General features: G+C 43.5%; 32 protein-coding genes across 32 annotated transcripts; 16 read left to right on the forward strand and 16 right to left on the reverse strand.

Annotated features, from left to right (window-relative positions):
- Positions 1–16261: 16261 nt before the first annotated feature.
- Positions 16262–17582, reverse strand: K441DRAFT_652469 (uncharacterized protein; the record flags this gene model as incomplete). Its single annotated transcript, XM_067647372.1, is given in 6 exon segments — positions 16262–16475; positions 16489–16571; positions 16840–16935; positions 17138–17290; positions 17313–17330; positions 17514–17582. Coding segments are annotated over 3 exon segments (153 nt in total), but the record flags the coding sequence as incomplete, so codon positions are not given.
- Positions 17583–39920: 22338 nt separating this feature from the next.
- K441DRAFT_167857 (putative kinesin) lies at positions 39921–44186 on the reverse strand. Its single transcript, XM_067640298.1, has 4 exons — positions 43098–44186; positions 42263–43025; positions 41068–42210; positions 39921–41015 (listed from the first exon to the last, which is right to left on the reverse strand). The coding sequence occupies exons 1-4, from the start codon at positions 44061–44063 to the stop codon at positions 40075–40077; spliced, it is 3813 nt and encodes a 1270-aa protein (XP_067509583.1). The 5' UTR covers positions 44064–44186; the 3' UTR covers positions 39921–40074.
- A 9483-nt stretch (positions 44187–53669) lies between these two features.
- On the forward strand, positions 53670–58278 carry K441DRAFT_167892 (uncharacterized protein). The gene is made up of 5 exons (XM_067640299.1): positions 53670–54440; positions 54495–56618; positions 56706–57529; positions 57578–57821; positions 57897–58278. The coding sequence occupies exons 1-5, from the start codon at positions 53780–53782 to the stop codon at positions 58094–58096; spliced, it is 4053 nt and encodes a 1350-aa protein (XP_067509584.1). The 5' UTR covers positions 53670–53779; the 3' UTR covers positions 58097–58278.
- A 1268-nt stretch (positions 58279–59546) lies between these two features.
- Positions 59547–60027, forward strand: K441DRAFT_449532 (NAD(P)-binding protein; the record flags this gene model as incomplete). Its single annotated transcript, XM_067641687.1, has 2 exons — positions 59547–59592; positions 59642–60027. Coding segments are annotated over 2 exons (432 nt in total), but the record flags the coding sequence as incomplete, so codon positions are not given.
- An 89-nt stretch (positions 60028–60116) lies between these two features.
- K441DRAFT_167973 (uncharacterized protein) lies at positions 60117–60911 on the reverse strand. Its single transcript, XM_067640300.1, has one exon. It carries the CDS (start codon positions 60620–60622, stop codon positions 60176–60178), a length of 447 nt encoding a protein of 148 aa, XP_067509586.1. The 5' UTR covers positions 60623–60911; the 3' UTR covers positions 60117–60175.
- An 891-nt stretch (positions 60912–61802) lies between these two features.
- Positions 61803–63391, forward strand: K441DRAFT_652478 (transaldolase). Its single transcript, XM_067647373.1, has 4 exons — positions 61803–62057; positions 62180–62494; positions 62551–62934; positions 63002–63391. The coding sequence occupies exons 1-4, from the start codon at positions 62019–62021 to the stop codon at positions 63236–63238; spliced, it is 975 nt and encodes a 324-aa protein (XP_067509587.1). The 5' UTR covers positions 61803–62018; the 3' UTR covers positions 63239–63391.
- A 181-nt stretch (positions 63392–63572) lies between these two features.
- Positions 63573–64923, forward strand: K441DRAFT_652481 (cupper/zinc superoxide dismutase). The gene is made up of 5 exons (XM_067647374.1): positions 63573–63600; positions 63890–64072; positions 64151–64302; positions 64355–64451; positions 64507–64923. Exons 1-5 carry the CDS (start codon positions 63588–63590, stop codon positions 64527–64529), a joined length of 468 nt encoding a protein of 155 aa, XP_067509588.1. The 5' UTR covers positions 63573–63587; the 3' UTR covers positions 64530–64923.
- Positions 64924–64966: 43 nt separating this feature from the next.
- Positions 64967–68527, forward strand: K441DRAFT_652482 (uncharacterized protein). Its single transcript, XM_067647375.1, has 4 exons — positions 64967–65054; positions 65141–65307; positions 65468–65834; positions 65891–68527. The coding sequence occupies exons 2-4, from the start codon at positions 65167–65169 to the stop codon at positions 68050–68052; spliced, it is 2670 nt and encodes an 889-aa protein (XP_067509589.1). The 5' UTR covers positions 64967–65054; positions 65141–65166; the 3' UTR covers positions 68053–68527.
- Positions 68528–70394: 1867 nt separating this feature from the next.
- On the forward strand, positions 70395–70727 carry K441DRAFT_535940 (histone H4; the record flags this gene model as incomplete). The annotated part of the gene is made up of 2 exons (XM_067642395.1): positions 70395–70500; positions 70564–70727. Coding segments are annotated over 2 exons (270 nt in total), but the record flags the coding sequence as incomplete, so codon positions are not given.
- Positions 70728–71152: 425 nt separating this feature from the next.
- On the reverse strand, positions 71153–71907 carry K441DRAFT_520417 (putative Peroxyureidoacrylate/ureidoacrylate amidohydrolase RutB; the record flags this gene model as incomplete). Its single annotated transcript, XM_067642138.1, has 2 exons — positions 71153–71769; positions 71826–71907. Coding segments are annotated over 2 exons (699 nt in total), but the record flags the coding sequence as incomplete, so codon positions are not given.
- A 510-nt stretch (positions 71908–72417) lies between these two features.
- K441DRAFT_627314 (GABA permease) lies at positions 72418–74450 on the forward strand (the record flags this gene model as incomplete). The annotated part of the gene is made up of 4 exons (XM_067646166.1): positions 72418–72826; positions 72880–73173; positions 73248–74090; positions 74152–74450. Coding segments are annotated over exons 1-4 (1524 nt in total), but the record flags the coding sequence as incomplete, so codon positions are not given.
- Positions 74451–74871: 421 nt separating this feature from the next.
- Positions 74872–75495, reverse strand: K441DRAFT_725781 (uncharacterized protein; the record flags this gene model as incomplete). The annotated part of the gene is made up of 1 exon (XM_067654131.1): positions 74872–75495. The coding sequence occupies one exon, from the start codon at positions 75493–75495 to the stop codon at positions 75058–75060; it is 438 nt and encodes a 145-aa protein (XP_067509593.1). The 3' UTR covers positions 74872–75057.
- Positions 75496–76683, reverse strand: K441DRAFT_168233 (uncharacterized protein). Its single transcript, XM_067640301.1, has 2 exons — positions 76271–76683; positions 75496–76029 (listed from the first exon to the last, which is right to left on the reverse strand). Exons 1-2 carry the CDS (start codon positions 76342–76344, stop codon positions 75864–75866), a joined length of 240 nt encoding a protein of 79 aa, XP_067509594.1. The 5' UTR covers positions 76345–76683; the 3' UTR covers positions 75496–75863.
- Positions 76684–77488: 805 nt separating this feature from the next.
- Positions 77489–79844, forward strand: K441DRAFT_652489 (uncharacterized protein). Its single transcript, XM_067647376.1, has 4 exons — positions 77489–78565; positions 78627–78714; positions 78769–79288; positions 79344–79844. The coding sequence occupies exons 1-4, from the start codon at positions 77704–77706 to the stop codon at positions 79515–79517; spliced, it is 1644 nt and encodes a 547-aa protein (XP_067509595.1). The 5' UTR covers positions 77489–77703; the 3' UTR covers positions 79518–79844.
- Positions 79845–80720: 876 nt separating this feature from the next.
- Positions 80721–82723, reverse strand: K441DRAFT_692787 (iron reductase domain protein). Its single transcript, XM_067652592.1, has 7 exons — positions 82509–82723; positions 82239–82451; positions 82159–82186; positions 81877–82109; positions 81528–81820; positions 81221–81441; positions 80721–81166 (listed from the first exon to the last, which is right to left on the reverse strand). Exons 1-7 carry the CDS (start codon positions 82549–82551, stop codon positions 80974–80976), a joined length of 1224 nt encoding a protein of 407 aa, XP_067509596.1. The 5' UTR covers positions 82552–82723; the 3' UTR covers positions 80721–80973.
- An 830-nt stretch (positions 82724–83553) lies between these two features.
- On the forward strand, positions 83554–85185 carry K441DRAFT_702755 (uncharacterized protein). Its single transcript, XM_067653422.1, has 2 exons — positions 83554–83861; positions 83924–85185. The coding sequence occupies exons 1-2, from the start codon at positions 83640–83642 to the stop codon at positions 84794–84796; spliced, it is 1095 nt and encodes a 364-aa protein (XP_067509597.1). The 5' UTR covers positions 83554–83639; the 3' UTR covers positions 84797–85185.
- Positions 85186–85402: 217 nt separating this feature from the next.
- K441DRAFT_537635 (uncharacterized protein) lies at positions 85403–86404 on the forward strand (the record flags this gene model as incomplete). Its single annotated transcript, XM_067642491.1, has 2 exons — positions 85403–85824; positions 85999–86404. Coding segments are annotated over 2 exons (828 nt in total), but the record flags the coding sequence as incomplete, so codon positions are not given.
- Positions 86405–89857: 3453 nt separating this feature from the next.
- K441DRAFT_537019 (uncharacterized protein) lies at positions 89858–91078 on the forward strand (the record flags this gene model as incomplete). Its single annotated transcript, XM_067642451.1, has 3 exons — positions 89858–90046; positions 90105–90474; positions 90531–91078. The coding sequence occupies 3 exons, from the start codon at positions 89858–89860 to the stop codon at positions 91076–91078; spliced, it is 1107 nt and encodes a 368-aa protein (XP_067509599.1).
- Positions 91079–93061: 1983 nt separating this feature from the next.
- K441DRAFT_652494 (uncharacterized protein) lies at positions 93062–95136 on the forward strand. Its single transcript, XM_067647377.1, has one exon. The coding sequence runs from the start codon at positions 93112–93114 to the stop codon at positions 94735–94737; it is 1626 nt and encodes a 541-aa protein (XP_067509600.1). The 5' UTR covers positions 93062–93111; the 3' UTR covers positions 94738–95136.
- Positions 95137–96578: 1442 nt separating this feature from the next.
- K441DRAFT_684195 (uncharacterized protein) lies at positions 96579–97524 on the reverse strand (the record flags this gene model as incomplete). The annotated part of the gene is made up of 4 exons (XM_067651756.1): positions 96579–96624; positions 96679–97214; positions 97286–97330; positions 97387–97524. 4 exons carry the CDS (start codon positions 97522–97524, stop codon positions 96579–96581), a joined length of 765 nt encoding a protein of 254 aa, XP_067509601.1.
- Positions 97525–97957: 433 nt separating this feature from the next.
- K441DRAFT_725796 (uncharacterized protein) lies at positions 97958–99178 on the reverse strand (the record flags this gene model as incomplete). The annotated part of the gene is made up of 2 exons (XM_067654132.1): positions 98466–99178; positions 97958–98395 (listed from the first exon to the last, which is right to left on the reverse strand). The coding sequence occupies exons 1-2, from the start codon at positions 98721–98723 to the stop codon at positions 97958–97960; spliced, it is 696 nt and encodes a 231-aa protein (XP_067509602.1). The 5' UTR covers positions 98724–99178.
- K441DRAFT_652497 (uncharacterized protein) lies at positions 98738–99602 on the forward strand. Its single transcript, XM_067647378.1, has one exon. The coding sequence runs from the start codon at positions 99178–99180 to the stop codon at positions 99430–99432; it is 255 nt and encodes an 84-aa protein (XP_067509603.1). The 5' UTR covers positions 98738–99177; the 3' UTR covers positions 99433–99602.
- Positions 99172–100394, reverse strand: K441DRAFT_725802 (uncharacterized protein; the record flags this gene model as incomplete). The annotated part of the gene is made up of 3 exons (XM_067654133.1): positions 99172–99734; positions 99789–100265; positions 100310–100394. 3 exons carry the CDS (start codon positions 100392–100394, stop codon positions 99628–99630), a joined length of 669 nt encoding a protein of 222 aa, XP_067509604.1. The 3' UTR covers positions 99172–99627.
- Positions 100395–101484: 1090 nt separating this feature from the next.
- Positions 101485–102267, reverse strand: K441DRAFT_652499 (uncharacterized protein). Its single transcript, XM_067647379.1, has 2 exons — positions 101847–102267; positions 101485–101773 (listed from the first exon to the last, which is right to left on the reverse strand). The coding sequence occupies exons 1-2, from the start codon at positions 102093–102095 to the stop codon at positions 101729–101731; spliced, it is 294 nt and encodes a 97-aa protein (XP_067509605.1). The 5' UTR covers positions 102096–102267; the 3' UTR covers positions 101485–101728.
- Positions 102268–102395: 128 nt separating this feature from the next.
- K441DRAFT_652500 (DNA/RNA polymerase) lies at positions 102396–105109 on the forward strand. Its single transcript, XM_067647380.1, has one exon. The coding sequence runs from the start codon at positions 102510–102512 to the stop codon at positions 104640–104642; it is 2133 nt and encodes a 710-aa protein (XP_067509606.1). The 5' UTR covers positions 102396–102509; the 3' UTR covers positions 104643–105109.
- Positions 105110–105500: 391 nt separating this feature from the next.
- K441DRAFT_536997 (enoyl-CoA hydratase/isomerase) lies at positions 105501–106869 on the forward strand (the record flags this gene model as incomplete). Its single annotated transcript, XM_067642450.1, has 3 exons — positions 105501–105924; positions 106319–106551; positions 106591–106869. The coding sequence occupies 3 exons, from the start codon at positions 105501–105503 to the stop codon at positions 106867–106869; spliced, it is 936 nt and encodes a 311-aa protein (XP_067509607.1).
- Positions 106870–106887: 18 nt separating this feature from the next.
- Positions 106888–108097, reverse strand: K441DRAFT_702760 (uncharacterized protein). Its single transcript, XM_067653423.1, has 3 exons — positions 107975–108097; positions 107666–107922; positions 106888–107615 (listed from the first exon to the last, which is right to left on the reverse strand). Exons 1-3 carry the CDS (start codon positions 108012–108014, stop codon positions 107148–107150), a joined length of 765 nt encoding a protein of 254 aa, XP_067509608.1. The 5' UTR covers positions 108015–108097; the 3' UTR covers positions 106888–107147.
- Positions 108098–108213: 116 nt separating this feature from the next.
- On the forward strand, positions 108214–109797 carry K441DRAFT_602268 (DUF618-domain-containing protein; the record flags this gene model as incomplete). The annotated part of the gene is made up of 4 exons (XM_067645260.1): positions 108214–108414; positions 108471–108562; positions 108622–108822; positions 108872–109797. Exons 1-4 carry the CDS (start codon positions 108317–108319, stop codon positions 109795–109797), a joined length of 1317 nt encoding a protein of 438 aa, XP_067509609.1. The 5' UTR covers positions 108214–108316.
- A 369-nt stretch (positions 109798–110166) lies between these two features.
- K441DRAFT_673545 (uncharacterized protein) lies at positions 110167–111892 on the reverse strand (the record flags this gene model as incomplete). Its single annotated transcript, XM_067650659.1, has 4 exons — positions 110167–110671; positions 110724–111166; positions 111257–111811; positions 111869–111892. The coding sequence occupies 4 exons, from the start codon at positions 111890–111892 to the stop codon at positions 110167–110169; spliced, it is 1527 nt and encodes a 508-aa protein (XP_067509610.1).
- Positions 111893–112200: 308 nt separating this feature from the next.
- On the reverse strand, positions 112201–113181 carry K441DRAFT_652505 (uncharacterized protein). The gene is made up of 2 exons (XM_067647381.1): positions 112820–113181; positions 112201–112694 (listed from the first exon to the last, which is right to left on the reverse strand). The coding sequence occupies exon 2, from the start codon at positions 112681–112683 to the stop codon at positions 112432–112434; it is 252 nt and encodes an 83-aa protein (XP_067509611.1). The 5' UTR covers positions 112684–112694; positions 112820–113181; the 3' UTR covers positions 112201–112431.
- On the reverse strand, positions 112942–113389 carry K441DRAFT_652509 (uncharacterized protein). The gene has a single exon (XM_067647382.1). The coding sequence runs from the start codon at positions 113376–113378 to the stop codon at positions 112971–112973; it is 408 nt and encodes a 135-aa protein (XP_067509612.1). The 5' UTR covers positions 113379–113389; the 3' UTR covers positions 112942–112970.
- A 414-nt stretch (positions 113390–113803) lies between these two features.
- K441DRAFT_168530 (uncharacterized protein) lies at positions 113804–114537 on the reverse strand. The gene has a single exon (XM_067640302.1). The coding sequence runs from the start codon at positions 114311–114313 to the stop codon at positions 113927–113929; it is 387 nt and encodes a 128-aa protein (XP_067509613.1). The 5' UTR covers positions 114314–114537; the 3' UTR covers positions 113804–113926.
- Between the last annotated feature and the right edge of the window lie 21902 nt (positions 114538–136439).

The following is a 136439-nucleotide window of genomic DNA, read 5'->3' on the forward strand; positions in this document are numbered from 1 at the left end:
TAAGACAGGATAGGTAATGCGCAAATCTTTACGAAGATAGATCTAAGATAGGCGTACTATTAGATTAGGATTAAGGAAGGCAATAAATAAAAGGCAGCCTTTAGATTAAAGGAAGGACTATATAAACCATTAGTTATGCAATTTAGGCTTATAAACGCACTAGTAATATTCTAGAAGCGTATTAACAATATATTAGGAGAACATTTGGATGAATTTATTATAGTATACCTTAATAATATTATCATCTACTTAATAAACAAGGAAGAGCACAGAGAACACGTTAAATAGGTTTTAAAGAGACTATAGAAAGAACAGATGCCAGTAGCAATTAAGAAATACGAGTTCTTTACTAGGAAAACCAATTTTATTAGATTTATTATTAAACTAGGCTAGCTTAATATAGATCTAAAGAAGATCAAGACTATAGTAAATTATTAAGAACTAGAGAATATTATATAACTAAGATTATTCCTAGGGTTTTGCAATTACTATAGAAGGTTTATAGCACAATGGTTAAAGGATATTAAACTATTCACGCGATTAATAAAGAAAGAAGAACTATAGGTATAGGAAGAGGAACAGCGAAAACTCTTTAAGAAAGTTAAAAAGTTGTTTACCTAGGAGCCAGTTCTTAAAATCTATTAACTAGGACTAGAGACGGTTATAGAAATAGATGCATTAGACTTTATACTAGGAGTATATTTTATATAAAAGTATCCAGATAGATAGCATCTAGTGGCATATTACAGTTAAAAGATAATACTACTAGAGTTAAACTATAACATCTATAACAAGGAGTTATTAGGTATAGTTATAGTACTAAAGAAATAGAGAGCATTCTTATAAGGTATAGAAAAACCATTTATAGTTAAAATAGATTATAAGAACCTAATAGGATTCCTAACAATAAAGGAGCTTAACTAAAGATAGGTTAGATAGGCAGAGATACTTACAAAATACCATTTTAAGATTTAGTATACTAAGGGTATAGATAATACGCGAGCCAATATATTAAGTTAAAAAGCTAAACTATAGAATAATAATAAGCTATTAGGGGCTTTACTATAAAAGGATACAGATGGACTAATTAGGTATAATTATCTAAAAATCGCAGCCACTTAAGAGAATAAGTTAGAAAAGGTCTATAAGACACTAGAAAGCTTTTAGGTATAAAGGATTCTAAAAGCATAACTAGAAGATTTACAGTTAAATATATATAAAAATTAAAAAGTAAAATATATCCTAAGAAGTATAGCAAAGTAGTTTATGGAGGACTTCTATAAGGGATTAACTTAAGGACATAATAGAGCTACGGGCTTAGTGTTAAGACTTTAGGAGGAGTATATTATTAATAGAATCTAGAGGATAGCTAGGAAGGTTACTAAGGAGTATCTAAATTACTAAAGGAATAAACTAATAAGGTATAAGCCGTATAGAGGGCTATAACCTATTAAAACACTAGAGAAACTATAGGAGGTTATATTATAGGACTTTATTATTAAGTTACTAAAGTTAAGAGATCCTATTACCGGACAAGATTACAATATAATTTTAGTAATAGTAGATAAGCTTACGAAGTGGGGATACTTTATAGCCTATACGGAAAAAATATTAGCAGAAGATATCACTAGAATCTATATTAAAAAAGTGTTCGTAAGATATAGAGCACTAAGTAAGATTATATCGGATAGAGATCTAAGATTTATAGTAGTATTTTAGGAGGTATTTTTAGCGGAACAAGGAGTTTAAGCAGCAACTTTCACTATATATTATCCGTAGACAGATGGCTAAACGGAAAGATTAAACTAAACATTAGAGCAGTATCTAAGACATTATATTAATTACGCATAGAATAATTAGGTATTACTATTATTAGTTATACAGTTTATATACAATACAACACCATAAGAAAAAATAGGTACGTTACTATTTAAGGCGAATTATAGATATAAGCCAAGAACATTATTATCGCCACGTTAAGTAAAGAAAATAAATAGTAGAGCTAAGTAAAGAATAAAGGATTTAATAAATCTTTATATAGACCTTATAGAAATAGCTAAGGTAGTATAGCAAAGAATAAAAAAGTACTATAATGCTAAGAGATCTAAGGGACTAGATCTTAAGGAGGAAGATAAAGTATAGCTACTACACAAAAATTTTAAAAGTTAACGACTAAGTAAGAAGTTAGACCACGTTAGACTAGAACCTTTTAAAATTATATAAAGGATTTTACCGGTCATATTTAAGTTAAACCTACTAGCTAAAATAAAGATCTACCCTATACAGTATATCGCGATACTAGAGCCAGTATATAGGAATATTAAGCCACTAGTTTATAAAGCAGACACGTATAAAGGATAGGAAGAAGATAAATGGCAAGTTTTAAGGATTATTAGTTACGAGGATATTAACAATGAAATATGGTATAAGGTTAAGTGGATAGGCTATACTAAAACTACCTAGGAGCTACTAGAGAATTTAAAGAATGCTATAAAAAAGGTATAGGAGTATCGGAAGAAAATAGGTTAGGCAATATTAATAAAGAAGGATTGTTAAAAAATAAGTTACCTAAGGGGGACCTAGGAAGAGCAACTGCCGAACTACTTAGAGTTATTCCCCTTATTATAGGAGGAGAGTTAGTTCTCTTATCACCTAGTTCCTACAGACCTTATTCTATAAGTTTCTACTCCTTAAAACGGACCTTTTTACGCACCTTCTTAAGATAAAGTAGACGGGTAGACGCCGCAATGCGAGTATTTAGGGCCTTTTATTCCGCATCCTAAGAACGCTTAAGCTTAGTAAGGGCCTACGCTAAGTCACTATTAAGCTTTACAGCAGTAGATTAAACACGAGACCCTATAATAAATTATTTAGGGAACTTAAAGACTATTAAAAGTTATAGGACGCGTATACTTAGCGTTAGAAGTAGAGCAAATATTATAAGATAATTAAATGTTTACTTTAGTGCACTCTAAATAAGAGAAAGATTGCCGAGATAAAGGACTCGCCAGCGTAATATACACTAACCCCTCTTTTAAGCAACAAGATTATAGAGATAGTATTATTTTACTAAGCAACAATATTACAGCAATAGTATAAGTACAATATTGCGCGTATAAAGAAGAAAAAGCTTTAGGCATTATAAGTAACAATATTAACTAAATTAATTAAACGGATATTACACCTCTAGTAAACGACTTGGAGATATTAGGTATCTTTAAGGACGAAGATAAAGAGGAGGGAGATAGTGTTATGGACGCTTTAAGTATAATATTACAACTACTTAGAGAAGAGTTAGAAGAAGCTAGTTAGTTAATATAAGTATAGTCTAGAATAAAACCTATAGAACTATATAATGAGGAATAGTAGCTAAAGTTATATAAGGTGCTATATAAGGAACGCGAGGAATAAAGGGAACTTACGTACCTTACGTATAAGACGTATATTACGTATAAGAAGGATTTTATAAGAGTACGGTTGTGTATTTAAGGACCCTTAGTCCCTACCTAGATAGTTCCTTCCTTATAGTAATTCTTAGAATATAATTAGAGTTAATCTATTAGGTAACCACTCCACTAGTTATTATTTACGTTATTAACTACTATCTTTGCATTTCCTACACACCTAGCCCATTAACAAAATCTATCGTAGTTCCTGCTATAAGGTTCCGTTACATATAAAGCCGTTAAAATTAGGTATACTTTTAAAATTTTAAGATCTTACCTCCTATTTAATATGTTTTCTAAAAATTAAGTATAAGTTTAACCTTTTTAGTGGCAAGGTTATAGATTTAAATATACTAAACTTTAATACGCAGAACCTTATTAAATCTAAAAAAAAAATAGGTAAAAGCTATTATATATATAAGGCTTATTATAATACGCTAATAAATACCTCCCTAAATTCGTCCTCCTTAACCTATAAAAAGACGGGATAACTAAGAAGTATATTTAAGATTTGCGTTATATTCGTAAAGCTCTTAAAGTTTTAACGCAGTAATTACTCTTACGCTTTCTTGCGTTTCTCCTATATAAGTTTATAAAATAGTATTAATTATAGTAAATAGTAAATAATTATTAGTATTACTAAGAAAGAAAATATACCTTTTGTCTATATAGACTTCTTATATATCTTACCATAATATCTAAAAGTGTTAGGTTTCCTGTCCATTCTCTATTACTTTTCTTAGAAAATTAATTACTTCTAAGATAAACCTCATAAGCGTAGAAATAGGAGACTACTATACGCATTTTTTGCGCATATAACTAGGTTCTATTCTCACTTTTTTATAGTAACTAAGAAGATAAGCTAGGTTCGGCCTTTTTATAGACAGATTAAATCCATAGGCATATTAATAGTAGAATATCTTTATTTAACTTTTTAACAAACTTTTTAAGCTTTAGGGCTTCCTTTTTTATAAATTTAATATACTTTTTAATTTACCTAGAATAATCTTATTAGATATAAGTATTTTTAACTAAATTCTTAGAATATATAAGAAATATACCCTATATAACCTAATAAAGTTATAGGTGCTAATATACCCTTTATAGCCTTATATATAGTTTTAAACAACTTACTAATTCTAACGGAATTATTAGATTTTGCTACTAAAATCTTTTATTACTTATTAAGTTCCTTATTAATTTCGGCATCTTCTATAGCTTTCTATATAGGATTTAAGGGAGTTTTAGTATCTAATAACAAAAGAAAAGAGTTAATTTAAGAGAGATAAGACATTTTCTAAGAAGAGAGAAAGTAATTCTTAATTTTTCTAAGGCTTATATGCGTGGAAAATAATTAGAAGGTTTTTAGTAAAAATAAGGTATAGGGTAAGTCCTTTATTAAAGAAATCTAAAAAATAATTAGCGTTTATAGAAAAAACCGCTAATGTAGCTATTTTCGCTATATAAATCTAAAATTAAATATCTAAAATTTTAAGATATTTTTAATGAAATCTCTAAAAGTTCTATTATTGTAATTATTTTTCTTAATATGGCTCTATTAAAAAGAAAAAAGTAGTAGCTTAATTAGGGTATAAGAGGAACCTTAGGTTTAACAAGAAATAAAGCTTAAGATACTATAGTTACCATTTAAAATAAACGGCTTCTTAGGTTTGCTAAGGAATTTATTTAATTTAGAAGAAGAATATATAAAGAGATTGCAATTTATAAGGAAATATTAGTATAACCATAATAAGAGTATATCCTTAATAGAAAAATATAATTAATTTCTTTAAGTAAGATAAAGGAGAAACAGTGCGGTTTCTTAAAGAATCTAATATAAAGGATATTAATCCTCTAAGAATTCACCTATACCATATAAATAATCTTTAAAAATACTAAAAAATACCTTTACTTTTTGGTCCCTCTAAGACCCACTCTTATACTCTTTTAATCTCTAAGAATTTCTTTAATATATCTCGGCTGTGTAACGGAACCTTATAGCAGGAACTACGATAGGCTCATTAATAGGCTAGGTGTGTAGGAAATGCAAAGACAATAGTTAATAACGTAATAATAACTAGTGGAGTGGTTGCCTAATAGATTAACTCCAATTATATTCTAAGAATCACTATAAGGAAGGAACTATCTAGGTAGGGACTAAGGGTCCTTAAATACATAACCGTACTCCTATAAAATCCTTCTTATACGTAATATACGTGTACTCTATCTACTCTATTATAGATTACGCAGATTATATAGATTATATAGATCACATTATATAACCTTAGTTACTATTCCTCATTACATAGTTCTATCGGCTCTATCCTAAACCGTACCTAAATTAACCAACTAGCTTCTTCCAACTCTTCTTTAAATAGTTATAATATTATACTTAAAGCGTCCATAACACCATCTCCCTCCTCTTTATCTTTGTCCTTAAAGATTTAAAACATCTCTAAGTCGTTTACTAAAGGTGTAATATCCGTCTAATTAATTTAGTTAATATTATTACTTATTATACCTAAAGCAATTTCTTCCTCTTTAACTACTCGTTGTGTTCGCACTATAGCTGCAATATTATCTCTTAGTAAGATTATACTATCTCTATATTCTCATTATTTAAAAGAGGGGTTAGTTTACGTTACGTTAGCGAGTCCATCTTCGCGATAACCGTCCTCTTACTTAAAGTGCACTAAAGCAAATATTTGTTTATCCTATAATGTTCGCTCTATCTCTAACGCTAAATATACATAACCTATTACTTTTAATAGTCGCCTAGTTCCCTAATTAATTTGTCTTAGGGTCTTATATTTAATCTACTGCTGCGCGGCTAGATAATAAACTATTTATTACCCTGGCGGAGTTACGCCGTTTCCGTAATGCAGAATAGAAGGCTGCCGATGCTCAGCAACGGGCCCTTAAGTCTCGTCTTACGGCGTCCGCTCGTTTAATCCGTCTTAAGAAGGTTCGCAAGAAGGTCTATTTTAAGGAGTAAAAGCTTATAGAATAAGGTCTATAGGAACTTAGTAATAAAAGAACGGATTCTCTTCTAATAGAGAAGGAAATAGATCTAAGTAGTTCGGTAACTGCTCTTCTTAGGTCCCCCTTAGATAACTCATTCTTTAGCGATCCTTTTTTATTAATACTACCTAACTTAATCTCTTCCAATACTCCTATACCTTTCTTATAGCATTCTTTAAGTTTTCTAGTAGTTTCTAGGTAGTCTTAGTATAGCCTATCCACTTAACCTTATACTATGTTTTATTATTAACGTCCTTATAACTAACGATCTTTAAAACTTACCATTTGTCTTCTTCTTATCCTCTATACATGTCTGCCTTATAGACTAGTGGCTTAACATTTCCGTATACTAGCTCTAGCATTGCGATATGCTATATAGGGTAGATCTTTATCTTAGCTAGTAGGTTTAACTTAAACGTAACTAGTGAAATTCTTTACGTAATTTTAAAAGGTCCTAGTCTAACGTAGTCTAACTTCTTACTTAGTTATTAACTTTTAAAATTTTTATATAGTAGCTATACTTTATCTCCCTCCTTAAGATCTAGTCCCTTAGATCTCTTAGTGTTATAATACTTTTTTATTCTCTTTTATACTCTTTTTACTAATTTATAAGGTCTATATAAAGATTTATTAATATCTTTATCCTTTCTTTAGCTATACTACTCGTTTTCTTCGCTTATTAAGGTAATAATAATATTCTTAGCTTATATCCATAATTCGCTTTAAATAGTAATGTGCCTATTTCTTCTTAAGGTGTTATATTATATATAAACTATATAATTAGTAATAATAATACCTAATTGTTCTATATATGATTAATATAGTGCCTTAAATACTACTTTAGTGTCTAGTTTAGTCTTTCTATTTAACTATCTGTCTATAAATAGTATATAGTGGAAGTTGCTGCTTAAACTCCTTGCTCCGCTAAGAATACTTCCTAAAATGCTGCTATAAATCTTAGGTCTCTATCCAATATAATCTTACTTAGTGCTCCATATTTTATAAACACTTCCCTAATATAGATTCTAGCGACATCCTCTACTAATATTTCTTCTGTGCATGCTATAAAGTATCCCTACTTTATAAGCTTATCTACTATCACTAAAATTGCGTTATAATCTTGTCCGGTAATAGGATCTTTTAATTTTAGTAACTTAATAATAAAGTCCTATAATATGACCTCCTATAGTCTCTCTAGTATTTTAATAGGTTATATCCCTCTATACGGCCTATGCCTTATTAGTTTATTTCTCTAGCAATCTAAATATTTTCTTATAACTTTTCGTGCTAAGCCCTAGATTCTATTAATAATATACTTCTCCTAGAGTCTTAACACTAAGCCCGTAGCTCCGTTATGTCCTTAGGTTAATTCCTTATAGAATTCTTCTATAAATTGCTCTGCTATGCTTCTTAGGATATACTTTACTTCTTAATTTTCATATATATCTATTTGTGGATCTTCTAGCTATACTTTTAGAATTCTTTATACTTAAAAGCTTTCTAGTGTCTTATAGACTTTCTCTAGTTCTTTTTAAGTTGCTATAATCTTTAGGTAATTATACCTAATTAATCCGTCTATATCTTTTCGCAGTAAAGCCCCTAATAGCTTTTTGTTGTTCTGTAGTTTAGCCTTTTAACTTAAAGTATCTGCTTATATATTGTCTGTACCCCTAGTATACTAAATCTTAAAATAGTATTCTGTAAGCATCTCTGCCTATCTAACCTATCTTTAGTTAAGTTCCTTTATTATTAGAAATCCTATTAAGTTTTTATAATCTGTCTTAACTATAAATAGTTTCTTTATACCTTATAAAAATACTCTTTATTCTTTTAGTGCTGTAACTATACCTAATAACTCCTTATTATAGATGTTATAGTTTAACTCTAGTAGTGTTATCTTTTAACTATAGTATATTACTAGGTGCTATCTATTTTAATATTTTTATATAAAGTACGCCCCTAGTATATAGTCTAATATATCCGTCTCTATAACCGTTTCTAGTCCTAGTTAGTAAATCTTAAGAACTAGCTCCTAGGTAAACAACTTCTTAACTTCCTTAAATAGTTTCTGCTATTTCTCCCCCTATGCCTACAGTTTTTCTTTCTTTGTTAATCATATAAATGGCTTAATATCCTTTAACTATTACGCTATAAACCTTTTATAGTAATTGCAAAACCCTAAAAATAATTTTAATTGCGTAACGTTTGCTAGTTCTTACTAATTTACTATAGCCTTAATCTTCTTTAGATCTATACTAAGTTAGCCTAGTTTAATAATAAATCTAATAAAATTGGTCTTCCTAGTAAAAAACTTGTATTTCTTAATTGCTACTAGCATCTATTCTTCTTATAGTCTCTTTAAAACCCATTTAACGTATTCTCCATGTTCTTCTTCTATTATTAAGTAGATAATAATATCGTTAAGGTATACTATAATAAATTCATCTAAGTGTTCTCCTAATACGTTATTAATACGCTTCTAGAACGCTACTAGTACGTTTATAAGCCCGAATTGTATAACTAATAGTTTATACAGTTCTTCCTTTAACCTAAAGGCTGCCTTCTATTTNTCNCCTTCCTTAATNCTAATCTAATNGTACGCCNATCTNAGATNTATCTTNNTAAAGATTTANGCGTTNCNNANCCTATCNTAAATTTCGCTAATTAAGGGTAAAGGATACCTATCCTTTCTAGTAATGCTGTTTAACTATCTATAGTTAATACACAGCCTTAGTTTACCATTCTTTTTTAGTATAAATAGTACCAGATATCCTGCTAATAACTGTAATGGTCTAATATATCCCTTTTATAGATTTTCCTAAATAAACTCTTTTAATACTCTACCTTCTTTTTTAGTAAGCTTGTAGATTAGAAAGAACCTTAGACTTATTTCTAGTTCTAATTCTATCTTATAGTCCTATACTGTATATTCTAACAGCTTTTTACTTTCTAGTAACCATAGTTTCCTGCTATATTTATAGTATCTTCTTAGTATATAACTTAAGCCTCGCTTAGTCTCTTTATATATTACTCCAACTTAGTACTATACTAACTTAGCCTATTATTATATTTTACGGCGTTAAGTATCTCTAATATTAACTTGTCCTGTAATTTAATTAATTCTTAGATTATATTCCTATAACTAAGGCATCCCTAATACTGCCTTATCTCGTCCCAATAGTAGGATATTAAAAGATATCTTAATTTGTCTTCCTTTAATGGTTATCTAAATAGGTCCTGTTTTAAGGTTAATAATCCCTCCTCCGTAGGCTATTAGATCTCCTAAAATCGTAACTAATAGGTAAGATTACCCCTTCTGTCTATAAGGTAGTCCCATTCTCTTAACCACTACTAGTAAGATATAGTTTCGCATTACTCTATTATCTATTAGCGCTTTAAACTGTTAATCTTGCCAATTAACTTATAAATTTAGATATTGTCCTTAAATTCCTTTAAGGGTCTAAGGCTCTACCACTAGCTCCCTCTAGTCCCATAGGCCTCTGCTTTTCCTAACTATTAGCTACTTAATCCTATTATACTTAGCTTATTTTTTAGCCAATACCTAGTTCGCTTTTTATCTTTAATATACTATAGACATATATTTTCTAGGCATTTCCACCACTATTATCCGTCTAAGTATTCTTCCGTAAGGAATCTTCCTAGCTAAAGTACTAAATTCCCTTCCTTTTGGCCCTCTACTGGATGCCATCTATATATATATTTAGTATTCCTATACTATTACTTATCTATTATCTAGTATATCCTTATAGGGTATTTCCGATTCTTTTCCTTTAGGTTCTTATATATCTCGCACATATTATCTACGTATACAATCCATAATAGTATATAGTACGCTAAGTGCTTTAGGTTAACTCTTAACTTATCTTTATCTTTAAGTTTAAACCTCTATCGTGCTAATCTAAACGTTATAACTTTATTCGCAGGTACTAAGATATATCTCTTGCTTCTCTAGTCCTCTAATTATTTCTTTAGATCCTTTAACGTTATAATTAAGGCCCCTTTAATATAACTTATTGCCTTTTCTGTAATCAGGTAGTCTTAGATAACTTTTTCATCCAGCTATATATAGAAATCTTCCTACTTATCGTTATGTCGCTATCTATACCACTTTTAGTATAGCTGTTAAAGTATATTTAGCTTATCCATAAGGAAGTATCTTCTTATTACTACGTTATAACAGCCTTTTATATATCGTTCCTCGAATCTAGTTAGGATTCCTAAATTCTCTTCGTTTTCCAGTTTAGTAAGCCACTTAGCTCTTAATATACCTACCCTAGGCCTATTAGTAATTCTTTGTACTAGCGCTCTGTCCCTAGTACGTCCTAATATACTAGATCTCTTATCTAGTTTCTGTTCTTGCTATACGATAATTCTTTACCTAAACTCTTTCATGGTTTCTTTTAGTTTACGTCTTATAGATTAATCCTTAAAGTCATCTTACTTCTTAATCCTAGTATTAACTTTTTAATCTTTAGGCCGAACACTATATTTCCCTAGTAAGCCTTCTAGGTCTATATATCTGTCTCCCAGTCTAGTTACTATTTGCGCTATAGATTCTCTAATCTATAAAGAAGCCTCTTACCTCTTACTTATAGGCTCCCTTATTTACACTCCGAATCTTTAGTCCCTTAGATTCTTTAATCCTAAGCTTGCTTCTAACTTAAGCTTAGCTCCAGCCTTAGTCTAACTAGGCTTACTTAGTGTTCTTATCTTGTCTTAAAAGTCTTAAATCTCACTTATCTCGTCTTAAAAGTCTTATGCCTTTAGGAAACTTCGTCCTAGGCTTATTCGTATATCACTAAACTAAGCTATTGCTCTGCTCTATTAGTTATCGTCCCTTATAGGTCCTTAAGCTTACCTTATCTCGTTTTAAAAATCTTAGTTATCTCACATCTCGTTATAAAAGTCTTAAGCTTTTGGCCTTTTACCTTTATTAAGTACCGAAGTAGCTCACTGTCCTACTTCTCTTACGTCTTATAAAGCGATAGATATTGTATCTAGCGGGGTCTTAATCCCTACTAATGTTCCCTATTCTATAGTAGAATTATCCTCTACCTCTAATATAACATCTCCAATAGCTACGCGTTCCCAGTAAACCGCCTTTATTACCTTATCGTTATGGAATATTTCGCCTATATTAAATTTATTATCCTTAATATTTAATCTGTAAACTAGTTTATTGGTTCCTTAATTTTTTAATAAACTTAGCTCCTATAGCTAATAGCTTACGCCATACTTAGCGTCCTTATAAATTTAGTATGCGTTATTATAACAAAACGCAAAACTTCTAATTAAACATTCTTTTGTTCCTCGCAGCATATTATTATCCCTTTATATATATATATTGCCTGCTAGTCTTATCCCTTTTACTACGTAGTAACTCTGCCTACTTCTACAGTTTCTAACATAGTAACCCTATTTTCCGCAATTTATACAAGCTCCTTCTTTAAACTATTTTTCTTGTTATAGAGTCCGCCTAAACGTCTTCTGCTACTAAGATCCCTGGTTTAGCCTCTGCTCCTTAGACCTTTAATCGCCTAATCCTTATCCTCTAGGTTTTTATAGTTATTTACTCTATCTCTTATAGGCTTCCTTAGTACCACTTAGGTCTATTAGCTCTACGCTATACTATAGTTTCTAACTTAGCTTTAATCATTACGTGCTCTACGCCTTATATAACTATAGAACTCTATACTAACCTCTCTTAGCCTGTTTTCTTTAGTAGATCCAATTATTAATCTTAATCGCTTAATCTATTAGTTCCCTTAGGGTATCCATATCTTCTATTAGGATAATCACGTCCTAGACTTTAGCCTTAAGTCCCTATTTATACTATGCTATAAGCGCCCTATTATTTTACTCTACTTACATTGCTAACGTCTAGAACTACATTATATACTCAATTACTAAGGTTTATTGCGTAATATCTTAAAGTTTTCTTTCCGCCGTGGTTACTACCTCTAGGTCTCTAAATATTTATATAAGTTGTTCTACAAATCTATTCTAGCTTAAGAATATAAACCATACCTCTTAGTTTATAGTCGTTATTCTATTTACCTAGATTTTCATAAGATAAGGCTTAAACTACTTAAGTGCTCTTCCTGTTAGGAACAATCCTACATACGCTATTTAATCTATAGGTGTTACTAGCTTTACTCCTTCCTATACAACCTTAAAGTGCATTTATGTAAGGAATTCTTTAAGCTTAGATTTCTTTCCTAAGAATCTCTTAATTAATGGTAGCTTAACCTTTACTACTCCTATCCTATTAATCCTATTTTCCAACGTTGTATTATTTTCTATTAACTAGTTAACTATCTTTTATAGTTGCCTAACCGTTATAGGTTGCTATAAGTTAGTGTCCGCTATACTAGTGTCGTTACCTAACCTCAAAGTAGTTGCCGCCGTCAATGGCGTTATAGTAGCTGCTTTTAGTGGCATATTGTCCGACCTACTATATTTAATACCATAACTATAGTAGTGATTGTATAACGGAACCTTATAGCAGGAACTATAATAGGCTCATTAATAGGCTAGGTATATAGGAAATGCAAAGATAATAGTTAATAACGTAATAATAACTAGTAGAGTAGTTGCCCAATAAATTAACTCTAATTATATTCTAAGAATTACTATAAGGAAGGAACTATCTAGGTAGGGACTAAGGGTCCTTAAATACACAACCGTACTCCTATAAAATCCTTCTTATACGTAATATACGTATACTCTATCTACTCTATCGCAGATTACGCAGATTATATAAATCACACAGATCACATTATATAACCTTAGTTACTATTCCTCATTATATAGTTCTATCGGCTCCATCCTGGACCGTGCCTAAATTAACCAACTAGCTTCTTTTAACTCTTCTCCAAGTAGTCGTAATATTATACTTAAAGCGTCCGTAACAGGCTGCATTAAGAAAGAAATTACGCTTTACCTCTTTAAGTAAAGGTTACTATTTAAAGGCAGAATTTATTTAATTTTAACTTAAATATTAAAACTACTAGAGATTTTACTTTAGTGCAGTAAGGTCTTTAAGAGACTTTTATAAAACTTATATAAAATCCATCTTAGTCTAATGCCGTTTAGCACCTTAACCAACCTTAAGTATTAACCTTAATTTTCCAGTTAAATACCCTTAAATCTTCTCTGCTACTCTAAAAAAACTATTACCTATTTAGGGAAATTACTATAAACGGAACACTACTAAAGTTCTTAAATAAGGATATTATATGGCCGTACGGAATTATTAGTTATACTAATAATATTTCTTAATTATTTTATAATTGGCACTACTCTTTACTTATAAAAGTAAAAGGTGTTCCAATTCCATTAAAATATTAGGCTTAATTATACCGTAGCGTAGTAAAAGAGTCTTAGAAAACCTTAAAAAAGGGCTATTTAGAGTAAAAGGTATTAATATATCTAATTTATATTAAAGCCCTACCTATATTTACTAATTATACTTTATTTTATAGACTATTATATTAATATATAGTATATATTCTAGTAAAACTGCTTTTTAGGAGGACTTTTTTACGGTTAATAAGAGTTTTAAGTAGAGTAGGCGTATAAAATAGATAAAAATAGTATTAAAAGCTTGGTTAAAACGTTAAATAATTAATACTAAGAATATTATAAGGGCAAGAGCTAAATATTAAGGAAAATTGCTAGGTTTTAATAAAGTTTTTATATATTAAAAAGGTTTAAAGGTGGAGGTATATAAGAGTGATTACTAAATTACTCGGAAATACCGAGAACTTAAAGGGAAATCTCGGCCTTAGGATAATAATAATCTTAATTAGCGTAATAAAACGATAAAACCTTTTTATGGTTTTTCCTCTTGTTTTTTCTAATAAATTATAAGTGCGCATTTAGAATTTATAATAAGATTTAGTATCTACTATATTAAAAAAATTCATGCTTACGGCGCATGCCCACTTTTAAGATTTTCTTAGAAAATTTAGTAGATAAGGCCAAATTCCTAGTAGTACCCCTTAAGAATAGTTACCTTTACTATATCTAGACCTCTACTAAACTATTACCGGACGGTTACCGGATAGTTACTTTTCGGTCTTAAAGAAGCTTTAAGCCAATTTTACTAGTAATTATATGCCTTTAGAAACCTAGCGCTAGGTTCTATTATAATAGTCTATTAAGTACTAGAAAAAGGACTAAATGTATATTTTTTCTTAAAAAATATATAAAATGCGACATATTATCTTATACTTTTAGAGTAAGTCTAACTCCACGCCCTATCTTATATTAAGGCGTACTAGGTATTTCTAGGCATTAACTAAGCCGTATATAGAATTTTACTAACTTTTCCGAGAAAGGGGCTTATCTTTAGTGGCAACGTTAAGATTTAGCCTAAGCGCGCGTGGCCTAGGCGGTCTAAGCCCGCTTAGACGTCGGACTATTACTTTTCCGGTTTAAAGGTTTACTTCTTAGCGAGAAGGATAAGGGCGGCTATTAGTAATATGCTAGGACGAATAAACCCTTTATTAAGGTGCTTATTAATATACTTTCTTATAACTAAAAGTTTATCTTTTAATATTAGGTAGGGTCTCTTATAAGGTAGCGTTTTTCCTTATTTAATATTAATAGTATAGTTATTAGGTTAATATAGGGGGAGTATATCTACGCCCTTTTATAAGCATATATTAATAAAGTTATAGTACCTTTTAGGGAGGAGCTTATAGAGTTCTTTATTAGTAAGTCCTTTTTTAAGCTTTATAAACTTTTTAAAGTCTAAAGGTAAAAGTCTGTAGAGTTTTACAGAGGCGTTATTATTTAGAAGGTTAACTATATCTATCCTATTACTATAGAGGACGTAGTTTTATTCTTTATTAAGCTTATATAGTTATAATTAGGAAGCTATAGTAATGGTTTAGCCTTTTCTATATACTATACGGTAAAAGGCCACAGCACTTATATAGTAGTAGTTGGTTATAAGTAGGGTAATAAGGGGTTTCTTAGGTTAATATCCTAGTAAGTAAATAGAGGTGGCTAGGCCATATCCTAGGCAAGTCTCTCTATAGTATTTAGAGTTAAAGGTTACTTCTCTTTTTTCCTAGTTAATAGTAAGGTTGTATTATTTAAGCTAGCTTATTTTAAGGATAATAGGGTAGTTAGTAAGTAGTATAATATAGGCCTAAAGCTCTTCCTAGTGCCTATTTATATCTAAGTAGAGTTATACTATATAGGTAATCTTCTATACAGTATAACTACTATTAGCGAGTTATAGGGCGCGGGCTTTAGTAAGGGTTAAAGTAGGTAGGTATAAGGCAGTATTACTAGGGTATACGGTAGGGAGCAGGCAAGCCGAGCATAAGTTACATAGGGAGTCGATAGAAGAGGACGATATGGTAATGAGGGTAGGCAATAGCCTGAGTATAGAGACGAACCGATGAGAAGGGAAGGGCTGCAAGCCTGAGGTGCTTATAAGGAGGTGCCAAGGGCTAGCCGAAGGCTAGCCTTGGCGACCCCTAAAAGCCCCTAGGCGATGCAGCCGAGTAAGGGCCAAAATAACCCTTACATTACCCCCCCCCTTGGTTAGGGCTGGCCCCCAGCCCGTATCCCAATAGATTAATTCTATATACAGAAAGGTAAGCAGTGCAGAAGCCTTGCTTGTANAGGGGAATAAAGAAATNGGGNAAAAGGACCAGCCAAGCAGCCTCGATAAAAACCTTAACCTATGGCCAAAACCCAGTGGGAAAAAGGGCCTATTTTAGGTAGGAAAAGAGCGTCTGCTGGGGTAAGACTTGATCGTATACAATCAGTCTTGGAGACAATCGCCTGCGCTTAAGTCTCGACAGCTCTATGGCTGACAGCCAGATAGTCTCCACTTGGAGCCGGCTTAATCGCAAGAATATCCCTTACATTGCCCCCCCCCCCCTTCTTGCGGTCAGCCCCCTCCATTACCTTGCGGTAGCGGGAGATTATAGAGGGCTCGTCCCGGAAGGGGTTCGGAGAGATGTCGGTATTTAACCGCAATAGGGTCTTGTGAGCTTTTGAAGTAAGCTGGAGCTCTTAGAGCAACCAAAGCTTTGCAGAGATGATCGCGTAGGATCTTTGTAAGACGTAGCTCTTTTAGAGACTTTAAACTGACGTCTTAATTGCCTTCCCCCGGCCGCGCAATCAGTTTTTGTAAGGAAGTGATGGCTAAATAGCCATACGCGTGTTTCCTTCCTTCTGAATTACACTGTTATTACGGAGTAATATTGGCAAGGCTAAGCCGTAGCTTAGGAAGAGACGACCACATATGGTTAAGTCTCGGCAGCTCTATGGCTGCTAACCGGAGAGTCTCCGGGTCGATCACGTAGGATCTTTGAGCCGCCGCCATTCTCTTGGGCAAGCTGTAGCTCTTGATGCAAGCTGGAGCTCTTGGAGCGACCGAAGCCTTGCAGAAAGATGATCGCGTACGATCTTTGAGCCGTAGCTCGAGGACGAGCCATAGCTCTAGGAGACAACCGCCTACGGTTTAGTCTCGGCAGCCCTTTGGCTGATGACCGGAAGCTTTCCGGGTCGGGCCGTAGCCCTTGGACGAGCCGTAGCTCTAAGACGAGCCGTAGCTCTTGGGGTAAGCCGCAGCTTACGAGATCTCCTAGATCTCAGAGCCGTAGCTCTTTGGCGAGCCGTAGCTCTTGAAGCTGTNGCTATAGCTTAAGGATGGCATTTAACCGCAATAGGATCTCATAAGCTGAGCTTGTAACTTCAGAGACAATCGCGTACGATTAAGTCTCGGCAGCCCCATNGCTGACAGCCGGAAACTTTCCGGGTTGGGCCGTAGCCCTTGAGCGATCGCGAACGATCTAAGAGCCGTAGCTCTTGAGGCAAGCAGTAGCTTGCGAGACCACCTACGATCTCGATGAGCCGTAGCTCTTGAAGCAAGCAGTAGCTTGCGAGATCACATAGGATCTCTGAGCCGAAGCTCTTGAGGTAAGCCGTAGCTTAATGAGACAACCGCCTACGGTTTAGTCTCGGCAGCCCTTTGGCTGATTGGGTCGTAGCCCTTGATTGCATTTGATCTGGAAGAGAGGGTAGTAGCTGTAGCTTTGAAAACTAGCCGTCAGTTCTTCGGATAGCTACTTGAATAGCAATCGGATAGCCTCCAGGGTAGCTGCATCTCTTTAAGGACGTTCAACCTTCCAATCTCTGTTGGTGGGACCTCTATAGCGAGTGAACCACGGTTGGCTATAGAGTGTTTGCAAGCTTAATCGCGTAGGATTCCCCTTGACTCCTGCTAGAAAGCTTTCGGATAGCAATCGAATCGCCTTCGGGTCGCCGTCGGGGCAGAGCTGCACCGCTGCACTGCCGATCGTATACAGGTATACCAATCGCCAGGGGATGATCGCGTACGATCCGGATAGCACCGACCCTTGGCCAGGTAGCTACCGTCTCCCTTGTCTCCTGATCCGTATCTACCACCGTAAGCGGATGCGATCTGCCAGCGTCTGCTGGTGTAGCTGCTCTGCAGCATACGCGATCGTCCTAGGTAAAGGTAGAGGACCTGATCCGTATTCCAACACCGTTATGCGGATGCGATCTCCAGGCGTCTGCTGGTGTACCTGCTGTGTCGCAGTGAACGCGATCGTCCTAGGTAAAAATGGAGGATCGTGAAATTGCTCGAGGGCGCAGCCCTCGGCTTGCTGCAGGCTACCACCCGCAAGGGTGTAGGATCGGTTCGAATATAAGGCAGTATTGCCAGGGTGTACGGTAGGGAGCAGGCTATTGCCTACCCTCATTACCATATCGTCCTCTTCCATCGACTCCCTATGTGACTTATGCTCGGCTTACCTGCTCCCTACCGTACACCCTAGCAATACTGCCTTATAGTAGGTTATAAGTACGCATAAGTTAGGTATCTATAAATTAGTTAATAACTTTATAGTTAATTATAAAACGGCTTTTATATTATTTTTTGGCAGTAGTTCCTATTATAGATAAAACTATCTATTTCTGTCCGTTTATCTTTACTAAGTTATCTATTAAGTAGGCTAATATATAAATCCTTCTATTATTAGGGCGTCCCAACCCACAACTTAGGGCTAAGACTTAGCATTTTCCACTTCTATATCTAATTTTACTACTATTACTATATTTTTATCTTATACGGTAGTAGTATATATTAACGTATTTAGTATTTAGGGCATTAGGTTAAGTATTAGGCGGTAGCTACTAAACCTAGCTATTAGGCAGTTTAGGTTATTATAATAATAGCCTTTTTAACAGCATCTATAGTAGCGTCCTAGTTTTTAGAGTAGCTGGCGCTTTCCGTTTAAGAGTTTTTACGGAAAGATTGGTATAAAGAGGTTAATATTAGCTCCAGTAGTACTTAAGGTAGTAGGCGTTAGTGGCTTAGTATATATAGGTTTAGTAGGCCCAGAGGGCTTCTATAGAGAGGTCTTTAGGTAAAAGTTAGTAGTAGTAATCTAATTTAGTCGTTATTTAATCTTCTATAGAGCTGCTACTATATTATAAGTATTATTATAGTTATGGCTAGCGGCTGCGTAACTAAGGCAATAAGTAACTTTTTTAAGAAGATCCTTTTAGTCTTTAGTATTATCTTAGGCGAGGGCTCTAATGTATTTCTAGAATTTAATATAAAACTTATTAAATAATTTAATAGGGCTTATCTTTAGGGTATATAGTTTAGCTCGGCTAGTAGCTAATAGGTTATCCCTTAACCTATTAGCGTACGTCTAACGTTATTAATAAGGATCTAGCTAATAAGAAGCTCTTATTTAGCCTAATTCTTACGCGTTCCTATCTATATAGCCTTAGCGTTAAACGCAGACGGGTTAAGGGATAGTTACGGTACATTAGGTTAAGATTATTAAGGACTTTTTAGTAGGACTACCATTTTTAGGGGCTATTAGTCTCCTATTAGGCGAAGAGTCTATTAAATAGTATACCTTTTATTCGCCCGATAATATAGCTAATCTTAATATCTTCTATAGGAAAAAAGTAGGCGCTCTAGGTTAGTTTTTTGCGGATTTATATCTTCTAGTAGCTATATTTATTACGGTCTCTTTAAAAGACTAAGGGATTAGGGTAATATATATTAGACCCTATAGTAGCAGCTTAGGTTTAATTATTATAGCTTTTATTTTTACCGCTCTAGTAGGGGTTCCTATTAGGTAAAGCTGCTTAGCGCTAATCCTCCGTTAAGCGTTAAGTAGATAAGGTTACTAAAGGCGTAAAGACTTAGGTGGCGCTATATATAGTAAAGAGGTATTTAATGTCTTTATAAATATGCTCATTAAGCTAAGATTATAGGTATTTAATTATACCCTCTTTTTTAGTAACTATAGTAATAAGTACAATCTTAGCCTTCTCTAACTGTTAGATGTCGCGTTTAGATATATAGAGGTTATCTTTAGTTTCTTAATATATATTATTAGTAAGTGCCTTACAAGCTTACAGGTCTTGGATAATATTACAATCTTAAGTAGTACGTATCTTAGCTTATATAAGCTTTAGGTAGTAGTTCTATAAAAAGCGATAGTATTTATTAGGTTCTTATGCTACTATTTTTATAAATATCTTAGCGTCTTATATTTTAATTTTAATAGGTAGTAGCCCTTCCGCTTACTTATTTATAGTTATATAGTTAATAAAAGATAAGATATTATTAGTATCTATTTTCTTAGGGGTTAAGGCTAGGGCTAATAAATTAAATTCTCCTAAGATTAATTGGCGTTATAGGTTAAATATAAGTATTAGGTTACTCTTTAGGTTTAGTATAGTAGCTAGTAAGAAATATTATCCTACTATTATAGGTTCCTTAGAAGTATTAAGTAAGGTAACTTATAAATACGCTGCTTTTAGTAGCGCCTACAGTATTATAGAGACGTAAAATTGGTTATAGGCTAAACATTAGTGGTAAAAAGGCGTAACGTAATGTTATAGAATGGGGGTAGTAGTTACAGAGCGTATGTATTCGAGGAGTCTACAAAACGTTACGCGATCAATCGTAAGGGTCGAGGGCGCCTTGTTTATAAAGGAAGCCTCCATTTCCTAATACGTGGTCTTTATCTTATTTTTTACTAAATAAAAGAATACTAATTACTAGCTAGTTATAACAATTAGATATAAAGGGTTTAATAAAAGGTATTAGAAATAATAAAGGTTACTAAATTAAAGATAAAAATACTATACCTTTAATAAATAACTTAGAGATATAAGAAAGCTTTAAGGATAAAGATAAAAAGGAAGGAGATAGTATTATAGACTTTATATTAGCAGTAGTTGCACTATTAAGAGGAGATATAAATAGGTTAGTTAGGATAGTATAAAAGGTACTATTAGTGTCACAGGGTAACTCACCAATGCTACTCGAGTAGATATAGTAAATGTTGGTTATAAAGCTTGTTATTAAGAATCAAGGGGTAGGTAAGGAACCTAAGGTTCCTTACTACGCTAGTACCGCGGCGACACGTGACAACACGTAACGACCGCTTGCCTCATTCCTAACACTAGCAACTCTTCTTTTATAGTTGCCATCTATATACACTTATAGATTGCTACTATATAAAGATACAAAGTTAAGGAGAAGAAGAAGAAGAAATAAAGGGAAAGGGGTAGCGTAGGTATCTATACGGGTTCGTGTAAAGATATTAGTTCCGCTTACTACTCTTAGCCGAGCCAATAGCGATTTTCTATCCTAGGGATAAAAAATCCTAATTAGCCAGCTTAACGAATAGCGTTGGCAGAATCCTACACCGCCACCCAAATTAATTAGGCGTGGCGCTCTTAGCAAGAATCTAACTAATTAGATAACTTTAACTAGCGGTTAAAGTTCTATAAGATTTTAACTTCTCTAAATTTCCCTCTTAACCTAACCTTTAACTTATATATATAGAGTATTTATATTAACAAACGTCTCTAGTGCCTTATTTAGGTTTACCTTCGTTATCGCATCTACTAGGTTATCTTAGCCATTAATCCATCAGATCTTAAAAAGTTTTTAACGCTCGTAGAACTACTAAAGTGCTATAATATTAATTATAAGGCGCTTCTCCTTTATAGTACTAAGCTTAATTAAACACTTATAGAGGGAATATAAGTCAGTGCATATAATTATAGAGATAGCGGGAAGTTTAAGTTAATCTATAATTATCTTAAGGGTAGTTCCAATTACAATTGCTATATTAACACCGCTAACTATTTTATATATCTCTAACGCTAGAACGCTTTAAGTAACGCACTTACTTTTAGTTAAGCTCTAATAGATAAGATTACCGTAGATTATAAAGTTATTCTCTCTAGTAGATTTATTCGCGATAATAGTCTTATATTCTAGCTAAGAGCTAAAATCTTTATTATTTATAAATAATCTATTAATAAATACAAAGAGTTTAGCGGTAGGAAGATTAATAGGCACGTAGAGTAGTCCTTAATTAAGATGGTTCATTTGCCAAAAAAACGCTTATTTAGGTTAAGAACATTATTCTTAGTTAGTTTCTAGTATTAGGCGGCAATAGAGAGATTAAAGAAAGCCTTAGGTTAATAAATAGAAGCAATATAAGCTCCGCAAGCGCGTTACTCCACATATCCTTACTTCGGAGAATTAACATTAATAATGTTAATCTTCTTACCTTAACCTTTCTAGCGTAAAGTAATAGAATTCTTATTTAGGGAGAGGATATATCTATTAAAGAGCAATAGTGTTATTAAATTAAGTCTTTTCTTTAGCTTTACTATAAGGTTTGCCTTTACTAGCTCATCCTCTTTAAGGGCTAAGAATTAGTCATTTCCTAAGATAATTATATCGTTAGTTTATATACTGACAATTCCAAATAGAGTTCCCGTAGTTATAATAAGGAAGCAAGGATTAAATATAAAAGTAGTCATTAAAAGCTTCTCTTTATAGTGCTTACTGTAAGTAGCCCACTAATAGGTTCCTGCCTCTGCAATTCCGTATAATAGCTTAAGAACAACCATAATTATATCTTTGGGATATTAGTAGCGAATTTACTCTAGAAGATATGCCAATATTAAGCGCTAAAGGTGCGTCTCTAATTAGGTATAGGCTTAAGTAATATCTTACAAATAAACTACTATTCCACTCTTTATTAAGGAGGGAGCTAGCGTAATAATAACTCGCTAACTAGCTCGTTAAATTATAGGAGATTATATAAGAATTACCTCCTTACTATTATTATTATAACCTTAGATAACAAGCCTTAATTTCTTAAATAGGGCGTTANTAGCTTTNCCCTTAATCTTATTAACCATTCTTAACTTAAAGATGCGAACTCCATTAAACTTAGTAGGGTTATATTTCTTAAATTTAAAAACTCCTCTCGTAATAAGACCGTTAATCTCCTGTTTATTAAATGCTTAAAAAGGAGCTCCTGGAGTTATAATATGGCCTTCTTTTTAAAGCTATTTTACAAGCTTAAAGTTATCCTTCTCTTTAGCTATTATAAAAGCCATTAATAACTTATCTCTACTCTTAATAGCGGTAATAAATTACTCTTTAAAATCTATAAGATGTTAGCAATTCTATAATCCCTTCAGGCGACCTCTACCGCGTTATAGTTGCGGTATGTTTACTACAATTATATTAGAATTGTTGTCGCCTTCTAGAGCACATTAATTATAGTTCTCCTCTAGGGTATCCTTTAGGGTATCCTATAAAGGCTTAGAGCTATTATTCTTATAGTAGGGCTTAATAACAGTTAAGTGGAATTAAGTAGGTCTATAGGGCATCTAGAGAGTATAGGTTTAACTATTAATTATAATAAGTTTATATAGGCCTAACCATTCTCCCTTTTTACGCTATACGCGTACCTTAGATTAGAGCGGTAGATTAAGCGTAGTTAAGGTATTTAGGCCATTTCTTATTCCTAGTACATTGTTAACCTAGCGCGTAGTATAAAGACATCGCACCTCCTTTATTACTTTACGGATAGCCTTAGCTTATTATACAATAGAGGGAGATAATAGAGAATTATTAGTTATTTAAGGGTAGGCGCTAAAGACTAGCAATATAGGTATAAGCCCATCTAAACCAGCGGAATCGTTAATAGCCTTAACAGCCATCTATAAGATAAGCTCTTTGTTAGCGTCCTTTAGTTCTAAAGAAATAATCTTATATACTTAGCGTAATAGTATATAGTATTATTCTACTTTTCTAACGCTATTATATACCTTAATAGGGACTTCCTTAACCTTAATTTCCATTACCTTTACCTATTACCGAAACTCTATAAATAAGAAGTTCCTTCCCGCGTTATAAATAATTTAATTAGGGGGTCCTAGGTAGACATTAATCTAATATAATTAGAGAGTATCCCATACATTCCTAGCTAACATATCCTTTAAAAAGCGTGCGGCTTAGAAGGATATTAAGAAGTTAATAACTTAGAGTACTAGCTTACCGCTAAGATATATAATATTAATAATAATACAGAAGTTAAAGTTATAGTTATCTTTAAGGGTAAACTTAAATCAGCCAGGGGACTTCTAGTTTATTTAGTAGTAATAGCAGTACTTTATAAGATGCTTAATTATCTTAACCTTAACTTTATAACCTACTTACTAAAGAACCCTAAGCAGTTAGTAAACGGATAGGTAGCTAAAACAACGGTGTAGTTAACGTAGCTCTAACTTAGTTAAGTAGCTCTAAGCAATACTCCTTTCTAGCTATTAAAGAAGCAATTAAGGGTAACCCTACTTACGTATAACGGGCACCCGATTATCTCCCTAAATAAGTATATTCTTAAGGTTATTAAGCTTAATGCCTAATTTATCTATATCTTGGATGCAGAATAGAAATGGGGTATTTACAGGAATAATATAAAAAATAATATATCCTAACGGGGTTTAGACCTTAATTATACTAAGAGAGATTATAGTACCCTTACTAAAGCAAATTATATATTAGCCTACCGTTAATTAGTTAATCTAAATAGAGCTATTAAGCTACTAAAAAGCTCGTACTTAAGGTTCTCCTACTATAGATACTCCTACGGCTCTAGTATCTAGTATAATACCATAAAAGACGTTCGCTAAGTATCTATCGTTAAATAAGAACGCGGAACTCTCCCTTAGCTTATTAAAGACATTTAACTTTATAACAGAATAAAGCGTAAATTGGTTATTAAGAATAGCAACAGTTTATATACCATCTACCTTACTAAACTCGGTAAAGTATTGGTTGGAAGGGTAGTCCTTAATTTCCATATCTATAAGGAGTTGTTCGGCCTTATTAACCTTACCCTTAAAATCTTCTACACCTTTATATTAAACTAGGAAGCTTTAAAAGTAGGCTATAGTAACCTTATAGTTTCTAATATTTCTTATACTCTAGCGAAACTTATTATATGCCTCTTTTCGTCTATTAAAAGGGTGCTTAGTTAACTAGCAATTTAGCTTCTCACAAACATAACACTTTTTTTAGCGATTACTTTAAAATAAACCTCCATAAGGACCTCCACAATTACCTTATAGTCGGCGTTAATTATACCCTTTACTATATCCCCTACCACAATATATTTAATCAGTCCAGTTGTAGTTATGTTAATTGTCTGGGTTAATTAAAGTAGGTTAGGGTTAGGCGTTAAATTACTACACTTCTTAAAAACGTAGAGCGGTGCCAATAAAGGATCTTAATTAAGTATATACTCCTTTATAAGTATTTGCAGGATTAAAGAGAGTAAGGTTATATTCTTTAATACCTTAGCATACGCTAATAACTTAATCGCGTAGGCTAAAGTCCTCTTAATATAATTCGGATAAACCACGCTAAATTATCTAAAGTTAATTAAAGAGCTTTTAAAGATAATTAAGCTAAGAAACACCTGGGTTTATAGCAATAATCCTTAAGAAGGTAGTCTCTCTCCATTCCAACATATACTATTACTTATTTTCTTCTATTTTAAAGTGGCATCTTAACTTATATATTATACGGTTAAAATTATACCCTTTTCCTGCCAAACGATTATAGTAGAAGGTGCTAGCGCGGCCTTTAAGTATAACGGAATAGGTATTATAATATTAGTTAGGTTCTAGTCCTACCTTTTAGTAATAGTTATAAAAGATATATAGCTTTAAATTAAGGATATTATATAGCTCCCCGCTAAACTTCTTTTTCTAGTCTAAATAGAGCTTTATAAAATCCGTAAGTAACTTTAAAATGCCTCCAAGTAGCGCTAGGTTAAGTTAAGATTACATTAAAGATTAAGGAGGTGGGGATTACATTATAGGCTATAATAAGGACATAAAGCTTAATAAAATAAAGTATAGTACTTAATCTTACTATAAAAGAGTTTAAAGGTTATTAAGTCGCAAAGTAGGGGGTTCTAGAGTAATAGAACTAGAGCACGTCTCTAGTAGTATATTACTTAGATTCTATTATAAGTTAAGCTTCTTTATAGTGCGTAGTTAGTGCTTAATCTCTTATAAAATCTATTTATATTCTTCTTTTACTTTAATAACATGCTCCCAAATATTATCTCTAATACCTCCCCCATCTATAGGGATAAATACTCTATACTCCTAAAGGAAGTTACGGAAGTCCTATACAAGATCCTTATATATAGGAACCCATATTTCCTTTATCTATCTAACAAAATCCTCCTTTATACAATACTATAGCATAGTGTTATTATATTTACTATCTTTATAGTATACCATACGGTATAATAAGAATCTATTTAGCTCCTTTTACTTAGTGGTTGTAAAGTCGGTTATAGGTCTATCCTATATCTCTAGGTTAATATCTTTCTTATACTTCTTTAGATAGGTTAACGCCATAATAATAGTTATTTAATGTATAGAGAGTGTTAAGAATATAGGGATAGCGTACTAGTAGAACTTTAATAGTCTAGCAGAGCTAAAATTATCGTAAGGTAAGGGCGCGCTAGTACTGCCTTAGATGCTAATAGAGGAGTATAAGGGCCAGAGAGCGCGTTATTAATGTAATTTCGACATAGTAGGGCCGCTAGAAACGTAGTAGAGTATTAAAAGTATTATTTTTAACGCGTTTTAGACGTTAACTTAGGACCTTAGGTTTAGTAATACTTTTAACCTAAAGTACTTAACCAAATCTTTATAAACGTGGTTGTTCTACGTAATAGACGCAACTTGGTATCTCCTAGTACTTAGTAACACTTCTATTACTAGTTTTCCGTAAGTCTAAGGTAGCATAGTATCGCCGGGATCCATTCCATATAAGTATATATAGTACCCCTACACGAGACTGTCTCTTCTATTAAAAACCTTACTGTTCTATAGTTAACTGTATATTCAACCACTAATTAGTATTAGTATTATAGGGTAACTTACTAATGCTACTTAAGTAGATATAGTGAATATTGGTTATAAAGCTTGTTATTAAGAATTAGGGGGTGGGTGAGGAACCTAAGGTTCCTCACTACGCTAGTGCCGCGGCGACACGTGACGACACGTGACGACCGCTTGCCTTATTCCCGACAGGTACTAAAACTAATTAAGCTATAGAATAAAAGGTAGCTAAGTTATATAGCTAGTTACGTTATAAGTTTAAAACGTAAAAATATAGAAATATAGAAATATAGAAATATAGAAATATAGAAATATAGAAATATAGAAATATAAAATATACTAACGTACTTAGTATATTTCTTAGGTATAGTATTAAATACTTAAAGGACCATAGTCCTTACTTAAATAGTTCTCTTTTTTATAGTAAATCTTAGAATATAATTAGAGTTAATCTATTAGGTAACCTACTCCACTAGTTATATTTATATTATTAACTATTCTATACCTGTCAGGAATGAGGCAAGCGGCCGTTACGTGTCGACATAGCCCTAGCGCGGTGAGGAACCTTAAGTTCCTTACCCCTTTCCTCATTCCTATTAAGAATCAAAAAGAAGTAAGAACAATTATTATACTATCTACGAACCGTAGCTACGTGATACCCCCTTGTGAGCCCAACAATACCTATATATATAGCCCTTTAATAAGTCTACTATAGTATTTTTCTATAAGGCTTTATTATATAGAGAAATAAGGCAGTATTTTAAGATATAGTATTCACTTCTATACTTAAAGTAGAGGCCTAGTTTAATACGCTATTTTTATTTAAAGAACCCTAGTAAAGCATACTCTAGGATTTTAGTATTAATATCTATAGTATTTAGGTCCTTATAGGTTTTAAGCGGCCTAAAGATAGAGTATTAGGGCGTATATTTTAGGACGAAATATAGTAAGTTATTGTATAAGCTATTAATAATATTAACGTAGGCAGTAATAGTATCCGGCAGTCTAGCTCCTATAAGAAATGCTTTTAATTTAGGGTTTAAAGATTCTATTAGGCGATTAATTAAAGCGGATTTGTTCTATTTAGTCTCTTTAGTATAATAGTGGAACTTAGTAAAGTATAACGAGAAGTTCTTAGAGCCTTATCTTATTATATTTGGTTTTCTTTATACTATAGCGGTTTAGTTAGGGTTGTTATAAAATACTTCTAATATAGCGACTAGTTCTTTTATAGTATTCAGCCGGAATAGGTAAATAGTTTTTACGGCGTCTCCTTTTAAGCAACTTAAGGTATAACGTAGTTAACCATTAGGAGTAATATAGTAATTAATATTACTATTTAGCTTGTTTTTAAGTTGGTTAAGGAAGGAGTATAATTTATTTCTTTTACCTACATAGGTACGAGGATTAGGGAGATGTTTGGTTAGCTTATTTATAAGGGCATTAATTGGCGAATTTGGGGTTAAGGAGCCAGTTTTAGACGCGTCCTTTCTACCTAGTATTTATAGGTTAATACTAGTGGGGGTAAATAGGGGTAACGGTATAATAGATAGTGGGTTTTAGCGAATCTCTTTAATCTCCTTTTTTAGAGATCAAATTATCTCCTAGTATTGGGCCTTTTATTAAGTAAAGGCGTCTATAAAGGCTTTTTATAGGCTCTTTATTTATTTAATAAATATATTATATAGGTTAGTTATAGATATAGGGGCATTTAGGTTATTTTATATAGTAGGCAGAACGGAGTAGTATAAGGTATAGGTTTAATATAATATAGGATTATAAAGTAAGTATAAGCGGCAATAATATATAGCAAAGTAAATATTATTAAGCTATATATAAAAGCTATATAATAAGGTTGGAGGAACACCAAAAGCGAGATCCGACCCATACTGTCCTATGGGGGTTCCTTTCCGTCTCATCTTGTCCGTACGGTCAAGCTGAGCGAGGATCTCGTATGTTACTGATGCAGCGGCGTTACGTCGTGGCTAGAGGGCGCTTTTGAATGCGTCGTCCTCGACGCTGTTAGAACAGCAAGAGTTTTCGTGGGTCTTGGCACTCGTGTTAAGATCTAAACAACACAGACAACTCATTAAGAACAGGGGAATGGTCTTAAAAACTACCCGACGTCTCTCTACCTAGGCAACCGATCTAGGGCCAAAAGCCAGCGCTTGTATTTGCTGGCAGAAGCGATAGGTCTAGGGGAACGATAGGGCACCTCTGTACTTGTTCCGCTCTAAGACTCTAGCAGCGAGGGCACAGGAAGAATCTTAACACCGTTAACCACATCTAGCGACGTTAATCCTCCCTTTCTACGTAGCGGCGTTAACCTTTCTTTAGGCGGCGACGTTAATCTAGAACGGACTAAGAAAGAGCTAGGATGAACCTATACGCAGCGGCGTTAACCTTTCTCTAGGCAGCGACGTTAATCCGGAATGGACTAAGAAAGAGCTAGGACAAACCTATATAGGTAGGCTAGAACGGACTTAGATGCAGGTGTTAGTTAAGATGGAAGAACAACAAGTTTGGTTAGTAGGCGGCTGAGGGACGGTAGCTGCGCGGCGTTAAGTTATTATAGGCCCACGCCTGCAAGACACGGTTGGCCTATTATCGCGAGAGTGTCACAGGTAACGCGAAGCAGCAATAGCTGTGGGGCGTAGTATATAATGGCAGCGACGGACGACTCTAGGAACCTTACCCCTTTACTAGGCTCTGACTCCTGGTGGACCTATCTTGGAGGAAGGATTAACACCTTATTAACGACACTGTTTATATAGCCCAAAAGGACGGATGCGCGTATCGGTTTATCTAGGCAGGGCAGGCTGTAAGGATAGGCTTATAGAGCAAATCAGGTGCACACAGGTGGAGCTGGCGTCGTAAACCAGCTGCGCGTTAACCGTGGCAAGGAACTAGGCAAGCAGTTCGGGTAAACTTGCTGTGTATAGTAACTCTCGTAGCTCTATAATGCATATGTACTCTGGACACACCACACGGCATGGGGAGGACTATAGGCTACAGTGGAAGCACAAGCGACTCACCTACTCAACGAACTAGCAACACGAGACATTATCTTAACTACCTCAACTGGTAAACCCACATGGAAAAGAGGAACCCAAGAGAGCACAATCGACCTTATATTTATATAAGAAGCGCTTATAGACTAACTAGGATTCTGCGGACCAGAAGACACATAGGCACTGACCGCAGACCACATACCTATACGGATAGCTCTTAACGTCGCTGTCCTAGCGCTATAAACTTACCAGAGATACGCCATTAAAAAACTTAATTAGGAAAAATACTCCTAGGAAATTAATAATAAACTAGTAGTAACCCCTAAAGCAACGCTAAAGGACATCTAAAGGACCATAAGCAACTACCTAGAGGAATACTGCCTAAAGGCCAGGCCTAATAAATATACTTAGCGCGAGTAGTCGCTAGAGGTAGCACAGCTACTTATAGGCTTAAGGAGGGCAAGGCAATAGTATAGCGTAATAGGCGAGGCCTACTACTAATAGAGCCATAAGGCCCTAAAGAATAGGCTTAAGAAGATAATGTAGAAGGAAAGTAAAAATAGCTGGCGTTAATTCCTAGAGGAAATTACCTTAGATATTACTAAACTATATAACTAAGGCCTCTGGCGCATATCAAAGTGGAGTAGGAGAGTAGTTAGTGAAATGCCAGGAGACCCCCACTTACCTATACTCTATAGGATAGAATAGAATTAATATATAAACGATAACGGGGAAAAAACGAAAATACTAGTAAAGAGGTTCTTCCTTAGCGTAGTCTAAGCGGACCTACAGGACACTAGCAGTTAAGAAAACCCTATACCTTTAGAGATAAGCCAGATAGTTATAATAAAGGAGATAAAGGACGCTATATGGAAGCTCCCTAATAGGAAAGCAGTAGGACTAGATAGGATCCTAAATAAGGTAATTAAAGCTGTATTAGAAGCTCTAATAATACCACTAGCTAATATTGCAACTACCTACCTATACGAAGGCAAGCTACTAAAATGCTATAAAGTAATAACTATAGTTGTCCTATAAAAGGCAAATAAAAAGGACTACTCTCTACTAGGAAGTTACTAACCAATCGCCCTTAAAAACACGCTAGGAAAGCTCCTAGAAAAAATAGTTGTAGAGCGTATATAAGAAGCCGCAGAAGTATATAAGCTACTACTACGGATATAAATGGGCGTAAGGAAGAAGCGATTAACCCTATTAGCTATCTCTCTAATTACTTTTAGCGTCTAGGCAGCGTAGTAAGCTAGGCTAGGCTGTGTAGTATTTATGCTAAGCCTAGATATAAGCGGAGCCTTTAACTACGTATTGTATAAGAGGCTCCTATAAATCTTAAGAAAGAAGGGCCTCCTAGAATAGATAATTAAGTTTACCTAATCCTTCCTAATAGGGCGCAATACTAAAATAGTATTTAAGGGATATAAAAGTGAAACAATACTAATACGCACAGGAATCCTATAGGGATCACCCCTATCGCCAATCCTGTTCCTATTCTTTATATCTAAGCTACTAGAGATATTTAATAACGACTAGGAAATAGTAGCCCTAGGCTTTATAGACGATATAAACCTTATTATATAGGGAAATATAGTAATAGAAAACTACACTAGGCTAAATCAGGTATATAACAGGTACATTATATAGGCAAAACGATATAGTGCCAAATTTGCACCAGATAAATACCAGCTTATCTATTTTATAAGGAAAAGGAGGGTAAATAACGACCTAGCGTTAATAGTAAGTATCTAGGGATGCGAAGCAAAGCTAGAAGCCATACTTAAGGTCCTAGGGGTCTAGGTGGATACTAAACTAAACTAGAATGTATATATTATAAAGGCGACCACTAGGGGTATAGTAGCATTTATAGCAGCATTACGAATTACAGCCTTAACCTAGGGACTATCATTTAGACGTACATAACTACTATATACGGCAGTAGTAAGACTAACAATACTATACGGAGCCTAGATCTAGGGCCTTGGACTAAACAGCAAGCCAATAGTAAAAAGCTCCCTAGCGCCACTAGAAAAACTATAGAACTAATACCTATATAGAATTACAGGAGCCTATAAGCGGACACCACGTGCTGTAATAGAACGCGAAGCAGTAGTACTACTACTTAATATCTATATAGACACAACTGCTATATAAAGAGCAGCTATAGTATAAAGACACCCGGTAGAGAAAGATATACACTAAGTACTAGAACGTATACGCGAAGTAAGGCCTTACTAGAGAAGAGCAAGGTCCCACTAAAGGCGTAACGCGCCCAAGTATATAAGCTAGGAGGCCCTACGCCTATAAGTAGTAGAGAGAGAATAAGAAATACGGGAGCTACTATAATACTAAGTAGAGACCTAGCGCCACGCTAGTAGAGCACCGCTACGGCAATAGAGGATAGGAGGCCGCCGATATAGGTGGAGATTAACTATATGTATTGTAAGATAGGCAGATATAGAGTGGAAGCAACGCTAGAAGAAGGCGGCGAAGATATAAAGAGTAGCCACGTGGAACACCCTATAGATAATACTAACTCTCCCCCTATATAAAGGATAGACGAAGGCAGAATTTACGGCTAGCTTTCTACTATGGATAGAGGTAATAGGGCTAAATATATGGCTAGTAAGCATCTATATCCTATAAACTACACCACACTGTACGTGCGGATAGCCTATATAATTAGTACGCCATATGCTACTCTTTTGCAACCACTATACAGCTAGAGACTAGCTATTCGTTAGGGCGGGCACAAATAATATTACCCGAATGCTCTCTACTAGTAGAGGCCTATATATAACGGCAAAATGGCTAATAAGCTAAGGAGTCCTTTAGCAATTTTAGACAGCATATAAGATCCAATAGGAGGACACCGGAGGATACGCCCCCTTCTAGCCCCTTAGGGACTGGACACCCCCGCCTAGTTGAAGGCGACACGTAGGCAAACTACCTAACCCTCTTACTACCCCCTAGATCTTCTAAGATACCCTAGAAGCATGGTATGAAAGGTAAATAAACTACAAAGATATACAGGCTAGGCGAAGGTGGAGCGCGTAAGACTAGCTGAAAGGATACACCTAGGTTTTCCCCTAATTAGGGATTTTTCCTATATAGAAGGTAGAAGCCTGCATGGACCTAGAATAGGGACCGAATCGGGCGATAAATAGAATTAATAATAATATATAATAAGGTTAAGACATTATATAAGAAAAGAAGGTAAGAAAATGGAAAGAAATGGTATATATTGTTAACTTAGTTGCTTAATTAATATATATAGAGCAGAATAGGATTTAGGTAGTAGTCCTAGTAGTCCTTAGTAGGATTTAGTAGAACTTAGTAGAATATAGTAGAATACAGTAGATTGCCGTTAGATTGCTATAGATTATAGTAAATTATGGTCTTATAGTCGGTCTCTAATTGCTAAGTTAGTAAAAATAGGTAGATATATATAAGGTATTATGGGGGTGTCCCATAATACTACCTATCTCTCTATATATAAAATTAGAATACTTTTTCTTATTAAGGTTTTTATAAGATTTTATTAAGGCCTAAGTATATAAAGGATTAGGGACGACCCTTTTTTTTTAAAAAAAAAAGGGGAGGTGGGCATTATTAGGTAAAACTTAAGTAGATAGTTATATAGCTATAAGGTATAAGCAACTCGTATATAGCTCGCCTATAAGGTACGTGCGCTATATATACTTAGGGAAACCCTCCCTTACCTCGTATCTTAGAGTTCTCTTTTTCCCTTAAAGATTTGTCTATTTATATAATATATTCTACTATTTTATTAATTGGACTCCCTATCTATATCCTTACCTTGTAATTAAACCGTAGAAGTAGCTCTATAATATTTAGTAAAAAGCTCTATTAAATAGGCGATATATTAATTAAATCGCCTATAGCCTACCTAAATAACTACTTAAGGACTTTAAGCTATGCATAATATAAATATAAAATTATAATAGCCTTATTAACCTTACTATTATAGATTTATATAGGCTTTATATATATTAGCTAGCATTAATTAGTATTTAATAAAATTATATAAAGGTTACACCTTTAATAATAACTTTTTTTTTTTACGAAAATAAGCTTGACTTTAAGCAGTTATAGGCTAATTTAGACCTAATATTTATAAAACATTAAGTTATATCTCTAATTAATTAACTTTTAGTGTTATTTAAAGCCATTATAGTTAGGCAATAGGCCGTCGAAATCGGACTCTGCACCTGTACGTGGTGACGGCTACGAACCTAGTCTTTGAAGTTCAGATCCAGAGCCAACGCAGAGACGTCGCACAGCATGCGGATAGGACCTGGTGGTGGTTATAGGCGTTAAGGGCGGTAGTGAAAAAATTTCGGATGGTGAGATCTTGAAGAATACTACTATTGGCTCTCTATATACGACGACTACTACGCTGTTCTCCTATTTAGGGCACCTATACGATCCAACATGGATATATAGTATTCGATAACATCCCCTAACCCCTAGTAGAAAGTATTAATAACCTTATATTAATAAATAAATAAACGTAAATAAATGAATAAACGAGTAAATATACGGCCCCTTCTAACCCCTAAGGCGATCGCCTGCGGAGCATGCGGTCACTCGCCGTACTACCGTAATACTACTAAAACTGGCAGCCGGATAACCCCGTACGGTTTTCCTTATCTCCTCTTAACGGAGTAGTACCCTTAGAGAGGGCCTAGTGACTAGGGCCTAGGTATAAAAGATACTTAAATATATACACACACATCCCGCTTTTGTTTTTAGTATTAGGATAGTAGAACGGATAAATCCCCCTTACGCCTTTAATAGGCCTTAGGGGGGGGGAGGCATGGCGTATATAGCAATAGTAATGGTTAATAAGAGATGGTATATAGGGGGTAGTTAAGATACGGGACATAACTATAAGTATACGGCAATTGAACGGCAAGGCCTAGCTAGGACGTAGTAAACCCTAGCTTTAAATAAGCTAGAGAAGGAAGTAGTAGTTTTTAAGGAGTTTAAAATATCTAAGGAGGAGGACGTAGCTGTAGGCCTATAGGGCCGCTGCTACGTGCAGGCATGGCAATTTAGGGTTTTTTATCCTACTGAGGTGGCTTATAGGGTTTTTCCTCCCCCCCAATAGCAAGGGGTTTTTCCTGTTAATATTACTTTCCCCTTATATACGGAGTAGTCTGCGTGGGCCTAGATAGGATCCGTATTAGACATTAATTAAAGAATCTACTACTACTAGTTAGGCAATAATTAGTAGTTCTAGATAGGATTCTAAACGAGGCCTTAAAAACCTATAGACCACTTATAGCACCCTAGCTTATAGATATAGCCAGGGCATACTTTACCGTAGGCTACTACCCGCGACTCGGAAGATCTATAATGACGGTTATTCTACGGAAAGAAGGTAAAGCAGATTACTTAATCCCAGAAAGCTACCGCCCTATTGCTTTAGAAAACACCCTTAGCAAGATCTTAAAAAAGGTAATAGCGGACCGCATAGCAGATATAGCTAAGGAACACAATCTACTACTACAAAGCTAAATAGGGGCAAGAAAGAACCGCTTAACACTATTAGCACTTACGCTACTCGCTGCCACCATTAAATCCGCATAGGCGATGCGAAGGGACTTTATAGTATTAATGCTCAGCCTAGATATTAGCGGCGCCTATAATAACGTACCCCACGAGCGTCTTTTATACATCCTTAGGGCAAAAGGCTTCCTAGAATGGATTATACAATTTATTTAAGGATTCATAGGTCAGAAAGAAATATTATTAGTCTTTAGCGGATACTAAAGCCCCCCTATTACAGTTATAATAGGAATACCATAAGGATTACCCCTCTCGCCTATACTCTTCCTTTTCTTTATAAGTAACCTGCTTAACTTCTTTAAGGAAGGGGCAACCTAGGGGATAGGCTTCGTTAATAATATAAACCTAATTATATACGGGCTAACAGCCGTAGAGAATTGCAGAACACTAGAGAAAGCTTATAACACCTATATAGAATAGGTAAGACGACATAAAGTCCAATTCTTACTAAAGAAATACTAGCTAATCTACTTTATAAGAAAACGTAACCAATCTATAGATTTCTAGCATATAATTTACATCTAAGGCTTTAGGGGTTAACTAGTTTAGGGCCTAAGGGTATTAGGAGTATAGGTAAATAGTAAGCTCTAGTAGAGCGTATATGCGGCGCAAGCGGCCTATAAGGGCTAAGTATAGTATATCGTATTATTCAGGATCGTTAATTCTATATAGGGTCTATACTTTTAGAGGTTACGCCTACTATATATAGCAGTTATCCGGCTAACCATAATGTATAGGTCCAGTATTTAGGCTATTAGAGAATTTAAGAAAGGCCCCCCTAAATCGCTCCTTAAACTACTTTAAAAGGTCTAAATAGCCTACCTTTGGAGTATAATAGGCGGATATAAGTAAACGGCCACAGCACTGCTTAAAAAGGAAGCCAATATTCCCCCCCTATAACTATATATTAAAGCCGCTACAATATAAAGGGCGTAAAATAAATATAACTCTAATATTATAAAGTATATTAAGATACGCCTAAATAAACTATAGAGGGACCTTAGGGCGCCCTATAGGAGAACAAACTAATAACCCTAAAGTAGGGAAGATATATTAGAGAAATAGGTAAAGAAAGTAGAAGAAGAATAGTACTGCTTTAGGGCCTAGGCCTATATAGAGGAGAAAGGGAGACGTGTAAGAGGCTAGTAAAGATAATAACAAGAGAGAGAAAGGAGCCAAAGTAGAGCATGAAAAAACGCTAGAAAACTATCTACCGTAATATAATACTGGCTAGACTAACGCTAAAGAGGTATATAGGAGTTAAAGGTATAGAGGCTAACTAAGGCAAGAGGAACCTAAGCCGTAGCATAGTTAACGCTATAGGGGGTAAATACTCTAGGGCTTTAAGAAGGCCTAATAAAGGTAGAAAATATAATAGTAATACTCTTAAGAATAGGAATAATAGGACTAAAAGACTGGCTTTACTAGGTGGGTGTTTTAGTAGGTAGCCCGAAATACAAATATAGCTAGCTAAGATAAACACTAAAACACGTAATACTATTATACCCCTTACGCACTAACTAAGAAGTAATACTCTTAGTAGCTAGTATAGAGAACTATAATACACTACTCTTAATATAAAAAGGCCTTAAGGCGGTTACTTAGTGGCTTATTAGCTAAAATATATTAAACTAGTTCTGGGTTGCAAAGGAAATGGCAATAGAGGGTAGAGGGGGCAAGCAATAGGCGCCCCCTAATAACTCTACAGTGGTAGAGTAAAGTTTACAATACTAGCGCGTCCGTAGGCTTATTACGGCAGTAGTGGTTCCTAAAAAGGTTAAAAAGTAAGGTAGTAGAGCACTATAGATGACTCGTAGGCGCCTTGTAGGCGCCTTATAGGCGAGTCCCAAAAGGTAGGGAGACGGATTACAGGGTTTTCTTAAATAGAGTTTTCTCCCTATATGTATATAATGAGTAGTCCGCGTAGGCCTAATAGGGATCTAAATCGGACGTTAAGCAATGAATAATAATAATTAGTAGTATAGGGAAAATTATAAATATAATTTATACGCTTTATAAGTGTTACGGAAGTCCCTTAAACGTGATTTTAATAGCGTACTACAAACGTAGTTAGTTACCCACTTACGGGCGAATTGGCCTCGCTTTAATAGAATTATGTCTAAGCTTGCTAATATAACTATATACAGTTAAAATACTCCTTTAAGTATAGCCTATCCCTTAACCCGTTAGCGTCTAATAAGTAAATGGTTTATATGCAAATACTAGTTTTAAAATAACGTGTGCACCTATATAGATTCTATTGATTAATTACCTACTATAATATAAAATTCGATTTTGCAGGAAGGATAAGTGCTATTAACCTTATATTAAGCGACTTAACTCCTAAAATTAGGCGTATATATTAAATTACTATAAATTAAAAGCATTATATTCCTTAGTACGGGCGTTAAATCCGATTCAATTAATTGGTTAGTTTTTATCGATAACTATTAGACGCAAATTAATGGACTAAGGGATACTAAAATACTAAAATTATATCGCCCTCTAAATTAGGCTGCTCTCTATATAATATACACCTCTATATATATAGGCCTTGCTAATAAAAATACCTTAATTAAATTAAGTTATAATAGAGTTAAATTATAAGGTATTAAGCTCTATACTACTTAGCTATAGTATAACCCTATAAAAGGTAAGTGAGTAACTAATAAGATGCTAGGTACGGCTATACGGAACAATATATATAGGTGAGGTAACTTTGTTACCTAATATAAATTGCATATAAGATTTAAGCTTTATTACTATAATACTAAATTACAATTAATTAATTAATTTACAGCTTTATTTTACTAAGACTTAATTTAATATAGAGCCTCTAATTAGCTTAGTAAAAGGAGCATTTTTAACAGCGTATAGAATAATAATAATAATTTAATTTTACGAAGTAATTTTAAAAAAGGGTTTAAAGCAAGCTTTTTATTTAACCTTAGCGTAAACATTATCTAGTAGAAGATTATAAAGTAGAAGATATATAAGTAGAGTATTTCCAAGCAGTATATTTCTAAAGTCGAAAGCACATTCTATATAAAAAAAGTATATAAAGCAAGCAAGTAAGAATGGTGGTGGGTGGGGAGGCGGTATAGTAGAGGAAACTATTAAATGCTCCATCGTAACTAGGGGTGTGAATACACCGTGTAAGTCGGAATATTACACGTGTACACGGTGTATTACACTGTGTATTACACTGTGTAAGTGTAAGCTTATATAATATAATATATATCGTAATCCTTAACGTCCTCCCGGTCGTCGTCCTCATCGTCGCCAAATCTATATATATCTGGTTCTTGGCACTTTTTTAGGTGGGCGACGACCTTCTGACGACTACTTGAGTGCCATATTTTCTGGCAGTGAATACAGACAACCTTTGGCTGGGTTTTACAACGGAGTTTATAGGCAGCAACCTCCTTCCAGCATAGATTAGCTGTAGAGCCTGCCATTTAGTGAACGATTTGGTTGAAAACACGATGCCAAGGCTCGTGATAGAGACGAGCGAAAGAGTGCGATAAACGGCGTTGCAAATACTGTAGGCGAGCCATCCAAACGAAAGACTCTTCATTACACTGTTTACTAAGCATATGGCCCGTGCAATACACGGTGTAAGCCTCCAGGATACACGTGTACACCGTGTATGTACACGAATGTATGTACACGTGTAAGTGTAAGCTCACACCCCTAATCGTAACAGCTTGACCACGGCCTCGTGCCCTCCCTCTGCCGCCCGCGATAGCGGCGTCCAACCGTACCTATCCTTCGAATCGACGTCGACCTTGCCTGTCTCGAGCAGCAGCTTGACCACGGCCTCGTGCCCTCCCTCTGCCGCCCACGATAGCGGCGTCCGACCGNNCCTATCCTTATCCTTCGAANCGACGTCGACCTTGCCCGTCTCGAGCAGCAGCTTGACCACGGCCTCGTGCCCTCCCTCTGCCGCCCGCGATAGCGGCGTCCGACCACCCCAATCCTTATCCTTCGAACCGACGTCGACCTTGCCCGTCTCGAGCAGCAGCTTGACCACGGCCTCGTGCCCTCCCTCTGCCGCCCGCGATAGCGGTGTCCGACCACCCCAATCCTTATCCTTCGAATCGACGTCAACCTTGCCCGTCTCAAGCAGCAGCTTAACCACGGCCTCGTGCCCTCCCTCTGCCGCCTGCGATAGCGGCGTCCCACCGTCCCAATCATTCGAATCAACGTCGACCTTGCCCGTCTCGAGCAGTAGCTTGACCACGGCCACGTGCCCTCCCTCTGCCGCCCGCGATAGCGGCGTCCGACCACCGTCCCAGTCCTTCGAATCGACGCCGGCCTTGCCCGTCCCGAGTAGTAGCTTGACCACGGCCTCATGACCTCCCTCTGCCGCCCGCGATAGCGGCGTCTGACCGTTATTATCCTTCGAATCGACGTCGACCTTGCCCGTCTCGAACAGCAGCTTGACCACGGCCTCGTGCCCTCCCTCTGCCGCCTGCGATAGCGGCGTCCGACCGTCATTATCCTTCGAATCGACGTCGACCTTGCCTGTCTCGAGCAGCAGCTTAACCATGGCCTCGTACCCTCCCTCTGCCGCCCGCGATAGCGGCGTCCGACCGTCCCAATCCTCCGAATCGACGTCGACCTTGCCCGTCTCGAGTAGCAGCTTAACCACGGCCTCGTGCCCTCCCTCTGCCGCCCGCGATAGCGGCGTCCGACCGTCCCAATCGTTATCCTTCGAATCGACGTCGACCCTTGCCCGTCTCGAAGAGCAGCTTAACCACGGCCTCGTGCCCTCCCTCTGCCGCCCGCGATAGCGGCGTCCGACCACTGGGATCGACGTCGACCTTGCCCGTCTCGAGCAGCAGCTTGACCACGGCCTCGTGACCTCCCTCCGCCGCCCGCGATAGCGGCGTCTGACCGTTATTATCCCCCGAATCGACGTCGACCTTGCCCGTCTCGAGCAGCAGCCCGACCACGGCCTCGTGTCCTCCCTCTGCCGCCCGCGATAGCGGCGTCCGACCACTATCATTATCCTTCGAATCGACGTTGGCCTTGCCCGTCTCGAGCAGCAGCTTAACCACGGCCTCGTGCCCTCCCCCTGCCGCCCGCGATAGCGGCGTCCAACCGAACTGGTCCCTCGCGTTGACGTCGGCTCCAACTGTCAACAGCACCTCCGCCGATGTAGAAAGCCCGTTCCGAACCGCAGCATGCAAGACTTTGTTTCTGAACTCCTTTGCGGCAGCACCCTGTTCTTTACCCAGGATAACTTGGTCAAGGCATGAACTAACCCAATTCTCTAGTAAGTAAACGGCCGGATTGTGGGTCACTTCGTCAACGAATCGGGAAGTGATATCTAGGACGTTCGCATCTCGATGGCAGCCATCTATGTGATGTGTAAGATAGGACAGAGCATAGTTTGCCAATGGCCTTTTGTCCAGATACTGGGCATAGTATTCGAAGCGCTCTGAAGTCCAAAGTTCAACATGCGGCAGCGTACCCGCTAGAGTGGTGTTTGCGGCACAAAGCATGAGATACCGGATACAAATTATAGATATGCAAATGTGGGCATCTTTCTTGCACATCCGGAACTTCGAGTTCGCCACGTCCCCACAAGGATCGAGGAAAAATTCGCGAACCGTTTGATGCATAACTTGAACGGTCCCACTCCCTGTAGGCTTGTTAATCCAAAGTTTGAAGAGTGGAGGTAAGTTATGCGGTACCATGATTGTACTTAATTTCTAAGAAGTTGCCTCCGCAATAAATGATACGTTGCTTGGATGGAAGGATATCTTCTTGAACAGAATTATCTGAAGGAGTGAATGTGGTGTCGAGATTATCCGGAATAATAAGAGCATGGCGTAATTCGTCCACCGTAAGAGGACGTCTTGCGAAGAGGACGAATCGGAACATCTTTACTCCATCCCAGATATTTCGCATGTCCTTATTCGGGAGATTTGACTTATTCCTAGTCATTCTCTCCAACATAAGCGTGTAGAACTCCCTCAGCTCTGTTGGGAGCTGTTTGAGAAATTCAAGGATATCCTTCTCAGAATGGCCCTGCTCTTCACATTCCAACAGTTCCTTTCCAACTAGCTTTACCCATAGGAATACTCCCTGAGCGTTTTTAACAATATATTGCGTCGCTTGAGCAAGGTGACGCCTAAGACTAAGACGATTGAGGAAGGAACTAGCGAAACTAGAAATATCTAATTTTGTCTCGTCTTGCAACCTAATAAAATTATGAAATTGGCTTCTGCGGACTTCAAGCTGTCCTACCGGCCGACTTGCAACGAATACCTTTACAATGCAATGCTTTGTCCTAGCACAAAGTTTAAACAATAGGTCGAGAACATCGCGCCTGTCGTTGTCCTCAGACTCATCTACTGCATCGATAATTAGATAGAGTCGCTTCGCTGCTGAGTAATCCTGTATTGATTTGAGAACTGTTTTTAACGATGCGTAATCCCAATTAAAGGGAACCCCATGGCGACGCTGACCCCGGTACTCAGTTTGGAAACGATGGTAAAAAAAGGTCTCGTCATGTTTTAGAATATCGTAAAGAATTGACCGAAACATGTTGTAGTGACTTCTTTGAAGCTCGCCCTCCCTAAAGCTGTAAAAAAACCTGGCTATAGTAGCTAAATTTACAGCCGGCTCCCGTTTTAGGAGATTTTGATTAAAATATTTTGCAAGAGTGCTCTTGCCACTACCGGGTTTTCCTTGGATATATAGAAGCTGGGAGGCATCTGGCGTGGACCATTTTTTATACTCATTATGTGCCCAGATCCACTCGAAGGAACCTTTATACTCTGGCGAAATCTTTTTATATCGCGTATTATCAAAGCGAAGGCTAGCTAAGCATTCTTTCTTTATTATTAGTCCAGTTTAGACTTGGGGCATAGGATAGAGACGGACCTTTTCTTTCCCTATCATGTTCAATCCACGGTAACCCATTAAATTGATCTTTGATCTTAGCCAGTGGTTGACTTGTAAGCAGAATCTTAACCTTCGAGGTTCGTTGCTGTAGACGTTCAACAAATACACGAATTTCCCCGAGTTCGTCTGGCTGATGCTCGACTTGACCCAATCCATCGACAACAATTAATAAGCTTCGTTGCTCTTCATAAACCAGAAATGCTCCCAGAGCACTCAAAAGTGTATTCGCTGGAGCATTGAGGATTTCGTGTATGTTTGTAGCTGGAGTGTCTTTCTCGTTAAAGTCCCGCTCTTTCCAATTAGGAATTGCTTCCTTTTGGAAAGCCTCCTTAAGAAGGCTATGGAGGAAGCTTCGGATGATTAGTATCCTCTTGTTCATCGGCGAACAACAGACTATCTGTTTAAGGAGTGTATGAACGAAAGCAGTGACAATCGATTTTCTCTTAATTGCGGCTGAACAGAAAAAGTACAGAACAAGATGGTCTGTCTTCTTCCCCTGGCCCACGATGTACGATGAGACTTGATGGATGTTCCGTTCGGGCGGCCCAGATAGCCAAAGCACCTGGGAACACCCAGCAGAGCTCCATTGTACAAAGTCCAAGTTCCTAAAGATCCAGTAAAAACTCGGATGGTTACGATCTAGAGGTGGTATTGTGGATATATGCTCGTCTTGCCCAACTTCTAATAGCATTTTAAGGAACTGGTCTAGATTTAACTTATTAATAGTAGACCAAAGTATTCCCTGTGTTAAATAAAGGATTAGCATATTAGACCCCAAATTTCCATCTTCTTGGCAAGGAAATGGTTAACATACATAAATAGTAGCCTCATCGACAGTACGTGTCGTGACTACTTCAGTTGCAGGTATGACCGACAGGATTTCCTTGGCACATGCTGCTGCAGTGGCCGCCGCGTAAGGCTGCCACTTCTTGTTCTTGTGCGAGTCGGCATAATCACAAATACCGCGGATAACAAGGCAAGGGAGGTTGTTCATTAATCCGGCCGCCTCCATCTCAAAGCACATCACTCCACCTAGCTCTTTACTAATCCGATCCCTCGTAATGGCATCCTTTATAACCTGGTTACCTGATGCTATTGTGCCGTAATGGATCGCCACGCCTTGGCCTACTCGTGGAGTCCGCTTTACTTCCTTCTCTCTGCTACATTGCTCACATGTTGCCCCCCCAATATGGTTATACGTCGCCTCGAATAATATGTCCGGACCTACCATGCTACGGCTAAAGTGTTCTAGCGGATCGAAGGTGGATAAATATGTGGCAAGGTTGCTCCGGCCTCGGTAGTGGAGCGCTCGTAGCTTCGAAACCGCGTTAAGTAATACTACCGGAGGTGCGTTAAGCGATCCTGTCCGTGCTATGTGTCCGCCTGCTCCTGTCTTTCCAAAGTCGTACTGCACTACTCCTCTATGCTGCAGATAGGGTTGACTGATTACTACGTCCCCAAGTCGTATATCTGATTCAGGGGTTGGGACTCCGCCGCCAATGCCAACCATGAGGCCGAAGCGGATCGATGCGAACTTGGATCTCATTCGCGCGGCGACAGTGGCGGCGGATTGGGTTCCCGTTTGTCCCGCCGGTAGGTAGGCAAGGACAACGTTGTGGCCACCGATGCGGCCGAGCGTGTAAAGGTTGTCATCTGAGCTGTCTTGAGCAAGGCTCTCATCCTCTTCATCCAGCATCTCCTCAGCAGTGGCAAGCTCGATGGGAAGGGCGCATATCCATCCTACAGTGTAGTCTCCGGCTTGAAGGCGGCGTCGCTTCATTGCTAAGGGTAGATATAAGGCATTTAAACAACTAAGAAATCGTGGTCGTCACGAGGCTGGCAGGCTGAGCGGGAGGTAGGCAGGCGTGGCGCTATGATTTGTGGCTGACGCGTGGGGCGTGGTGAAGGGTCTTACTGCCTAAGGCAATAACAATAGTATATCCACGGTCCGTTTTATATGGCTGAACAAGCCGCTAAGTCGCGATTTGGCAGGCGAGGAGGCCCATGCGCTCAGCGGCATGTGGATGTTACCCCATAGCTACGGCGACGCTAGCAAAGGGGAAGCTATAGCGCTTATCTAGGCTAACGCGTACTAGCTTAATTCCGCAATAGATAAAGGCGCCGGCGGGTATACCGTCGGTAGGTATACTATTAGTAGATATCCCTTGCAACGGTGAAGTCCTACGAGAGTTGGACCGTGCGCGAACACCAGAATCAAAAGTACGCGTATGGTTAGGGAGCCTTGATCCCATTGATTCTATTGGCCAGATCTTATCGATAACGGTAAAATGGATCCTATCGTTATCGATAAGATCTGGCCAATAGAATCAATGTGATCAAGGCTCCCTAACCATACGCGTACTTTTGATTCTGGTGTTCGCGCACGGTCCAACTCTCGTAGGACCGTTGCAAGGGACAGAGGTTTAAATTCGGGCAACGGCCAGGGTTTAGGGGGAGCTGTTTTCGCCATCTTATTTAGGAGAACATTATATTGAGTCTTCTAAATAAGGTCTACATCAATTCTAGCACGATTGGAAGGCATGGTGGCGGTGTAATTGATGATTGAATTCTGTAAGTTTTGTCAGGGCAATGACTAGGCCGGCATGGGATATATGAGGAAGAATCAAAGGGGCTCGATCGCCCGAGAAGATATCTACAGTACCCCCCCTACCAACAAGTTTTGATGAGAATAGCTTCTGCGCCGGACACTATTGCGTTAGTACTGTAATTTGAATGAAGTGCGCCTCCGCATCCTCCAGGCATGTTTAGTTAGGTTGCTATCAGTCAGTCTTTCGAACGAAGGATTCGTCAAAATCGTCACAAAATATCACATGTCAACAATACCAAATAGTAGGAGTGTCATGAAAGGCGTTCAAACAGTATAATTACTCCACTATGTACCATGTCGGCTCTCCCACTTCCCCCCCTACCCTAGGCAGCATGCCATAAACCTGCCATCCCAGCCCATATTCATAACGCACACGATGCACACATAAGTCACGTCAAAGCGGAGAACTTCACTTAAACCCGCTCATAAAAACGCCTGCGACCTGATAGTAGCAACCTTAACCCCAACCACAAACCCAACGCCCACCCCTAATCTCATAAAGCCGCCCTCAGCGTCCCCATCCTCGTACTCGTCTTCAACTGTAGCCTGCATTCTCCTGCTCTTTCTACCACCGCCAAGGGCGACTGCATCTACAAAAAACCCTTCATCCCGCTGACGCGTCGGAGACCCCGAATGCTGCCCACCTTCCCAGGTTCTGGCTTAGCTTCACCCATTTCGCCGGCCAATAGGCCAATGGAGCTGCCCCGCCGGCTTTGCACTTCGCCGGCTTCGCTCCCTACAACCGGCACGCCTAGTACGCTTCTCCGCTCCATCCGGAGGCCTTTCCACCCTTCTAGCTCCCGCTCCATCCTCAAGCACTTCTCCCTTTCCTCGCGCAGCTCGCGCTCCGCACGCTTAGCCTGCAGCTGGGCAGCAGAGTCTGTCGACTGGAGGTCATCGATTGTGGCGAGAAGAGATGAAATCTTGTCTCGGGCTTTGGCGAGGTCTTCTGATAGCGAGGTGTTCTGCTTGTCGCGGCGATCGATCTGGGTTTGGAGGTCGCGGACGGTGCGGTCGACGTTGCGGATCGAGCGGGCCTCAGCAGTGCGGGTGCTTTCGGCGGTTTCGAGGGCTTTTTCGAGCTGTAGAGGTATCTAGTTAGTCCATATTCTTCCGGTATTTATTACGGTCTGATATAAAGGGCTCATACCTCTTGAATTCTGCCATGCAGGAATCTGACGTCTTGGCTTGTCGACGACGAGTATCCCTTGGTTTCGAGATCGATAAGTCGCAGCTGGAGATCCTTCGCCGTTTTCTCTAACGCTGCTTTATCCTTGTGTAGCTGTACGTTCGTCTCACGTTCAGCGACGATGTCTTTTTGAAGCTCCTGCGCAAGCGCTTCCGCACGTCTCATCTTGCCAACTGCAGCAGCGGCGATATCTTCCTGTTGGGCGAGCCCAGATTTAAGCTCCAGGAGCTCCCGATCCATAATAGCCGCGTTCCGCATCGAAGGGCTTTCTCCCCTGGCGAGGTCCTCCAACCGCCCAGCGGCTTCTTGAAGCCGAGCTTCCAAGCCTTTCTTCTCCTTGAGAAGGGTGTCCCGCTCAGCAGCGACGTCGTCGACAGAAGTGCGGAGACTTCTGACTTGCGAGAGGAGAGAAACAATTTTGCTCTGTGCTTCGTTGTGGGCATTGGCAGCCTCATCTCGTGAGTTCGAAATATCTTGGAGCGTCATCTCTAGTCTACTCTTTTCCTTAGCCCAGGTAGAACTGTTCAGGACCTCATCGTCCCACTTGTTACGAAGCTCCTCGATTTCTTCCCTCAAGCGGCCGTTCTCTTCGCGGACATAGATAACATTTTCGCGTTCAAGGTCAAGCTCGTGGGTCAATGTAGATAACTCTGTTTGATATTTCTTCCGCGTCTGTTCCAGCGAAGTTTCCGTATCTTCTAAGTCGATGGCTCGTTGGCTACGGTAATCCTCAAGCTCATTTTGGAGACGCTTCTTGGCTTGTAGTGCACCCTCGAGATCTGCAGACAGGTCTTCGATGCGCTCTTCGTATCGCTGCGTCTGGCGTTGGAGATCTTCAATCATTCCATCCATTTGTTTGCGCTCCGCCATGATCGTCGCGCATGTATCTTCAGCTTCGCGGGCTTGTGTTTTAGCGAATTGCTCAGCGCGAGATGCTTTGAGGACAGCTATCTCGGCCTGCTCGAGCTTGCTGAAGTATTCATCCGCACGGCTCTTATAGAGGTTGAGGCTAGATGTCACATCAAGTAACTTAGATGTCTCAGTGTCAAGTCTGATCTGGAGATCAGCGAACTCTTGAAGAAGTTGGTTATGGTTTGCGGTCTCTTGCTCACGCTCGTAGCTGAGGTCGTCGAGCTCAGAGCGAGCGTCGCGCAATTCGATCTCAATAGCCACCTTAGCTTGCTTGACATCATCAAATGCCGTCTTTGCGTCGGCGAGCTCGTTGATAGCATTTTTGTGGGCTTGAACAATTGACTTCCTCGATTTCTCTTGAGTGTTGATGAGGTCGTACAGCTCTTCATGTGACTTAGTCTGGACTTCCTTAAGAGAGAGCTGTCCGGTGTGTAAGCTGGTCTCGAGCGCCGAAACCTTCTTTGCAGAATCATCAAGCATATCATGAAGGCGATAGTTTTCACGCTCAAGCTTCTGCACCCGGCGAACGGAGGGGCTTTCATCTTGCCAACCGTTCTTTGTAGGAGAACGCTCAAGCTGGTTTTGAAGATGGCGGTTTTTCATTTCAGACATCTGAAGCTGGTTTTGCACTAGCTCAAGCTCAGCCGCAAGATCCATGCGGTTATTGAAGGATATGGTATCAACAGTTCGATCAGATCGTGCCGAATTATTGGTAGCATTGCTGATATGGCGCTGGTTGGTGGGGGTGTTCGCACCGGAGAATGGCTTCCTGTTCTCGATTTCTTTTCTGAAATGCGTAGGCGATCGTCGAGAATTAGCTTGGTTGACTTGGCTGTTGTTCATCTCCTCCAGCAACGCCCGCTTGGAGTTAGCATGGCGAGCATCCATCTCAGTAAGCTCGTCTTCATGCCTATCACGTAATTCGTCCAGCTGAGCCTCAGCCCTAGAGTATCGTTCTGTCGCGACACGGAGAGCCTGTTGAACCATGCCTATCACGTAATTCGTCCAGCTGAGCCTCAGCCCTAGAGTATCGTTCTGTCGCGACACGGAGAGCCTGTTGAACCATGCCTATCACGTAATTCGTCCAGCTGAGCCTCAGCCCTAGAGTATCGTTCTGTCGCGACACGGAGAGCCTGTTGAACAGCCTCGAATCGTTCTGCCATATCAACGGCCTTGGCAATATCAGGTTTCGCAGCTTCGTAGGTAATTGAGACATCTGCTAATTCAGGATCGAAGACCTTTCGGAGAAGCATAAGTTGGGTATGACACTCGGCGAGTTCTCTGTTTACGTTGTCAAGCGCTACTTGTACAGTGCGGGTGTTGGCTTGTGCTTGTGTTCGCAGTTGCCTTTCGGTCTCAAGTTTGCGATTCGCATCCGCAAGCTGCAAGTTGATGGTAGATGATGCCTTCTCAGCATTTCGGCTAGTTTTATGCTCCCGGGTGATCTCATGGTTGAGGTCTTCAAGACTGAGTGAGAGCTTCTCCTTCTGTTTCTCTAAAGACGTAATCGTAAGCTGTGCGTCTTCGAGCTGGCGGAAGAGATTCCTGTTTTCCTCCTCAACCTTGCTCTTGTCTGCCGTTAGTTGCGCAATACGAAATCGCTGAGAATCTCCAATGCGGGAGTTAGATCTTGCGATGTCTAGGTTTTTCTGCTGGACCTTGTTAAGTAATGCACGGTTGTCATTTTCAGACGCCGCGAGACGACCCTTGATGGTGACAAGCTCCCGTTCTAGGCGCTCCTTATGCTGATCATGACGAATCCTGTACGCATCTGAGTCGGCGATGATTTGTGAAAGGCTCTGTACTTGTTCCGCGAGCTTGTTGCGCTCAGCTTCCAATTGGTCCAGCTGCCTATCTTTGGCCTCAAGTTCTTTACGCTGTACAGCTTGCCGTTCCATTGCGAGCCTTGACGCCGTCCGCTCGGCTGCCGTATCTGCCTCCAGCTTCTCTTCCTGCAATTTCAAGAACTTCTCGCGAAGATCGTGGAGCTCCGTCTGGTACTCCTTTCGCTCCTTTTCGGCTGTCGCACGAGCTTCGGTGGCACGACGGAGGACATCCTGTTGGACATACATCTCCTTTTCAATAGTGATCTTTGATTCATTCAGAGCTTCATAGCCGCGCTGTAAGGTGGAATACTTGTGCTCCCCAAGCATCTCGACATCATCTCTGGACTGTCGTTCACGGCTAAGCTCTGTTTGAACTTTGAATAATTCAGACTTTAGGTCTTCAATCTGACTTTCAAGCATTTTTCGACCTTGACCTGACTTTGCGTCCTCTGAAATTTTTTCTTCGAGGAGCCTCTTCACATCGGCAGCTTCTCGTTCTAATTGAAGCTTTTGGGATTTCATTGCATCCATTTCTGCCTTGGCTTCTCGAAGACGGCCTTGTAAATCGTCGTGCTTTGAGGCTAAGGTTTTCTTTTCGTCATCGTAAGTTCTCCTGTCTGATTCATACCTTTTCAGGTCAGTCTTAAGGATGGCCAATTCACTCTCCTTCCGCCTGATTAGATCTTCGTAGCTGGTTGATGTTGAGGAAAGCTCCGAGATTTGCTGACGGATTTGGCGGTTCTCATCTAGGAGCTCCTTGACCTGTCTCTTGGTAGACTGAAGTTCCTTTGTAGATGCAGCGAGTTTGATATCCAGATCCTGGTCCGTCTTGAGAAGTTTTGCCTCAAGATCATGCAATTTACGCTCTTTCAGGGCTAAGTGACTCGTCAACATCTTGATTTCCTGACTGAGACTCTCCTCCGCCTGGGTTCGTTTAGAGTGGGAATTCTCCAAATCCTCTAGCTGCTGGTCTAGCTGAGCAATCTGATCTTGAAGGTCTTGCTTCTCTTCCTCAAGCTTGCTAATTATTTCGCCAGCCTGCTCGAGTTCTCTGCGCCAAATTTCTGCCTGGTCTTCTACCTTCTTCTTAGCTTCCATTAGATCATCCAATTGATCCTCCAGTTTGTCTTGGTCTTCTAGAGCGCCGGCGAGCTTTTCAGAGAGTTCTGCCTCGCGCATCTGTAGTCGCTTGAAAATCTCTTCTTTGTCTAGCGCTAATGCTCGTTCACTCTCTAAGGTTTTTTGAATACGCTGGACTTCCGTTTCGGCCCGTCTCCGCTCCTCTTCTACGCGCTGACGATCCGAAGCTTCATCTTGCATTCTTTGCTCCAGCATCTGAATCATTTCATCCCTTTTTTTGACCTCAGCAGCCTGTCTCGTAGCTCCAAGCATAGGCCTCATACGAACGAAGAGTCTCCACCAAGGGCTAGCTTGCAAATTGAGATAGACCTGAAAGTTATGCTGAATAATTCTGGTGGCCTCGGCACGATACAGTCTCTTGTTTGCTATCCGCCTTTGAATGAAGCCTCGTGCAAGAGATTGGAACTTTGAGATAATCTCTCGAATAAGCTCATCACGCTGTTCTTCAAGCTCTGCGAGTACACCGGCTCTAAAGAAGACTTTAGTGAGACCGACTCGATAGAAGGATCGGTCCATATTGAGCTTCTCGAGGATAAGTTTGGCAGCAGCCTGACCCTCAATAAAACCTTTAGGCATATCCCCGCAGAGAACTCCATAGCGCTGGCGGAATTCAACAAACGGTAGTCGATTAGGAAAACCAGTGCGAGCAATACGGATGCCTTCCAACACACCGTTACATCTGAGCTGATCTAAGACTAGAGATGCGCTGAACTGCTTTGGCCGCTTTTTGTGATTGGGCAGAATACATCTGACGAAGTGGGGGTGAGTGGAATGGAGTTGATTCATCAACGTTGAGAGCTGCTCTTTGTGCCGTTGCGCTACTGTCCGGAATAGACCTTTCTTGACACGGTTTCGGGTCGCCCCAATCTCATCTTCAGGATCCATGCAATCTGCAAAAAGGTTGGCAATATGCTTATCGGACGATGCTGCCAGCAGACGGGTAACATTGTCATTGAGTGGGTCCTTGTTCTTTTCCAGCCACCCGTCTGTGGAGTATTCAACTTCAGCTGCGTAGTGCGTAAGCATAAATCCTTGCGTGAGTAATGTCTGTCGATATTTTGGAGTCTTGCGATCCCAGAGCGAGTGGAGCTTCTCCGTAAAACTCTTGTCTGTGGCTTTTGGCATGACGGAGTCTTCGTCCAAACAAGAAAAGATACCAATGGGATTTGTTAACTCGATGAGATCAATGGTTGGCTGAAGATCTCGCCCAAAGTCAATGAATTTCCATTCGATCTGCTCCCTGGCATACTCTTCTTGTTCCAAGACGAACATGTGGTGGTTGAAGAATTGCTGAAGCTTTTCGTTGGTGTAGTTGATGCAAAGCTGTTCAAAACTATTCTCCTCGAAAATTTCGAATCCAGCGATATCCAGCACTCCAATGAAGTGCGAGTCATCAGCACCAGAACCGCTTCTATCGAGTTGATGATTTATGCGGTCCACCAAATCTCCAAAACCACGCTCATAGATACCCTTGGCAAGAGCATCAATGGAAAGACTAACTTGCTCCGGGGTTTGCACCTTCTCAACCCATTCTCGTCCAGCTTTGACACGTGGATGGAGAAGAGCTTTAATGAACTCGTCCGTAGGTATTCCGAGAAGGTGGGATACCCTCTCTGCTTGAGCTACAGATTCTGGCTCGAGCGCAGCTTGATCTGCTCGTCTGCTTTCTTTGATTACTGATATGTTACCAAGATGTAAAACACCAGCGACAGTTCGAAGAATCGCAAGTTGATCCTTTTCGGAGAAGCCCATAATATGAAATGCTTCGACTAAAGAGTTCCATTCGTCGCGGTCAGATACTCCGCCGATGGTGTCATTTCCGTGTTTTGTGTATTCGAAATCTTCGATATCTGTATCTCCAAGAAGCAATTCCCGTTTCATACTCTGGTCGGCTCCACGCAGCAACTGGTAGAAAACATGGTAATTACGCTCACTCGAGTTAAGCTTCACAACTCTAGATTTCTCTAGCAAATACCAGTCAATGTATGCTCCAGCAATTTGACCAGCTCGAGTGAACTCAATTCTGATGAATTTTCCAAAACGGGAGGAGTTGTTATTTCGCACGGTCTGCGCGTTTCCGAATGCTTCCAGAATTGGATTTGCCCGTAAAATCTGCTCTGAAAGATTGGAAAGCTGCCGTCCTCCAGATTTTGCTCTGGGCGTATCAGAAGTTGCTACAGCCGCAAGATACTGTATGACCTTCTTCGTGTTCTCTGTTTTACCAGCACCAGATTCTCCTCTACATACCATTGTTAGCCATCTGCTTAATTTCGGATACTTGATAGTACGTACGTCACCAAGATACTCTGGTTTGCTCCTTCATCTACGAGATTTCGGAAAGCCTCATCGGCCATTGCAAAAATATGCGGCTTTGTTTCTTCCCGACTCCTCCCACGATACATATTGATATAGTCCCTTGAGTAAATCGGGAGGGGACAGTATGGATTTACCGTCACTAAGAACAGGCCGGAATACGTCTGGAAATTAAGTTAGAAAGGAGCAATGCTAGCGCAAGAACAAGCACAAGACTTACATAAATTAAATCTGCTTGATATCTCATGTGGAGGTTGTGAACAACGGATGCCTCGTTCAAATGTGTCAGTTCCGCCATATCATCGGCCTTGTCAAACTTGGCCGGATTGACTTTGTCGACACCTTCAGATTCAACCTCCCGTTGCTACCAAATTGTTAGTTTTCAAGCGTAAAGGTAGCGGAATTTTTATCCTTACACTGCCATCATCACATTGTACAAGTAACCTATCGTCTTCAAGCTCCTCAACGACCCAGCCCTTGACAAATGCGGTTTTCGGGTCCTTGAGCCACACATATCGCTTGCCAGAAAAATCATTCTCGCCTTCAATCCCCCGTATCCTCTCTGGCCCTTCTTCTGTTTCATCGGATGTTATAAATTGGGGTGCAAAGGTACCGGCCGGAGTACTGTTGCGACCCGAATTAGACCGTGTGCGTATCGAACTGGCTCTGGATGGCACTGGCACGCTGCTCAGGGTGGAGAAGGACTGGTTCCTCGCATGGCCCATATTCTGAAGGGGGTGTTCAGATAGGGGAGAAGAGATGATTGTAGATTTCGGTCGTCTAATGCTGGGCGTAGGGCCGGGCGAAGACGATGCAGAGTTCCTAATGAAAGGATTGTTTCGCCATTTTGGCCCATTCTGAGCAGGCGCACTCATGTCGTCGGCTTCCTTGATATGCTGTTGTTGTGCCCTATAAATCGCCAGATGTCCAGCTCATTCTAATTGTGCTGGAGAGAAGTAAAGCCTGATAGTGGGGAAATGGCTACAATTTGTATGTACAGGGATTTCAAAATTGTCAGTGAAGGTTTGAGGGCTGCTGTGGTGGTGATCGTATTGCGTGTGTTTACTTTGTCGGCCCCAGCAACCGTCCAAGCGCGCGCGGTCGCCGCGACGCACGTGAGTTGAATGCGCCACTCAGGTGCCAGGCGGCTAGTCAGCTGGCGGCGACTTCGTTGGTTCTCACATTTTTCTTCAGCCAGACGGAGCAAGTGCTTCCCAAGTACACTGCCATCATTCTTTGTTTTCCTCATTTCTATCTTAAGTATACTTGCTGCCCTCAGAACTCGTGATAGACTTCGTCGCGCTGCTTGCGCGGCATCTATTTCGAGGGCTCGTCGTGCAACGCGCACTGTGGAACAAGTGCTCCTTACTCTGGCCATCTGCACATTTTCGCCCATCTATGCGTCGACTCCGTCTCTCACTTGAAGCTGTAGTCGATTGCGGATGTAACTATTGCTGCTAACCTGTAGATTTTCGGTTTAAACGCGCCCCTGATAGACGCCAGTCACCATGGCAAATTATTCGCAACCGCCATATGGCGGACCCTTTAATGCGATGCCGCCTCCCCATATCATCCCGCCCCCTACCAACAGCCAGCACGAGCAGCGACAGGCCGCTTCAGCGGAAGCATTCCAGTATAATAGCAATCTTCCGGGGTTAAAAATGCAAGCTTTTGGGCCAACAGCAACACCCCAGTACCAACAGCTTTGGAATCATTTCCAAAGTGGCATTTTCCCTCCACCGCCCTTTCCTCCGTACATGAACCAAAACGGCTTTCCCATCCCTCATCCACCGCCTCCAGCAGCTCTCCAACACCCAATTCCTCCACCGTCTCCTCAGCCTGCAGCTTCAGCAAGCCCAACAAAGGTGGTTCCCGAAAATTTGATTCAACAGCCACAGCCCTTCACTACGCAAAGCACCATCATCACAAATAATCGCGTAGTGGAACTAAGTGAAGCAGATAAGGAGGAAGGTGAGCTGAGTGAAGGAGACCGCGTGTCTGAATCACCGGCATCTCGAAATATGAATAGCACAGATCCTCCTCGATCCGTAGCTCAATCACAACTTAACCAGCCGCGTTCTACGAGTAGAAATGAGACGTCCCGCCCAAATCTTAGTCGACGTGAATCTTTCCAAAATCACACGAATCGATCGCCGGTCAATAATATTCGTGAGTGTTTGCCTGCCTTTATTCACCATTTAAATTTTACCAACAGCTCTTTAGACAGCCGGCCAGTCTCTTCTCTCAGCCAACATAACAACGATTCTGCGAGTAGAGCGCCGCGCGATTCAAAGGTAGTCCCTGCACCTACGGCACCAGAGTCGAAACATTCAAGGGATTTCAGAGCAGAGCGAGAAAAGGCGAAGAAATTATTATCTGTTTTGAACGACAATAGGATCAACTATCCCCATCTTGTCCAGGAGGGGCTGGATCCTCAGATCTTAGGAGAACTGTACGCTGACCTCAGTATATCAACCCAATCTGAGCCAGTGAAAATGCCAGACCAGTTTGGAAATATCATGAACCTTCAACCAACGAATGAAGCACAACCTACTGGGTCCCTTCCATCAAGATTAGATGCGAAGCAGGGTGTTCCTGAACGTAGCGAACCGCTACCAGCCTCTCAAAATAGCAACCCTCAGAATATCGCCGTTTCTACTCTACCGTCACAGATCTCTTCGAAGGCGCCCGCTCTCAATACAACCACACAAGCTAAGCCAGTCATAACTGCGAACACTAACATGAACCGAAATGTTCCCGTTAAATCTGCTCCATCGCCGATTGATCGCAAGGACTATATCGCTCGTTTGCAAGCAGCTAAAATGGGTAAGCAAGCAGCTACATCAAAGCCAACCGGGCATGAAAGCCTATCTGCGACGTCGAACGCAGCCACAGCAACAGGAAAGAATGTCCAAGCACAGCCAGACTTAAAAACATCCGAAACTTTGGCCGCGACGGATGAGTCGATCATAACCGCTGAGAAGAGAAAAGCACAGACGGAGCTAGCTCGTCAGAAAATGGAAGCTCTTGCGACCAGAAAGACGGCTCCCTCCACAGCTGTTGTGTCAACAGAAGCAACTCCCGCATCACTCTCCCGCACATCTTCCTTTGCCTCAGCCATGAACACGAGCGAACAAAACCAAATTCAAAGCGAGCGCCAATCGCTCTCAAGGTCTTCGCCACCTTCCCCGATTCATGAAAACTCAGCAGCAATTCCTAGTACTATCAGCCAGACTAGTAACCAAGCTACTCCATCATCTAGCAAGCTTCCTTTCGGTGGAATCCCTGGACTCTTCATGACTGCTTCGCCTTCAACAAAGCCCACCCAACCACAAATAACATCAATCTTTGCTTCTAGAGAGACGTCAGTGCCTGTGACCGCTAGGAACAGGAAACGACCCGTTGCATCTGATTTCGATGAGCCGGAAGAACTTCGCCAGCTCACCAACGGATTCAAGCGACCTTTTGGTCAGTCTAGGCATGATCATGTAAACGAAGAAATGATCATCGAAGTTAGTGATGATGAGACAGCAGGTAGCGGGATGGACATGGACGACGATCAGGACGCGCCAGAACCCCCAGCACATCTTCCAAACAATGGGAATCATACCCCCTTCAGACAAAGCACTATTCGCAATTTGCCTCCGGTGCCTGACTTGCCGTCTCGGGCTACTTCTGTGAAACCTGCTGTTTCTGCTGTCAGTACTCCGCCCGCGGTTCAAACTCCTGGAAGCCTTGCACATGTGGAAGACCTCAAGAAAAGAGAGGAGGAGATCGCCGCACTTCGAAGAAGAATAGCTGAAGCAGAACGTCGAAAGGCAATGAGCAAAGGCAAACAAACAGAAGCCAGTAGAGCTCAAACTCCTACAACCACTCAGCGACCCGTTGCTGAACCGGTATTATCGTCACCAGCTGCTGCCACGACCGGCACTGCTCTTAAAAACGTGGCAGGTAGCATATCTAGTACAGCACCTGTTTTAGCTCCTTCTCTTCCTTCTGCTACAAGTACGGAAACACTCATTCCTCGAACGGATGGGAATGTCACAATGTGTTCGTCAGTGAGTAATCCCACTCAATGGAAGAAGATTCGTCGCGCAGAGATCGAATCTGGGTTACCTTCCCTGGATGCAAGTCTAGCTAGCAATGCTGCAAGACTAGAACAGCTTAGAAAGGAAATGGAACAATTAGAGGCTGAAAATAGGAAACGGATGCGAGACAAGGAAAATCTTATTAAAGAACTTGAGAGTCTAGGAATTGATACTGAAGGCATGCCTCATGAGGAACTTCAAGCCAAGAAGAACGAAATAGTCCAACAACGAGAGAATGAAGCTGCATCACTTGGAGAGGGTAAGTCCAATCCCATCTCCTTTAACTCCCCACTTTCGCTTGGGCTATTTTCAGGTCCTTCGACTCATTCACATCTCAACAATACAGCGCAAGATGCACATGCCATCACTATCTCAGATATCCAAACGAATCTCCCCGTAAGCGGAAAAGAAGACGAAGAACTGAATTGCATGGATATAACCAGCACAGGCAACGACATAGATGGCCAAGTAGAGGTTCCGGCACGTGAGAATGTGGCGGATGAATCTACGGAAGACCGGGCCGATGAAGTACCTGACAATATATCAGAAGCTTCTGGTGATGCCATGGAAATGTCTGATATCGAATCTGATAAGCACGATGATTTATATACAGCTACAAATCTACCGTCGGCTAATACCGAGAGTTTTGAGGCGGCTGTACCTGAAAAAGAACCCGTCGTAGTTGTTCCAGCCGCCGTATCTCCAATACCTTCAACACCGCCTCAGGAAGACGATGCCGAGAATTTCTATTCGCCCGAACCAGTCGTTGCTGTTTCTGCTGAAGGTAAGATGGAGCGGACAGAGGTCCCTCAAGGAGCTCATGTTTCCTCCAATCGTCAATCTGTGGATATGAACATCGAAGAGGGCGAGGTTGAAATGTCAGAATCGTCGTTAGACGAGGGTGAGGATTACGAACCTATCGACACTGCGCCTGAACCACAAGAAATATCCCGTACTGGTTCGGAAGACGATTACGAACCTTCGGACGCCCTTCCTGAATTTTCACCTCCAGCTGAAACTGAATCCATCCAGAGCTCTCGGGCGACGTCCCCAGAGAATAAGTCGCTTCCGCCTTCCGCAGATGTCCCAAATATTGCCACTGCTGATGATCTAGCTCCCGAGCTGCAGCCTCAGACCGAACCAGATGCTCAAGGCTCAATCACACAACTGGTATGTTTCCCCTTCCCCAAAATGCACGGGACTAATGCGCTCCGAAAGATTGTCAACAAGCATACATTGATTGAGTATCCTCGCTTCGTACCATATGAAAGCCCACTCCGGAAATTTAAGTCTTACCGTTATCACCCTGAATACTCTAAGGATGTATCAGGTGGTTTTCGCTCAATGACATATAGCCACCAGATTGATCCAGAGAAGCCCATTTGCCGATTTGAAGCCGCTGGAGGCACATGTAATGATGATGAATGTGACAGCCAGCACTTTCGTGGAATGGGTCTGGATGGTGCGTCGTAGGACGGTGCCATTAAGCATCTTCTCTTACTTCGTCCAACGTCCTCAAGCTGACTGAAATGTCTAGATGATAAGATTCTCGTGCAATTAGGCACTGCCAATCCGGGCCGCACAGACGAAGAGAAACGACAGTGGACAGAAGGCTTGAAACTTGTTCTCAAGGAACTACGGCAGAAACATACTAGAGACCCTGATGTTGTCGCCACGGAGATTGCCAAATATCGCCGTCAATTTCTCAAAGATCCTTCCCGGGTACTCAACTTTTGAGCATTGCCCATCTCTGGATGTAGAATTATGCAGAGACGCCAGTAAGGAATCTCGATCCACTGATGTCATCTAGCTGGACGATCCTTGTTCAGTAGCACAGACCTGATCAGCCTGCTTGTTTCGTGACATCCGCTTCGTTCAGATTGCTTCTATTTTTTTTTTCTCATTCTTTCGTGGTCAATTCCCATTGGCGCTCCCTGCGCTTTTCTTATTGCTCTAAGCAATACTTCGAAAACATGCTCTTTTAATGAGCTTTTGGAGTAAGGTTTGATGGCATTGGAAGATACCCCTTGCATGGGTCACGGAGTTTATGCCACTTCTTTTGGCTGGTGCTAAGCTGGGCTAGGATATCTGTGAACACGTATTAAAAAGAGCTGGGAAGCCTTAATTTATGGAAGATGGAAACTCGGCTGAAGCACTTGCTGCTTGCCAACATATAATTAGGCTCTTCAAACGATGAAGAGGTAGTTTTGAATAGGATAATGGACATTGATATTTTATATATATCGGACTCACCATACTAAACTTTGCTCCTGTCCCGTACCATATCCCGGTGCAAAATATCATGCTTTATAGATTACACAAAAGCTCTCTGCCGAGCCGGATTTTCGACGGGCTGTTGCAATGCACAATGGTAAATGGGAGCCTTAGAAGGACTTTGTTAGCTGATAGTAGCTCGTGATAGACCTCAACGGAAGCAAGTTTGCCGACTGAGGGAAAAGGCAGGTTCATCGACATGAGGAAAAGTCTCACCTACCCGCGCCAAGCTCAGCTCTAGTCTAGATTCCAGTATTCAAACGCCGGCGGTAGATGTAGATGCTATCAATGTGACCCCTCTCTTCCCCGCCCTCTGAGCCATCTGGGCTGCCCCTTGTGTTCTTACCCTGACTATCCTGAATGCCTGTAACTACTTACCCCTTAGCATGGTGGCGTCCACAAGGTAGTGGTGCGTGCGGAACACCAGAATCAAAAGTACGCGCATCACCTCTATAGATTCAATCAATATATTATCATCAACCATGCCTACCAATCGTACCTCTAATGATATAGACTTTGTTCCACTGACTCAATATCCTGTTTCACCGACTTGAAGGGCTAAAGGACATTCCCGGGAGCCCTAGCCGCTGCCCGCTTTCGAGCCTCCGCATATCACCAACCTCATATTTCTGAGCACGTACCTTTGATCCTATTGATTCTATTGGCTAATCTTTATCGATAACGTGTGGACGAATTTCACCGTGCTAAGGGATAAGTATTCAATAGTCGTCAAGCTCTACAATTCCCCTCCACTATGCTAGCAAATAAGTAGATAAATTATTGAAAGCAAGCTATAAGCACTGCCTTTGTGTTTTCAGCCTCTGTTGAATCCATTCTATTTTGGCAATCCTTAACAGTATGGCAACCTCAACTAAAACATCTGACTTCATTTCCCCCCCCAAATCTTCATCCTTTCTCTGTGGAGGGAAAGACAGCAATTGTCACTGGTGCTGGTTCTGGTATGTCATCTCAGAGTTCCAATTAACGTCATGTTGACGCTTCTACCAGGAATAAATCTATGTTCTGCATCCCTTCTGCTCTCACAGAACTGCAATGTCCTCTTCGCCGACCTGGCCCTGCGCCCAGAAGCTCAGAAAGTTGTTGATGCCTACTCGTCAAAAAACGAAGGGAAGTCTAAGGCTGCTTTCGTTCAGACTAACGTAAGAGACTGGAAACAGCTTTCTCACATGTTCGAGGTAGCCGACAAAGAATTCGGAGGTGCAGATATCGTCTGTCCAGGAGCTGGCATCTACGATCCCCATTGGAGCAACTTCTGGCATCCTCCGGGCTCAGGAGCCTCCAAGGATTCTTCTGATGGTGGACGCCATGCTAGCCTAGACATCAATATCACACACCCAATCCGGACAACTCAACTGGCAATCGCGACTTTCCTAGAATTCCTGCTGCTATTAGCTACCCTCTAATAGCTATCTCTGTCTTATCTATAAAAGCTGACAGTATATATAATAGGAATTGTGCAATCGACTGAGCTGCTGGTAGTGGTAGTGGTGGTTATAGTTATAGTTGTAGTCGTGGTAGTAGTTATTGGAACGGAGACGGTTTACCACGAAATCGTTCCACAAGGTCTTGAACCGTAAGTACTAGACCTAGTGGTTTCTGACGAGGTCGAATTGGTTGTAGGGGCGATGATGCTAGTACTGAGGCGTATGTGTGTGATTGTAGAGGGGATGGCGGGGGGGATAGAGGTGGTGGTAGGTGAGGTGGTTGAGGCGATTGAGGCGCTTGAGGCGATTGGGGTGATTGAGGTGATTGAGGTAGTGGTTTGTGTTTCGGTGATAGCCGAGGTATGCGGCTTGGAAGCGGTTTTTGAGGGTTTTGAGGTATCCGAGGTATGGTAGGTGTAGGCGTAAGGGTCTTGTCTGGTATACAAGGTGTTGTTGCGATATTTGGGGATGCGAGTATTGGGAGATAGTTATAGAAGTCGGCCCTTAGCTCTAGCCACGAGCAGTCGTCCTTATGCTCTTCCATTAACTCCTCGATAGAGTAGCCCTCATTGCTCTACCTATACATATGTATACTACAGAAAGCGCATTATTAATATCCTCTTCGCCGCCTAAGACTAGACGATAGAAACCGGGGAGTTTTATTAGGGAGAGATGTTAATAGGGCCAGTTAGTATCGGTATACGAGCTTATACGGGGGATATCGTCTTAAAGCTAGAGGCTAGGATTGATAGTAAAGGCGAAGGCAAAGGCGAAGGTATTGGTAGAGGAGCTGCAACTGGGTATGGCGGGAACAGCGATTCAGGGGTTATAGAGTTAGAGAACTAGTGTACAGAATGAGGGTGTGAATACACAGTGTAAGTCGGAATATTACATGTGTACACCGTGTCAGTGTGGTGTAAGCTTATATAATATATTATATGTTGTAACTCTCAACGTCCTCCTAATTATCAATCTCATCGTCGCCAAATTTATATATATCCGGCTCAAAAAGAGTCTCTACTAGATCCTTATCCTTAACCTCCTTCCAGCGTAGATCAGGTGTAGAGCCTCCCATTTGTTGACGGTAGCCCTTGGTTAAACGACTAGACAAGAAAAATGGGCCTAAAACACGATGCCAAGACTCGTGATAAAGACGAGTATATAGCTCAAAGAAAGTTCATTACACTGTTTACTAAGCACATAGCCCGTGCAATACACACTACAAGCCTCCAGAATACACGTGTACATAAGTGTAAGCTCACACCAGGCTGCAAAGGAGGCTGTGATAGCGGAGAGAAAGGATTCGGGTCGTCCGTAAAAGAGGTCCGCCTCTTTTTCTTTTTCTTCCTTTCCTTCCTCTCTGCGGTCATCGCCCGCGTCTTTGGAGCCTTTTTTTAGCAAGGGGAAGGAGAATTTTGTGCTCGAGCTGTACAATCTATCGAAAGGCGAAACTACCGTAAGAAAACATCCGCATAATTTGCAACAGAATCGCGGACGTCACAATTGCCAATAGGGTCGGTTTTCCTCTCGATATCTCCATATCTGGTAGCAATAGTCTCTGTATGAGTCGGGTTCTTCTTTTTTCATCTACGGTCATAAGGAGGTATTTTTTAAAGGTCGTGAGGCTAAATTGTCACCAATAACTCCCATACGACCATATCCACGGAGAACTCACGCCAGGCCTGATGAAGAGCACCTGATATCATCGATTTTACATTTGCTGACGGCAACCAGCCATGTGCTGATTGATCCCACGGCAGCCTATCAGCGGGTAGCGACCCACGCTGGCCACGGTGACGATAGAGGACCACCTTGAAGAAGCTTCCGTTGCCGCGTCTCATCGTTTGCCCAACAACTCTCCAACACTCTAAGTCTCATCAACTTCCTTCGCAATACGACCAATTTATCCCCTTTTCTACACTTCGATTAACTTCGCAACTATGTCTAGCTCTCTCGATCAATTGAAAGCCACCGGCACCGTGAGTTTACCCCACTAATACAACCACCCCGCCGGACAATCCGGAGATACGCCGTCAAGGCCAGAAAATTTCAACCTCTTTGAACAGATTGCAGTGAAGCTAATACGAAATTTATCTTTTAGACGGTTGTCTGCGATTCTGGCGACTTCGCGACCATTGCTAAATACAAACCCCAAGATGCTACCACCAACCCCTCATTGATTCTCGCTGCGTCGAAGAAGCCAGAATATGCAAAGCTCATCGACGCTGCGGTCGAGTATGGCAAGAAGCACGGCAGCAGCATTGAGGAACAGGTTGATGCGACATTGGATAACCTGCTCGTTCAGTTTGGCAAGGAAATTCTCAACATCATTCCCGGAAAAGTCTCAACGGAGGTGGATGCAAGGTTTTCCTTCGACACCGAAGCTTCAGTGAACAAGGCTCTTCATATCATCGACGTAAGGACCTAGAAATAATGAAGCCAGTTTTAAACTCAGCACTGATTTTTGTCCAGCTCTACAAAGAGATTGGCATCCCTAAAGAGCGTATTCTCATCAAGGTCGCCTCAACATGGGAGGGCATCCAGGCTGCCCATATCTTGCAATCGAAACATGGCATCAACTGCAACTTGACACTCATGTTCTCTCTGGTTCAAGCTATTGCAGCTGCTGAGGCCGGCGCCTTCCTCATCTCCCCCTTCGTTGGCCGTATTCTCGACTGGTATAAGGCTGCAACAAAGAAGGAGTACTCTGCGTCTGAAGACCCAGGAGTTAAGAGCGTGCAGTCCATTTTTAACTACTACAAGAAGTTTGGCTACAAGACAATCGTTATGGGTGCATCTTTCCGAAGCGTCGGGGAGGTCACTGAGTTGGCTGGCTGTGACTACTTGACTATTGCAGTATGTACTGCGCACCACTTATTTTTCGCTATTCTACTTTTTGAACTGGAAGCTGATTTTATTCTAGCCAAATCTCCTTGAGGCCCTCTACAACTCGAACGAGCCAGTGCCCAAGAAACTCGATGCCTCGGGCGCTACATCGCTGAACATTGAGAAGAAGTCTTACCTCCACGACGAGCCAACATTCCGCTTCGACTTCAACGAGGAACAGATGGCAGTAGAGAAGCTCCGTGAGGGTATCTCAAAGTTTGCTGCAGACACCGTTGTTCTCAAGGATATTTTGCAAAAGAAGATCGAGACATAGATTTGGTCCGATGTCGGTGGCTAGTTTGTTTATGACGAGATGAATTTGACAGCTTGCGGCGTGCTTTTCTACTCCCGAGACTGTAACTAGTAAAACCTCATTTTCGATGCATAAAATAGAAGGAGAATTTCTCCTGGTGAGATTTAACGTCATCTATGCATGAATGATGCTTTGTAACGTTTCGTGGGCGAGACCGGCTTCCGGTGACGCAAGATACGCCTCGCCCCGCAGCATCACCGAGGAAGGAAACCTCCCACCCCTCAACATCTCTCTGCCACACCCCTAAGTCTAAAACCTAAAGAAACTTCTTCCCATTAAATATAAACAATTTTATCCAAATACCGCCACGATGGTTAAAGCTGGTGAGTTTCTCTGTCAAAGCCTAAACTCGGCACTCTATTACTACCAAAGGTGGGGCAGCTTGTCTGGAGTCGGATTGAGCGTGTTCTGACGCAAGCCCCTTTGGAAGGCTGGAATCTCTCTCAATTGGACAGCCATTCGATATTTGGGAACGCTGATGGGCAAGCTGTATCAGCTACACCATTCAAGGCCTGATTCCATGCTTCAAGATAGAGTTTCTGCCAATAAGGGACCAAGTGATGACAAACTCTGCGTATTGGGAGCATTACTGACAAGCTATTCAAATTATAGTCGCCTTAGTTCGTGGAGATACCTCCAGCGTTAAGGGTACCGTAACCTTCGAGCAGAGCTCCGAATCCGAACCTACCACCATCACATGGAACATCACTGGCCACGACCCGAATGCTGAGCGTGGCTGGCACGTTCACGCTTTTGGCGACAACACCAACGGATGCACATCAGCAGGACCTCACTGTTAGTTTCACATTTACAATCCCTTCTGCAATGCCTGAAGGAAATAGCATTGGCTAACTTTATGGTGCCCTAATCAAGTCAACCCTCACAACAAAACCCACGGTGCTCCTGATGATGAAGAGCGCCATGTCGGTGACTTGGGCAACTTCAAGACTGACGACCAGGGCAACTCTACCGGCACAGTTACAGACAAGCTCGTCAAACTGATCGGTGCTAACAGCGTTATTGGCGTATGCGGTACTTGCTCGATATTTCAGAAGGCTCTTGCTAACCACTCTTCAGCGCACTATCGTCATCCATGCCGGTACTGATGACCTTGGCAAGGGTGGAGACGAGGAGTCCAAGAAGACAGGCAATGCTGGCCTTCGCCCTGCTTGCGGTAAGTTCCGATTGGGACTTGCCTTCTTCGAGAGGAGATATACTAATTCTTGTAGGTGTTATTGGCATTGCATCCTAAATATCCTTCTGATCAAAGCCAAATCCGCCACTTTATAACAATTTGACACCTGAAGGAACTCAACACCGACGGGAAAATTTGCTTGGTTAGCAGCAATTAGTGACAAACAGTTAAAAAGAATGCTATCAATCGGTTAATGATGGTGCCTAATATTTGCAATGCTTCGCTATGAGATACTGTGAGGGCTAGCATTGCAATATGATTGCAACAACCCGAAGCCAAATTATTCCAATAGAAGGACCAATAATAATTACTTCCCAAAGACAACCGGAACGAAGGTTAAATGTAAATATTTTTGAGTGACGCGGAGGCTTCCACAATTTCGCCTAGGCATTTGAGGACACCATTCACCCCACAAAACTAGCCAGTTTATAGCTAATATCAAACACACCGCAGCCTTTTGCTACACAACGTCTCGTACTTTTGCATTCCCAAAAGCTCTTATCGGTTCATTTGCACCATCCCTCATTGAACGCATAAAAGCATATTCTCAGATTATACCAAACAAAAGTAAAGTCAGCTCGCGTGCGTCCCCTCTTGGCCTTGCTCATCTCTGCCCCGCGACAGCTTACCTTTGCGAAACTTGGAAGCTAACCGTAGTTTGTTCTCAGACAGCCTTTCTCTTCAAAAGTACACCATGTCTCTCCTCGAAGCCAAAGTCAAGAGCGTTCTCTCCGGCGACACCGTCATCCTCCACAACGTGAACAATCCGAAGCAAGAGCGCACTCTCAGCCTTGCCTTTGTATCTGCGCCGAGAATACGGAGGGAGGGAGATGAGGTGAGTTATACCCTATCGCATGAGTGCAAGGGCAGGAGCATGCAAGAGCATGAGCCAGTCGTGCTGCTGCATGGGTTTGCGGCCTCATCATGCACCAGGCCGCTGGCGAAGCTGCCTGAGGCACACTAGGCAATCGGCTGACAACGTGCAACTCCCACAGCCTTTTGCTTTTGAATCCCGCGATTTCCTGCGCCGGCTCCTTGTTGGAAAGGTAGTGCATTTCAAAGTGCTCTACAAGATACCCACTGGCGCCAATCGCGAGTATGGCATCATCTCTCTGCCAAATAAGACGCAACTACCCGAATTGACCGTCACCGAAGGCTGGGTCAAGATACGAGACGATGCAGGCAGGAAGGATGACTCAGAAGAGGCCGCCGCTATACTGGAGAAGTTACAAGTAGTGGAGGCTAGGGCGAAGGCAGACTCAAAAGGTCTCTGGGCAGAGACTGGTGGGAAGATCGAGTCTTCCTATGAGCTACCGGACCCCAAAACTTTCGGGGAAGAGTGGAAGGGGAAGGCAATAGACGGTACTTGAACTACGATCTCGACATAACTAGTGTTTTTCCGGCTAATAAGCTAAAAGCAATCGTCGAGAAAGTCCTCAGCGGAGACCGTCTTATAGTCCGGCTCCTCCTATCTCCAACTAAACATGTGCAAACGATGCTTCTCATTGCGGGTATCCGAGCGCCGTCAACGAAACGCACTAATCCTTCAGATGGGAAAGAGCAGCCTGCTGAACCATTCGGCGAGGAAGCGCAGCAATTCGTTGAAATGCGGCTGCTACAGCGTAACATTGTAGTGAATGTTCTAGGCGTCAGCCCGGCCGGCCAGCTTGTTGGAAATGTTAAGCATCCCGTCAATGGCACCATCGCACCGTATCTGCTCAAGGCGGGTTTGGCCAGATGTACAGACCATCACTCAACCATGCTAGGCGCAGAGATGGGTACTCTGCGACAGGCCGAAAAATCCGCCAAGGACAGTCGCCAAGGTGTGTTCCAAGGCCACGTTGCTGCCAAAGGGTCTAGCAGCGGTGAACTCGAGGCTGTGGTCAGTAGGGTTCAAAGCGCAGACACCATTTATCTCCGGAACAAAGCAGGAGGCGAAAAGCGCATTAATCTTAGCAGTGTCAGACAACCGAAGCCTTCAGATCCTAAGCAGGCACCTTGGGGAGCAGAAGCGAAGGAATTCCTTCGAAAAAAACTCATTGCCAAACATGTCAAGGTCACGATAGATGGCAAGCGAGCTGCCACAGAGGGTTACGATGAGCGAGAAATGGCTACCATAACTCTCAATGGTAAGAACGTTGGTATGCTACTTGTAGAGAATGGTTTTGCCTCAGTAATCAGGCATCGTCAAGAAGACACGGACCGAAGCCCTATCTATGATGACCTTCTCCTTGCCGAACAGCAGGCACAGGAGGAGGGCAAAGGAATGTGGAACGCGAAGGCACCTGCTACCAAGCAATACGTGGACTACTCGGAGAGCTTAGAGAAAGCGAAACGCCAGCTCTCTCTGCTCTCTAGGCAACGAAAGGTTCCTGCCATCGTCGACTTTGTGAAATCCGGCTCTCGCTTTACAGTCTTAGTACCGCGAGAGAATGCCAAACTCACATTTGTCCTATCTGGTATCCGCGCGCCTAGGTCCGCTAGGAATCCAGCTGACAAAGCCGAGCCTTTCGGTCAAGAAGCACACGACTTTGCCAACAAGAGAACTTTACAGCGAGATGTCGAGATCGACGTCGAGGACTGCGACAAGAACGGCGCATTCATCGGCACCCTCCATGTCAACCGCGAGAACTTTGCCAAACTCCTGCTGGAAGAAGGCCTCGCATCCGTTCACGCCTACTCCGCCGAAAAATCAGGCAACGCCAACGAGCTCTTCGCCGCCGAACAGAAAGCCAAGGAAACCCGCAAGGGCCTCTGGCAAGACTGGGACCCTTCCGCAGAAGACGAAGAAGCCGCCGCAGGCACTGCCTCCGAGACAAACGGCCACGGTGAAAACGGTGACTCCGCCGCGCCCGCCGCCCGCCGCAAGGATTACCGCGATGTCATTATCACGCACGTCGACGAGACGGGGCGGCTAAGGCTGCAGCAAATCGGCACCGGCACCGCAGCACTGACGGAGCTGATGAACGCCTTCCGCAACTTCCACCTCAACCCGACGAACGCAGGAGGTCTGCCCAACCCGCCCAAAGCGGGCGACTTCGTGGCGGCGCGCTTCACGGCCGACAACGAGTGGTACCGCGCGCGGATCCGGCGCAACGACCGCGAGGCCAAGAAGGCCGAGGTCGTGTACGTCGACTACGGCAACTCGGAGACGCTGCCGTGGACGCGCCTGCGCCCGCTCTCGCAGCCGCAGTTCTCGCCCCAGACCAAGCTCAAGCCCCAGGCCCTCGATGCTCAGCTCTCGTTCCTGCAGCTGCCCGGGAGCCCGGAGTACCTCGCCGACGCGGTCGACTTCATCGCGCGCGAGACGGCGGATCGCCAGCTCGTAGCGAATGTGGATGCCGTCGAGAAGGATGGCACCCTGTTTGTCACGTTGTTTGACCCCGCGGAGAGCAAGTCGGGCGAGCAGAGCTTGAATGCAGATGTGGTGGGAGAAGGGTTAGCGATGGTGCCGCGGAAGCTGAAGGCGTGGGAGCGCTCGGCGACGGGCGTGTTGGAGGGGTTGAAGAAGCGGGAGGAGGAGGCCAAGACCGAGAGAAGGGGTATGTGGGAGTACGGAGACTTGACCGAGGATGAGTAGGCCTGCCGGCAAGGATAGTCCTCTCGTCCTTGGTGAGTTGAGACGCCGTGGTGCCTTGAGTTGGCGCTTGGGATGTGACTTCGGGGAGTTCAGAGCGGACCGGATGGGATAGATGCATCATGTGGGAACCGGAGGGCTTTGGTGGAGGCCGGTCTTGAAGGTCTTCTTTTCTTTCGGTGATATTGATATAAAAGGTATAGGGGGCATGGGCATCGTGACAGCGTTTGTGGGTTGGCATAGTGGGTTGGCATAGCGGGCATTTGAACTCTGGCTTTCAGAGCTTTGCATGATGGAAAAGAAGGATGATTTGTCAAAAGGCTATTTCATTGATTCATGGGGAATACCTCGCAAGGCCGTAACATTGCGTATGCCAACAGAATGACCATGCAGAGTCCGCAGTCTATCACCGGATAGCCGGAGACGCACTAGGCTTTTCCATTGAAAATGGCTCATGCCTTTGCAGAACTTTCAGTTCCTGGAAGGGTCAACTAAGATTTTATTCACTGCCGAGCATATTAAAGCCTACTGTCTTACCTATTCCAACATGATCACACCCCGTGAATCCACAAATTCTATAGCAGCTAACATGCGACATCATCTATGCCGGGAAAAACTCCGCCTTCCGTATACGTCTAATAGCGACTGTCCGAAGATTATCGACCGAGAGGTCAAAGGTATCGTCTGGATTTGTACCAGCGGGTATTGCGGACCCGAATAGCTGCCCTCGGTAATGGTAATGACTTAAGCTGCGGTAGTGATCGGTGTTGGGAGAATGGTCTAATTCCGTCAGCTACTAACTTTTATATTTAGATCTGGAAGATGTTAGACTGTTAAATAATTACCTCAGTTTGTAGCAGTCTCTTATTCCCGGCCGGATCCAACGAGTATGTGGTCTGTGCACGAACACCAGTTTCACAACAACACGTGCCGTGCTAAGGGATAAAAAGTTATTTATTGGGTATCTATAGCACGTGATTTTAGCGAGAGATTATTGTGTAAGTGGCTACATCTGGGGTGGATGGTAAGTTATTGCTGCATGAAGCAAAATCACTGAGGGTGTCGGGTTATCACTGCCGCATAACCATTACGTTAAGAACACTTAATACATTTGTTTTAGTAGTAAGAATCCTTACTTCTATAATTTCAAAGTAAAGTTTCCGACGTTGAGAGGGTTTATTGAGTCAGTGTAAGGGGTATTTTATCCCTTACTCAGGTGCACGCCTGGGAGCTCTTAGGGGCTGCCAAGGTTAGCCTTCGGCTAGCCCTTGGCACCTCCTTAAGCTCCTCGGGCTTGCAGCCCTCCTGTCCTCCTTATCGGTTCGTCTCTGTACTAGGGTATTGCCATACCTACTCTTTACCATATCGTCCTCTTCCATCGACTCTCCTGTGACTCATGCTCGGCTTGCCTGCCCCCTACCGTACACCTGGGCAATATGCCTTACAGTCAGTCGTTGTTCTAGCTGGGTGGGTACTGTCTGCGTTGCGCATCGAAGAAACTCCTGCGGATACAGTAGTTGATAACCTCCCCAATAAGTAAAGAGGGCGAAAGGGTGTATAGTAGTAAATATTTCAGGCATTAGGAGCGATCTATGTTTGAATCGTGAGTTCGATAGCTTAAGGTTGATCTGCTGGCGATGGATTGATTTTGGTGTTCTCGGGTAAATAGATAACCCGGACCAACCAGGAGGCTGAACAGTGCTGTCGTTTGGGAGATTTGGCTCTAACGAGGAGCTGCCAAGACGCATGTTAAAGGTGCTCGATTCCAGCACTCGTAAGACTCTCATGTTTCGCTTGGGTTAGGGGGGCAATTGCAATTCATGTTCCGCGCTTCCTGACATAGTTTAGCGCACAACAAAGCAGAAGTTGCAACCTAGATCACCCGCCCGCCCTATTTAAAGCAAATATCCCCCCTTTCGCCTTCTCTTTTCCTTTCTATTTTCTCTCACAATCGCCTCCACCAACGAACCACGAACAACATCCATCAACACCCACAATCCACATCTATCGCGACACGTCCATCAACGCGTGTCTATCATCAACTTCGTCTAAACTTATTACTTCTAACTTCAGTTCAACATGACTGGACGTAAGTACCTTTTGATTTTCTCTTCCTGTCGTCGCGTTGTTTTCCTCGTCGCCTCACCTTATAATCACGAGTTGCGCGACCGGCGGAGCCGCATCGCGTCAAACTCAACACCATGACATCTTATCACCAACCCTAATCCAGTCTCCACACAACATCGCCAACCTAACTGTCGCTGCATCGCATAAATATTATATCCACATCAAACTAACATGTTTTCTCTACAGGTGGCAAAGGTGGCAAGGGTCTTGGAAAGGGTGGCGCCAAGCGTCATCGCAAGATTCTTCGCGACAACATCCAAGGCATAACCAAGCCCGCTATCCGTCGTCTCGCTCGTCGTGGTGGTGTGAAGCGTATCTCAGCCAGTAAGCTCACTCTATTCCAACATTAAACCACATCTTCTATTACATAGACTAACCCCGCTCCAGTGATTTACGAAGAGACCCGTGGTGTCCTCAAGACCTTCCTCGAGGGTGTCATCCGCGACGCCGTCACCTACACCGAGCACGCCAAGCGAAAGACCGTCACGTCGCTCGACGTCGTCTACGCGCTCAAGCGCCAAGGCCGCACCCTCTACGGTTTCGGTGGTTAAGCTGCTTCACTCGACAACGTCGCTGCTCGCTCATCTCCTCCACACGCTTATATCTCGGCCGTCGGTACGGCTTAATGTTCTGGCGGTCTGTTGGCGAGGATGAGTGATTCTTTGGGATTAGGTCTCTGGCAATAGCAATGATATAGGTTGGCGTTTGGGCATTGCTTTTCAGGAGGCTTCGATGAATTTCATGAATTAAGGGTGGTCTAGTGTTAGACTAGTCTTGAACTCAATGGCATACACCCATGTAGGGATCACACCCGCATCTATCTCATCACACTGCTGCCTTGGTGACCACAATCCCGCTGCAGAAGCTTACTGCGAATCAAACATGACTCACAACTCCCCAATCTGCAAACCAGCCCCAGCCCTCATGCCCCATCCGCTCCCACCTTCCCCTCACCCTCACCACCCACCCACCCTTCCACCGCCTCCCTAACCTCCTCACTCCCTACCACAACTCCCAACAACCCCCCCTCAACAACCACGCTCCTCAGCGCCCAAACATGCAACCCCTCCTCCACCGCCGCACACGCATCCCCGACAACCGCAACATCGAACCCGCGATCGCTGGCCTCGCGCACCGTCGAGCTCACGCACGCATCCGTCGTCACCCCACAGACCACCAGGTTGCGCACCCCGCGAGCCCGCAGCATGGCCTCCAGCTCCGTGTGCACGAAGGCGCCGCGGCCGGGCTTGTCGATGACAGGTTCGGTGGGGAGGGGGGACAGCTCGGGCACGATGTCGTGGCCGGGCTCGCCGCGGATGAGGAGGCGGCCGAGAGGGCCGGGGGCGCCGATGCCGGAGGCGGTCGCGGGCCCAGACTCAGAGGTGGTGGTGGATGGAGGGGAGGCGAGGCGCGAGCGGAAGAGCTCGCGCGGCGAGGCGGTGCTGAGGTCTGCGCGGTGGCCTTCGCGCGTGTGGTAGACGGGGAAGCGGGCGCGGCGGAAGGCGGAGAGGAGGAGCTGGATGGTGGGGATTATGGCGAGGGTTGGGGCGATGGAGTAGCCTTGTGCGGAGAGGTAGCCGCCGGGGCTGCAGACTGGAGGCTGGTGAGCTGGCTGGAGGGGGATGGGGTTGGGCTGGAGAGGGGCGTACAGTCGCGCTGCATGTCGATTATAATGAGGGCGGTTGTGGAGGGGGAGAGCGAGGCGTCGTGAGGCCAGGCGTAGGGGTCTGCGGAGGCGATTTGGGTCTTGGGAGTGCTCATGGTGGATGGAGATTCTGGGTTTGTTTGGACGAGCTCGAGCCTGCGAGATAAGTTGAGGGAGGAGTGAATGCGGGTCTCATAGCTGAGAGGGGATACTCCGGTATCTGCTATCCAGGGACTGTATTTTGCCTAATCTAAGAGAAGAAATGAAGATATAGGTGCAGGGTGTGTGTACGTAAGAGACACAGCAATTGATAGAGTGGAGTCGGTTCGGAGATTGATGTAGACGAATAGCCCTAGACCCTGGACGGATCGTGAAGTTGCGAGGTCTCGGCGCTCACCCCGCAAGATTCATGTCGACGTAGAGTGCAACAAGACTCCTCTCCAATCGGCATATTGGAGAGAGCCAGAGATGTTGGACAGAGTCATTGAGAGGTATAAGGAAGTTGATATAAATGGATGCCGCATGTCTTGGCCGAGCGGTGCCGAGCGGTTTTGCATCAGAGCTGAGATGCTGGCAGATGTGTGTGACCAATAATCGTGACGACATACTCGTAATTCAACGATAAGAATCATCGAAAATGGCAGTTCGTTCATTCAATGACGACCTCGCTGCCACAAACGCGCGCAGGAAAAAATGTACTCCTAAGGCATGGTGCATATCGAATGGACGGAATTGATCGACACTATCTACTTCCTATTTATGTCTCGTCGCAGCCTTCTTTCCATTTTTCTGTTTCATTCTATCCTACACTGTTCTTTGCTATCACCGCTGCTTCTATGCCTCTTCCTTCTGCGTGTCCTTTATATTTCTGCGCAGACTACAAATAAGATATTTCAAATTAACATCTTCAATTCATAATGGCTGCCGTCGTAGAACCAGAGCAGAAGGTTTTCGGCGACAATATCAGCGACGATGCTGTGCTCGAACAGCTTGGATATAAGCAAGGTAAGCTCTGATTACTACCTCAACTCGTACAGTCAGCCGCTGATGCATCTTAGAGCTCAAGCGTAGCTTCGGCTTGCTTGGCATGATTGGATTCAGCTTCAGCATCGTCACAAGCTGGACGGCTCTTGGAGGCGTCCTGATTGTAGGTGTAGAGTCTGGTGGTCCTCCTGTCATGATATGGAGCTGGCTTGGAATATGCCTCGTCACACTCGCTGTGGCATACTCCATGGCCGAGATGTGTAGTGCGTATCCAGTAGCTGGCGGACAGTACTCGTGGGTAGCAATTCTGGCTCCGCAAAGATGGGCAAGAGGGTTCTCCTATGTCTGTGGATGGTTCATGTTGATCGGTGAGTAATACAATTATCCAACCCCCAAATTACTACTGCATTTCATCATTTGGTACACTTCTAATGCTCTGTAGGCATCATTACAATGGGCGCTGTGAATAACTTCATCGCAGCCAATTTTGTTCTTGGCATGGCGAACCTCAGTAATCCTAACTATACTATTGAAAGATGGCATACCGTTCTTCTCGCCTACTTGATCGCCTTCCTCGCTGCAGGCGCCAACATTTTTCTTCCACACCTCCTGGACAAGATCTCACGAGGTATCTTGATCTGGAATATAGCCGCCTTCTTCGTCGTCTTCATCACTATCTTAGCCTGCAATGACCACAAGCAGCCTGCCAGCTTTGTCTTCGGCACCTTCCAGAACTTCACAGGCTTCAATCAATCCTATGCAGCAATCTTAGGCATTCTTCAGAGCGCGTTCGGCATGTGTTGCTACGATGCACCTTCCCACATGACGGAGGAAATGAAAAACGCACGCAAGCAGGCTCCGCGAGCTATAGTAATGTCCGTCTACATTGGCGCAGTAACTGGCTTCGTATTCCTGATATCGCTCTCCTTCTGTATGGGCGATATCGAGACCACCGCGACCTCTCCTACCGGCGTCCCCGTAATCGAGATCTTCTTCAACTCGACCGGTAGCGTGGGTGGAGCCTGCGCGCTCGCCTCTCTCATCGCCGTTATTGTGCTCTTCTGCGCCAACTCGCTGATGGCCGAAGGCTCGCGGGCCGTGTTCGCATTCGCGAGAGACCGTGGCTTACCGTTCTCTGGGCTGTTGAGTAAAGTCGAGAAGAGGAGACAAATACCAGTATACGCTATCCTGTTTACACTGGTAGTGCAGATTGCATTTAATTCAATCTACTTCGGGACGATCACCGGATTTAATACCGTCATTTCCATCGCTACAGAAGGGTTCTGTGAGCAGACACATCCCACTTTCCCATTTGACCTGCTTTACTTATTTGGTGATTCTTCTAGATCTCTCCTACGCCATGCCCCTCCTCGCACGCATCCTCGCCCACATCACCGGCAAGCGGCACCGGCTTGAAGGACCCTACTCGCTCGGCCGCTATGGGCTCGCGCTCAACATCATCGGCTTCATCTTCCTGACTTTCTGCTGCATCACCTTCAACTTCCCATCGCTAAGCCCCGTGAATAGCCAGAACATGAACTACACGTCAGCGGCGATTGGAATCATCATGCTGGTCAGTATCGTGACGTGGATCACGACTGGCCGCAAGCACTTCACTGGACCTGAGGCCGGTCATTTGCTAGATGTGGGGAGAAGAACAGAGTCGGCCGTGACGGGAGTGGAAGCGAAAGCAGAATGAAGTGAAGTGAGGTAGAGGTTGTGGGTGGGCAATCGGAGAGTTGAGCGTTGGCTAGGATAGACCGCACAACACGTATACCAATTCAGTTATTTTTTTAGCGGCACAGCAAATTTGTCCAAACCCCCAGGATCAATTGAACAACTTTCCTGACCATAACCTTCACCCGCCGCGCTTAAAAATAAACTAAAACACAATCCCTGCGCGCTCGCCGCTTTTGCGTGATGCACGATCCTGGAGGATTGTGGGAGAATTGGTGATGCAGGGGGTTTGAGATGGTTCTGTGCCATTTGCGTGCGAGAATCCTGCAGTGCCCGCGCCGTATGCAACATGNAGGGTTGATAGCAACGCCACAGAAATTTAATTCTTATTAATTTGCGTGTATTTATGATTATGTAAATTTAGTGCGATTGTGTAATAGCTTTTAGCGTTCTAGGTATACTCGTAAAGTATTCACCTACTACTGGCTAGCAATGGAGGACTTCAGCTCTCTCTAGAGGAAGAAAAGCCTGCGTCACCAGTCAATGTCTCCGCGCCCATTTCCAGGTCTCTAGAATCACGGCTCTAGAATCCAATGCCTGTGATTTCCAGCCCTGTATTGAGCACCATCTCCCAATCCGCCCATCTGTGAAACAACCGGTTTCACCTCAACAGCCATCCCTTCAACAGCTATCCCCCTCAACTCCACACCCTCCGCATCCAACGGCGCCTTCACCCCCGTCTCCGCTTCCACATGCGTCTCTCTCAGCGTCCTCTCCGTGATGAACGCCCTCGCAACCAACCCCAACCCCGCCACGGCCGTATACATAACCCACATATTCCGCAAACTTTGTGCATACGCCAACCTCACGACCTCCCTCTGCTGCAGCCCCAGCGCCCCAAACAGCACCGCATTCGCGCCCTCGAACTTCTCCGCCAGCGCCGCCGGCAGCGCGGGCCCGACCACCGCAGCGCGGGCCCGCATCCCGTTCTGGAACGCCACTCCGCCAGCCATAATGGACGCCGATAGAGAGGCCGGAGTGGGTGGGGGTGGCGCCACGCACGGATTGGAAGTAGGTGGGTAGGAAGTACCAGCTGGCGACGTTGACGAAGCCGTCGGTGAAACAGACGGAGCAGGTGCGGAGGAGGGGGAGGGGCAGGACGGGGTGGCGTGCGTCTTTGGCTTCCCAGAGTATGAAGGGCGTTGTGAGTACGCCGGCGCCGATGAGTAGGCTGAGGATTTCGGAGGAGGCCTAGGGCGATGCGACCCCGCCGAGATCGAGGCTTAGGAGGACTATGATGGTGAGGCTGGCGATGGCGATGTTGCCGAGCCAGTCCATGGTTCTGATGCCGATGAGGAATTGGTGCGGGGGTTGTGCACGTCTAGGGATAGAGCAGTACGATGAAGGAGAAGAGTGAGATGGGGAGGTTGATCCACCAGCCCCAACGCCATGAGAGACGTTGGGTGAATAGGCCACCGAGGAGAGGACCAATGCCGCTAACGAAGCCCCAGACTAGACTAGTTAGGCCGATATAGAGTCCGCGATGCCTGGATTAAAGTCAACATAGCTATAGATGGGTTTGAGATGAGGGAATGATGAATAAAAGGTTTGATCTAGTGATGGTCCTCTAGTCGTTGTAACGTCATAAAATATCTCTCACAATCATCGCGAATAGTCGAAACACGTCGAAAAGAGTTACACGAAAACTTAATTGATAACAGGATTTACCGATACAATGAATGAAGGTGTTCGGCTCTCACAAGACACGAAACAGAAATGAGCACAAACCTCATACCGAACAAATCACTTATGCATATATTAACCAATACAAACCACCAGCCGCACTGCCTTGGACAGCTCATCCAGCAATCAGCCTTGCGATGCTCGTTGCATGTTGCTAAGCCTGCAAAGAAGAGCACAATTACAACAAGTAGGACGAATTTGCGTCCCTAGATGTCAGACAACTTAGCCCATACAGGTGCTGCGGCTCCGCTCCTGAAGAGGTAGAGCCAATCCAAACGTAAACGGTTAATTGAAATTTGTAGGATATGTTGCTACAGAAAAGCCAAGAGCTGCGAAGAGAGTGAGCTATGTCTACAGTGTTAGTCGCAGCACCGAATTCTATCATTGATTGTTATAGCAGAATAAATCGATGAGCCTACAAAAAGTGCCGTGAGAACAACCGTCAATCTGGTGGCGCTGCGCCCCGCCATTTTTCTCTTGTGGTGAAAGATAGGGAAACGTGACCGGTAATAAAAGCCCGCACTCTAAACCAGCTGCCACGAGTCAGTTAGGCGCCCCCTACTAGCCCATTAAGATAGATGCGGACGTCATTCATAGGAGCTGCAACCATCAGGTAGAGGGCCAGGCTAAGTTTCTCACCGCTGGTGAATTTCAGACATTGGCCCAAAATTGGCACAGAAGAACCAGTAAGAGAATTTAATGTTCTGAAAATTCATGACATTGTCGCACAACAGCGGATCTCCTATAGCCCCGTTGAACAGCCGTGGTTCCCTACTTCTTGGGCACTGATCTGTCGGGAGGCTCAGCTTTTGCGGGAGAGCTAGGCAGATCCATCATAACAATCATGACAGATCTCCGACCGGCTCGAGTGCTTTTATTCCAGCCTGTGCGTTGAGGCTGGCGGAGCTGTTGGTTTCAAGCATAAATCACGGCCGTCGCGACGCGCAAGGCGCACTGAGAGCGCCTAGGCGGCGCCTCCTGTGTTTTGGGCTTTTATAGAAGACACTGCATACGGACAAAGCGTGACAGTTTGACAGTTGACACCAGGCTGAAGGACGGACAGGAGCGGTGACAGAGACATTAGCATCATCGGTCTGGGATTGACCGGTGGCAGGCGTGGGAATAATTGGGTTGCTCTAGGGAGGCGAGCTTTGGGCTGCTGCTGTTGGCTGCTGGCTAGTGCCGCCCGGTTTTCTCTTCGTCGCAAGCCTGCATTTCGTCATCGCCGCAACCCCCAGCGCCCAAACCCTCCACTGCCACCAAGGCATTTCCATCAAGGACAACTCTCATCAACCAACTCTGGCTCTGCTTAGCCTCACCCTTCATTAACAAGATCGCCCTCCCGTCCTACTTCTTCTTTCACCAAATACTAGCGCTGCCTTGCACTTCTCTCAACTTTCCCTGTGTGAGATAGAGAAGTTGCACTCGCTTCCATCCCAGCAGCCTCGTGCCGCCCCTCCCCCTCCTCAATCATAGCTATGGCCTCCCGACGCTACCCTACCGCTGAGCTCTATGAAGAGCGACAGCGTGAGATCTACCGCAATGGCAACCGCGGCGAACGGACCTACGATGAACTTGACCTCGATATTTCTCAAGGTAACCCCCGCCGCAGCGCTCCCGACTTCCTCCGCGAAGACTTTGGAAGAACTTCTGCGGGACCCCTCGTCCTACGCGATCGTGTCACCGAGGAAATTAAAAGTCCTCGGAGGCGTGAAGTCGAGGAAGACACCCTGGTCATCAGAGGTGGGCGCCGAGAGCCGCGGGAGCGGGAGGTTGACCGCGAGGACATAAGCATCCGGCGTCGAGAGTCCAGGCATCGTCCAAGAGAGGTCAACAGGGATGAAACCGACATCGTCATCAAGCATCGAGATAGTTCCCGTCCCAGACCTCGGGAGGGTCACGAGGCCGATCGCGAGGAGATCCGGTTCCGACGTGGGGAAGTTGAAAGACCCCGCCCTCGCGAAGTCGATCGAGAAGAAATCACATTCCGCCGTGGTGAGAGAGAACCGCCGAGAACTCGAGAAGTTAACAGGGAGGAGGTCATCTATCGCCGAGATGAGCGTGTCGGTAGAGAGCGTGAATTCGAGAGGGATACTGTGGTCGTCCGTCCACGAGAGAGGAGCTTGCCGCCTCCAAGAGAGCTGGTTGCTAGAGAGCGAGAGGAGTTCGTGGTTCGTCGCCGCGAACCTCCGCCTCGAGAAGAGGTGAAGGACGAGATTATCATCAGACGAACTGAACAGCGCTCTCCATCTCCTCCACCGCCTCCACCAGAGCTGGAGCCAATTGTCAAGCCCCCGATCATCCAGGAGGTTATAACGCACCACCGTCACATTGATCATGGTAAGTTTTATCGTGGTATATATTAAGAATTCTAGAGCAGTGAGGATCTAACTATTTATAGGCGTAGAGAGAGCCCGCTCTCCGTCACCCCCACTATATCCTCCGTCTCCACCAAGGGAAGACAATCTGGAGATTTCCATTCGTAGACAGTAAGCATCCGTTCAATTTGTTCCCCCTTAGTTTGCAAATCTAACATTTTCTAGGAGCAGAGGAGGTGGCAAAGTGTACGACGAAGATATCATCTACGAGCGTGAAACTCGCGAACGTAAAGAACGAGGCCTCGAGGTTGAACGTTCCCGCCGTCGTTCTCTTAGCGCTCCAAGACGCCGCTACACGGAAAATGATCTCGAGGCCGAAGCTGAATACTACAACCGCAAAGCTGCTGAACGTGCATACATGGGCGAGGCTTACAATGGAGCAACTAGGGACTGGGCCATTGTTGATGTACCCCCCGGGACCAACCGCGTCCGCATGGATGGTGTTGGTGGAGGAAGTCAAGAGATTACTTGGCAACGGTATAACGGTGTTCGTCGATCGAAGTTCATCACTGAAGATGAGGAGTTTGTTTCTGATTTCGGGCGTCCTGCGCCAGCAAAGCCGAAGTCCGCAGATATGTGGACTGAAATTACGAAAGATCTGGTTATCAAAGAGGCCATTGATACTATGGGCTTTGATTATGAAGAGACGGATTACTTCTTCTATGTTATGGAGTATCTGCGCTACGTAAGTTTTCCCAATTTTCATCCTAAACGAAACATTTACTGACATGCCACTTTAGGAGGATGTTCTTAAACTCGTCGAGCTCTCGGATGATATCCGCGCTAACCGGCGCTCTCGCATCCGCCAGATCGAATATGAGAGAGAAGAGATCCGTGAGCGGAGACCGAAGTACGACGACCGCTACTACGAACATGAAGAAGTCTTGTATGACAGACGCAGCCGGTACAGATGAGCGAGATAACAATAACCACTACGACAATGGACAGTTTTCAGTAGACTGCATCCAATTTTTATACATGGCACCTTCCCTCGTTACATTCCCTCGGCTTTACTCAGCGAGATACCAGCCAATCACGGCAGCCCCTCCTACGGAAAAAGTTTGAAGATGATACCATGGGAACACAGCGACGATTTCACGACTTCACGATACAACTCGGCGAATGCATGATTGCTTCTTTTGGTGTGGATGGCGGCGGGATGTACTTCGAGTCTTTGTGTTGCGACTCTGGAATGGTCCTCATGGCCGGCATTGGCGGAGCGCGTAAGACTACGGCTTTCTAGGTTTTATGACTGTTTTTCTTTTTGCTCATTCATCGGTTGGATTTTTGGGGCGGCTTTTCCTTTTCGATTCCTTCGACTATTATATATATGAATTTGAATATACGTACTAGTAACGCTACATAATAATGAAGTCCTTTGAGAAGTGAAAACTATTGAGCTTCCGCAGACTATGTACCACTCGTGAGATAGCGATTCAAGGTTATAATGCACAATACGGTTCTGTAGGAAGGGTAAGTGCTAGCAACCTTATATCGACTTAACTCACAAAATTAGACTTGTATATTAAATTACTATAAAATCAAAAGCTTTATATTCCTCAGAACGGGCGTTAAATTCAGCACGATTGATTGGCTAGTTCTTATCGATAACCGTTGGACTCGAAGTGACGGGTCAAGGGATACCAAAGCATCACCAATCAGATCAGCCAAATTCGGTGCCCGTACTCAGGAATATGAGGCTGCCATGTGTGTTTAAATCCTTCCAGTAGTCTTTAATAGCTGGCTTTATAGTAATTCCTATATGAATAAGCATTCCGAAGTACGCGTAGAGTACATATTGGCTGCTATGTGCGTAGGTATTCTGCTTCTTTGTCTAGCGGATAGAGCTCCGCGGGCTTATTTACCCACTCTACAAGCTTATCCATAATCTCATCCGTAAAGGATAGTCTAAATAACTCAAAAAGATTGTGTATACTAACGTTAGAAGGGAGGTTTGGTGAGCCATGGTTGTCCTAATTATTAATATGGAGAGGTTCGAATTTGGGCAACGGCCAGGGTTTGGGGGGAGCTATTTTCGCCGTCTTATTTAGGGGAACGTTATGTCAAGTCTTCTGAACAAGGTCTTCATCAATTCTAGCACGATTAGAGGGCATGGTGGCGGTATAATTGATGATTGAATTCCATATAGATATACGCGTTGTTCTGAAAACGGTGCTCCACACGGACCTTACTCTGAGGACCCTGGATACGTTGAGATTGAATCTCGTTCAAGGCTCTATGAAAAAGGGTTGGACACCCAACTCCGATAACCGATGAGACACTCCTACCCCACAAACGCCATTTATAGTAGTTCCGCCAAAAACCCGCCGGGTATACTTTTGCTTAGATATAAACCAACTTCCATTCCACTCAGTATTGTGGCTTAGGCTGTGTAGCATAATAGGCCTCCAAAACCACATCTCGATCCTCATTCATGTCCTGCTTAACCTTCCGCTTTCTCCAGATGCACGAGTACACGATCACCAACGGCAGCGCGAGCGCCACCGTGACCAGTGCATAAATTATTCTGGTGCGCATGGGAGAGTCGGAGAATTGCAGACCGCTATGAGCCATTCGTTAGCCAGCCGTTTGAAAAGCGAAGGAGAATGCAGCTTACAGTCCGCCATTAACTATACCAAGGACCCAAACCAGCCGTCCTATCCATTTGTGCGCAGAGTCGAGTTTTGTTGGCTCTCGGCGGCCGTTGCTGGGAGATTGGAATGCAGCTGCAGCTGCTTTGTGTTGGCGGGCTTGGAAGCCTCCCATAGCGGCAATACCGATGAAAATTGCCATGATAATGAAGCCGAAGATTTGATGAGCGGAGTTGAAATGTTTGGACTAGTCCCTCGGTATTAGAACGATACGTTTCGACTCCCCCGTCGCCGAGTAAGTTTGGCAAAGGAGAGCTTGCAACGGTTACTCACTCGATTGTATTCTCCGCTCACGTAGATTCCAAGCGCGAATCCAGTGATGACGAATATCATGATGAGACCAGAGAACCACACATGGAGCTTTGTGGTCTTGAAGAAACCCACCAGGATCACGTTGAATGGGAACATAATCAAGATCGCAAAAGAAAACAGGATGGCGTGGATAATGGACGCTTTATCTCCATCCATGACCAAGCTGCCAACAAGTGCAGTGCCATTCATAGTTGTGCTGGGACCCGGGACACCACCCTCTCCAGTCGCGTGGACCATGTCCATTTGGAAATGCCCTGTTTTCCATTAGCTTGCGCTCCTACAACTGAAGGGTTTGAGGTTTGCTAAGTACCATAGTCGCGATGACGCCGTAAAGGCGCAGAGGGCGAGTCAGACACGACGTCGTTAGTAGGCCCGAATGCGTACATCCATGGCTGGGTAGTAGAAGTGACATCGAGAGAGCCACCATTCCAACTGCGGCAGTTACGGCATACGGCATTAAGGACGAAGGATTGATTAGTGATGCCAGTTCCAGGTAAGGTTTCAATCTGGATTTCTTTCGCGAAGGTTGGTTCGGTATTGCCTCTGTTTACCTTTAGTACGTACTCAATGGCAGAGGTTAGCAGAGACTGACGTAGCAATTCGAGGGCTGATAGTAACATCTACACCAGTATTAGAACGTAAATGAGGATGAGCTAACGGCGAAGAACTAACTCAACCCATTCGCAGAAGAATACATAATGAACATCAAGGACCCAGCCATTTTAGTTCCGGGCCCCACAGCAACCCAGGAATAGGCGGGTGAGGTAAAATAAAAGTAAACATCCGTGGAATTGCTTGGGAGATTGAGAGAAAATTGCGTCTCAGTCTGGCTAAGATACAGTGTTGATGCCGCGGGAGAATCGCCAAAGACTCCCAGTGGTAGAACTTTAGTAGACCAGAATCAGTACATTATTTGCGACGTAGCATACAGCGGGAACATACTCGAAGTAATTGCAAGAAACGAGAGCAAATAGGAAAACATCATGAAAAGACTATATTGAGTAGGGTGACTTCTGAATATGACTTATGACATTTGAGAGACACGGCCCCGCCTTATACCCTGCTCCTCCACTCAGCCCTTCTATTCAGCTCTCTAAGTTGGGCGGTTAGTCTTCCCAGACTCATGTGAAAAAAGATATGCGTTGAGTGCAGCAGCCAGTGGGAGGAGCATGGCCGTTTCATCACAGCGCTTATTTTCAAGGGGCTCGCGAATGGCAGAACCCCTGTAGGCCTACGTCTAGCATGTTGCGAATGCCTGGTGAGCCAATAAATGCATCGCTATTTTCAGTTACGTATGCAAGCTCTATGCAAGATCAATAATTTGTGAAATGGAAAATCCCTTAATGGTGGTGGCTGATTGGTCGATATTTATCGATAACCTGAGGACCCGAATTAACGTGTTAAGGGATACGAGAGCTTTTAGTGAAAGTTGATAGTTACAGGAGAGTAAACGCGATGATCCAGGTCATCCTGAGTAAGCCGTCTCACTTGATGATGCGTTACAAGGGATTGAAGCCAAGGCATCGATCAGCTAATGGGGTTCGGAGTGGGTAAAAGAGCACGGAAAGCTTGGCGAAAGGAGAGCTCTTTGGGAATACGCGAATTCTGGCATTCCAATGCTCCAACGCATCCTTGTTCCAATGCTTCGGAGAATATGTCTGACGTGATTTGGCAACGCGCTATTTGCAGGCGGGCGAAGCGCTTGCAATAAGCCATTCAGTTGCTGCAGTGGGAAAGAGCCAGAGGTTAGCAAAATACAGGCATATAATCTTATCCCATAAATCAGACGCTCCGTAGAAGAATTTGGTTACGGGCCAGGGAAAGCACGTGCGTACGGAGAACTCGTTGGTGATAAGGAGCAGTATACACGTGCGCGTAGTCCCGAGTAAACCACGTGATGCGTTACGCAAATCCAAGCCAGGCTGCAGTTGCTCAGCCCAACTTGCTGCCAAGTCAGACGTCGTCCTTGTCCGTTCATCACTCCACAACACCGAAGCCTTCTCTTTCTCCAAGCCAACCTTCTTATTTACCTATTGACGAACTTTGCAAGTACTGGTGACAAAGTTAGCAAAGATGCTGTTCCGTTCCTTTGGCCTTTGTGCCACTTTCGCGCTGGCCGCCCATGCCGTAATGGTCCCGCCGACCGTTAGCATCGAGAGCCTCAGCGATGACAACAGTATTGAGACCCTCGGTGTTGATGCCTTCAAACAAAGCATTAAACTGGAATGCCCTGATTGTCCCATGGCATCGGGAGAGAAGACGTTTGTATGGAAGCAGGGAATAGAGAACTCACTCGTATGTAGTGTAGCCGCCAGTGTCCGCAAGAGTCCGAAGCATAATTGACGAGTTCTATCTAGGTTATCGACTTCGCAATCGGCCAAAATCAAGATACACTTGATATTGGCGGCGTCCAACTCTATCCGCCATCCTTTGGCCACTTCGCCGACCCGTTCTATGTTTCCCAAGTTGCCTCTGAATCCGATTCTGACTCCAAGCGTCTTCGCATCACAGGCTATGCCCTCAACTACAACACCGCCGAGACAATCAGTGAGGCCGGAACCGAGCTTCTTCCTATGACATTCAAGATCACATCGATCGAGTCTCATTCAATCTCCCCATCGGCCCTCACTATTTTCCTCCTGAAAGATGTCTCTGGTCATCTCATGATTGCCTCCATCAGCCCAGCTTCGGCTGCTGCGGAATCGAGCCCGAAGGAAGAGACCAAAGAATGCAAGGAATGGTCCTTTCTCTGCAAATGGAAGTCCATTATCTCCGATAAGATCGAGGGTGTCAAGACAAAACTCTCGAAGGGCTGCCACAAGGGTAACCCGATGCGTCCCGGTGGCCATGGCAAGCCTCCACACCGTGCTCACCCAGGCCGTCCTCATCACCATCCTCACCACCACGGTAAGCACCACTCTCACCGCATGGCCTTTGTCCGCAAGATCCTATTCACCTTCGTCTTCCCAATCATTATTGGAACGATTGCCGGTGCCTTTGTCTATATTCTCGGCATGGCTATTGGCCGCTTTATTGCATTTATGTGGTGGAGCCTCCGTGGCCGCACTCAATATGAGAGCGTTGCACAAGACGAGGAGGAAGGCCATTATGGCTTTGACGGTAAGGGAAGTGACAAGGAGGTGTACTGCGAGCCGCCGGTATACGAGGGAGTAGCTCCTCCGGTTTATGAAGAGGCCGCGGAGAAGGAGGTTGTCGACGAGTCCAACTAGAGCCGTAGCTGCCTCATGGTACGAATACGTAACGGTTTTAGGGATTCGATGGTTAGAGCGCGGTAATCACGGTGTGTGTGCAGAGAGGACATTCATAAAAAAAAATTTTGGTAGTTTTTCGAGAGCAGGATATATTCGTGCTTCTTTTGGTTGAGGGAATGAGTCCCTAAAGTACACATCATGGCTCCACACTCGTTTTTGCTTGTCCCTTTGCGCAGGGTTGGTAGTCATAATTGTACGATACAATATTAGCAGTTTATTTTTCATACGTCAACCCTTGGAATTGTTTAAGATTTGGGAAGACACGATCCGCACGTAGTTCAATTTAAAATCTTGCACTTGTCTTTCCCGCGATCTTCAAATTCTTGGCTTCTACTGGATAGAATCATCAAATGATAGGAGCTGTGGCTGCTGATGCGTTGTCACCTCCCCGCATATCATCGAGACGATTCTCAGCTTTCAACAAGACAATTTCCCTCCAGCTCTTTTAGCCTCCACGGCTCCGTGGTACCCGACACCAGTACGAATAAGCAAAATGGCTCTCTCATATGAAAGGTGATATCCTTTCATCCGTACCCATATTCATAGCAATCATGGCTGACCACGCTTTACCAACACAGCATCATCACTTCCACGCCCTTCAAGTTTCTCGTTGGACACGAGAGAAAGCTACTGACGGTACATGCTGCCCTCATCGCCCACCACTCAAAACCGCTCGGAGTCCTGGTCCGAGGGCCTATGCTGGAAGCAAACCAAGGGTACGCCGTACTTGAAGACATTGAAGAGGGCACGTTTGTCCGATTCAGCCAGTACGCATACACGGGGGATTACAGCACGCCGGGCCCAGAGACGAACAACGATGGAGCCGCGGGAGCTACAGCGAATGGAGCGACGAATGGCATGACGAACGGCATGACGAACGGCGCAACGAACGGCGCAGGCTCCGACTACGACAATGCAGGAGCAGCGTCGGCAACCTCGCAAGAATACTCGGAAACAATCACGGCCACAGACCTCTGGGGGGGCTCGTACCGGGCCAAGAAGAAGAAGAAGGCGTCCGCCAAGAAAGCGTTCGCGTGGGACGAGTTCGACAAGCCGCCGGACACGCCGACGCTGGACTCGCCGGACGACGGGTCGGCGGAGGAGCGGCGGAGCGAGAAGGCGCGGTCGAAGAAGGCGCGCGTGTGGGACGAGTTCGAGAGCAAGGCGTACGTGACGGCCGCGCCGGCGTTCAAGCCGCGCCGGAACCGCGATGCGGCCGAGGACTACACCAACGTCTTCCTGTGCCATGCCCGGCTCTACGTGTTTGCTGAGAAGTACGACATCGCGCCGCTGAAGCGCCTCGCGCTGTACAAGCTGCAGCGGACCCTCGTCGACTTCACGCTGTATTCTGAGCGCGTGGGCGATGTGGTGGAGCTGCTCAAGTACAGTTACGTCAATACGGCGGATATGGTCGGCACGCCGGACGATCTGAGGCTGCTGGTGATCCGCTATACGGGGTATGTGGTTGAGGATCTGGCGCAGAGCCCGCAGTTTGGAGCCCTGTTGGAGGATGTCAGCCAGGTTGGCAGGGATCTGATGAGGCAGATGCTGAAACGGTTGGAGTAATCTAGTCCGCGTGATGGAGGTATGTTTGATATCTCTGGCGTTGCATGGTTACCGGAAGCATATTACAAAAGAAAAGCCTTTCCTGGGGTTTACTTTGGACGTTGTTGGATGTTTAGGGGAGGAAACGGGTTGTAATTAGGAGGATTCGGCATGGGTAGAGTGTAGAGAGTTGGGTGAATTGAGCTGTGGGTTTCTGGTTGGGATTGTGGACAATCCCTATGCGAAGTCTGCTCGAAATGTCTTGCAATTAACCGGTCGTGAATGCATCGATGGCGTATATGACGAATATCTCTACATTGACAAATGCTTTTCTAACTACTCACAGTATACCTTAAGTTTTTTTATAGAGAGGCTGAAACTGAAAACAAGAAAAAAAGGATTTGGGCAAGTCTTTCTGTGATATGCTTTTGAATAGCACGGTATGCTTTGAGTATATCCTGGTTTAGCGCCATACCACTGTCCGGTTCGGGCCGATTGTCTTCCACGTGGGAGACGGTCGGTCTTCAAGGGTCTTGACTTTCTCGGTACGAAGACTAGAAAAATTAAAATCGGTCATCGGCATACACTGGCTTTGGCGTTTGGGCCAATGGAGAGAGGGGGAGGCTTCACATGGAGCATCATGACTACAAGGGGGTAACCTGAGCGGGCCAGCAGCGCTCCCTGCTAGCGCTGATGTGGTTTTAGCCACATAAAGCGTAATTTATAAGCCAAAGAAGCTACTAGAGCATAACCTAGAGGTAATATAAAATAATTAAAATGCTACATCAGAAATATACATTTTAAAATGCCGAATCTTATACGCCGGAACAATGGCCACCACCCACCTCCACTTCTTCGCTATCCGGTCCTTCGACAGCCAGGAACCCGGCTCTCTGCCCGCGAGCGTGATATCGCATATACCCTCAATCGCTACGCTGGTTGGACTCATGAGAAGATTAGCAGCTCTCTTAGTGTCTCTCATACTGTAATTTCTGCCTCTCTTCAAAAGGATACTTGGACTCCTCAAAAGCAGAGAGGAAGGAAGCCAAATATTAATACCCCAACACAATAGCGCTTAATTGCACGAGTAAAGCAAGATCGTTGGCACTGACAAAAGTCCTTTAAGGAGATTGCCTTTCTTAAAGGTATATCTGCCTGCAAGCGATCCTTATACAACGCCTTTAAAAAGGAGGGCTACTTTCACCGTATTGCCACAGAGAAGCCCCTTATTATACCTGAACAACGAGAGGCCCGGCTAAAATAGGCCTATTCTCACCTTAAATAGACTCCCAAGATATAGGCAGCAGTAATTTAGACAGATGAGGCTTCTATTCAAACCAGTAGAGGCCAGATCTTTGTTACTAGATGTGCCGAGGAGAAATACGATATTAATTACTGTGTCCCTAAATTTAGGGGGTATTCAAGCTAGATAATCTATGGTAGTATCTCCCATGGGAATAAGGGGCCTTTGGTTGTTTTTAAAAAGGACTAGTCGATTAAACTTAGCTATAAGAGGAAGATAATAAATAGCGACGTCTACCGGACATATATCTGCCCTAATATTAAGGCTTTTGTATGGGAATTATGGCAAACACTACAATACCAGCCTATTCCTGTAGAGGACAATGCCTTAATTCACTCAGCAAAAGCAACGCGCTTAGCCTGGGAGCAGAATGGCATGCTTATAATAGAATAGCCAGTAAATTCCCCTAATTTAAACCCAATTAAGAATATCTGGAGGCTGTTAAAGGGGAGAATATAACGCCGGTTTCCAACAATAAAGGAGGAAGTAAGGAGGTACGCGGAGGAGGAATAGGAGAAGCTTGAGCCTGAAGAATTTAAAAAGTATACAGGCAATATGAGGGAGCGTTGCCTTGCTGTAATTGCTGCAGATGGGGGGCCAACAAAATACTGAATAAGCACTGTTTTCAATGTGGCGATGTGGCAATATAAGCACTAGCAGAGGCGCTTGCAGGGAGCGCTGCTGGCCCGCTCAGGTTACCCCCTCGTAGCGAGTATTAGGAAATACGCCTAGGACAAGTCATTTAAGCATGGAAATTTGTTTTACCTAATTAACGTGGAGCACAGCTTAAAGGCTTTCGCTCAGCTAAAAAACTGCCACCAAGCCCGCGAGTCAGGAACTTTCGTATTTCAAGTTTTTATGGGCGAGCCAATGATATTGCAAGGACCGCTGTGAAAGAGAAAGGCCCTCAACAGAACTCCGAAATAATGTCGCACAAAACGTACGCAAGCGCTGCAAGATTTCAAGTTCGGTACGCGCATCCAATCTCGCTTGACTACTACCACCAACTGTACATAGTAATTGTAGCGAACGGCTGTGGCTGTATGCACGCAAAGACTATTTTGGTTCCCCGAGATAATTATTCTGGTTGGCCAGGAGAATCTCACCGAAGTAACTCAGAACTTACCTGACGTACGCTTCCTCTTTCTCTCCTTTGCCCGTACCTCCGCCAAAACGCGAATACAACGCTGTCTCTGCAATTGCCGATGGAATTTGGCAATATCGTACGGGTGGAAATCTCACGATATTTAACAAAGATCGGAGGAAGGCCGATCGCGAATCCAGAAGCAAGGTTCTTGCAACCAAACATACGACTCCGCTGCAATTACCATGTACGGTTGGCAATCAAGCGAGATTGGATGCACGTTCACAAAGCTGCGCAGCCTGAGGTTAGTCGTGGCCGGAATCTCAAAATGCCGAACGCCCGCGTACCCCACTAAATTTGTATGTAAACAATCAATATACATAACTACACTCGCGTTTAATTAATTTGCCTCTGTACCATAATTATGGCAGTTACTTAATTAAATCGTTCCTCTACGCGAAAATGACGCTATAGCGCTACGCCTCCTTCTACAGCTTTGTGCATGACCAGCCTCACCCCTCCCTCCTTTGGCGAGTTTCAAATTCGGTACATGGGAGAAAGGAGATTTCATCAATTTAGGAGGGAGCGCACGTCAGGTAAGTTCTAAATAACTTCAGTTCAATTCTCCTACAGCCTGTACAGGTCCCGGTGTCCCCCCAGTGTGCGCGCGGCACACCACATGGCATTGACTTCCGACATGAATCACGGTACATGCCGATCTATCGTCGATTTAGTCGGACCAGCTCGCGCTCCTCCGTGTCAAAAGTAAGCCAAGACCTTCTGCATGGCTCTGATGGTTTGCAAGCCGCTTAGATTGCTGTCCTGCCAAGTGCTGTGAACTGGTTTTGATCCATCACCTCGCATCGGGCCACATCTCTTGTCCCCGCTGCTGCTGCATTGCCGTGAACATGAACAGTATTAGTAGACCCCATACCCAAACCGGGGCGACACGAGCTCCACTTGTTTTTCTCTCACGGTTCTCCGGTTCTTGTTATAACTCAGTCGATACCATCTTTCCTTTCGTCTCCAGTCGTAACAGTAGATCCCGTTAGCGCATAGAGCTATCGTTGACAGAAAAACTGTCATCATGTCAATTCCAATAATTTCCTCGAGAACTGCTCCACTCCCTCCCGATGTCTCCACAGCCCCTCGACTACTTGGCACTACGATAACGGTTCTCGTTCTGGGCCTGCTTCTCTTTTCAGCTCGAATTATTACACGAGTCCGCCCGGCCCCTAATCTGGGTTGGGATGACTACACGATGACGGTGGCAGTAGTAAATAGTCCCATAATTCCATGCGCGAAAAATTGAAGTTCTAACAATCTCAAAAAAGGTCTTTTCACTCGTTAGTTGGTCGCTAGTTGTAGCCAGCATTCCTTACGGCACCGGTCGCCATATGTACTATAAATCCCAGGCCTCCAATATCCATGCTGCTCTCCTCGTATTTAGCAGTCAACCTACATGGCTATGGGCCAACACGTTTGTAAAGGTATCAGTCGCCTGCATGCTTCTCCGGATCAAGCGAAACGCCACATGGAAATGGTTCCTGTACGGGGCAATGACAGTTCAGGTCGCTTCAGCCATTGGAACTACAGTTACCCTGTTCACGGAGTGTAAACCATTCCAAACACTTTGGGACCCCACTATTCCCGGCGGCTACTGTTCCTTGATTGAAATCAAGGAGAGCATGTACGTGAACCTGTGTAAGTTCCCCAGATGCTCGCTATAAAACGTTATAACGGTTATTGACACACAGCAGCGGTCAACCTCACCGAAGACCTCATCTTCTCGCTGCTCCCCCTCACCTTCATCCGCATGATGCACGTGCCGCTGCGCGAAAAGCTGGTCCTCACCGTCGTGATGGGCATGGGCCTGCTCGCCAGCGCCGCGACCGCCGTGCGGCTCACCCTGATCAAGGACTACGGTGTGGGTGGCGACTTTAGTTGGGACAACTCGGACATGGCCATGTGGGCGCATCTCGAGTGCGACATCGGCATCGCGGCCGCCTGCATCCCGTGCCTGAAGTCGCCGTTCGAGAAGGTGCTGCGTCGCCTCGGCTTGCTGAGCCCTAGAGACTCGACGGCTGCCTACCGCAACCAAAAGTACCTGCCACATTCCGAGAACGTGCAGATGCAGTCGTGGTGCGGCTCCATGCACCAGGGGCCACGGAGGACCAAGCCGCCGTATGCGCATAGTCAGGAGAGTATTTTGGAGGAGCGGAACGCCGGCTTTATTGCCCTGGATCATGGGATCATGAAAACGACTGAGGTGCGCTTGTCATCGCGGGCCGCCGGGGTGGAGGATTGATCGAGGTACGGGACTGGAATATTACTGCTTGTTAAAAGTAGGATAACGAATATGTTGCATTTAACACCGAAGAAGGCCTTCGAAGTTAGGCATTGAAGGTACTATCGTCGTTCCAGATGTCGCTGCATCTCCTCACCGTGATCAAAGGTCCAGGGGATATTTAGGACATGATTAAGAGGACTTTTCGAGTCGTGGGTTAGTACTAAAGACGTTCTAGGGACTCGATGTAGTTCGACGCTTGCTGCCACTACCTCAAGTAGTCACAACCCTCCTTCAGGTCTTAGCGATGCCCAAAGGACAACGTACGCAGCATCAAAATAGCTGTTGGGGTAGTGATAAGGCGCTGGAGCCGCCTCAGGAGGCTTTTTTGTCGGTGTAAATAAAAGAAGATACTTCTGATAGTCCAAAACATTTGAAGCTTTCAAAGGGATCTGGCGAGCAATCGAGCAATTTCACCACCATCTCCACGCTGCTCCGAGATCCCTGTTTGGTTTCTCCACTCCTTCTTCCTGCCCAGTCTTTTCTGATTCTCACGTGTACTGCAGGAGATCCACCTACATTTCTACCTCTTTCTCCGTTTACTTGTAGCCTTCCTCCATTTCGCGTTCGCACTTTCTGAAGTTTTCGCAGTCCTCGAATTTTCACTGCCTGTAAGAGGTGATAACAAATACTGCAGGCCTTCCCAGACAGAAGCAAAGAAGCCGGTTGATTGTAAAGATGAGACTGCTTTCTTGAGCTTGGGCTGCTGCCACGACTATATGCGCACTTTCTAGGGCTCTTTCGTCTTTTATGTCGCAGCAATATTTGCCTTTGATTTAACGCAAAGTCTCTATTCATAATCTCATACAAGGATTTTCAATCACTGTTTTTAGCACGTATGGCTTTTTCATTGGTTGCAAGATGAAATAACGTAGGTGATGGGGTTATGAAGGTGACCCTGGTTATGAAGGTTTGCAGGTTTTGCAACCAAATTTCGTCTATGCGCTTTTCTTCAAAACCTTCATAACCAGGGTCACCTTCATAACCCCATCACCCACGTTAGCTCTGGCCGAAAATGTTGCACACCAAAACATCCAAAAGAGAGCTTTTCACGGATGTAAAGTTACGATGGCTAAGAAATCATTTAGGTTACTATAATATTCGCATTCAGATTTAGAATATTGGCACTAATCACGCAATATCCTCCAGAGAAACTCTGAATATTTTAGGCCAGATAGCTGAACAACTCACTACGTCTAATATTACACGTAGCATAGGGAACAAACGTAAAATGGAGCATAGAGGTCTATGCAAATCCTAAATAACTAAAGTACCTCTGTTGCCACTTCTAAGACACGATATTGTTTTAATAACCACTTATACAGGATATCCTCTTACAGTAAAGAGTATAGCACTTAGTGAGTAGCTTAAATGGCTTTTTCAGATAAGATTTAAATTTAAATAAGGTATTAAAGCATTCCTAAACCTATTCTAAAATGCCACTATACTAAAAGGGTTGGAAATAGTAGGCTTTATAAAGAATCCTAGAAAACTCTATAAAGTCTTATGCAGTTCATCTAATCTAGTATGAACAAAGAATAAGACATTGAAGATAACCTGGAGTATTGATTGCTGCCTAGCTGAGAAATCTCTAAATGCCCTATTGTCCTATTGTCTTATTGTCGTGCAAATGGCTATTGTTCCCAAAGGCCATTGTCCTCTGGATATAAGCAACCTCTATACCCGATTACAGTCCTCTAAAAACACACCTTTCTTCTGTCTCTCATAAATATTTTTTCTTCTCTAATTCAACACTCCCACTCACAATGGACAAGCTTGACAGCGGCAAGAAGGTTAGGCGAGACGTGTCCGCTCCGGCGGAAAATTATTTTTCCTTCTCCGTTGCGCCTCCGAGCGGCCGGCCCGCTCCTACATTTACCCCCGAGCTTGGGGCCGCGATCGCCGAGCGCGACAGCTACAAGGTGTTATGGGAGGACCTCCACCGGCGGGTTTTAATTAACGATCGCCAGTACCTCCAGGATTACACCAAAAACATGGCGGACAAATATGACACGGAACTGCCTGCGAATGTGGAGAAGCTTGAACAGCAGGTTGCCACGCTCAAGACGGATCTGGACAACCAACAAGCCTCAAATGCCGACTACTACAACAAAGTCGCAACCTTGCAGGAACAGTCCGACGGCAAGGACAAAACCATCCGCGAGCACGAAAGCCAGATCAGGAAGCAGCGCGAGGAGATTGAATATCATCAGAACAGCCTGAACGAAGCCAACTCCAAACATGCGGAACTCAAGCAAAAGCACGATGCAATCCAGCGCGAGCTCGACAACGAGAAAGACCAGGCAGGGAAGGACAGGGACGCCCTCACCGATATTCAGACCACCCTCAACAAGCTCCACGCCGACATCAACCAGAAGGACTCCGAGAATATTCAGATACGGAAGGATGCGGATAATTGGCTGCTGAAGTGGAGGGAAAGCGAGGAAAAGCTGGAGAGTCTTCAGCAGGAATGGGGCGAGCAACAAGATCAGGCTAGCCAGCTTCAAGAGGATCTCAACCAGCTGAACCAGCTGCAAGCGCAGTATGACGAGCTGGAAAGAGAGGTTTCTGAACATAAGGAACTTGTGGAAGAGAAGGACAACGAGATCTCAGTCAAGGATGCTCGCATTCAGAGGCTGGAGACGGAGCTTCAAAAGGCTATGGCTCAAAGCATCGCCGCGGCTGGCTCAGCGACTGCCATCTCTTCATCGCTGGAAGAAGAAATGTCTGCTATTGGCGAAGATCTCGGTCCTGAACCTGTCGAACTACAGGATGCTGATACTCAGACGGATCTCCAGTGGCTTGCGCAATCTACTATCTACACGACCCTCGACCAAGAACCAATCGACCCATATGTTCCAGAATTGCGCGAGTCTGGTGTCCTTACGACGTGCGACATGAAACCCGTCGGGCCCTTCGTCCCAGAGCTGAGCAAGTCTCTCATCACCGCTACGCTCAATCTGGAGCCCATCGAACCGCTCGTCCCGCGCCTGGAAGAATCTGGTATCGTTATTACGGCAGAAGTCGCACCCATCGAACCGTTCGTTCCAACGCTGAGCACGTCTCTAATCAGCACCACGCTTGATCTAGCACCTATCGACACTCCCATCCCAGTCCTGAAGGAATCTGGCGTCGTCACCGCAGCAGAGGTCACACCTATCGATCCGCCTTCGGAAACACTGAGCACATCGTTCATCGTCACCGCCAACATGACTCCCATCGACGGGTTTGGCTCCATCCCTCAGCCCCTCCAGGTCTCGTCCGTCACGACTCTAGTCGACGACAAGCCCATCGCCGCCGCACCGCCAGCCGCAGTGCGCACCATTATTCCAACCAAGAAGCCCACCCTCCAGAAGCTTCTGCCATACCTGTGTCTCTTCTTCATGTTCACAACCTTCTACGTCTACGCTGCGCTTTGCGCTTGGTCTACCGCCAACGCTTCTTCCATCGGCCGCAGTCAGTCCGGCGCTTTTGGAAGCAGCAGCAACTTCCTGGGCGTCATTCCGATCGGATGGGATATCGGCGACAGCATGCTTGCCGAGAACATGGCGCGAATGGGAGCCGGCTGGATGCAGATGTTCGAAGACTGGGCTGAGGTCGATCGAAGCCTGTTGTATTGAGATGATGTTTTAAGATGGATGATGGTGATGGATGTTGGACACGATCTTGGAACGATGTCTTTGCTGCTGGACAGCTGGACTGGATAATTAATTTGCATCCGTATCAAGCGCATTGGTTGCCGAGTCTTTCTCATTTGTTCTGGTTTGTTTAACTGCATGGATGGATTTCTTCTCTTCTTCCTCTGGATTTCATTTGACCTTTTACGGACGGGATGGACGGAGAGGTTCCTTCTCACTCGTGGTTGGGGTTTGAATTTGGCTTTACGGGGTTTTTTCTTGGTTACAAGTTCGTGCATGGATTACGGAGTCGGATACCCCAGATACCCCAGGTTGCTAGCTTCTCGAGTAAAATGTATTGGATTTAATATGCTCAGGTTAGGTCCTGCTAGGCTTCATACTCAAAGCTCTTTTGGGCTACCTTACATTCTATTTCTATAAACGAGCCGCGAGGCCTTGGAATAAGCTACATGGTGATGGGCACCCGATAATCCGGCCTCCTACAACCACGGCACAGAGGTATCCATATTATAAATCCGTTGCAAGTAGAAAGGATGTTTCAGCTTGAGGAAGAGGGCAATCAGTGCTTTTAATATTCAGGATGACTTTAAAAGGAATAGGTATAGGATAGATATGACCAGGCTGTATGGCAAAAAGAGCACAGAGGGGATCACTTAGTTTAGAATCGGTCCGAAGCCTGCGGAACGAGGTAGCTGGCTGTCAGCGATAAAATCCACAGTCATAGACGTCAAGGCAACTTTGTGATGCTGGACCTCCTCTCTGCGTGGCAGCTGCTGCGAGTTAGATACAAAAATCCCGAGAAGATCATGGAAGGAGGACACGGAAGGGATATTAATCAGTCTGAATTCCCCTCCGCATGCCAGCCAGGCCGCAAGCTATGCAATAAGAAAAAGTAGATGGCCATCCAGGTCGAGAAGCATCCGCAGCGTGGCAAAACATGGTCAGAGTGTATATACATGCAGAAGATATGCAAAAGCGCACATTTGAAACCCTGATGCAATCCACTGGAAGTTAAAGGTTATGAAGGAGAAAGACGAAAGCAGGAAAAAAAGCAAATTTTGAAAATAGATGATTGTGGCACATCCGGGAAATGGTTCCGCTTTAAGTGAGGCCACCTATGTGTGAGATCCGGACCACGGCAGGATGATCCCCGAGGAGCGAGCAATGAATAATCCCGTGGCTTGGATAATATGACCCATCCCTCAAGTTTGGAATGTGATCCTCCATGGAAGTGAAATGGAATCCAGGACCATGATTGTAGAAAGCAAGGGTAAAAGAAAACCAGAGGGTGGTTGAACTATTAGTCGTATATGCCATGGCACCATCTCCCAAGCGGAAAGTTTGAGAACACAATTCAGAAAGTTCCACGGCACCAACCCGAATTATTAAAGAAACAGCACCCAGCATTCATATGGACTGACCACTCTATTCCGGCTTCTTTTCGGTACTCAACGATATACCAGGAAGATCCTTGGGGTAAGGGGAGAAACTGAGGACAAGGGAGTTCGACAATCAAGTACTCCATACAAAGAGGGTTCCTGAGAAAACGTGTTTAGGGTATCTCCAGGTTGATGACCAGGCTGACGGGCGAACTAATGGCAGACCGCTGGCAACGACGGAAGAGAAAGAGTGGCCAACGAAAATCTACAACATCGAGCCGTGGAAATACGAAAAAAAAAGCTGAACACCATGGCTCTTGGGGAGAGCTAGTTTTGACGACGGCGCCGGGAGTCATTAGCTTGTGGCGGTGGATTTGTTGCGTACGCTGAATGGGCCAAATCGTCAGCGACACCGCGATTTTTGCAACTTCACCGTCCAAAATTCTACTTACTACGTCCGTCTGCTGCTGTGTAGTACGCGTTGGCGGGACTGTATGGGCCTTAGCGATACACCAAAAAATGTCTGTTGAAATATCTATAATACCTTTGTTGAGGCGCCGGGTACTGAGGGGCCGAAGCTGGTTGCTGTGGTGGATATGCGTATCTTGGTTGTGCACTGGTATAATACCCATCTTGTCCTGGTCCTTGTGGTGCATATGCATACGTGGTAGTGGTCCTGCCCTGGCCTTGTCCTTGGTCGTATGCGGAAGTATAATTTTGTTGCTGTCCATATCCAGCTGGGGGTGGTTGGTGTGTGTAGGACGACGGCTCTGCTGGATAAGTCTGGTGAGCGGACTGGGGAGGATAAGCAGCTCTGGGTTGCGGCTGCTGCTGCGGTTGCGCATAATCAGCGGGGTTTTGGGCGGGTGTGGGTGCAGGTGCGGGTGCGGGTGCGGATGCGGGTGCTGCTGTGGGCCCATAGTATTGCCTAGATCGATGTGTGCTAGAATCTTGATATGCCACTAAAATCTTGTTAGGGTGTTTCGACATTTTCTTGTCGAGCACATGCGGACTACCTCGTCCCTGCTGGATCTCAATACGCCATCGCTGTGAGTCCAGTCTCAAGTCCTGAACCATTTGCTGTGGGCCACGACACGTCAGTCAGAGAGGCTCTCGCAAAAAAAGTTGCATCAAGGCAAAAGCAAACGTACCGATGTGAGGTTGCGATAGGCGGTGATCCAATAACCTGGCACGCCCTGTTGTCCGTTAGAGTCTATCCTCAAGCTAGTCGGCCGTGTGGATGGAGGCAGACCTCATACTCTCCGTTACCTTCGCCAGGCCTTACGAGCGCATCGTTACCGAGATAGCGCTGAATATCGGCGGTGATAACTTCCCGGGCGATGCCTTCTCCGGGCTGGAACCACTGGTTCTGTCGGGTCGGCACAGACATTGTGAGTGATGGGATGAAAAGGATGAGTAGAGAAGAGAAAGAAAGTACAGACACTGATGTCAGTGTCGGCTGAAGCTAAGGAGCACGAGCAAGAGGGATAAGGCGGGACTTTCAGCTCCGCGATAACGGTCCAAGGTTGGCCGTGGGAGAAAATACGACTGTTCTAGTCCTCGGGCTGGTGGTATCAGGTGGGAGAGAAGTTCCAGGTGAATCGGAGCAGCCAGCAAACAGGCAGCAGGTGCGGGGGTTCGGGTCCAATATACCGGCAGTACCTATGGCGGTGGAGGGGGATGGGCAAGATGGGGGCGTGATGAGTGGCTGCAGTGAGTCGTTTGGGGTGGGCGCAGAGCCAGGGTGCAGCGGAGCAGACTGGCGAACAAACGGGCCCAGCTGCTAGGCGATGAGGGTTATTGTGTGGTGTTGATGGTTCCGACTACTGTGACAGAAGTCCCCCGCGGGTCACGGCTGAGGCTTTAGAGGCTTCTGGGGCTTTCCGAAGCTTCTGCAGAGCGCCAAAGCGAGAGCGGCCAGCGCGGACGATGGCCTGTGAGCGACTTGGGAGCGACAAGCGTGCGGCTCTATGGGGGCCTGGCGGGCCTTGAGGCGTCGAAGTCAGCAGGGCGGCTGCAGCGCCGCGGCAGGATAGCGCCCGTGATTGGTGGCGACAGGCCTCGTCGACAGCGGCTGCACGAAATCGGGCAGCAAAGCTCTTCTGCTGTGCGTATCCGACACTGAAGGGTGGCACAACAACGTGTGCGCGAGGAGCATAAGTAGCACCACTGCCCCGGATGCGCGAAAGCTGGCCTCGTGAGGGTGGATGCCTGGGGGAAGATGCAGAGAGGGTAGAGGAGAGACTTGTGCGGTCGACGGCCTTCAACTACTGCCAGCACAGCGACTTTTCTTTATCTGGGTCGGCCAGAGGTACTTGGGTAGGTACGCACGAGTGGCCATGTCGGGTTGAAATGTGTGGATCCACGGTCTTGGAGTTGGTGCCCAACCACCACCAACGCTGCCACAAGCCCAACCCAAACCGCAAAACCGCCAAACCGCATCCAAGCGGCCGCCGTGTCACCAGGAGCAGCCGGCAAAGACCTCCAGCCAGTATGAGCACCAAAGAGTAGTCCGGCGGCCTCTGCTGTCTCAGTCCACTTATTGTGCTTGCCTCCCGTGTTTTCCCCATTTTTCCCCATGTTTGTCATGCTGATAGCGACAGGACCAAAAGTGCATCAACATTTCGCATTTCGCCTCGTCCCCGAGTCTGTGGCGGCCGGCGAGACTATTTCCTCAGGCGCTTGCAGTAGCATGAGCAAAGCACGAGCTCCCGCAGAAAAAAAGCTTCGCTCAGCACTTGGGCACGGCTGCATGCTGGAAAATCTCAGTTTTATAAAGAGTATCCCGCCTTTTCGCACGGGTCCGGCTTGCTCTAACCTGCAAGATCCTCGAGGATGCCGTCTCCTGCTTCGTGGCTCATGGCAATTAGTCCGCATTCTAACAACCTAAGGCACATTCTTTCGCCGTAACATCGCCTCAACATCGCCTCTTGATCGTCCGTCAGGCAGGAACAGCGGAAGCACGTATTGACATGATACAAAAAATGCACGCTGCCGCGTCGATACTGCAGCTGATTGCAGCAAAAGACGCGGGCCGGTTTTTATGCCCAAGCCTGGAGTACGCTTCGGAAGACACGAGCTCTCTTATTCTGTCCTTGCAACATTGCAACATTACAACACCCCACTCGTTACTCCCGATGGAAATACATGCATTCATGTTACAGCATTGAGCCCCAGCCGACCCTCCTCCAACCTTGATGACCCTGAATCCAGTACGCGGTGCGTGTATACGGACTTCTCTGCCTCCAACTCTGCGGCAAGATGCCACCGTCACCTCCTCTGGCGTGAGCGTCACTAAGCGTCCACGATCATGGTGCGTGAACCCGGAGTCTGTGGAATATTTCAACCTCCGTGCGTTCCCTGGAGCCGAGAGGATCGTTTTCATCCACGCCACCATTGGGCTCAGCAAAACTCTGAGCTAATGATAAGCTTCACCGCCTCCGGCCCCTTGAGGCTGGCTGGCGCGGGCCAGCCGATTTGGCTGCCTTGAGGATTACCCGGAAACGCTGAATCCATGCATATACCTTGGGGAATTGTTTTTCGGAGACAACGCTTGCATGGAGCCTTTCAGCTCGACGAGCCAGTCAAAAGGCCAGATTGCTACCATAAAAACTAGCTCGGAGCTTTTAGGAACCGGATTCTTGAGCAGCCAACCTTCGATATCTGCCAAGGGTGGCTTATCTGTCTTGAGTATCCAGTCTCTCCCATCAGCTAGTAGCGTTGTTCCCAACAGATCGAAGCAGCTTCGCATGTAGGCGATAGATTCCGGCCTTCCCCGCTCCAATGCATCCTTACTCCATTGTCTTCCACATAAGTCCTCCCTATCTTTAGTAAATTTAGGATCTGCCATTGCTGGAGGATTGGTGGGAATCAGCAAGGCTGCTCTTAGAAATAGTGGACCTTCGACTGTCCACTTCTCAAGTAAACGCTTGATTGCCTTCTCATCCTCTTTCCCAGCGCCAAGAGTACCATTAGGAACCCTTTCCTCCAGTTTCTGGAGTGTAAGCCTTGTGTCACAATAGATATCCCGTCCAATTGACACGACAGACACGCGACGGTAATTTACTCCGATGGGGGTGAGGTCATCCCGAGGGAGGACTAGAGGTTGAATCTTCGAACAGTTAGGCCCTGCTCGTCTCAACCGGAGGTACTTACACATTGTGCGTGCTAAATACCTCTCAATGCCAAATACCATATCACTCTCCTAACATAGGGTGAATAAGAATAATGAAAGAGGACGATATTATTTGGAGCCGACATCACTAGAATATTGATCGTAACCGATCAGGTAGCAAATCAATAACAAAGAAGTGTAGATTAATGATACGAGGAACCTAAACGTGCCTTTTTCAACCGAGACTTAAACTTGAAGTTGATACTTGAAGTTAAATCTTGAGGCGGTTCCCTATTCCCCGAAAATAGTTGAGCCTCGGTATCCCCGCGTTTGATTGGCTTAAAGACAGTGCCAAGACGCCTTACAACAAATGACATCTTCAACCAATCAGGACGTCTATTTCATTGCCACAGAAGTCTTGTATGCATACAAACCCAAAGTACCTTTATTCCAAGTAAAAATTTAAACTCGCAATCTTGCATATTTTCCTCATCCTCTTCTGCATGGCTTATGCTCCTTCAGCGATGTGCCTTGTTGGCACGGAACAGGCGTGGTGAGAATTTAATTCTCTGGGTCGCGTGCCATTAACTCCCTCTCATGTCTTTGGATCTTCAATATTATCCCACTCTTAAAAAGAATTTATTACCGCGTCAGCCGCCACGCCTCTGACCTACTCTCCCTCGTGAAGCCCAACGCTTAGGCAGTAAGACAGGGGGCGACAATCCCGTGGCTTCTTCACAGCTACGTCTTCAGATTTATAAAATCGTGGGAGTCTTTTATGTAATGTCCGAAAGGCACATTGTCATGAATAGTACGGGTACCTTTTAAGGCTGAACACGCTAAGGTTAAAATGAAGTGATTATAGGACTGATAGCGAGCGAAAATCTTTATATGAGAGTTAGGTTTCGTTGCAGTTTTGTTGACGAGCAGTAAGTTTCAATTTATGCAACGGAAAATTAAAGACGTCTATCCCTTTCTGTTCATAAAAGGGAGCTGCTATGCTTGGACGAATTCTTTTTTTTTACTTTATCATTTTTTCAGACGACTTTTCTGGGTGGTTTTAAGGATTTTTCGAATAATTGGTAACTTCGACACAGAATCCAAGACGAGTATATCAACAATCTTAGAACATGTCATGGTCATGAACACAGAGCGTATATTGGTGATCACTCTTCAAGCTTGACATCACGGGCAGATGCTCTGCAAGGAGGGTCGGTCCAGCAAAAGTAGGCTTGATTGACTATATTTAGGACGTCCATGTTTTTAAGCCTACGATACCTTTCAATTACAGGGGTCAAACTCTCCATTTATGGTCATTTTTATGTCTATTCTTTCGCATTCAAAATTCATCAATACGCTAATGCTGTTTATTTAATATTTTAATTTCCATGGGATACCTTGTGAACGCATTCGAAGTATGAAGCGATCCCGGATTGATTTCACTGGCGTCGGGCTCCTCGCGGGTTGACATGGTGTGTGACTAGCATATGCGGTGCTGCCTCACATGAAGAGATCGAGGATCTATCTAGTGGGGAAGTCTATAATCAGTATACCACTAGCAGATGTGATATGCATGATAGGTCATCGGTGCGACATACGTGGATGTTGGCTCCTTTCAGAGGCGCTATCATAACTTCTTCTTTCTTTGGCATCTTTACCTTCAAGCTTTCTAGTGCCCCTTCCATCAAGCCTATGTGGCTCCTCAAAGTTCCTTCGATTTCATCCATCCGAGCTTCGTGTTCCTCAAGATTGTGGAGATGATGAGAGTGAAGACAAATTGTGGCACCAAAAATAGCAGCGAGATTCATGCAGCCGAGGAGAGTCGCCGGATTTCGATACAAGGGCATCCTGGAAATAGAGTTGGGTTTAAGGGCACTTGGATGAATACAGGCTTGATGGCATTTCAGTCGTCTACGCTTTGGGATTGGTTTTCCTCAACATCTATGATGACATCAATGGCACATCTGCTAGCGCGTTCCGTTTTCGAAGACTTTAACATTTTCGTGCGGTATACATTAGTGTGTGTAGAGGAGTTGATATGTTTAAATTACTATACAAAATAAATCGCGTGAGGTTGAATGGAAATAGTCATGTTCTTGAAGACTGGTGGATCTGCTTGGCGCGAATCACTCAACGCGCTATCTTGACGCGAACGTATCTTCCCCATCAGCATCTCCATATGGTCTCGGCAACGCTTTTGAGAGTGGCATTAACACCTTCGCCCTCATGAGGCGCCTTGCCTTCATGGTTTCGCAAAAAGTATGTCCTCATCCCAACCCTTCGTGCAATCCTCACCCCTCTCTACGACCTCCGCATCCTATCGCCGCGAATCGAAGTTTACGTTTAAGCACCTTTCACAACTCAGCCATTATTCTGCAACATGTCCCCTCCGTGTCATAGCCCATATCGATCTCGATGCCTTCTATGCGCAATGCGAAATGGTTCGGTTGGGAATACCGGAAGACCAGCCGCTAGCTGTTCAGCAATGGCAGGGTCTCATCGCGATAAACTACCCCGCAAGGAAATTCGGACTCAATCGGCATATTACCAGTACGGAGGCACATGAGTTATGCCCAGAGCTGATCTTGCAGCACGTGGCGACGTGGAAAGAGGGGGATGAGAAATGGGCATATCATGAGGACGCGTTCAAGCATATCGCAACACACAAAGTATCTCTGGATCCGTATCGGATGGAGTCTAAGAAAATATTCGCTACAATAAAGGAGAGCCTACCCGCAACCCCGCTGCAAAGAGTCGAGAAGGCTAGCGTGGATGAAGTCTTTATGGACCTCTCTGCACAGATACACTCAGTCTTGCTGGAGCGATATCCGGAGCTTCGAGGACCACCGCCATATGATGATCCTACGGAATACCTTCCACGGCCTCCTACCACAGCCCTGGATTGGGATACGGATGCGCTTGTGGATCTGGACGCTAACGAGACCGAGGATGACGATCCAGACTGGGATGATATCGCAATGCTGATTGGCTCTGAGATTATACGTTCTGTTCGGGCAAAAGTACGCGAGAAATTAAAGTACACCTGTTCGGGAGGAGTGGCTCGAAATAAAATGCTGGCGAAATTGGGATCCGGACACAAGAAGCCAAATCAACAGACCATCATTCGAAACCGTGCGATTCAACATTTCCTAAGCGACTTCAAATTTACAAAGATCCGCAACTTGGGCGGTAAACTTGGCGATGAAGTCGTCTCCATGTTCAATACGGATACTGTAAAAGAATTGCTGGACCAGCCTCTGGACCAGCTGAAACGATTGGGGGACGACACGGGATCTTGGCTTTACGGAATCATCAGAGGTGAGGACCATAGCGAAGTCAACCCGAGAACTCAAATTAAGAGTATGCTCTCGGCCAAATCGTTCCGTCCGTCAGTCAACACTTTTGAACAAGCTGTCCGATGGCTACGTATTTTTGTCGCGGATATCTTCTCACGTTGCGTTGAAGAGGGTGTCTTGGAGAACAAGCGTAGACCTAAGACAATCAACCTGCATCACCGACAAGGCTCACAGACGCGATCTAAGCAGTCACCTATCCCGCAAGGCAAGACTGTCAGCGAGGAACTACTATTTGATCTTGCAAAGAATCTACTGGCCCAAGTCGTTGTTGACGGCAGAGCATGGCCATGCGCAAATCTCTCGCTCAGTGTGGGTGGCTTTGAGGATGGAATTGCTGACAACAAGGACATTGGAGGATTTCTTGTTCGTGGAGAGGAGGCAAAGGCTATGCTCGCCAGTGGGCGACATGCCTCAGATGCCCAGACGGTGATAAGAGACTCGCAACCACCCGAAAAGCGTCAAAAACTCGATAGTGGAGGGATTCAAAGGTTTTTCGTCCCTAGAGAAGGCAGGCGGGATGATTCCAAGCAGTCTCACAGCCCATTTCCTCACCGCGAAGAAAGTAGAGATCACTCTGAGCTGGACTCTAACAGCAGCAGTCCTGAAGCTATGGATGCGGCGCACTCAGATGAAGGCGTGAGGCCGACACTCCTGAAAAGGCCATCGACACCCGAAAATCACGATGCCGATGCTGGCATTTCGCCAGACGTTCCACCTCCCTCAGCGCAGCCTCAGTCTCCTTCACAACGAATACAGCATTTCCACCAGCAAAGCCTTGATGCCTACTTCTGCTCTCGCTGCTCCACTCATCTTCCGCTGGCTGACCAAGCCGAGCATGAAGACTGGCACTTCGCTAAAGACCTGGAGAAAGATCTGCAAGCGCAAGAACACAGCAATTCAAACGCAGCAACTGCACAGCACACTTCAGGACTACCGCAGAAGTCCCAGTCTAGAGGAAGGGGCAGGCCTGCTGGAGGTGGCAGCACGGTCAAAGGAAGAGAGAAAGGACAGCGACGGTTGGCTTTTGGGAAACGGTGATGATTTAATGGCTTCTACGATTTTATGTCTCTCTAATGTCCTTTTTAGATATGGCAATGGCTGTTATTCGGAGATATTGCATTGGGAGGTGTTTGATACCATGGTCCGAACTTGGTTTGGATGGTTGTAGCGGCTTAGGATCACATTTGGGAGTGGATATGGATCTCGCACCAAACTAATAGACTCACTCATCCTTTTCGATGCTTTCACAGAAAATCTATAAACTGAACGGTGACGGCACCCTGTCATCACAGGCACTGCTTCTGCTTCTGCTTCACGATCATCTAAGAACTTTGTATTCATAAGTATACTAAATCGCAGTTCGTCTGTAAGGCTTGACTGCGATTGCTTCGGCGCTTGTGTCAATGCAGACCGATGTATGTCTGTTAGACCGGCATTGAGGGATCAGGAGTTTATTCTCCTCTCGCAGACTTCCTTTCATATATTTCTAATAAATAGAATTCTCTATGCACATCAATGACTGTAAATGCTTCTGAACGGAAATTTTGCACCCCGTTGACTCCACTAGTCGTAAGAGGTTTCATGCAGATGCGCTAGGAGGAGAACGGGCGGTGACTGCTTGGCCATGTAAGCATGCTACTTCAAAAGCAAAAGTAGAGTTTAAGGTTGGGCTTTGAGTCGGACGAGTGCTCGGAAGTTTATGGTAAAGTATGAAGTGCTTTTGGTGTGTTATATATGGCTGACATAAGGGCGGCACAACGTCCGACCCTGGAGAAAGCGAGGCCGCACAAGCAAAGGTATGAGCTGATATGGAGCCAAGTGTTAGATGGTAGAAGCTTCGAAACTCTCTTCATTTACTCATAAGATCTTTCGGTTCATATTTCGATGTCCACAACAATGGCAATCCTTCCCAACCTCCCTGCACGTGCTGCGTTCCTTCAGCTTGATAACTTCGCCCGCCGCAATGCACTCTCCTTGTCTGTTCTTCGCTCCCTGCGCTCTCAACTCATCACATTCAATACCACACATAGCGGTAAAGTACATATCCTCCCACCATTCAAACCCTCCTTGCTTTCCAGGCTCGAAGCACATGACCCAGAATATGCTTGGCTGGTGGACGCCGAAGTCTGGAGAAGAGAGAGGGAGCGATTACCCAAAGTAATTGTGCTGCGAAGCAGTGGTGGTGTTTTCTGTTCAGGTCATGATTTGAAAGAGCTGAGGGGTCTATCCCATGATGAAGTTAAAGAAACATTTGCACTGTGCGCGGAAGTGATGTCTTTAATCCGGCGATCTCCAGCGCCGGTTGTAGGAATTATATCAGGTAAAGGCCACTGAAATCATCTATGATATCTATACTACCTCACCCCCATCAGTATCCCGTGTGAAAACAAAGAGCTAGGAGCAAGGTACCACATATTAGGGATGTTCTCCGTATCTTAAAGCCGGAGTTCAGAGGTTACGACGCATGTGAGGAGCTGTATGCCACCTAAAGGTGCCAAGCGTATTTGTGAAATCTTTCAGAAGAATTATTTCTATCTGAGCTTGTTTCATCTGAAACGCCATTAATGCCTTATTATCATATCCGAACTGCTCAATGCTATCAAAGTCCTCGAAATGCCCAATCACGTTTTCTATTTTATCTATCAATGTTGCTTAGGAGTTCTCAAGAAATTTCTATCAATAAGCCTCCTTCTACTGATATGCTTTCAACATAGGTCTCGCAACAGCCGCCGGCGCTCAACTCGCCCTCACAACAGACTTTCCTATTGCTCTCGCCTCAACCCCATTCCAACTTCCCGGCGCCTCTATTGGCCTCCCCTGCACATCCCCAGTGACCGCCGTATCCCGACGTATAAACCCCGCCCTGGCGTATCGTATGCTTGCCACAGCCGAGGAAGTGCGTGCCGATCAACTTGGCGGTGCTGTGGACGTAGTTCCGGACCCTCCGGTCACGCTTGATGAAACCGGAAATGAAAAACCACGGGAGGGAGATTATTTCAGGGCGCTGCAAGCACTGTCAGACCGGGTAGAAGAAGTGGTGGGAAGGTTGGAGGGCAAGGCGGCACAGCCGGCCGCACTAGCGAAGTGGGCGTTCTGGACGCAATTGGGGATTACGGGTGTGAATCGTGACCAAAAAGGGGGTGATGGTTATGAAGATGCTGCTGAATGGGCGGGAAGGATGATGGCGTTGCATGCGAGATCTGAGGATGCGGAAGAAGGAATGTCTGCCTTTGTAGAGAAAAGAGTGCCGGTTTGGAAAACGTAACCGTAGATCATGGTGGGAGGCACTCAATGAGGGTCATTAATGGGTTGATGCAAAAACTATTAACACATTGATTTTCTGAATAAACTGTACCTTCTGGAAACCGCTGAGAGAATGGACGCCTGAAGACATTCAACAGGAACGCCAAAGCCATGTAAACCCCCACGGAAGCGCTTCAAAAGCAGTAAATCGTCCTAAGTTCATCTGCTACCTCACTTCGACATCCCGCAATTAATCCTGATCTCATTCCCCTCATCCGCATATCTATCAGGTTTTACCGTCTAGTAGCCCGTCGCACCAGGAGCCTTTTCATCTTTCCGCAAGTTCACCAATATTTCTCTAAACCTCTGCTTCTCACTTCCACTAGCTCCTCCCTTCACACCCTTCCCACTCAAATCAACTAGCTTAGCAATTCTTTCCCAGCTTGTGCCACCAGCTGCAGTGTCTTCCCTGGAGTTGAGGAATTCCTCCTCTTCGCGGCGTGACTGCGCGATCTGCTTCTCCCTCTTGTTGTTGTAGTTCTCGTAGAAGTCGTCAATAGCCTCTTGAGCGTCCTTGACGGTCTGCTGCTTGCGTGTCATGGACACTTCATCACGATGTTGGAGAGCGAGGTCGCGCCGCTCGCGCCATTCGCGAATAACATCAGGCTCCGGCGACTCGGCCCGAGGCGTCACAGAATAGTTTGATGTTGGCGCGCCGGGGAGGTAGGGGAGTGTGCTGCCGGTTATGGTTCCGCCGGGCGCCATATGCTACAAGTATAATTAGCATGTTGCCCAGACATATTTGAAGTGAGACTCACATTGTTTGTTGTGTCTATCTCTGGGAATGAATCTTCAAACCCCATCATCACTTCTCCACCGACTTTGGCTTGGTATTCACCTCCGCCTAGCAGGTCGTCGTCACCGCCGTCCTCGACTGTGGCTAGTTTGTTGTTGAGCGAAACGAATTGGTTGGCATCTTCACCTAGTAAAGCTCGTTCTCGGGAGAGAAAGTCATCACCATCTGTTACGTCGCCAGCGAGATCGAAGTTCGCGTCGCCTCTAGCTTCAGTGTGACCTAGAATAGGATTAGTGAGGAAGCTGAGTATTTTAGGTGCCTATTAGCATACCAGCGTCAATCTCGTCTAATGAAGGAAATCGGTCAGCCATGTTGTATGTGAGCGTGAGGATGGTTTTGAGGAATGGGCAGGCTTTAGAGCGATTGCGCGAATGAGACTGGGCAAAGGGGATTGTTTGATGCAATTCAAGATGTTGCGGATGGTGGCCCAGGAGTTGAGGCTCAGCGGAAAATTCCGGCGCCGAAAGTAGCTCACGCTTCAGACCACCATTATCCATTCATGCCCGTCAACATTACAGTGTTTTCTTAACACATTGACATATAGCCCCCGCTTTCCCATTATAAAAAAAAAGCCCCATCTGTGAGAGTTGTTTGAGTGACATCCGCATTTGCCATGGCGTACACAGATGATGCTGTGAAAGCGAAGCTCTCCGCGCTCAATGAGACCCAGGAGGGCATTGTGACTGTCGCTCAGTGGATCATGTTTCATCGGTAACGTCTCTGCGAGCTCGTTTTCAGGGGATTCAGTAGCTAATAAATATGCATAGGAGACACGCCGATCGAACCGCACAACTATGGATGCAAAGGCTGAAAGACTCTACGGCCAGCAAGAGGCTAAATATGATATATTTGGCAAATGGTAGGACAAAGCATCCCCTCAGCCAGCGATGTATAGTAACTAATGCTTCCGCTTGACAGAGGTCGTCCAGCAATCGAAAGCGCGCCGAAAGAACGAGTTCGTGAACGCATTTACTCCAATCGTAGCGGAGGCCACGACAATAGCATACAAAGGCTCTACAAACGACGTTCAGCAGAAGTTGCGGCGTGTCATAGAAGTCTGGCGACAGCGCCAAATATTTGACCTCCAAACCCAAGAAAGTATCGAGAAACAAATCGATGGTACTCCTCTCCATCATTCCCTCCTTTATCCCATCTTTCTAACATGGAGCAGAAGTTGATCGTACCCGTGGCTCGGGCAAAAAGCCAGCCCTTGGCGGTTCTCTCTTCCAAAACTCAGGCTCTTCAGCACCAGCAGAGCTCCAACCGCTGATCCCGCTACAAACCCAACTCACCAAGGCGGAAGTCATCTCCAAGCCGGCGATTACCAGCGCAAATGACGAATATGAAAAGCTCACAAGTCCGTCGAACCCGATTCCAACCCCTCCTGTCCACGCAGCCCGCCTATCCGCCCTGCTCAAAAATCTTGCAAATGCCGAAGGCGCTGTGGCTGAAAGCATCAAAGCCCGCCAATCGCTCATTTCCGGGCTGGAGAAAATGTTGGAGACGAACCGGGCAGCTCTCGTGGAGGAACAAACGCAGCACGCAGAACTTGCGACACGCAAAACCGCTATTGAGGGCAGAAAGCGCGAAGTTGAAGATGGAATTATGCGCGGTTTGTCTGCTGCTGAGACAGCCGCTCTGTCAGTGACGCCCATCCCCGGGAGCACGACACCTGAATTGGAGCCTCCTCGCCCAAACGTGGAAGAACTGACTCCGCCGCCTGTGGAATCGTTCACGCCTGTTGGCACGCCTTCCGCATACCCGACCGATGATCCGGATGAAAATTTTCACGAAGCTGTGACACATCCCGTCGAGCCAGTCGTAGTTCCAGCGCCTGTGCAAGCAGATGTCGTCATGAAATATTCAAGCCCCACAACTGCGATAGCTCCTGGTGCCGATTTGTTGTCGAGCCTGACGCACGGGAGAAGTGAGGACGGTGTCAATGCGCACAACACGGTGCATCCGGGCTCTGGAGGCTCTTACAAGCGGAGGAAGTTGAGCAGGCCTAGTGTGGATGATGAATTCGCAGCATTTGCGGGAGATGATGCGATGGCTGGGATCGATGCTGATGTTGCTGGGATGTTAGAGGGTTAGTAAGTATTGAGGGTTAGTAGGTGATCAGGTTGTGAAGTTTTTCACTGGGCGGTTGAAAATAAGGAGTAAACTTGCGTTGATGGTCTGGGAAGTTATTCAATCCATTGATGTATATCTCCTCGCATTTTACCAATTAGCCTGCGGCATGACTGATTGGCTAGAGGATAACACAGGCTTTAAAACATGCAAAATAGTCTTGTAAGTTAGCGATTGCATACATATATAAGGTATTTACAGCTTCTGAGATCATTTCATTCCGTCGTGAGTCCGTTTCCGGTTGCCCTTGAAATCTTCTACAAAATCAGTCATAAATTTCATACCTTTTAAATAAGGAAGAGTAAACAGCCCACACTGATTTGATCATACTTTTCAGTCCATCTCTATTATTTCCTCCACTTTCCCTGGCATACGCCCCGTCTTCTCGATCTCCTCCATCGCTTTCTTACCCTCCTCCGTCGTAGCATCGATGACTCCTTCCTCGAGACTCAGCATGCCACCCTCGCTCAACTTCCCCACCACCTCTTCTGCATCTTCGACGCTCATCTTCGCGAGAACCTTGTTGACCTCGTCCAGCTTTCCGCTCTCCAAAGCTCTCCGCAATCCAGGCGGGAATTCTTCAAAGATCTTGCGCGCAGCTTCCTGCTCAGCTCTCTCAGCCGGATCTGTGGCTGTTGGCGTAGCCAGTGGTACAGCAATGTTGATAGTTGTGTTTGGATCAACAGCATGCAGTTGGATCTGCTCGACTGCTTCGGATGAAGCTGGGTTCTTCGCACGCTCTGCAGCAATCTCAGCAGCACGGATATGAATGCGGCCATAGGTCTGATTAACATCGTCCGTAAACAGTTTTTGGGCCTGGTGGTCCTTCGTCGTGACGCTTATGAAAAGTTAGCGGCTAGATTGGAATAGAATATCCAGACGAGACAAACCGTTTGAAGAACATCTGGACGCCATCACGCCCACCCAGCTGCCGGCAGTATTGTATCAGAAGAGCTTGATGCACACATTGCCGTGCGTGCTTGTGCTTCCCTTCAAGTTCGCTATTGAAGGCTTCGACGAGCAGGCCGTCCGTTTCCCGCTCGGCAAGAATTTTCGGATGCTCTAAGATGAATCGGAGACAGGCGCTGTAGTCCCCAACTTTGATCTTTGCGAACTCCTTGCCGAGAGGGCTAGCTTCAACAGAGTCCTCATCGTCGTTATTGCTGCCTTCCTCGATGTCAGCATCAGCGCCTGAAGATTGACCTGTGTCAGTGCGAGTGAGGGGATCGCGTTTTAGGGCTCCCGGGTTTAAGACCTCGACAGTAGAGGTGGGCTTGCCGGAAGTTGAGGATTCGGGCTTTGGGGTGGATTTGGCCGACTGTTCGTGGGCGACCTAGGGAAGGTTCTGTTAGCTCTAAGAAATTTAAGACATGAGAATGTTCGTAATGGTTGAAATAGCCCCGGGCAGTTTCAAGGGACTCACACTCGAGTAGTCGAAGCCTGTGTGGATGTCATCACTCGTGATATGCCTCTTCTCATCTCTCTCCAGCTCCGCCAATTTCGCCAGCAATTCCTTCTGTAGACCCTCAACCTTCGCCCTGTGAACTCCCAGCTCCTTGACGAACCCATTCAGCCGATCTTCCGTCTTCGAGTCATCCACTTCCTTTTTCACTTGATCCACCAGTGCCGCCATCATCTTAGAATAGGTAGGTTTGTCTTCAATCTTGTCATGTACGCCCGGAGGAGGAGGTGGTGGTTGGTCCTCCGCGGGGTCCCCTGCCGATTCTATTAAGGACCGGAAGACGAGCTCATCAGCGCTCTGGGAGCTAGCCTTGTGGGATTTGAGGGCTGTGAGGAGGCGGTCGATGCGGAGGATGAGACCATCGTTGATTATCCGTTCGTACTTGAGTGTAGTTATTCGGTGTCGCCGGTGTTCTCGTTCTTGGTGGATCTGGGCTTGCTTTGCGCGGATGAATGACTTCTTGTCCACGTTTGGGTGGACTTCGATGTCGGAATCGTCACTGATTTCGAGGGCGTCCTAAGGTCGAAATGGAGTGAGAACATGACCCTAGCGATTGATATTCCATGTACGTACCCATTTGCTATAATCCACAACCATCTTTGCGGAGGTTATGGGTAATGGGTGGGGGTTGGTGGGGTGATGCGGAAGGTATTTGTTGTATGGGAGGTGGAGCGGTATGTTCTCTTTGCTTAAAATAACTAATATGCTTTCTTAAGCATCAATTTGACAATTAAAAGGGTATTTGAAAACAGCGTTGAGGCAGAATCCGGGTCCTGGTCTATTATGTCTTGCTCCCCCAACGGAATATTCTTTGACGTTCCCTAGGAGCTTGGGCCACGCCGCCCTTCTAATGGCGACTATCCCTCTGTGAAGGCCTGACTAAAATCATGCTCATAATTCTGAAGCTTGCGATAGACACAAGCATCTAATCCAGATGCGTGCAGTGAGATCTCGTAGCTCAAAGGACTAGGTCGACCTATATCTCTCCGGACTATGACTATTTATCAACATATTTCTTATAATCGTGTTCTTTTTCATAGGCCCATTACATTCAATTCAGGGATGTTAATGCTACTTATCCAGCACATAGCCCTTCATATTCAGTTCAAACTTTCTCGCGCTTCTCAACAACAGTTTCACCCGGTGCTTTCTCTTCCCAGAACAGCTTTTTCTTCATCAGGCGCATGTTTAATCCCAACCGCACCACCTCCAATTTTGTCCGCAATGACACGATACGACGGGACGAAGTTGACAGCAAGCGCATAAGTCCAAGCACCGACCATGAACTGTAGCCTCCCTTCCTTAGTATGCTTACCTAGACCCCGAATTCCGAGTGCCACGATGGTCGGGAAACAAACAGATCCAAAGAATAGGGTTAGGTATAGCATGGCTTAGAAATGTTAGTATTACTCAAGTATATATTTGCCGGCCCTAGGAGCTTACAGATGTCAATGTTGTCTCCTTGGGTAGTCGAGGCTGAGACGAACGCGATGACCGCCGAAAAGGTATGCTAAAAAGACCCAGTGAGACCGGACGAATTTCATAATCAATGTCCCTGAGAACCTGCCAACAGCGAAAGCGCCTTGAGCGCCGGCTAGAAACTTTGCACCAAGGGCACTGGAAGTGTTTGGACGGGTCTCAACTGCGTAGTTTATGAAGTGCGCCACCACAGCAACTATTTGAGGCTAATGATCTCATGTTCTAGAAGAGAAGTACTGACCTTGAGCACCGTAATAGCAGAACTGAGTAAGTGCGACGTATGGTGTTCTAGAACGTCTTCTCTTCTTCTCCAAGGTGAGTGAGCTTTGCCTGGCGTTCCATATCGGCGTCTGTGACCTCGGATCGACGAGTCATTCGCTTGGGACCCAGTATCAGGGGCGGTCAGATCATCGAGCGCACTAGCACCTTCGAAATCTTTTAGGGACATGCTAAATATATCCAGTTCATTTTGCATTTGTGCAATTGCGGCTTCATCTACTGGGTGTTCGCAGCGTGGGTGGCACCGCCTGTGATGAATGTCGATTATGTCCCCGAGAATTACCATAAGTGGTAGGAAGTATTCGAAGAAACCAACACCAGTCATCCTGGTAGGCGGCCCATGACAACGGTTATTGGTCGCTGCAGAGACATCCATATCCAAACCCTGCCATATTCTCTCTGGTAAGGGCTGGAATACCTGGCACCTAGCATCGGGAATCCTTAATGCTGCATTGTATGATAAGCACTTATGCCGATCTACAGCATACAAAAGCCACCACACTCGACGTCTTTCCTCCTTTGCTTCTTCGAGAGCAAGCAACAAGGCATTTTCTTGTGTTCCGTTTACTAAGTGTGAGGCTGTGTCAGTCTCTAAATTCGTCGGATCAATCTCCCGATTGAGGCCCATTTTCTCTATGGTCGAAAGAGCTTTGAAACACCATTTCAAACTATCGTGTTTGAAATCACCACCAAAAACCACGATGGTGAGAAGAGTAAATGTCAGGACGTCATCTAAGAGACCAGATGCGGACTTGCCGGATTGCGGTGTACGACCGAATTTCGTATTGCTATTAGAAAGGCGAGTGTCTGTGACTGTGCCTATACGTTAGATTCCAAATTGTTTAGTAAGACAAGCATTGCCATAGCTAGCGTTCAATTTTTACGCTCACAAGCTAATGGAACAAGTAACGTAAGACAAACAGTGTAAAGTCCATCAAGAATCTTTTCCTTTGCCATTGGAGAGCTCTTAAGAACCTGAGCATCGGAGGTTTGAGTAGAAACCCATAGCATTGCAGCGAGGGCAGGCGAAGGTTTGCGTGGGTTGGCTGAGCAGATCATCGACTTCTTTCGAAAAATTCGATTAAGCACGTACGGAGAGGCGTATTGGAATAGAGAGCTGAAAGGCTCCGTGAAATACAAGTTAAGCACGTCGCACGCAACAGAATCGGGAATAATTGAATTGGTATAGGGTAGAAGAGGGAGCAGAACAGGATAGTGACACCCCTTCACAGTTGTATCTTTCATCCCAGGTTGTAGCATCCCTCTGCATGATGCAGTCGTCGGTCTCTCTAAGGAGGCTGTTCTGATCCGAGAAAATCCATTTGCGGTATCATAGGGTGTTGGGAAGACTTGAGAGAAATCAAAGACTGGAGGGTGGGATGCATTTCCTGGGGTAGGCAGGCTACTCAGTCCCCGATCCAGCGCTGCATGGAGATCAAAAGGTCCAGGGCTTGGAATAACACCGGGCACTGGGGTACAACTTCGGTTCGAGGATGCGTGAAGAGGAAGATGGCCAGAGTCGTTGAGGCTCTGTTGATAGGGGTGAAGGAAGTGCTGGAAATACTGTTCTAGCTCCCCATAGTATCCTCGAATCTGTGACTGAGATCCTCCAACGAGAAGAATTTCTGGAGAAGCATTGGTAAAAGGTGTATTGGAATAAAGTTGATCGGATTGCAACTCCTGGGAGTGCAGTGAACCAGTAGGCTGGATGGAACCGCCGATAGCATTTAGTTCATCGGCAGGCAACACAGAAGGTTCTCGGACTTCGGACGCATCGCTTGCCCCGAACGAAGCACCGTTGTTGCTCAAAGTTTATTCGGAAGACGTAGTCTCCTGGGTACGCTGGCGCTCTTTCTCTGCCCTCAATGCTGCTAGAATTCTACCTCCGTTTTTGAGGACGATTATACTCACAAAGACGGTCATAGTCTAGTTGTTTGAACACGGAAATATATCAGAATTGAAAGAAAACTGTTTGTGTTCCATTTCAAAAACGTGTCTCTTACCTACGATGTTGGCTACGACTAATGTCAGAACTGTTTCCTCACCATCGAATATGATGCTTACCAGGGCACGTTACCTCACATCTGCTCCTTCAAGCCCTGCAACGGTCACAGGCCCTCCCAACCCGCTTTCGACCGTTGGCGGTTCGGCTAATAGGAGCGGACGTTTGCGAGTTGGCCATCGGCTTTTGGGCTACACGCACATTGGATGGAAATATCGGACGCTCCCCTCAATGCACGTCTCCAGGACGGATTTTATAGGGTCGCTTACGGATGATAAAGCTGAATTCGGGCTTGGACGGTTGATAGTAGCCAATTGTGGCACGCGCCGTATTCGCCTAATAGAAGACAAGGGATCGCCCCCAGAGGTGGCTTCGCGAAGCCTGGAGGAACTCTGCTCCGACGACCATAAACGAAAGGGTTGGTCTGAAATACGTCAATAGCGCCGAATTTGAAAGTGTAGGTGTGATTAAGGGCTTTTTAACCCCAGGGCTCTGGCCAAGCCAAACGCCGAGCAGCGGAGGCAGTGCATCACCGCCACAACGCCACACTCAAGACCGTTTATTCCAACACCAACTACAGTTCCCCCATTTCCTCTATTCTTCAATCCCAGGAAGTAGACCCTTAACGTATGTATGTATGTATATATATTCTATTATAGCCATGCACCATCTAGGGTATGGGCCGTTATAGAGCGCTAACTAAATACTTCCTACTATTAACATGCTTGCTCTAGTTCAGAAGCCAACTATAAGAACTATATATCCATTACCTAACGCCGTACTTAACCAAGGAAATAAAGGAAAGTAATATATTACTATTTAGAAGAAAGTTAGAGTTTAGAGGCGAGCCCAAGTAAGTAGTTTTTAACGCCTTGTGTCCGTAGGGCTATTCTAGCGTTATACGCTTCTTAATTGGCAACGCACCAATAGAGGCACGTGTAGAGGAGGCTCGTGGTATATTCGGTTAGATAATTAAAGGAGGAATTCTTAAGAGTCTTCGCTTATTAGCGTCGGCTTCTATACTCTCTGCATCTTATATACTAAGGTGTAAATATCCGGTCTCCTTTGCAAATTTAATTATAGCTTTAACTACGCTAATGTCTAGCTTCTAGCGCTTAATTAGGCTATTAATATTCCTACCTCCTTTTTATCTGCGTAAGTAGCCTCCTAATGCATATAATAGGTCCCCAAATCGATCTCTATACTACTCTTTTAGTTTAATCCTCTATTATACCCACCTCCTATAAGAGAAGAGGAAGTGCTGTATTAATTCTATAAGCCTATAGTCGCATAACGCCGTCTCTAATGTGTTAATTTTGTGGAGATATTTCTTTAGAAATGTCTTGCCGGTCTATAGCTGCGTAAGGATAGTAGCTTTAGAGCTAATTAGCTGCTAGTATAATCCTACAGCCTTTCTAAGGTGGAGTACTGCGTCAATCTTCTTTATAAATTTGCTAGTATTAGATCTTCCTAATAAAAGCAGTCCTATTATTATCTTAGCTCTTTTTAAGGCTTACGTTATAAGATACTATAGGAGGCCGTCCCTCTATAGTGGCCCTATACTCTCCCGTCTTATTACTACTTTAGTAAGCTTATTAGCCTTCTTATTTCCTATAAATCCTAAGTGGCCTAAAATCTAGTATAGCGTAACATTACTTAGCTAAAGCTTCTTTAAGATCTCTAAGACTACTTCCTAGCAGGCTCTAGCCCTCTAGCTCTATACTAATAGCAACACTAATTACAAGTTAGAGAATATTCTTATACTAAAGGCAGGTATTAAATAACCTACTTAGTTAATAGCCGTATATATAGGGTCCTACGGCCAGTTAGCTGCCTCGCTAATTACTAGAAGCTCTATAAAGTAGGCATCGGCCTAATTAGAGCTCGCCACCATTTTTAAAAGCGTTGCTTTAGATGGCGTAGTATACACGCCAACTCCTGCCCTGCTATTACGCACTAATATATTAACGTATATGTTAACCTGCCCTAGCTTATAGTCTTTAATAATAGCTTAAGTATGCTCTTTGTCCTTATATATTACTATATTAGGCTTAGCTACCTATAGCGGGTATATATATAGTTTAACCTCTAGCACCCCATTTACCTAGACATCCTTATATATCTCTACTATCTTCTAGAGCGGCGATTGGTGCCGTTTATAAAGCCTTTATCTTTAAATTATCTAATAAGGATGTAATTTACCTAGTTTATAGATTAACACCTAGAACGCGATGGCCTGGTTACGCAGCCTTTACTTAAGAGAGAGTAAGCCAGCTTCTACCTCTACTATTAGTAGAGTAACGGTGCGGAACCCCCTAATAACAGCTTATACCGTAATCCTCTACGCCTACTAGAGGAGCTGTATTAACTCTTATATTATAAGCGGGTACTATATTAGTGACGTATAGTCTACTACTAGTAGGACTAAGCTCTTAGCTAGCTGCTTAACGCTCTTAGGCTGCAGTCCCTTTAGTCTGCGTAATACTAGCGCTACTTTAGTAGCTTTACCTACCTTATTTACTAGGTATGCCTTAAACCGCAGCTCCTTATTAAGGATTACCCTAAGGATTTTAACATCCTGTATTAGGGGAATTCCTTTTCCTTTAAATTAGAGCGGCGTAGTAGCATCCCTACCTACTTCTTTATATCTAGTAAGATAAATAAATAACGTTTTCTTCGCTTTAAATTAAGCTCCACTAGTCCTCTCCTATTTTTTAAGCATTGGTATAATCTCGCCCTAGATAATCTGCGTGTTTTTCTCCGCTATAGGGCCTATAACCTATACTAAGTAGTCGTTAACGAAGGCCATAGAGCTGCCATTTCTGGGTGCGTTTTATATAAGATCCGCGTTAAAGAATAGAAAGAGTATTAGAGCTAGTGCTAATCCCTATAGAAGACCCGCCTATAGAAGCGCCTATACCTCTAATATATATCCATTAACTAGGATATAGGCTTAACGGTTTATATAAAAGTCCTATACCTATTATATAATTATCTAAAGTATTTAACGCTGCCGTAGTCTCCTAATTTCCGGCTCTATAGCTACATTATTATACGCACCCTTAATATTAAATAATACTAGGGATAGCGTTTTCTTTTCTCTTTACGCTCTAAATACGTCCTTATAGAGATATAATAGCGCGTATATTATTAACCTTTGCTTCCTAGCTCCAAAGTATGTCTTAGGTAGTAGGCTATATTCTTCTACTAAGTATATTATTCTCTCTACTACTAGCAATTTAAGTGCTTTTCCTAGCGTTAGAAGGAGGGAGATTGGCCTATAGTTATTTACTACTATATAGTCCCCCCGCTTTAGCTTCTATAGTAGTATAATCTTTACTACCTTCTATTTCTATAGTACCTTTCCTATCTTAAGAGATTTAGTAAAGAGGGTAGTAATCTTACCACTTAGTACGGGCTATAGCTTTTACTATACCTTAGCTAGTAGGCCGTCCCTTCTAGGAGCCTTATTTAGGCTAGCCCTAAACACAGCTGCCTTAATCTCGTGTTTAACAATAGGCTCCTACGGCAATTAATTATAGCTAGCCATAGCATCCTCCTCTTATTTGCACGGCGGCGGGACCGGAAAGAATGCCTAGAGTAGTTCTCTTATAATATTATAGTTCTTTGTAATAACCTCTCCCTATCCTCTAACCTTTTTAATCGGCGGTATTCTAGTAAACGTAGATATAGCCTACGGATTAAGGTATTTCAACGCTTTCTATATATTATTATTATTACTAAGGAATTTGTCCTAATAGAGCTTCCTATATCGCCGAATAGTCCTATAGAAGAGCTTCTTTACTCTTACTATAACATTACGTAGCTCCGGGTCGTCCCTTCCTTACCTTTATATCATACTATTCCTATTCCTTTAGTATATATATAACTTCCTTAGCGTTATAAGATCTTCGTTCCACCATCTTTTTATATACGGTAATGGCTTAGCCCGCTAGTAATGTGCTTTAAGGGCTTTATTAACCCACCTATTAAAGCAGTTAACCATTTCGTCTATATCTTTTATAGGGAATCCTATCTTTTTTTATTGCTCTACGTCTTCTCAAATCTTATCCCAGTTTGTATTCTTAATAAGCAGCCTCTTTTAGCTCTCCTGCGTGTTTATATTAACCTAAAAGCTAGTATAGATAGCTTTATAGTCTAATCCGTACTTATACTCCTAGATAGTATACTTTACTAGTTTACTTGCTAGGCCTAGGGTTACAAGTATAAGGTTAATTATTAATATTTACCCCACGTCGCTCTTAAATATAGGTACTTCTATTAGAAGTAGGCTCTAAAGTAACCGGTCCGCCATAAAGTTAATAATTGGCGCACTTTCTTCCTGCGTTAATGTAGTACTAATATAACTTTCTCCCTATAGCGGATTGTGCCGATTAAAGTCGCCTATAATTACTACCTCGGTATATAGGTCGCGTAATAGTTTACCCTAGATTAGACTATTAATTATCTCCAGCCTACTAGAGAGCTCCCCCAGGTTCTCTTTCTTAGTTCTCCTTAAGCATCTATCTGGAATATATACCGACACAATTATAAGTCTTATTTAGCCGACGTGCGCCACTACCGCCGTAATGTCTGCTAAATCTACCTGCAGTTATATAGCTGCCAGCTCTCTAGATGCCTAGATATATAACCTAACTAAGGGGTACCGCTGCCTCCTACCTATTAGGATAAACCTTATCTACTAGGGGTTTAAGCTAGCTAGCACTACTTCCCCATCTAAGAGAAAGCAGTAAGGTTTCTAGCCTAAAATAAAGTAAAAGTCCGCTAGCTCTTCGTCGTTATATAGCGTATACTACACTTCCCTACACTTCCTTATATTCGCCTAAATAATCCAAAGTTCTCTATTTATAGCGCTATTATATAAGAATCCTATCCATCTCTTTTCTATATGCTGGGTATTCCTAGTATAAGGCTTAGTAAGGACCCTAACAGTTTACACAGTATAGATTAACCGTCTTATACTAGAGATAGCCTTCCCGCCTATATATTTTGTATATATTAGGTCGCATATAGTCTCTAACCTTATGTCTAAACCTTTTGCATTTATAGTATGCTATAGGGGTACATTACTCCTTAAATAGTAATATAATAATCGCACCTTCTCTAAATAATACGTTATTTAATATAAGCAGCTTCTCTATATTTTCCTTTATTACTACTTTAACAATCACTAACACGTGCTAGCTGTGCGGCCTTGGTTGTCCGAGCCATCTTATTATATATACCTCTACACTATTCTCTATCCTAAAGCGCTCTATAGCTAACTTACTTACTTTTCTACTATTAATATCTATTGCTAGAGGTACTTTAACCTAGTCCGCCTTAACCATATACCACTTAGGTCCAATAAGCCTCGCCCTAGAGATATACGGTTTAAGCTATTAAGCAGTCGTCTGCCTAAACATAGCTTCTTTATCTTTTTCTACTAAGAATCTAATAATACTCGCGCTATCGCTTATTCGCTATACGCGGAAGTCCTTAAGTATAGCTCCTATAAGCCTATTAACATCCTTTATACCTTATATAATAGTTTACTTTACTACTTTAGTAGTAGCTACCTTCTCTATTACCTTTAAACCTGCTTAGCTAATATCTATTACTAGCTGCTAATTAGGTTCCTTAGAGTTCCTAGCGCTTATTATTTATAGCAGAGTTATCTCTAGCCCTACCGTGCCTCTACTAGCCGCTACTAACGCCTATAATTATATTAGAGCTAAGGGAGTGTTTAGTTGCGCTTATAAGGACTAGATAGCTTTCTAAAGTTTAGTATTTTACTTTTTAAGGCTTTACTATTCCGATTTAATATCTACTAGTTTATTTCTAATGCTCTTAATAATGCTATTCTAGCTTGTAATAATGTTGCTCTACTATATTATAGTTTCTTTAAGGCTTTTAATAAGTCGACAGAATTTGTTACAATTAATACCTCCTCCTTTACATTTAGGTAAGGCGGAGACTCTTACTATAGGGAATAGAGGTAGTATATACTACATAGCTTATAGTCTAGTTTATAGTGCGGTTACCTACTATTTAAACTATACTAGTCTTTAAGCGGCTTGTGTCCTTAGCGACTGCTAGGCCTCTTATACCTTCGCGCTTGGTTTCCTTATACGTCTTAGTGGAGCTGCTAGCGGGTCCAGAGGTAGTGTTGCTAATACGCGTTTAGGGGTCAAAGCAGCCATTAGGGCTCCGGGGCTTCGTTCGGTGGGCCGTAGGGGCCGCCTTATAGCAGGAACTAGCTAAACAAGAGACTAGGATTTGATTAAAAGAATGTCTGAGATAAATATCCTCCTCTTTTAAAAGTTAGGATCGTCTCCTATAAGCTATATATTAGGCCTACGTAGACCCTTAACAAGGGTGTAGCCGGAGCGGGTCAGCCACCTTCCCTACTAGTGGTGGTGGTCATCTAGTGCTAAGTCGCTTTAATTACCGTTATATATTACTTATAAGCATACTTAAGCAGGTTAACCGTCCCGCATTTACACTAGCATCTATTTACTAATAATTTCTTCCAGGCTACGCCGAGGAGACTTATTAGGAGTATGTAACCTATAGAATAAAGTCGCTACCATAGGGTCGTCGCGGGAAATAGGTCACGTGAATAGATAACCCGCTTGTAATTGGTTAGATTAAGGAAGGCCTAATACCTATTTTACACGACGATCTAGTATAAAGTCCTTTCACTATATTCTCCACATACAACCTATTTAAAGCTTTAAGTGGCGAGTCTAAGCGCCAAGGATCTGGACCGTGCGTAAGTTAGTCTTATTGACCCGAGGTACGAGTGGTCTATATTTTCGGGTCCTGGATTTCAAACTTAGCCAAGCCAGCTTCTGATTGGCTAGAAAGCTGACTTCTAATTAGTTAGAAACAAAACTGCGCGCGGTAATTTGTGGCAGAATCCACGTAACGAACATCAAAATATCTTAGTATTACACCTTCCTTTATTAACACCTCAATTAATACTACTATATACGTTCTAAATATAGCAGATCCTACTATAATTAAGTGCAGCAAGTGCTATATCTATAAGCCCCGCCTTAACTTTATAAAAGACGGCCCTTCAAAAAAGCTTTTAAAGCTGTGCCAGTTATGTCGGTCAAAGGTGCGTCTTCCCTATATATTACTTCTACTTCTACTTACTTTTCTAGGTCTCTAAATATAATTCAAATAAGCGGAGAGCTCTTATAGAGTTAGGTTCTACTACTAAAAATCGTCCTACAAGGCGCCAGCAAACTGCTCTACCTAAAAACGATACCGAGAACGCCTTCCTGCCTCGCGGCCAGAATAGCCAAGATACCCCTAAAATAGCTTAACGGCGAAAGACAATTAGGGCAATACAACGGGAGCACCGCATTCTTAATCGACGAGGTGAAGCTCACTCACCTACTCCTCCGCTATATACTACAGATAAAGCTCTATGCAGTAGAAGAGGCACTCTAGATGGCCTAAATGCGTCCTTACCGGAACTAGCTCCTATGCCTACTCTACCACCAATACCTACTCTACCGCTAATACCTACTCTACCGCCAATACCTACTCTACCACCAATACCACCTTCCTTGCGGCAAGCTCCCTCGCGGCAAGCTCCTTTACAGCAAGCTCCCTTACAGTAAGCTCCAGCTACGGCCACACCACTACCCGTTTCAGCTATTAATTAAAAGCGAATCAAGAAGTTTAGGAGTATATTACAGGCTAAACGTATAAAAACGTACAGTTATTACGAGGAGCAGTAGTTCTAAATGGGCTTAGCTACGGAGGGTGATAATATAGGTATATATAAAGCCTATATTAAGGACACCGATAGCCTTAAGGATCCAACCCTTCCTCCCCTATTTAGTAATAGCAATAGGCTTAATCCGGGGCCTATTCCTGGCTTCCTACCTATACTTACCGCGGTAGAGGAGCTTCTAATTACGCGCATATACGTTTATCTACAAGTTATACGTGTACGCGGCCACCAACATCGCTATACTGGCTACGTCTACTACTTTGGCTAGAACACACCAAAGACCTAAAGGCAGCTACCACAGCTACCTACTAAACTCAATATACTGGTCGTAAGGCCTACGGCAGTAGAGGGTGGCGAATACCTAAGTCGGCGGTTTACCAAGCGGTATACCATAAGGCGCTCTGCTATAGCACAGTAGCTTTACTTTCTAAAGGTCAATCATCCTAATTATCGCGACGTTAAAATATATAGCACCTAGCTTACTAGCTTACCCAAAAATGGCTCTATATTAGATCAGCTACCTTATATTAATAAGTCGAAGTCTAATTCCAGTGGCCTGACGGCTTACCCTACTACTCCTATGTAACGTCCCGCCATTAATCCTCTACCTGCCAAGCTTGGCAGTAATATACTGGACGGCGAATTTAATAACGACGTACTAAATACTTTGGTTCCTAATCTAGTGCCTAACCTTAATGAATTGGAGCTTTTAGGTCGCGAGGTTTAACACTAATAAGACCTATAAGCGGGCCTAGAGGTTCCTACTATGCGACAGATACCTCTCTCTAAGCAATCAGCTAGTTTTATCATGCGTAGCGCCTTTTCTACCCTGTTTCCTTATAGCAAAGCCGATTTTAACATGCCGCGAAGCCGTACAGTTACCCTGGCTACGTACGCTAAGTATATGCTTAAGTATCAGGACGGCCGGTTTGGCCGCCACCCCTTATTTCGCTACTATGTGTTTAATCGGATTATAAAAGAGCAAGCCCTTAACGCCACCCATTTCCTTTACGGCCGATTAAATAAAAATAGTCTATCTTTAGATAAGCTTACTAATGTTATAAATAGCAATAGGGGTGGCTAATTGCTAAATAAGATTATACAGTATATATAGAGCCTTAAGGGCACTAGACCTTACTAGAGGCAGAAGAGAAATAAGCTTACGGCTTATACTAAGAATATTAAAAGCGGGTCTCTATTCTTTACACTTAGCGCTACTAATCTACATTGGCATAATCTACACTTTTATATGCCTCTATTTAACGAATATAAGGCTACTAATAAGGCTTAGCGCTACCGGATTGCTTCTTAAAATCTTAACAACAATCCGCATATTACTGCTTACTGGCTATATTGCCGCTTTAATCTGTTTAGGAAGCACGTGCTTATAGGCCTATTTAATAGCACTAACTTTTAGTCCTAATATAAGTGGCAGGTATAAGGTAGCAGCTATATATATAGCTTCTTATAGAGTTTAACAGCCCCAAGGCCAGATCCGTCAGCTATTAAATTAAGGGCGGCTTTTACTAAGTACTAGGCTACTTTTATATCCGCAATCAATCCCAATTAATCTAGGCCTCCTAATCTCTAATATCCTTCTACTCTAAGCTATAAAGAATAGCTTAATACTAGTAAGCTTCTTACTGCCTACCTTAATTAATTTCAACGGCACCGTAATTACACCGAATCTTACTACTTAAGATTAAAAAAAGGCTCCACTAGAGCAAAGGAGTGCCGCTTCTATTTTCCACGGTCTCTTTATAATAAGGCTGCTGTATCAAAGGATTAAAATCCATATCACTAAACGTTCTATCCGTAGCGTAATAATAAGCTTCTTAATAGTTACAATACAGCTATAATATTAGCGTGGATAGCGAATATTAATACGTCACCCGCTACAAGTATATTAGTAATAGTTAACTATATAGGCAAATATTGCAGCAAGAAAGAGAAGAAGTCAACTTCCTACTAGGAGTTACTCTAATCAGTATAGCCGTACGCCAATAGCCTTTATACCTTTAGTTTAGTCGTAGTTAGGTTTATAAACAAGCTTATTACCGAACGCAATTAGTTAGCATAGGAGGTATACTATCTACTTCTTAACATTCCCCTTTATAAAGGCTCTAGAAATATAGTAACTTTAGACTACCACTAGGAGGACGATTAAAGCGCTATATATAAGCTTAAAAAAAGAATACCAAAATCGAGATCCGACCCATACTGTCCTATGGGGGTTCTTTTCCGTCTTATCTTGTCCGTACGGTCAAGCTAAGAGTGAGGATCTCGTCTATTACTGATGCAGCGGCGTTATGTCGTGGCTAGAGGGCGCTTTCAAATGCTCAGTCCTTGACGCCGTCAGAATAGCAGAGTTTTTGCGGGTCTTAGCGTGCCAAGACTCAAAAAACACCACAGAAGAACAGAGGAATCGTTTTAAAAACTACCCAACGTCTCTCTACCTAGACGACCGATCTAGGGCTACAAGCTAGCGCTTATACTTGCTAGTAGAAGCGATAGGTCTAAGGGGACAATAGGGCACCTCTATACTTGTTCCGCTCTAAGACTGCTACGGCAGCAAGGGTACAGGAAGAATCTCAACACCGTTAACCATATTTAGCGACGTTAATCCACCTGTTAACAAGGCGACGTTAATCCTACGACGTTAATCCTACAACGTTAATCCTCTGACGTTAATCCTTCCTTTTATAGGCTGGAACGGACCTGGAACGGACCTGGAACGGACCTGGAACGGACCCATAGGATAGGCTGGAACGGACTTAGATATAGGTGTTGGTTAAGATGGGAGGACAACAAGTTTAGTTAGTAGGTGGCTAAGGGACAATAGCTGCGCGGCATCAAGTTATTATAGGCCCACGCCTATAAGATACAGTCGGCCTATTATCGCAAGAGCGTCACAGGTAACGCGAAGCAGCGATAGCTATAGGGCGTGGTATACAATAGCAGCGACGGATAACTCTAGGAACTTTACCCCTTTACTAGGCTCTAACTCCTAGTAGACCTGTTTTAAAGGAAGGATTAACACCTTATCAATAACACTATCTGCATAGCCTGAAAGGACGGACGCGCGTATCGGTCTATTTAGGTAGGGGTAGGCTATAAGGATAGGCTTATAGAGCAAATTAGGTGCACATAGGCAGTGGCTGGTTTTAGTTAGCTGGCTGCTATGGAAGCAGATAGGCGTATAGGCGTCCAAAGTGGAAAACTATGGTAGAGGGCCCTGGTAAGAGGGCCTCCGCAACTCTGCTTTGTATATAACTCTTGTAGCTCTGCAATGCAAATGTATTCTGGCGAATGTGGCTAGCCAAAACAGACACCAAAACACGTAATACTGCTATGCCCCCTATGCACTAATCGAGAAACAATGCTCTCAGCAGCTGGCACAGAGAACTATAATACACTGCTCTCAACACAAAAAGGCCTCAAGGCGGTCACCCAGTGGCTTATTAGTCAAAATATGCTAAATCAGTTCCGGGTTGCAAGGGAAATGGTAATAGAAGGCAAGGGGGCGAGCAGCAGGTGCCCCCTAGTAACTCTACAGTAGTAGAGTAAAAGTTTGTGATACTAGCGCGTCCGTAGGCTTGTTACGGCAGCAGTGGTTCCCAAGGAGGTTAAATAGTAAGGTAGTAGAGCACCACAGGCGACTCGCAGGCGCTAAAAACAGGCGAGTCCCAAAAGGCGGGGAGATGGATCACGGGGTTTTCTCATTTTTCTTAAATAGAGTTTTCTCCCCACATGTAAATAAGGAGTAGTCCGCGTGGGCCCAGTAGGGATCCGAATCGGACGTTAAGCAATGAATTATTATTATTATTATTATTATATAAGCTTAATAATGGGCAATTAAGAGGGTGCGGACTATCTAACTATAATAAATATAAACGCTGCCCAGATGGGGTAGAGGACATTACTTTCCTCAATTTTCTACTCCATTTTAATCACTCTACTTATAAGCATCGGCCAAGAGCAAAGCCTTAAGTTATATTATACTTTCCGCGATATAACGGCGATCGTTCCTATCCGCAGTATCCTAAGTTCTACCGTATAAAGCTCATTCTTTATCACCCGTAAAGGGAGTATAAGGAAGTAGCTACTTATACTAATAGATTTAGGGCCCCTAATTATATGGCTTCCTATTAGGCTTGCGTTAACTCTTATTAGTACCCGCCCGACTACTTCTATAATTAGAAACTAGAGAAAGGTCGCGAAACTGCTAATAATATTAATAAGTTTAAGGGCGATTTCGCAGACGACTTGGAGCTATATTAGTCCTTTAAGGCCCTATATACCCGCGTTCGAAATACTAATGGAGTTAAACTTAAGGATTTTAACAGGCTTAGTGATAGGGAGCTTAATTATAACTACGACTGGAGTACGCATTAGGGTACGTACCCGCAGCTTAATAAGAGGACTTATTGGTAGAAAGTATAGCTACAGCCTCTACCGTAGAGCCGCCTATCCCAAATAGTAACTCCGTCCTCCTTATAACCAGGTCAGCGTCATATCTATAATATTATAGTTAATTACTACAGGCAGATCCAAGCGGGCCTTAGCCCCCCCCTACTGCGGATTAACGTTAATAGAGAGGTAGGAACCGGCAAATCACATCTTATTACTGTCCTTTCTACTACGCTCTATAATATAGCAAGGGCTAATAGTAAGCTGTCGCCATTAGCTCAAGCTGCCCCTACTAGGGTAGCTACCTTTAGTATTAACGGCAGAACTATATACGATCTATTAAGGTTGCCGGTAAATCGTCCGTTTAAGAAATTGCCTGCTGCTAGTCTTACGCCTCTACAACAAGCTTTTAAGGATATTCACTATCTTATCCTTAATAAGAAATCTATAATCAGGCAAGTATATCTAGCCTAAATTAATCACCGCCTCCATTAGATTTACCCTACGCGTAACAACGACTACTTTAAAGGCTTAAACATCTTACTAGTAGGCAATTTCCATCAGCTTCCCCCTGTAGGTTAGGCGGCCTTATACAGCAATCTACCCGCTAGGCCATTAGAACTCACTAGCCATAAAAAGGGAGCCTATAAGGCGATTAACTAAACAGCTGTCCTAGATTAAGTTATACGGTAGGGCGGTAATGACGCTAAGAGCTCTATATTTAGGACCGCCCTTATAGAGCTACGTAGTAATTCTATAAGTAATTTAACCTAAAAGCTTCTTTTAACTAGGTGTAAGTAGGGCCTATCCACCAATAAGGTTGCGGGCTTCGACAACGCAATTCGGCTATATAGCACACGCGCTGCTATAGGTAAGTATAACGCTATTCGGCTTCGCGACCTTTTACAGCCAGTGGTGGCTATTAAGTCAGTTAACACTAGTATAGGTATGCGGAAAGTTACTCCTAATTAGTGCGATACTATAGAGAATCTAGCCCTATATATTGGCGCGAAAGTAATACTAATATAGAATATCTAGGTTAAACTAGGCTTAGTAAACGGTACTACTAGTATAGTTAAAGATATTGTATAAAAGGGACACGCGGATATTAAAAAGGATCAGCCTCAGTCACTATTAATTATAGTAGATAGGTATAACAGACCTGCCCTATTTACTCGGCAGGATGGTAAAAAAGTCATCCCTATATTTTCCGTACTTTATAAGTAGGAGGGTATAAAAGGCTCTTACTTACGGCGTCAATTTCTAATTACTCTAGCTTTTGCTCTTACCGTACATAAAAGCTAGGGCCTAATACTTAACTAGGTAGTTCTAGATATTAAGGAAAAGAATAAGACAGCTGGGCTAACCTATATAGCAATTTTACGAGTTAAAAAGCTTTCAGGGCTTATATTTAAACGTGGGTTTAATATAAAATAATTTTAGTTATCTACGAGTAAGACCAAAGAGGTATAATAAGAAGATTTTGTACGGAGGCAGCAGTAACTACTCGTAAACGACTTTTCCTAATTAGGAAATTATATACTGGCTCGGAGGTAAGCGGAGAATACGGCATTTATCTTAGTTTCCTAACTTTTAAATAGCTTAACCGTAAAATCCAATTTTTTAAATTTTAACCTCCCTATCCGTCCTACCTTCTTACCGCTTCTGGAGCTATTAGATATACATATAATAGTATATAGGGAGAATTAGCAGTATTACCGGATCAATATTGCTGCTATCTGTAGCGTTAATTAATTTTTAGAATTTTTTAAAATTTTTTTAAAGGGCGGAAATGTCGCTTATATAAGGAGTTACGTAACCTCCAAGAATACATACTACTTGGGACCGCATATTAGCAGCCACGACTTCTCTATACTATAGTTAAGATTTTATATATACCGCACCTAAAGCTACTTAAAATAACTATTACCTATAGATCTACCGATTTATAAATTAAAAATTAGACGTGGTTAGAGCTATCAGTAGGGGTTATTAATCGCGCTCCCTGTAACAAAATCTAACTAACGAACAAACTAATAAATTAAATTAAAAGTTCGGAACGTCTAAATAAGGTTCTACTAAGACGCTAGCTAGACCCTAACCTAGACCCTTTCTAACCTATTAAATTCTAAAAATAACGACCTCTACTAAATTAAAAATTAACCTTATCCTTAACAAGCCATCTAATTAGATTTAATAGTTCTTTATCATCTAAGATATAGCCAAAACTAATAAGGTATAGCAGTATATCGACCTATCTAAGAAGAAAGACAATCTTCTAAAGCTAAAACTACTAAGTTGGCCCACACCAAGGGACATACTACCCACGGCTACATCAATAGCAAAGCTAGACCCAAATCAGCTCACTGCCTACAACTAGCTCTACGCCGAATATAAGGACGATCTACGCGTACACCAGAAGCAAAAATAGGCTATAAACGATATTAACAACTACATCGTTCGTACCACATCGGTAGCCTACCTTTCACTCATCGACAGCCTCAGTAGTCGGTTACATTAAATATTTAAGGCGTTTCTACCACTGCAGTAGCCACTGCAGTAACAGAGACACCCCGTATTTTGGTAAGCAATTAAGCCCATCTTATACGAGAATCTCGTACTTATTAGTACTTACCAAATCACGTACTCGCAGGGCCTCCTCCCGTCTATAAATACTCCCTCTTCTATACCTTCCTCTTTTCTTCTTTCTTCTTCCTTATAAGAGCTAGAGGCGCTCTAATACCCCTCCCTAGTCTCCACTAGGGGATCTATTAGTTAATATAGCGATATAAATAGCATCTAACGAGGAGACGGGTAAGAGAGGAGACAGAAAGGACGGAGGAACCTCTAGTAGGTGTTAGTTAAGCAACGTTAACGGCGGTTTTTATTGCCCAAAAATTGCGTTATATAACGACATTTGGGAACGCAAATATGTACCCCCGTCCCATACTTACACCACTACTAAATATTTTAGATTTTATACTCGGAGCTGCTTATAATAGGCATTTCTAGAAGATCTACCGGTTTAAAGCTCTATAATTAAACATTATTAACGTTTTATATAGGCGTCGTTAATTAAGCTCCCAGGACACAATTTTTAAAGTTTAACACCACACTAATATTATAACCTTCTTACAGTGGCTAAGCCACCCCTAATCTCCTCCCCCTTCTCCTCCCTCCTATTACTCGGCGCTAAGCTATTACATCGTCGCCGAGCTATCGCGTCGTCGTACGTCCGAACTAGGTAGGCAATAACGTAGTTACTCAATTATATTAGACGTCTCTATATACAGTTATATCTCTTCCTATACGCGTATTTAATCGAGTTGGGGTAATAGACTTACTTTAATTCCAGCTATACGGCGATTTAGTTATTAGGCATTAAAAATATTTAGTATATAAAGCTTTAAATTGGAATTATAATCTACTATATTAGATCCTATGTAAAGGGCTCTATATTAAAGCTCTGCAGTCTAAATATATACTAGATTCGTAACCAATATAATCCTTAAGCCCAGCTTAAGTAGGGCGCCTTGGTCACTATAGTAGATCCTTACCTAGCAGTAACTAAGGCGCCTTAATTTTACTACTACTTCTAAATTAAGTAAAAGCTCTATATAGGGGGGTCCTAGGGGGTCTCCCCCTAGAAAACCTTATCTCTATATATATTAATTAAAGTCTATATAATAAAACTCTAAAATTAATTGGCTTATTACTTATAACCTCAGGTCAAAATTTTCGTTAGGGGGCTAACGATCCGCATGTTTCAATTTGAACTTCCTTTAGAGACCAGTCAGGTCTAAAGGATTCCCCTGCTCAACAACAAATTCCTATTTCTACTTTATTTATATAATGTATAAGGTCATATAGACCCGAAAGTCACGACGGTAGGGACATCTGGCACCGGAAACGTCACAAGGTTACTATCGATTTCCGCTTGACCCTTGTTCTGTGAAGCCTTCTTTTAGAGCTTCCTTTTAGGGAGGTCCTTTAGAGTGATAGACTACAGACTTTTCGAACAGAGCCTTTCTGACCGGTCATGAAGAGACTCACAGCCTCGAGGAATCCATTTGTAGTCGTTTCCAATTGGAAGCCGTCTCACATTTGATAGCTTGGTGACTGAATCCCAACGTTCGCCATAAAATATCCTCAAATCCTGGAAAAGACAACTCAGAGCGCCTTCCGGGTAGGGTTGATAGATAAGATATATAAGCTAGTAGTTTAGCTACTACTTAAAAAGGATAACGATGTAGACTTCGATACTATATATACTTAACTTTCCTATAAATTAGAAGACTAATCACTAAGAAAGAGTAAAGGCTGTGGTTAACTTCCTTATGCTAAGCAAACTATTATCGCTGATATCGTTCTCTCCCTCGTTCTTTTCCTACCTATCTTTATACCAGCTGCCTCCTAATTTCGTATCCTATTAAGTCATTAGGGCGTAGCCTTATTTAAGAGATATCTGGCAATCTCTTAGTAGTCCCTATAGATTGCGTAAGAGCCCCGCTATATTAGAGCCTTATGTGTTATAAAACGAACTAAAACTAATAGGTATGATTAGTTATAGACTAGAAAACGCTGTACATCTACGCTGATTATTAAAAGTCGCCATTTATTTCTATCATTTACCATCCCTTTTTAAAAAATTATTATTTATTATCCTTTTTTAAGTAAATTTGCTATATTTAAGATCCTAATTTATATAATCTTGGCGCTTAAAGCACCGGGGGATTAAGCCATAGCGCCTATATTATTCCTACCTGCGCCCTATACCCTACTGTTTCCGCCTAAAACCGGGCTTTTTTTTAAATTTAGAAATTTACTACGCCGTAGTAATACTATTGCCGCTAACAATTAAACTTATAAATTTATATCCTTAATTCTGTGCTATATGTTTTGTGTTTACTGTTTCTTTAAGCGTTCTAATAGCCCTTTTAATAAGCCTTTAATGGCCTGTTCTGCCTTTAATTAATAAAGGAATTATTATTAGCTCTCTCTATTATTCCCATCTCCTTTAGTTTATATTTTTTTTTACCTATAGTAGACTATGCTAACTTCGCGGTCCGATAGCTACCTCTAAACCTTTACTAACTGTCCTCCAAAGTGCTTACTTATTAGATTAAGCCTAAAGCCTTAACATCTGCCATTAGAGACATTTTTTACTTTCTTTAGGCGTAAGATAAATATTTCTACGAGCATCCTTAATCTCGGATTTAATTAGCATTTACCCTTCTACTTTTAATTTACTATAGATTATAGGCGACCCACCATTTCCCGAAAGGACTCTACTATTAGGATTTTAGCTTATTTGTAACTACGCATTAATACAATATGCGTTTCCTATTACTATTAAATCGCAGTATAGAACCTAAATCAAAAAAGCAATTGGATGAGTAGGTTTACCTAAAATATACCTATATAACTGCTCCTTACCATAATTAGGGTTACGATAGTGCTTACGGATAATCTATTTAAACGAGATATATATCCGGTTACCCTTTTTCTAGCCCTTGCAATTGCTAATGGCGTTATTAAGAGAATCTAAAGTGCATTAGATCTATCTCTGCTCTAATTTAACACCTTAAATAGATTCTTCCAATTACCCTTTAACGCGGACATGGATAAGATTCCCGTACTGCGACCGATATGCCCTATAGGGAGTATGGCGGCCAACTTTGCAATAAAACTAGTAGTGCTGTAAGATATAATTAAAGAGCTTGCAAAACGCGGGTGCTATAAGCGTATATTAGCGGCCTTGCTAAAGGATAACTATAAAGCCTATAGGAAAGAAGCAAACGCGTAGAAAAGTAAGGCAATATATTATTTATGCAGTTGTATACTAATATTTTAAAACTAACAGAAGCTGTTAGACAAGCTATTATTAAGCTAGTTATATTCGCAAGAGGACAAAAAGAGCAAATTTTAAGCCATTTATAGTCGAACTTAATTCCTACAGAGGTTACTAGTGCTTAAACTTTTAAAGCTAAGCTTAGGGATATCGAATTGCCTTAAAACCTTAAATGTCTACTAAAATATAAGCCCTTAAGATGTGAAGTTATTTACAGCTTCTATTGTAATCGGCATTATACTCTTAGTAAAGTTATTTAACCATTAGTAGATATGGCAAATGGCGCATAATATACCGTTTATTTTCCGGAGGCTGAGCCTAATATTATAGGTTGCTATCTATAGTGCAAAAAGCGCCTACTAAGGTAAGACGTTAGCCTAGTATAGGAAGGCGTTTACTTATCTTTTTAACAGGATTCTAATAAAGTTATATTTACTTTATTGCTGCTAAGAGAGCAAAGCCTTAGCTACTAGGGAAATTTTAATAGCGTAACTTAAAGACTGCGTGCCAAAATACTTTTAGGCTAGCTGCTCTACTTTATTTAAGTATATTAGTATTAATGTCGCCAAATAGGTCGCATCCTATATTATTAGCCATTTACTATCTACGGCCCTAGAGTATTGTTTGTGGAATGGGTGCCTCCGCCCTATAGAAAACTATATTAAACTTAGCTTATACCTCTTCTAGGACTATAGTATTCTATATAAGCTAACTTTGCTAATAAGCGTATATTTCTGCTATAAATATTCTCTATAGATAGAATTAGACTTAAATTAGGCTAATTATTATTCTGGCTACTTTTAAACCCCTCTTATATTTTACGGCCTCGTATATGCTTATAGAATTGTCGCTATTACTAGTTGCTGCCCATTTTACTTTGGCTAATTAGAATATTAACAATTTCCAGAGCTGCGTTACTTTAACGCGTATATTAGTTAGTATATAAATAAGTTACCTAAAGGGCTAGTAGATTATCTAGTGTGTAAGTATACCTTCCGGAACCCTTATAAGTTACAAAGTCACTTAAATAAAATCTATAGAGTTTATCCTATAGGTATAAAAAAGAGCCTAAAATATAAAAGAGAGAAATAACGGGGGAGGAGATATATAATTTTACGCTAGTAAGATATAATATTTATTAGACATTTAAATAATATAATGCTATTTACTTTATAATTATTCGCCGTATATTTCTATAGAAACTAAATTATAATAAAAATGTATTTATATTCTAGTTTCTAAATTTATTAATTTTGTTTTTAGAATAACATTCTATAAATAAAATCTAGATCCTAGTTAATAGATTTAAAATCTAGTTTCTTAAACGGTTTAACTTTATATATATATCTGCTAGCCAAGCCGTTTTTACTAACTTCCTTATAACACTCCCTTACTCCCTTACTCCCTTATAAAGCTCCTTTACTTCCTTATAGATCCCCCTTACTCCGTTATAAAGCCTCCTTATCTCTATATAGTTATTTAGGAAAAATATATATATTTATCCTTATAAGAAGCCCCCTAAACTTTCTTAGACTATAACGCCCATACCCTAGACACATAAGATGCTACTTTATACGATTAACTAACTGGGCGTTTAATTGGGGGAACGAAAATTAGTATACTAACTGTATAATTATAGCACCTGTTGTACCAAACGCGTACTTACGCGTTTAGTGCACCAACCACTTATATGCTGACTAATCAGGGGGAGGCGCGTCAGTATATAGACCACGTAGTCTACCTTAATAGAATCGACAGTCACCATCCAAACAAGCATACGATACTACATGTATTTCGTGCCCGTGGATACGACTCAATTGTATCATTAAGTTGATACAAACACTGATTAGTGAGCGCGCACAGATCAGCAATTACTTGATACCTCCCCCGAGCGATATACGACAGCGACCACCCGTTCAGACTCCTAGTACAACCTGCTGGAAGGTCGGAAGTCGGGGATTACGGACCTATCACCAACTCTGTATACTTATTCAAGTCTTAGTACGGCTCTACGTAGCCGAAATAAGTGTCGGTTTGGGGCACGTGCGCACCCACCAAAATCATGCTTCACGATCATCGTTCACAACACCACAATATAGCCAAATTAATTCAATATCGAGTCATCTGCCCGTTAGCCCTAATACACTTATGCAGGCGCTTCGTATACCAGCTGTATATCTCTATAATCTTCTCCTGGTCCACTTAGTTCTTCTAAACATCTATAAAACGCTCTAGTACTGTATCCTCCTCTTCTACGCGCTTTAAATGGAACTTCTTTTTAATAGGATAGGCTAAGGACTTTATAATTAATAGATCTAGTAATAAACTAGGTAATGTTAGAAGCTTTAAGTCCCATTCCTTTACCTAGGCTAAAGACTCCTTTAATTTATATATTAGGTAACAAAGTCACCTTACCTATATATATTATTCCGCACAGCCGTGCCTGGCATTAAGCCAGTTACTTATTTACCTTTTATAGGTTTATATAGCTAAGTAGTGCGGAGCTTATTACCTTACATTATACGCTAAATCTACATCCTAATATAAAGTAATTCCCTTAATATTAAACTTTAAAAGAAGCTATGGCAATACCTGCTCAGTATAGGCTTTTAAGTTTATCTTCCCTACCTAGTTATCTACCTTATATAAGAAGAACTTCTTCTAGGTCCTGCTAATAACAATAAAGATATTAAATAGTTTAAGATGCTTCTTTTCTTAGGCCTTCTCCTTTTTATCCTTTTTAGTAACCCCCTTCTTTCTATAAACATTCTATAGTAAATAGCGGTAAAGATTACTACTCCTTCTCTTAATCCTATGGGTTTCTTTTACGCCTAAACTAAAGTAATATTTATTATAAAAAGTAATATTATTCTAGTCCTTAGAATAGGGTCTTTCTTCTAGCTATAAATAGTACCAGTTCTTCCTTCTATCTGCCTACTCTAGGTTAAGCCACTTCTCTTCCTCTATCTTTATATTAATATACCCTTTATCCTTTTTTATAGCTCTTTAAATTAGCTTATTTCTAAGAGGTTAGCAACCTATTCTCTAAGTTAGAACCATTAAAAGATCTTTATAATTTAGGGCCTTTTAAATAATAGTCTACTATAGGGCTGATTTTAAGTCTTAATTAAGATTAGGGTCNTCTAAATATATGGTAATAGCGTGGGTGTNTTCCTTTATAAGGGCTTAATTTCTCCCTCTTATTTCTAGCNTAGAATTATATATAGTTCTATATTACTTTAAGGCTATAATATNTTACTAAGAGCGCTTAGTAATTCTAGTAGCCTACTATATAATAGCTAGAGGAATAGCCTTACCTAGCAATTAGCCAAAGATTTTGGCGTAGAGAACTCCTATATATAGAGGAGTC

This window comes from Cenococcum geophilum (assembly GCF_001692895.1).
Source record: "Cenococcum geophilum 1.58 unplaced genomic scaffold K441scaffold_3, whole genome shotgun sequence".
NCBI lineage: Eukaryota > Fungi > Ascomycota > Dothideomycetes > Gloniales > Gloniaceae > Cenococcum > Cenococcum geophilum.

Bases quoted from the DNA above. Each gene is read 5' to 3' on its own strand.
- K441DRAFT_167857 (XM_067640298.1), bottom strand. From the start codon at position 44,063: ATGAAGCGACGCCGCCTTCAAGCCGGAGACTACACTGTAGGATGGATA. The intron at 43,026-43,097 runs GTATGTTAACCA...TATTTAACACAG, and splicing joins TCGATGAGGCTACTATTTAT to GGAATACTTTGGTCTACTAT. The intron at 41,016-41,067 runs GTACCGCATAAC...ACAAGCCTACAG, and splicing joins AGAAATTAAGTACAATCATG to GGAGTGGGACCGTTCAAGTT.
- K441DRAFT_167892 (XM_067640299.1), top strand. From the start codon at position 53,780: ATGGCAAATTATTCGCAACCGCCATATGGCGGACCCTTTAATGCGATG. The intron at 56,619-56,705 runs GTAAGTCCAATC...TCAACAATACAG, and splicing joins AGCTGCATCACTTGGAGAGG to CGCAAGATGCACATGCCATC. The intron at 57,822-57,896 runs GTGCGTCGTAGG...TGAAATGTCTAG, and splicing joins TCGTGGAATGGGTCTGGATG to ATGATAAGATTCTCGTGCAA.
- K441DRAFT_167973 (XM_067640300.1), bottom strand. From the start codon at position 60,622: ATGGAAGAGCATAAGGACGACTGCTCGTGGCTAGAGCTAAGGGCCGAC.
- K441DRAFT_652478 (XM_067647373.1), top strand. From the start codon at position 62,019: ATGTCTAGCTCTCTCGATCAATTGAAAGCCACCGGCACC. The intron at 62,058-62,179 runs GTGAGTTTACCC...TTTATCTTTTAG, and splicing joins AATTGAAAGCCACCGGCACC to ACGGTTGTCTGCGATTCTGG. The intron at 62,495-62,550 runs GTAAGGACCTAG...ATTTTTGTCCAG, and splicing joins AGGCTCTTCATATCATCGAC to CTCTACAAAGAGATTGGCAT.
- K441DRAFT_652481 (XM_067647374.1), top strand. The intron at 64,073-64,150 runs GTTAGTTTCACA...GCCCTAATCAAG, and splicing joins CACATCAGCAGGACCTCACT to TCAACCCTCACAACAAAACC. The intron at 64,303-64,354 runs GTATGCGGTACT...ACCACTCTTCAG, and splicing joins GTGCTAACAGCGTTATTGGC to CGCACTATCGTCATCCATGC.
- K441DRAFT_652482 (XM_067647375.1), top strand. From the start codon at position 65,167: ATGTCTCTCCTCGAAGCCAAAGTCAAGAGCGTTCTCTCCGGCGACACC. The intron at 65,308-65,467 runs GTGAGTTATACC...CAACTCCCACAG, and splicing joins TACGGAGGGAGGGAGATGAG to CCTTTTGCTTTTGAATCCCG. The intron at 65,835-65,890 runs GTACTTGAACTA...ATAAGCTAAAAG, and splicing joins GAAGGGGAAGGCAATAGACG to CAATCGTCGAGAAAGTCCTC.
- K441DRAFT_168233 (XM_067640301.1), bottom strand. From the start codon at position 76,344: ATGAGCTGTCCAAGGCAGTGCGGCTGGTGGTTTGTATTGGTTAATATA. The intron at 76,030-76,270 runs GTTTGTGCTCAT...ACTTTAATCCAG, and splicing joins AGTGATTTGTTCGGTATGAG to GCATCGCGGACTCTATATCG.
- K441DRAFT_652489 (XM_067647376.1), top strand. From the start codon at position 77,704: ATGGCCTCCCGACGCTACCCTACCGCTGAGCTCTATGAAGAGCGACAG. The intron at 78,566-78,626 runs GTAAGTTTTATC...AACTATTTATAG, and splicing joins CCACCGTCACATTGATCATG to GCGTAGAGAGAGCCCGCTCT. The intron at 78,715-78,768 runs GTAAGCATCCGT...AACATTTTCTAG, and splicing joins GAGATTTCCATTCGTAGACA to GAGCAGAGGAGGTGGCAAAG.
- K441DRAFT_692787 (XM_067652592.1), bottom strand. From the start codon at position 82,551: ATGATGTTTTCCTATTTGCTCTCGTTTCTTGCAATTACTTCGA. The intron at 81,821-81,876 runs GTACTTAGCAAA...AATGGAAAACAG, and splicing joins ACGGCGTCATCGCGACTATG to GGCATTTCCAAATGGACATG. The intron at 81,442-81,527 runs GTGAGTAACCGT...CCGAGGGACTAG, and splicing joins TGAGCGGAGAATACAATCGA to TCCAAACATTTCAACTCCGC.
- K441DRAFT_702755 (XM_067653422.1), top strand. From the start codon at position 83,640: ATGCTGTTCCGTTCCTTTGGCCTTTGTGCCACTTTCGCGCTGGCCGCC. The intron at 83,862-83,923 runs GTATGTAGTGTA...AGTTCTATCTAG, and splicing joins AGGGAATAGAGAACTCACTC to GTTATCGACTTCGCAATCGG.
- K441DRAFT_652494 (XM_067647377.1), top strand. From the start codon at position 93,112: ATGGCGGACAAATATGACACGGAACTGCCTGCGAATGTGGAGAAGCTT.
- K441DRAFT_652497 (XM_067647378.1), top strand. From the start codon at position 99,178: ATGCCCAAGCCTGGAGTACGCTTCGGAAGACACGAGCTCTCTTATTCT.
- K441DRAFT_652499 (XM_067647379.1), bottom strand. From the start codon at position 102,095: ATGCCCTTGTATCGAAATCCGGCGACTCTCCTCGGCTGCATGAATCTC. The intron at 101,774-101,846 runs GTATGTCGCACC...CTTCCCCACTAG, and splicing joins TGAAAGGAGCCAACATCCAC to ATAGATCCTCGATCTCTTCA.
- K441DRAFT_652500 (XM_067647380.1), top strand. From the start codon at position 102,510: ATGTCCTCATCCCAACCCTTCGTGCAATCCTCACCCCTCTCTACGACC.
- K441DRAFT_702760 (XM_067653423.1), bottom strand. From the start codon at position 108,014: ATGGCTGACCGATTTCCTTCATTAGACGAGATTGACGCTG. The intron at 107,923-107,974 runs GTATGCTAATAG...ATCCTATTCTAG, and splicing joins ATTAGACGAGATTGACGCTG to GTCACACTGAAGCTAGAGGC. The intron at 107,616-107,665 runs GTGAGTCTCACT...TTATACTTGTAG, and splicing joins AGATAGACACAACAAACAAT to CATATGGCGCCCGGCGGAAC.
- K441DRAFT_652505 (XM_067647381.1), bottom strand. From the start codon at position 112,683: ATGCTATACCTAACCCTATTCTTTGGATCTGTTTGTTTCCCGACCATC.
- K441DRAFT_652509 (XM_067647382.1), bottom strand. From the start codon at position 113,378: ATGACTGGTGTTGGTTTCTTCGAATACTTCCTACCACTTATGGTAATT.
- K441DRAFT_168530 (XM_067640302.1), bottom strand. From the start codon at position 114,313: ATGCTACAACCTGGGATGAAAGATACAACTGTGAAGGGGTGTCACTAT.